The sequence below is a fragment of the Periophthalmus magnuspinnatus genome, chromosome 23, assembly GCF_009829125.3.
Source record: "Periophthalmus magnuspinnatus isolate fPerMag1 chromosome 23, fPerMag1.2.pri, whole genome shotgun sequence".
Taxonomy (NCBI): domain Eukaryota; kingdom Metazoa; phylum Chordata; class Actinopteri; order Gobiiformes; family Gobiidae; genus Periophthalmus; species Periophthalmus magnuspinnatus.
In genome coordinates, this window is record NC_047148.1 from 10,649,676 (window position 1) to 10,767,885 (window position 118,210).

Here is a 118,210-nt window from a genome sequence, read left to right on the forward strand (position 1 = left end):
TCTCACTTGGCAGTGACACAATTTCTGTAGCAGCTCCCCTGGAGCTGAGTGATGGAAACGTAGAAGCCACTCTGTCTGTGCAAGGCCTCTCCAACCACCAATCACACTTTGTGGGGACATTACATTGATGTACATTTTGCAGAGACAGGTTCTAACCTCAAACCATAATTACTACATGCCTAACCTTAACCAAAACTTAAAAACTGACTTCACCCTGAATTGACCCATATCTTAACTTTAAAGAGAAGGTATTGCTCTTCTGTGGGTTATTAATTGGTAACACATATCATATTTAGATCACCATCGCTACCTTTTATTGTTTTGAAAATGCTATATTTGCTGAAAACAACATTAACATGTTAATAAGTTAAGACAAGACAAGTATGTTATAAGTTTCGGTTGATTTTTGTTGATCTGAGTCTGGCCCTCCCTTTGCCCCCCATGCTAAGTCATTGCCCCTCCAGAGTGCTATCGCAAAAGGTGAATGAAATGACTGTGTATAAAGATTACAATACAATAAATATCCACCCACCACATTCAGACTTGGACAAGGTGAAGTGTCTTGCTACATATTATGCAATGCTCGGTGCTGGCATTGAACCACAAACCTTTGTATTTGTGGGCAGCCATTCTGAACCAGTGCCTGAGATTTATAACAAATCTTTAAATTCAAGCCTATGTAAACTAGCTTATGATGGTTTTAACACTTTTGACCTTTCAGCCAGGAACAAGAAATAAAATAGTGTTTATTCCAATGTGTGTGTGCTGTAAAACTGTGTCACTCCTCTTTAAGATTCAGCGTTGATACAAAAGAGCAGTTACCGTGTCCTTCCAGCCTGCCCCGCTCCAGATAAACGCACAGCCCCACAGTCATTTCCACACTAAACACCTCCTCGTCTTCTGTCAGAACAAATTTAGACAACGTTCACAGACTATATTCATTTCTAATCGACTTTGCTCACCTGTCCTTGTATTACCTGTTCTCCGTTCCCCCTCGCCCTCCCGCTCTCGGCTGAGTGCATGTTTGAGATGGACATAATGAGACAGCTCTATGCAGGGAGGGAGATGGAGGGGATGGAGGTAGTGATGTAAACAAGGTGAAAAATAATCAGGTGATGCTGAACTGGTCTCTTAGGTCCCAGTGCAGCCAGCGACAGAGCCACGCTTTCACCTTTGAAATGACTTTTCTTCTACCTGTCCCGTTGAATGTTAAGTCTAGTCAATGTGACTATTGGCTTTTTGATAATGATTATTATTTGTTTTTAGACAAACTAAATAGAAGAGAATTGTACATTTTTTATGTAATAAAGTTAAATTTGTTCTGCCTCAGTACAGATATGTTGTAAATGTTTGGGTCAAATGAGACTACTGTATACTCTCTGAATATATGCATAAATCGAGCAACAGCTTTGTAGATACTTTCTGTAGTTTGAACACAGTATATATTATTGCACATTTTTATTATAGTCAGTGTTGTACTTCTAACATTTTCAAAGCCAGCAGGTTATTCTTGGCCATATTAGTGGTTATTATTTAGATGCACGCTCATTATCTAACCATTTGTTTATTTGTATGATCAAAGTTGTGCTGATATGGAGAGTGTTGTTACTTCAGGCGGTGGCTTATATAGCATGAGCCGTATCTACTCTTCTGTATCATCAACAAAGCACAAGTGGAATAAGAGCTTACTCCCACGAGACTCCTCAGTGCCGCTTACGAACTTCCCTCGAAAAGTTCACAGTCTACTTCCAAGTAAAAGCCTTGAGTCCATGCGTTAACGGTGTTTGTTTATAGAATGTGATGTAGAAATATGATGCAATTGTCCGGGCACCTTTTATTCTTCAATATAAATGTAACTTGTGATTCATTGATGTGTGGGGTTTGTGCACAAAGTTGAAGACTAATGATGGATGCACTGGCCTTACTGCTCCTAGAGGTAGTTAATATAGGCGGTGGGCAGGCACTACTGAGCAAGTGAACTCACAGAAATGTTAAACTTCAGAAATGTTTCCCACAGGCCTTGTTCCCTGAGCTTTCTGCAGACTAATGCAGACACGGAGGAAAAGGGTGGGCAAGCGGAGTTCGCCACACTCCTCTGTCAGCTCTGGGGGTGGAAAGCAACATCGAAATTACTATTAATTTCATTGCTATTCAGGTGTTTGCCATGCTCAAGTCTTTTTTCTGTTCACTTTGTTGAGCTGATTATGTCACTATATGCCACTATAATTACCACGGGAAGTACTACTACATGTACCACTAAGTATCACTGTAAATTTCATCATAAGTGCCACTATAATGCCTTCTCTATGTACTACTTAATACTATACATAACCATAGACTGTATATATAAATGGACATAGCTAACTTGCTAGCTGCTACGTTACAAATACGAAGTGAGCACGGCCACGCTTCCACCTTCATCGACCCAAATCCACTTTCTATTGAAAAACTGTCACTCCTCGTTCTATAACTCCTGCTGTCAGGCCTGTGATTTTGGTCTTAAAATGTTCTTATTAACCGCTCTACATGATCCCATTTTTATTATTCCACTATTATGTCCATAAATCAAGATATGAACATTAATACAGACAATCAGGCGCCTTCTTTCCTTGAGGTCGCTCCAGCTAGTGAGTTGCTAGGCACCTGGTCCGTGCTAAACCAGCGGTGAGGGCGGGTAGGGGCATTACCTTCAAAAGCCTCGCTCCAGATTTGCTCTTTGGTTGCTATAATACTCGCGGTCGGAATTCCCAATATGGAACTTTGCTCTGAAATTCGCCCTTGTAACTGTTAGCCCCGATGAGATTCATTTGACTGGAGCCCAACGCTATAGGGGACGTCGCACTCTCTTAGTCCACTTCTTTATACAGTTTACGTACATAACACTACATAACTAGATAAGTACTCCTAGATAGGTACCACTACAACAACACAAGTACAAGTACCATTGAAAGTATCTACTAAAGTTTCCACTGTGCACTTAGTAAGTAATAGTTCATATCATACGTATATTTTCCACACAGCAATTGGAAAACAAAAAAAATATTCTGTTCATTATGTTACACTGCAAGTCATATATCATTCTTCCAACAGTGAAACATTCAGCATTTCTTGTTTGATGTTTAAATATTACTCTTTTGAATACACTCCACTAACAAACACACTACATCACAATTGCACCAGAATGAAAGATCCTTTGATAAAATGAAAGCTCTGTGAAGCTTTTGTGACTCAGCTTTTAAAACTGTAACTACGGAAAATGATGAATAGAGATATCTAGGCTGTTTGTTCCCTTTGTATCTTTGAGTAAACCTGCAAACAATGTCTTTATAAAAAATATATATTTCCAATTGTATGTTTGTTTATATGTATTTTCTGCTGCAGCCTGTATGAGTGAGAAATGTGAGAGTTTTTTTTCCACAAACCTTAAAAATCATCCACTCCATATTACTGAACTGCTGCAGTACAACTGGTTCTTGTTTGTTTTGGGGGTTTTTCCAACTTGGGCTATAATCAAGGTTTTAGAGGCAGGATCGATGTGGCTATCCAGTCCTGCTGTAAACTATTTATTAAAACATCAAATGGTCTGCCCCTGTGGGAGTGTGCCCAGTGATTACCTTTGCAAATCAATTAGGCCACCAAAGCCATTGATCAGATATGAAGCTATGGTCCAGGCAGTTTGTTTTTGGTACAACTGAAGGTCAACATGTTTCTACCTGATTTTCTTTGTATTTCTTTCTCTGCTATTGAAGGAAGTAGAATTAAGGTAAGAGACTGGATCAATATAAGAGCTGGTGAAGTTATCCAGACCCCCTCTCTCTTTTCGAGATAGGAAATAGATTGTGAGGTTGTAATCAGTAATGCACCATTATGGTTTAGCCCAAGTAAAAAAATTAGCGCAGTAAGATTTTTTGGTGAAAGAAATACCTTTCATAAAAAAACTGCAATGAACAATATACTGTATTATACTGTAAACATTGCATATGCAGCATCTAAGCATCTATATCATATAATGTAGTGTTATGGGGAGATTATTCATTTTGAAGGTTTAAATGGCTGTATTTGGAGTAAAGCAATAACGCTCTCTTATTTTTACTAAACATCAGCCTGTCCAGGGACTACAGGTGGAAATTAGTACTTTAGCTATAACCTGGCACCGTACATCTTTCCTGTGTTTTTAAGGTCAATGTAATGACGTGCACTGTCCCTGTTAATAATACAGTAATAAAATAATAATAATAATAAAGTAATACAATAATAAAAGCATACCATTCATCCATCTTTTGTGAAAGATTTGTATATGTTGGTCTAGGGCCAGACTTTGTGCCACAGCTAAAAAGCCTTGTTTATATTTAGGTTTGATAGTAAAGAAAATTGTGTAAGACGTCATTTCATTGCATTATTAATATTATTATTTAGATCTGATGAAGTGTCCCAATTTTCACAGCTTCGAAAGGATACATCAAATAGCTCACACATATGGAGTTGACTGGACAATTTTCTTTAGAATTACATCATTGAGCATTAGTATATTTGAAATAAAATTAAGTATAAATAAACTGATGCAAAGGTTTTTATTATGAATAACACACTTGCAACAATTACTATTAAAATGTAAATGAACCCATAACAAAATTGGCAAGTGTACCCATAGCTAGTACACCACTGTTATGAAAACAAGCCCATAGGATCCATGATTCATGTGCCGCCAGTGTAGCCCACAGGCTGATGGGAACTGGTGGCAAGTGTAGTCCACAGGCTGATGGGAACTGGTGGTCAGTGGCCACTTTCGAGCAGGGAACAAATTAAGGCAGATGGTCAATGGGTTCCTTTTGTTTTTCTCCAAGTTGGAAAATAAAAGCACTTGAGATCCAGACAAGCTGCCGTGGAGGTGCTGTATTCCCTGCAGCATGAAGATGTGAACGTCAATGCAATTAGTGCCCGCATCCTCACGCCACGCCATGATTAGCATTAGCATAGGTAGGAGTGTGGCAAACTCAGCTCTAAGGTGGCTGTCTCCTCCGAGGCCTTTGCCATTTCACTACAAGAGCGAGGTTTTCCTGAGGAGGCAATTATTCATTAAATTAGTGTGGAAACCGGGTTGTGCTGCTTGTGTACTGATGAATTACAGTGGCCAGTAATTTGCACGGTAATTAAAGATTTGAGCCCCCTGATGCGCACTGAGCATAAATCACATTTGCAAAGATGTCGGGCTGAATCTGGGAGCCACTCTGCCTCGTTACAGGCAAGTGTCCCACTCGGAGTCCTGGGTGAACTTAAACTTGTTTTATCAAGGACTTCTCTGCAACCTATCTCAGCCTCCTTGACACATTTGGCTGCTGCAAACGCTACAGGACACATGATTATTGACAGTGAAGTGGCTTAAAACTTCATGAAGTTTGTTTTCCTGGCCAGCTATTGTTATGAAAATTACCATATTATAATCATTAAGGTTTGGTCTTAGTTTGAAAGTTGTAAAGGTTAAAAATCAACTGAATGACTAGGTAATTTGCACACATTATGTAAACGTATTTAGTGAAGGTGTATGGACTTGTAAAAGAGGAGGATTTCATGAATTATTCTGCAGAGCAAGACTGGATTTTTGATACTTTAGCAATTGGAGTGAAACAATACCAGGATTGAACATATTTTTAAAATAGTACATTTTGCAAATACGCTCTTTAACAAACTTGAACTCAATCACTTAACTGTAGATGTTTTTCCTTTACTACATATATCACTTTGGCTGATTTAATATACACTGCCTGCCCCAAAAAAAGTTGCCACCAAAAAAAGGTTACACATTCTAATATTTTGTTGGACGCCTTTAGCTTTGATTACGGCACACATTCACTGTGGCATTGTTTCGATTTTGCTTCTGCGATGTCACAAGATTTATTTCCATCCAGTGTTGCATTCATTTTTCACCAAGATCTTGCATTGATGATGGTCGAGTCTGATGCTGCACAAAGCTTCTCCAGCACATCCCAAAGATTCTCAATGGGGTTAAGGTCAAGACTCTGTGGTGGACAATCCATGTGTGAAAATGATGTCTCATGCTCCTGAACCACTCTGTCACAATTTGAACCTGATGAATCCTGGCATTGTCATCTTGGAATATCCCCGTGTCATCAGGGAAGAAAAAAATCCTTTGATGGAATAACCTGGTCATTCAGTATATTCAGGTGTCAGCTGACCTCATTGAGCACATACTGTTGCTGAACCTAGACCTGACCAACTGCAGCAACCCCAGATCATAGCACTGCCCCCACAGGCTTGTACAGTCGCATTTGCTTAGTTAAATCTAGGTGGCGACTTTTTTTTTTGGCCAACAGTGCATATCCATTTTTATGGAAAGTGCCAACCTTGCATGCATGTTGTACATAGTCTAGAATACAAACACTCAGACTTGTGCAAATAACTAAGTAACACAGTGACATAGTTGTGGTTTGGGTGAACTCAGCACAACACAGCCATCCGCTGAGGATGTCATTAATTCTAGTATAACAGATTGCTAGTGTGTATATCTAGTTGTGTGTATTAGTTGGCCTCTTTCATTTTTGCCCTGAGAAGCAGCAAGGTCTAATAGGAGCCTCTCAGCATGTATGTATGTATGTATGTATGTATGTATGTATGTCCCCAGGCCTGTCTACACACAGCCTTTTTGTTAAGTCTTTATGTAACCCTTCTGTAAACATTCTTTTAGAATCTGAACACTGGCAGGTAAATCTGATTCAGTCATTTTCAAATCATATGCTTGAAGTATTTGTCTCACCCTGTGCATTTCCTTATGTCTTGGTGAGCTTCAGTCCATCAATATAAGATTGCATTTATCCCTGAGGGGTGACTTAAGCAAACCCAGAATATGCAGAAAGGTTGTCCACTGCATCCCAGCTTTAGCTAAAGCTTTTTCAACCTATATCTGCTGTAACAACTCAGGCAATGATCAGGTATGCTGATAACAAGCTCTGTGCTACTTGTAATATGCTTCATTCACTGTACAATTTTCCTTTTTTTTACTGTTTATTGTCAATATAACCTGGAGCTCTCTCTGAACCACATGGACACAGAGCTGCAGAGAGGCGACATGTGAACTCAACATTGTATCACTTCAATAAACAGCTGATCATTAGGAAAATCCCATTACTTTGAAATGTAAGTGTGCTGTGCTGTGACTGTAAACAAAATATTGCCTGTAGCACATAATTGAGGGTAAGCTTGAGTACAGTATCCACAGACTCCAGTGAAGCAGAGGATTCTCTGGGGAGATCTTGGTACATTCCAACCCCGCATGTTGTTTTTCAAATCATGAACTGAGAATGATGAACTTCTTATTTTGATTCAACCTAATGAACCAAGAAATGTAATTTAGTCACTGATGTAACTTAGAACTATTCCTTTAATTTATGCTTAGTCTAGCTTTGGTTTTAGTGTTAATTATTTACCTAAACAAGCCAGGCTGGTGAAATATCAGTGTTGATTCTCATGACCCTGTGTTTGTTTGAGCAGTTTATTAGATTTCAGTTAATAGAAAGATACCCTTAAGATGTGCGCAATTTGGGGCTGAAGCTTAAGGTTCTAACCATACAAAAAGAGGTCAAATGGTCAAATGCTTATGTAATGTACTAAATGTTGTTCTCCCCATAAAGATGATGCAGAAAAATGATGCAGAAAATGTATATTAGTCTATATAATTAGATTTATCACACCCTAGTTTGTTTGAACTTGGATACACGTATTCAGTCTTAGAGCAGGTGCAAAACAACATGAGCTAGTTGCACACAGAACCAGTCTAACTTTCTTTACTTAATGAAGGCAGCTCCTGTGAGAATAGCCTCAACTTTTGTATTTTCCCCTCTCAGATACAAAGTTAATTTCCAGATTCTTTGTCAAACAACATCTGAGCCGCTTGCCATTGTTTAATTAAGTGGAGGTGCGCTCGGATTGTGTATTCCTCTGCTTGCTGCACGATGGAAGCCGTCCTGTGGGAACGTGCTGGTTTGAGAGACTGGCGTGGGTGGAGGAGTGGAGATAGACTTGCCAGAGAAATGTACAGTGCTCCACCAACACACTCCAGCGCCCCAGGGAGCTCACGCAAAAGAATTCCTCCTGGATTTTCTCTTTCAGCCTGCCATGCGCTCCCCACACTCTCTTTTTCTGTTCCTCATTTGGTTGTGGTAATACATCATGGAATATCAAAACCATTCAGTAGAAGCAAAAAACTGAAGGCTGTGGTGGCTGTGAATAATTGGTTCCTGTGAGGTGCTGCGGTCCCTATTGAACCCACTTGACTCTTGGTGGCAGCAGATACAGTGTATATGATAAAGAGAAGACAAACCCCAAGAGTCATGCAGTGGTGGACCAAGAACGAAAATTGTAAAGTTCATGCCGCAGTGTTTTGTTTTTTTTTTAAATCAAATTATATAATTAGTGGTTGGGAGTAGAACCATTAGAAAATTAGAAAAAATCAATCTCATTTCTTGAATATCCATCAATCCATCATCTGCAGTGCCAAATTACAGGTCTGTATATAGACAGGTCTATAATTATGTGACCATGGATTTTCAGTTAATAGAAAGCTGTTTTTATAAATTATGCATTTACATAAAGGACTAGTGGTCAAAATGTCCTTACTCCAAGTATGTTTACTGCAACCTTAAACATGTTCTTATATATTTTTTCTTGTCGTTTTATGCTTTAGTTCTAAGATGGGAAGATAGGTTGTTGGAATAAGTGTATTACTGAAGAAATAGTTGGTAGTTCCCAAAAACTATTATTGTCTGCTCATCCACTGCAGTTGTAAAATATGAACATGCATTGGCAGGATACGTCAGCACTGACCTAAGTCATATCAGCTATTTCAGAATAAAGTGTTGTTCTTTCAGATGAATTGGTTTTGGTTTGTAAAAGACCTCATTATACCAAAATAGTTTTAGCACAAAACTACTGGAGTGTTTGAACAGGTGGAGTTTAGAGATTTTAATGACAGAACTACACTAAACGCTGACTGAATAAAAACATATTATTAGTTGATTTGAAAACACATGCAGAACTGTTTGTGCCGTTATTATTGGAAATGACATTTTCCTTTTCTTCTGACTTCTCCTCTGACTCCTGCATGATTCAATTATTTACAGTTTTGTTCAGGCAATATCGTTTTCAACAATATCTGAAGTTTATTTTTTACACATGTGTAATGCTGTATTTATTGCCTTTCTGTGAGGTCTATTTTTATCAAAAAATGTACAGCAGAAGATTTGTCAAGAAGGGCTGATATTTTGAAAAGTCCTGATACATTCTTTTGAGTAATATTTCAACATATGAGGATGTCCTTGCGGTGATTAGCCATTTTTCTTTAATGCAAGAAAATGCTCTTTTAACAGAGGATTAACTACAGCAGAAACAATGAGCTGAGTGAAAGAGCGTAGGCCCTTTGAAGTCCGCTGTTGTATAACATTCCGCTGCCCTGAATCCTAATAAAGACCTCATCTGAGCACTGAGCAGCTAACTGACTGAAAATCACCGGCAGCCTTCAGCCCCATCTGTGTTTGGAGAGCTACTTCCTGTATCCTCGCTCCATCTCTTGCACACTATACTGACACCCCGAGATCCCACAGTCATCTCAAGCCAAGCCCTGTCTCCACTGCTTCCTCTGTGCAAAGAGTTGAGGAGGAGAGGACCCAACATGCCCTGTGGTTCAGACCCAGATGAGAGTGAATCTCAATTTACCATGGCATCCGATCCCTCAGCAGCAGCAGACAGTCACTGAAAAACAGGCCATGCTTTTAGTCTTTGTGCAGAAGGATGTTGAAGTCTCACCTACAGCATTGTCAAGGTGATTTATTCATAGTTATGTCATTTCCAGATGGCAATTACAAGTTGAGTCGAGGGAGGTAAGGCTGCATTTTATACAAATAAAATACACACTTAGTAAATCATTATCAATCATCCTGCCAACATTTGGTCGCAATATTTATACTACAAGAACTACTACAACCACCATTACTAGTTGCAAGTTCTTGCCAAAATGTCTGGAAGTAAAGTTTTTATTTGAATATAATAATATTGGTTATTCAAAAGAAAACTCTTTATATAGTGACTTCTGCTGTGATCAATATATGGATTTTGGAGTTGTTTCAGTAGCAAAACATTGACCCATGACCAATCGTATGCAAATTTTTATGGTAATGATAGTCTTCACAGCTTTGACCTTTGACAACTGGGTGGTGCAGAGAACACAGTACTGAATATGAACTAGACAGAAGAAGAACAGATAAATGAGATTAGCTAGTGGATTGGTCTTGGTCTTACTGTCAAGGGTTCTTTGACACTAACTTGTATCTCAATGCTACAAGCGACGCATGGAATGGGCCTCTGGTCTGTTACACTTAATATGCTTTAAAAGCAGTTTGGGAAGAAAGTGTTTAATCTGTGAAGTAGTTTTGGTTGTTCATTTTTAAAAATGTTTGTGTTCAGGTGAGGTCCAAATTTTAGGTTAGGGGACAAGTGCTTACCCATGGCCCCACTGTGTAGCCAGTTCTACGTCTTGAAATTCTTGAACAGAGATAATAAAACATGGTACTGGTACACAGATTTACTCTGCACATACTCTGCAAGAGTCAGCTGGGACAACTGGGAATACCAGGTGCCACAATGGGCAGGCAGGCTCAGAAGTAAGAGCACTTATATTTAAAGAAACCTACAATTTCCCCTTGGAAATAAAGTCTTTTTGATTTTTTTTTTTTTTTGACTTTCCTCAGAGCAATACTGTCCACCTTGCCTCCACTGACCATGTACTGGTGTATAACTGTCAATGCAATTGTTGGATCTAATAAATGGAGATGGAGATATGGCCGCAATCCGGCGTGTTTACATGTATTTATCTCATGTATGTTCATTTACATGCACTGTCGCAAACAAATAAAAAACAAACACAACCAAGACAGGGGTCACAAAGGTCAACATTCAACAGATTGTGCTTGTATCTCTGTTGCCTCAGCTGCCATGGAACAATTCATATTCCTAGCAAAGCATCACCTCATCTCCTCCTCTCTGCAGCCTATGAAGATCTGCGTCCAAATAGAGTTGTCGAAACAGGAGAATCCGGGGCTTAGAGAACAAAAGGAAAAGGCCAAGTTCGTGTGAGACGCGTAGAGTCTATGAGATTAAGGCCGTCAATCCGAGCCTCTTTAGCACCTAGCCCGGCCTCCTCTGGGGATCAAGCATAAAGTTGTACTGGAGACAGAGGAACTTTTCGCATTGAGCAACACACTCCTCCCCTCTCTTTATTGGCTCATATCTGTGTGGCTCAGGGCAGTGGAGATTTAGGCGAGGCGAGTGGGTGGGAAGGTTTTGCGTTGGAGAACTTTCCCTGAACTCTAGCTGGCTTTATGTCTGCTTCTTTCATCTGGGGTCACTGTCAGTCGAAGGTTTATCTGGTTAGAAGCCGCCCCGAGATGAAACAGGGACCAAGTCGAGGTACACAACACCAAAGGGCACGCTCAAGCTGATGGGGCTGTGCAAAGGACAGGGCCAAGTCTACAGGCTGAACTGTCGGGTCAAATGTAGGTGCTATGGTCTAGTACTAAGCAAACATGCATGGGAGTAATGTGGTTGTGGCAGATACAAATATATACTTTTGCAAAAGTTTAATTCAGAAAATAATGCAAATGATGCAGTTTTTGTTTTTTTTTTACACAAATGTATTTCGACCTTGAAAGACAGACAGAAAGAGAAAAATATTAGTAAGCTTTATTGAATAAGTTATTTTGGCGCTCAGACCCCGGCGATGAAAGGCGGGGCTGGTTAGACGACATTTAGACGTCTTAGATGTGGTAGGCCGACGAGAGTGAAGGGGACGATGAGAGGATGAGAAGCCAAGAGGGTGCTGGGGAGGACGTGGAGCGCAGCACAGACTGAAGCGGCCGTGCATCTGCAATGGGGGTTTAAATTAGGCAGACCGGGCGCTGATTGAACGAGGAGGAGGTGCGACGAGCAGTGGGGAGGAGTAATTGGAGTGAGGTAATGAAGGCTGAGAAGCAGGTAAACTCTGGAGAAGCGGTGAGGTAGATAAGAGCGCAGTTAGTTCTTCCAGGTTCAATTTATGCTTGCTCCATTATTGTTAATTATAAGTTAGCTTTAGTTTGAAAAGTCTTGCCCTTAACACATTTCCAGTCAATCCAGATACATCCTCGGAGGCAGAAGGCAGAAGCAGGCACAGTTACAGTCCTAAAAAAAACCCTATAAAGCATACAAACTAAGGACAAGTACAAAAACAGTACTGGCACCGGCAGTATTGATGGACACATATCAGTTCAGCTTTGCAGTAGCACTCAATGGCCCCAGCCTTGACGTGCTCAAGATATGTGCATTAGCAGCAAACTGTTACAGATTTTTCACAAAGAGCTCTTCCCAGGGATTCACAGCACTTAGTTGTGCTATTCAAGTTGTTGGCTTTTATGGCCTTTGTTGCCGACTTGACACCCCTATCATGAATACAACGAACATTAACACCAGGCTTTGCACTCTACGACTGATTCTGTACAGCGGTGTGGTGTTTGACGTCAAAGGGGGGGAGGGGGTGATGCCAGGTGAACAATACCTCTATTTATAGACCACCATTAACATTGATTGGCTAAAGTTTTACGCCTTATCACAACAATTAGAAAATAAAACCATTAAAAAGTCTGTTAGTTGTGAATGCTTGTAGATTAAATGTGTTGTCACAGAGAACTGTTTTGCCATGGCGGGATGAATGGAGGCATATACCTTGATGGCATGTTTGGATCATACCGATAAAGAAGCTGTCAGAAAACAAAAGCTGTGACGGATTTCAACAAAAGACAATTCAACTCATACGCGCCACCACAAATCTGACAACTATTCAGGCGTCTTGGTGAAAAGCCTATGTTTTCTCACTCATGTGTTATTGGGTTACTGTCAATCTCCTTTCAGTGCGAGACCCATTTTATGATAGCAAATTCATCCTGTTCTGGTCTGCAATCCACAATGGCATAATACATTATTATCTCAGCCCTTTTTTCTGCACAGGTAAGTTTGATGACATTGATGGCTTACTCAAATTGACTGCGCCTGTGCATTCCATGTTGTAACGGATGTAATGTTCTGTTTGATTTGATCTTGCTTTTATCAATTTTGAAGCAATTTTAAGCTTAACAATAGACAGAGAAATTTGTGTCAGTGGGCAGACAATAACTAGTCGGCTTTGAGGGAAAATCATTTCTGCAGACATTATGTGCTGCCAGACGCTTTGGTGTTCATTGTATTGGTACTGCTTTAATTTTGTCACTAAACCTCCGGCACAATGCAACACTGAGGTGAGGTATTCACTGAAAGTAAAGATTTGTCAGATTCTTCATTATTTTCATTTTTGTGACAAGAATCTCTACAGAGGAGTAAAAAAAAAAAAAAAAATGCCTTTATCGAGGGAATATTCTTAGCCAGTGTGAAAAAATATTGCTCTGGGTGAAGCTGTCTGTCTACTCTTACCTGCACACAAACACTCTGCCTTCTGCATGTATATTTATTTATGTATTCTTTTGAATTTCTTGTTTATTCATTATATTTGGTAGATGCTTTTTGAGAGGGGGTTTGACAGGCAGCAATTGTAGCAAGCGAAAGACAGAGAAATCTGAACCCAAGTAAGAATTTTCTATGTGCAGTATCCAAAACTATTACCTTACTGTTTTCTGTGTAATGCTGGGATGAGAAGCAGATGTCTATAGGTCTACTGTTTGGCGCAAAGTCTGAAGAAAAGTTACATCATACGTTTGAAAATCAACTTATGTTTAACCAATCTTGTTGGCATGTCTTGTTAATGATAATTATGCTTCAAAGAAAACTGTTGAAATTAACCCTGGAAGACTGAAATGAAGTCTTGTATATTTGCTACTGCGTTCCTTTATCTTATCCCTGTGTAATCCAACCCGTGTCTTCGCACAGCTCAGGGGAGCACGCCCAACAGCCGTGATCCATCTTGGTGCTAATTAGAGACGTCTTCATTTTATTGGCGTGAACTGGGCCGGATGCTTGTGGTAACGTCAGCACCAGGATGTGCATGCTCGGAGATATATTTCTCATCAAATTTCCAATAACTAAAAATAGCCATAACTCTCCTGAGGACAGTTTTAATGACATTAATGAGGACAACAGTGATGTATGACTCCGGCACCTACAATAATAGTGAAGATTGGCCCCTGGGAGCTTAGTTTCATTCAGACGTTAGCCTGTGGGCTCACCTCAAAGACCCAGATACATGTGGGCAACAAAATGGCGAATGTCATAAACCAATTACACTCTTTGAATATTAAGTAATATTTCAATTTAAAAAGAAATTGCACATGTCGTCTTTTATAAACTTCAAGAAGGGCCATCATCAACGTTTATGTTACCTGTGATTTAGCAGTGTTACTTGAAATTGCTCTTTAAAACTTTTAATCTTGTAGTCTTAACCTTTACATAAACTGAATGTCTCGTACTTTGACTAATCATAATAATAATACAGCAAGTGCATGCATCAGGTTTAACTGTGTGCCAATCTGCAAATTCAACACTGTGGTTTTGAAATTTCCACAGCTCAAGTTCAACTGAAAGATATTTTATTTAATAGATTCTTTTTCCAGACCAAAGTTTAGTTTGTTTTCATACCTGACAGTTTCGACTGCTCTCTAGCGCTCTTCCTCAGAATGGACACATGTGTCAGCTGATTTCAACAGGTTTTGACACTGTCTACCAGTAGAGGAAGGACGACAGCGATATCTGGAGTCTGACTTCTTCAGGACAGTATCCCAGGTGTGTGAAAATTAAAAAAGCCCACTTGTCCCAGTTTAAAGTCCCATGGGCATGTTTCTGTATTTCAGTTGCCTCCAGGAACGATGTTTGTTGTCCTCTGTCTCGTTGATGTTTGCTCCGTCTCAGCTGACTAGACACATCACAGCAACATCACGTGACCGCTCTGAGGAAGACTGCTAGTGAGTCAAAACTGTCAGGTATGAAAACAAACTAAACCTTGCTCTGGAAAAAGAATCTATTAAAATAAATTAGCAGAAGTCCAGATGAACCTCATTGGACTCAAGACTTGCAAAGGTGAAGAAAAATCGTTAAATCTGACTCTAGAAAATGATGATGCACCTTCTGTTATGGTTTGTTGCGACTGTTTTAAAGTTAATACGATCATTTATTCATCTATTGTGATTTTAAAGTCTTTCTTATTCTGTTTGGATTACTTTGAGTGCACCTGTACCATACAGATAAACTTGCCTTGTCTTACAACCTTTGCACATGTTGGTCACTGCTAAGTCAATGGAAACAATTAAATATTAGCGGGGTCTGTACAGTGGACATGCATGATTAAATTTCCTTTCCCATAGAATCGATGAGCTGCTGTTCCCTGGTGCACTGTGTAATTACAAAACCCTCATTAGATTATGGAATTGAGGAGCATATGGTGAGAGAAGATCCCTTTGATGTGTTCATGTAATGATTGCAAAAGAAAGAGAGATTTCTAATGCCTGTATTTCACTTATCCTATCTAAGCCATGCTGCGGAACATACCTTAAAATAACTGATTCTGAGTCATTTGATTCCATTTTTAGATAACCAGAGCTTCAAATAATGTATTATCAGTGTATGTTTTAGGCTTAGTAACATGTTGGAGAACTATGTATGTCCTGTGTGTCAATAATCAACCAATACAGGCTATGTCAAAGGGGATATATTATGTAGAAATTAATCTTAACCGTGCTGAAATGAGAATTCCCTCATTACTGGCTTACTCCGAGTTGTATTTTGATTTCTTTGATTGATTCTTGTATGTTTGAGTAATACTGTTTTGACCTGCGTGCTTCAGACTTAGGTTCAAAACGGTCATGTAGCCTTCTGTACATCCCATAATTGCTCCTTCATTTCTGTTCAAATAGACAAATCTGATAAACTGAGGACAAACTGGGAATGACACACCAGGGCAGCTTAGTAGAAAATGATGGTGCCAAATATGGGCTAAACTTTGTATATTGGACGAATACTGATATCTGCAAAAAACGATTTAACTGATTTGAGCTTTAAATACACCCAACTGTTGTGGTCCTTACCCCATCTTTCTTCTCAGCCCGTCTCCACTCCGGCTGTTCACATAAATGTCAGAGCACGGCCCAGTCTAGAAGGTCTATGGCCTTTTGATTCCCACCAAATGTTGAGCGTTTGTCGTTTTGCCAAAGGACTGCTGTGGTTGAAAGACTGAGAGAGCTTGATGTCTTAAGGAGGCTCCGGGAAGATGCAGCGCAAACATGAGAGAAGCGCTTTAGGCGGCTCTTGTCTTGTGTTCACAGTGCAGCACTTTTATGACATCCTTTGTGATGAGAGGCAGTGGGCTGGAGGAAGAGGCTGTGTGCCTATGGCTGTGCAACTGACACACAGAAATAATGTAAACGTAAAAAACAGATTTTATATATTTCAGTAGTGTGCACTGACTTTAATGGGTAATTCAATTCAATTCAATTCATTTATTTTTGTAATGCCCAAAATCACAACAACAGTGGTAAACAAGCAGACTTGGGGTGGATGTCAATATTCAGTCAATAACAATTTAATAATGCAACTTTTTATTCAAACTAATTGAAAATTACTATATTTATTTTTGCTGCCATATTAAATAAGCCATTTGGAGTCGAATTAGAGAAGCCCAGACCTACATAGTTTATTAATATTTGTATTTGGACTGTATTTGACACCCTGTCTGTACAAACAGGGTTAGTCTGTGGGCTATTTGTTTTTCACAGATTTATTCTGCTCCTAGACCTCATTTATGCAGCTGAGCTTCAGTGCTATTGTTATCTACATAATTATCACCATACATCGAGAAACCATAAATGACTTATGGCAGCTCTTCAGATGTGTTATGCACTTTCTTCACAAAATGTACTAGGGCTGGGTGATTTTGCCTGAAAATTAAATTGACGAGGATAAGAGGAAAAAGTGAATTAACTCTGCTCCAAACTCATGGTGAATCCGCACTCACCTTCAGTAAAGAGAAAATAAGAGACAGAAGTTTTGAAGCCTCGTCCTCGATGCTCCACACTGTTGTTTAATCCATAAACTCACAGCAGGACGCATATCTGCCTCACTATTTAAGAGATATTTCATGCCGCTGGATGTTTTTTTCCACTAAAGCGGTAGCACTGCTGCGCCACATGTAAACAAACAGCACCTTGTGATGACGTCACATGATGACGGTTTGGTGCAGTTGTGCAGGTGTGGGTGTGGGTTGGCTGAGGAATTAAAATCTAATTTTCTTCCAAACTAATCGTTTTCCAACTTAAAATTCAATTAATCGATTTAATTGATTATTATTTTTTGCCCAGCCCTTAAATGTACATTCATGAAGAGATACTAACAACAATAATGCAGTGGTCAGACGAAACCACGCCTTTCCTGAAGAAACATCCTGTATTTCCCTGAAGCAGAGCAGGTCTAGAACAGCCACATGTGTCTTCACACATGTGTAATAATCACGTTATTCCACTAAGACTGTCGCTCCTTCATAAACACACAGGTCACAGACCAGATGTCTCCTACCAGACTGTGGTGCTCCGAGCTGCCCCAGCCACTGTCACTCCTCTGCTCCATCTGGGTCCTCCATTTCAAACAAACTAGCTCTGAAACTAGCTCACTGTTTGATTAAATGACAATGATAATCATTAGCTGTTATTTATTTTAGTCACTTGTGTTGAAAGTTGGCGCTGCATCTCCTGCTACACATGTACACCATCTAGAAATCACCTCACATGTCCGATTACCATGGATCTATAATATGGTTTTATGAAGCGCCATTTGAGCCGGCTGTGGTCCTCAGTGCGCATGTGCAAGCCTCTAAAAACAACCGGCCGGCTAAGTTATTTTAATAGATCCATGCTCTGTGGTTTTAAAAGCACATGTTGAGAGTGTGCGGCGCATGGAAGTACAATGGCACAGCATGGCCTCTGTAGCACAGGACAACAACACAAGTTAATGAGACATTTGGGAACCGCGGTTGCTGCAGTGTGCTCAGTGATCAGTAGGATGCAGTAAAGGACACCATGACTTCAACCATGCTTCAAACAGGCAGATAATGTATAAGGTCACATTTGAGTGGTTGAGGTAGGCTTATTTACACATTAGTTTGAATATACCCAGGGTAACTTTGTCAAAATTAGGTACTACAAAACGTAAAATAAATAAATAAATACAAGATCTGACAAAATATGTTCAATTACTTTTTCTCACAACACTTCTTTAACAGTGTCTTGTTTTGCAATGTAATTCTCACCTTCCTAAATGTGTTTTGATTGGAGTTTTCTGATTTGAGTCATGAGGATTGCTTCACTGAGTGGTTTGAGATGAAGGCTTGTATCCAGTGGGTCCCTTTACAGCAGAGATATAAACATTTTAATAAGCAGTTTGCCAAAGCAAGAGGAGGTAATTTCTCACCAGGGTCTCTGCTAAAACCTTTAACAACCGCTCATCAAAACAGTCAAACTATTATAAAATGAGAAGATGAGCTTCAGTCAGGGAACAGGTATTAAAAAAGAGCCAAAAGTGATGAGAAAGCAATTGGGAAATCCTCAGGGAGTATGCATGCAGTAGCAATTAGCCTCAAAAGGTAAAAGAGAAAATACCTTTCCACATGCTTTACTTTGAAAAGGATTGTGGGTAAAATCGCAGCAGGCGTTATTGAAAATGATTACCGTTTTCTTTTTTAAAAATAGGCTGTGGTTTCAGCCCTTTGCAGTGTTAAGGATCTGGGATAAGTGGAACATTCACAAGCCTCATGCTGTTGTAGTTAAAATAACAGAATATGGTATATCAGTTTGGCTGAAAAAGACATTTTAAGTTTAAGTTCCGTCATATAAGAAAATGCTGTGCTATCTCATTATATTAAGAGTGCCCAGTTTAGTCCTAATGCAGACTTGGTTTGGTCCTGTTCTAGTCTTGGTTTTGGCCTGGTCTAGTCCAGGATCAGTTTCGAATTTAGTCCTAGTTTAGTCCATTTTTTCCATGTGCAAGTGTGATAGCAAGTGTGCTTAAGGCATGTGTCCATCTCTCTTACAGCAGTTTCATATCTAGACTCATTATTATTATTAGACTCATTCATATGTAGTTTTACTGCTTCAAACCAAAGTCAAAACCTTATGCTGGCCCATACTCTCAAAGCCTCCTCCATGAGCAATGCTATGAATAGTGGTGTGTTGAAATTTATATCCATACATTGACAAGATAAAATCCAAGTTTATAAATAAGATAGACATGGCAGTGCTTTGACAGATTGTCAACACTTTATATTTTATAGATGGGAGCTTAAATGCCTTCAAAACAGATGACCACAGTTGAAACTCTCTCTACATTGAACCACTCCTGGACGAATGAAGGATTACACCGTCTCTTAAGGTTCTCATTGCGTTCTGAAATATTGATGTTTAAATTTCTGACCGCTCAGAGCACAAGAGCATGTGGAATGAGTTTTTGGCTATATAAACTTATACAGTGTACCAAACACTACAAAATGTGTACAGAAGGCATTCAGAAACAGCAATTTATTAACTCATAACTCATTTCGACTAAAACGCCAGATATAACCTTATAATTCTTAGGGGACGATTTATCAAGACATTATATTTGTAGAGACACATCCCCTATGACTGACAGAATTACCACCCAGTAGAGCATATGTATATTGCTTGTGTACTGTATAGAAGAATATATTGAATGTGTGCAGTATTGAAGAGAGATACATTTAGGTACACAACCATAGTTTATTACGTCTCATCACTTACACAGACAATAGACGTGTCAGCGATACCTAGGAAAGGGGAACAGCCGAAAGCTCTGATTGGTTCAAGTGTTTGTCATTTTCACTTGACAACCAGATGCTGCGTTTTTAATTTACACACAGTCTCTGCTCTGTGATCCGCACTGAAGAGGAGTGATACAAAAACAAAACCTGGCACGAGCCAAAGGAAATGAGAGTGGTTTTAACAGCAAGCCAAAACCGGGATCCCGTCCAACTTTGTCAGTGGCTGAGTTTGATCAGTAGTACAATGTTAGCTGTAAAGTACACTGTATATGTTTGTGAGTGCGCTCAACATACTGTAGAAGAAGAGATGAGGTAAAACAATGTAACGTCTGTCCAGGCATTGATCGGATGGCATAAGTTGACATAAAATAAAAAAAAAAAAAGCAGGTTAGATAAGGGTACACAACCAAAGATTAACATTAGTCATCTAATTGCATAAAACTCCATAGTGCTTCATGAAAATGCAGGCACTAACTTTTTCTGTTACTTGTCTAGTGACTTCCAAAGTTTTTTACATTCTCCCATTTTGAACTAAGTAAGTTAGTTTAATTGTTTTAATAAACTGCGTAAAAACAGTATTTGATCAGTATTTATGTAGAGCATTGTGTCAGTACTCGGCAACTACGTTTCTTTATGCTATCAAGTATTTTAACAACTTTCTATAGCAATCCACCAGCAATTAGACCAGAACTGAAGAAGCCACTTGGATGAGCAGCGAAATATCTTCACTCAAAAACATTTTGTCCAGTTGACAGAATTGCATTTTACTGTTATTACTAACTTTCTATAGCCTTGTATAAAATGATCAATAATAATATAGGTCCTACCATTTACACTTTATTCTTGGGCATTGGGCTTTCGTCTTCTGTATAATTAAAGAAATAGAAGGGCTGAACGAGCTAGACAGAATTAGAAAGAGACAGGTTGACCGATGACAAAGTAAAAGTCCCAACCTACTGTTCACCCTATAGAATCGTAATCTTTTGAAGGAAATGTTTCCAAAGGAGAGTCTTAAAATGTACAGAAAGGCAGAGAGTCCCCATTGTATTCTGCTCCAAGCTGTAGATTGTGAGAAAATCCTCCATCTGATATAAGGCTAAGTATAAGCAGTCAGACGTGCTGATTGGTCAGTTCTTTCAATAGCTGCTTTTTCAGGTTCATATCCATAAGATTGTTTGTCAGGAAGCAATCATTGTTCTGTCCAAAATATTTGTTATTCTCCACAGAACTTCAGTCTCTATTTACAGAAAGGTCCATTGCATCACTCTCTTCTCTTTTGATGATCCAAGCAACCACGCTTTGCCTAAAAAACATAAAACAGATGTTAAAACAAGGTTAAAGCTATCAATGCTTTGTTATGTTCTTCCTCAACCATCTGGCAAGCTTTTCATTTTCATCTGGCAGCAATATTAAGTTTAACTAATGTGTAACTCATTTAAACCAACATATTAATTATCCTAAAAGAGAAAATACCTGGTTTCCCGTCAAAGCTCCACAACCAAATTACAGCACTGTTCCCTCAAACTGGATGGTGCAACTTTTTCTCTGAATAAATGTAAGGAAAATGTAAACGGCTAATATATGCATTTGATTATCAAGGATTTTATCAGTTGCAAACAATGGAAGTCTGTGTTTGTTGTGTACAAGCCTGAAACATGCATGTAACAGAAAATATTTAAACTACTGTCTCATTTCAGAAAAAAGTGAAAAAAGTGTAGACATGAATATTTTTCATGTGAAATTTTTCCTCTTTAAAACTTAATTTAAGGCTGACTGAACAAATACCTTCAAACGTAACCTTACAGTTACTCCGTACAAATAAAAGAATCCAGCTGCTCGCCCGCCCACACCTCCCGACCTGTCATAGTTGCTGGCAAAGTAACCACAAAATCTGATGTATAATTCAAGCCTCTTTTCATTTCTTCGCTTTACTTCTTTATGCTTAGCGATCAAAGGAAACTAATTATGTTTGAAAGAAAAGTATGAATAAGGGAATATAAAGCACTGTTGGCATCCCCAAGAGGCTACAAAGAAACAGAGAGCATGTTTGGAGTTTCTCCTTGTGTGAGTGGTTACTCCTTCCAATATCTCTCTATAGAGTAAAATTGTAGAAATGCAGTTTAGCCTTTAACAGTGTGTAAAGTGTGATTTTAAGATAGCATCAAATCCACTATTCTTTCAGAGTACACAATAGGATAGTAATAGTAAGTGGACACCCTTACAGTCTACATTTTGCTCTTCACATTTGCCCCATGATGATTAACACTGGTCCAGGGTAGACATGCATGTGCCAATTAAGATGCAAATTCATACTTTTTTTTCCTAAATGTTCATTATTATATAGAACCAAGTTAACTCAAGTTATTTTTAGGTCCCTCGGCCAAAAATCTGTTCTGTTGTTGTCATATCCTGCTGCTGCTGTAACAACTACAGTCTATTCTTGCTAATGTACCTACTACAGTGAAGTCTGGAATGATCAATATACAATTTCCATACACTTAAAACTGAACTATTACATTGAAAGAATTGAATCCTCTCTATCTTCCAGGACCATGCAAACCATCCCATTGTGCGTGAGAGTACAGATCTATCAGTGAGATTGGCATGCGGCTGCTTTGTCTGGTCCACTTGTGGGCTGTCAGACGGGGATCACCTCTTTTCTCCTTCAGCTTAAATTGCCTGTCATCTCTTCCAAGTGTCTGTCTGCCAGACACTCCAAAACGCTCGCCCCAAAAGTACAATGGGCATGGGACTCATTTATACTTTTATAACCATGTCCGCTATCGATTTCAACCATCTGTCACATTCCATTCACTTTGGGGAAACCCTCTCCAAACTCGTAAGATAACATTATCACTGGAAAAGAGGAGAGACTGCTGAGGAAAAAAAAACAAAAAACAAAAAAAAACATGTAAAGATAAATGCACGACTTGGCGTTTGCTATGTGAGGGTGTAGCTCTACTGCAGTGCCCATTGTCATATAAATCATTCTCAATTATGCACCAAACGCATTCAAAGCAAAACACTCTCAAAACCATTAGGGGTAAGACTTTACAAGAAAAAACAGGAGATTCGCACCAGCGTGGGCTAAACAGATTACATAAATTTAGCAGTGCAATAATTTTGAGCCTTTATAGAGTCATTTACTCTGGGAGCTGTCTGTGTGATTAATGGGGCACTAATGTGAGAATAATTCAACTTTGGAAAGACAAAAAGTGGAGCAGCTTCTTCTGAAAAGTGAAAAAAAGTGTTTTGAGTGAAGATTGTGCTAATAGTTTCTTATAAGTTCATTATGCAACTAGTCAGGTGAGGCGTCCATCACCTGCTTCTGTCCTTCTCCCTAAAAAAAAACATTCAAAAACACAAATTCTTACTATGAGTGTGGTCAACAATCCAAAGGCAAGTAATAACACCTCCATGGAGACAAGCGAGCGGCAAACCCTCCACCAGAAAAAAGTTCCACAGTGCACATTTTAATATACACCTGTCCCATGAGATAGAAAATTGGTTAGGAGAAGATAGGAACAAGGGTGTTGGCTAAATTGGATCCTGACAAGTGCTAATTTAACTGGGACTGGTTTCCATTCAGAGTGTGGAAGATTCTCGCAGCAGGTGCAGAGCTCGCGCTTGTGGAGCTGAGCCGTGTAATTGGCAAAACATGGGCTTTCTCAGTGCTGTGTTTTCAGTGTCTAAGTATGGGGCATTCACAGAGTGGTGGTGAGGGTGTATTTTTAGAGGCAGCTGTAAAATTGCAAAAAAAAAAAAAAAGGATTGTGCTAACTCAGTTTCAATGACAACATCTATGAGGATTATTTTTTGCAAGTGTGAATTCAAAATTAGATTTGCTGCAGAAGGCAAAAGTGCTCGAGTGCTGTCGGATAGCTTTGAGTCTGAATATTCCGATGTGTTCTTTTGAAATATTGAAGCTGCAAGTGAACAACCTATTCATCTGATGTGCCCATATGTCAGAATACAATACAACATTACCATCAACATACAAAAGCCAAATGTTGTCAAGGTTGCGTATAATCACACTGCATTTTGTACAGTATATAGTGTTTGGAAGTTAGAGTGTTTTAGCTCTTCACCGAAGTAAAGTCAAATCTTTTTAATATTTACATTTATAGCGCTATAACTGTTTACTAGGCTACCACAAGTTCAGTCATGTATTAAAACTGAAAATGAATAAACCCTGAACAACTTGAACAACTCCGTAACCAACAAAATGTACAGATACCTGAATAATATTAGCGTTTTGTTTCATTCACACATGAGTAACCCTTTATTATTATTATTATTAATCTATCTACATCTCCAAAGCTCAAAATGCCCTGTTCCACCTCGTGATGTCATGTAGTGCTGGTTTTGAAGTTAACGGCTACATTTTACCTTGAGTTCAGAAGAGATTGTCAATTCCAGGTCTGAAATCATCCAAATGATTCTAGTGAAGGTGAATGGAGTTTAAAAACACAGTAGAGCACTTCCTGTATTACCACATGATGACATCACAAGGTGGATCAGAATGTTTTCAAGAGGAGCTCAGCCTAAATATGCAGGGCTGTGTGTGAATTAAACAAAACATAACTCCGGGTATGTTTTTGGTGAGGAAAAAACGTAACAGCATAACGGGCCCTTTAAAAACTTCAGAAAATGTTGTCTCCAATATAACAGCAAAGTTTCTCGAGAAAAGACTAAAAATAAAAGTTGTGACTAAAATGGTTTCATAAGAGGCACCATACAAGCGGCATGACATTATTCCATTTGAGTTGAGTGGTTGCATAAGCCGACATGCTGTTTGACTGTCAGACTTTGTGATCCCCAACCAGCCTTTTCTCCTGGTACATCACATTTGGCATATTCATTTGTTATAGTAAGAATATAAGAAAGTTAGATTATCTCCAAGTGCCTACACAGTATGCAATATGAAAGTACACATTTGATAACTTTACTTTTTATGCAATTGTATCTTTAACCTTGTAGGTGGTAAAGTCACTGACCACTTTTCTGAGTTGGAACGTCAACAGAATTTTTAAAGTTTTCCCCTATCAACAGTAGTGATATGTGTGCAAAAAATAGTAACATATTTACACTTCTTTGGACTGTCTCATAAGTATTCAAATATGTTAATAAATTCAGTACAATGCCGTTCATCTTCTTCAAAAACCAAACAACTGCCTACAATACTTCAATATTGAATGTGCTTAGCTCTGTGCTTGGACAAGTAATTGGACTGAAGGTTGTAATGATATTTAGTCATATATAATATCTTTTCACTGCTCACTCATTAATAAAAACAAAAATGGTCAAATTACCTGAAATCCACTGTGTAATCTCTGGCGTTACCATAGTTGGTCTCTGTCAGCAGAAATCTGTGTCACAAACAGTGAAAGAAAAAAAAAAAAGTTATTTGTAGGAACATGTTTTTTCAAGGTCACAGCAAAAAACAGACAAAAATCTATCCTGAAACATGAAATGACATTACGGTTTACAAGACAACATAGGGTGACTCAGAGGTAAAAAAGAAAGAAAAGATATATATATACCACCATTTTGAGGTCCCGACTAGTTCCCAAATCAATAGCTTTGGCTCCAGAAAGGTGTGGTGCGGACAGTTTTAATAATTAAACAAGCCCAAAGCAAGACTCGAGTCGACGCCTCGTCATAACACACTAAAGACTACAGGGGGTCGCCTTACAATGTTAAAAGCAGGTAATTGGAGTGAGTAATTGGACGGTTTAGAGGCTCAAAGTGGCAACCCATTGATCAAAGCTCCCCGGGGTTCAGACACAGAGCAGGGCTGCTTTTGGAGGGGAGAGAGGGGGCAGGAGAGGGGGGCAGTGACCTTGAGTAGATTTAGGCTTAAGTGCAGAGCCACAGGTCAGAGCACTTAACAATAGACTCGAGGGTGTGTAAATCAACAGAGCATAATTTACAAATGTGAGATGGAAGATTTTTTATTTACTTTTTCCATTCACTTTTCTGTTATTTTATGATTACACTTCAGTTGAGTTTTATTTGGAAAGGTGTGAATTAAGATGCACCACAGGGTAATAACTTTAACAAAAGACAAAAATCACTGTGTTATTGCTTTATCGTTGACCATAAAAAATAAGGAATTAAATCAAACCAGTCTAAATAAAACTTAAGAGTTATTCATGTTTTTCAAACAAATCCCCACAGTAAGCTTTTTATGATATATGCCCGTGAATGTTGTCATAAAAATATAAAAATTGACAGTGAATTGAGCAAATGACCAACAAATTAAGAATACAATAAAAATGTTGTGAAAATATGACTGCGGAGTGACGTTAATGTGTCTCATAATAAACACTACTCTTTGTTTTCCTTCCTTTTTTAAAATCGCTCTATACCCAGCCCCACTGCAGCCTGTGGGCCCTTCCCGTATAGGTGAGGCGTACCTTGGTAGTTTTGATCTTGTTGCCCGTAGCGCAGCTCCAGCCCTTGAGATCAGGAAGTACTTTGCACTCCTCTCCATCAAGGCACGGGTGCATCTGACACCACCACTTCTGCTCCACTATCGAGGCTGGACACAAAACAAACATATTGCATTTCAAGAGCACAGATTTTCAGACCTCTCTACTGTCATATCCTGGTCTTTACATTATATAATGAAGATGAACTACTAATGGTGTTTGTAATGATTTTGTCTTGCGCCTCCAGACAAATTGAGAGCAGTAATTGGATTGTGGGGTCATAGGTCACACTGACAGCGTCCTTTGGGTATTTGGACTGTGAATTACCTGTTTCATTTTACACATGTGACCTCTGCTCTCACATGTCACAACCACAAGATCATTTAATAACCTTGCTTGTATTGTGGTCATTTTCAAATCAAACAATTTTGTTTCCTTGTGCATTTTAATTACACATTAAACATTTACAGCTGATGCTTAAATAATAATAAAAAAAAAAGAAAAATAATAATATTTCTGATTCTGTACTGTCATATTCAATTAGTTCATTAGTGTAGTGAGATTTCTTTTGCCAGAAAGGTTGAAATATGGTGACTTAAGGCTTTTAGCCAAAGTATATTCATCAATCAAGTGACAAAATTCAAATACTGTTTATTCTATTTTGCCATTTTAATGTAATAATACCACTGCGTTTATCATAAAAGGTCTTTTGTCATGTCCAGATAACAGACAACATAGTTCAAATAACATTTACGATTATTTTAATAGTCAACTTTTACAATTATTCTGATTAATCATTACAGCCTTGATACTCATACACTGCTTTCCAATGAATAATAAAATATATGATTTAAACCCACACATTCTCCACTTTTTCCACTCAGGCAGAAACTTCAATTGGTCATCCTTAAGCTTTGAGTGTATATCACAGCAGACATGATTTGAATTTGGTGTATTACAGAGGTCATTATGCACGTTCCACAGTCCCCTCCACTGTCATTAGGCTCATATCTAATGAACAGTATGGCTATTACATTCCTCTCATAACAGCACATTCTCACCGCACTAAATTACCCTGAATGAATACTTTACGACATGAGGGGATCCATTCATATCAAGGCTGTGGTAATGGCAGCAGGTCAACAGCTAACAGATGGTACTGGTCTAATAAGCCCCATTACAAAGCCTCATAGTACGGATATTGATAAATAAACAGAGCACAAAGGATACATTTAGTATCTAGAGTTAAAGCGGAATTGATGTTATGAGCAAAAAATAAGCCACAGTAAAGAATAGTGTTAGTGTCATTCGTATGATCTTTTATTGACCTTGAACTTCTATTGGCTGTTTATATTCATGATTATATAATACAACTAAAGTGCAGTTTATCACAATATGGGCACAAGAGTAAAATCATAACCATGTGTCAATATAGGGTTTGCCAATGGAATCCCACAGCAATAGTAATGATGACTCATAATCTGACTAGGCATTTGTAGAGCCAACAATAGTTTAGTGGGAAGTTATTGTAAAGCAAGACTGAAAAAAAAAAAAAAAAAAAATACTATGCAACTGCGAGTTAAGGCCTTGTCAGAAGTCAGAACTCAAAAAAAAAAAAAAGGTTTGTAACCTTTCTAGTGGAGTGCTGGCAAAATCCACAGTATGGACAGTATTAAACTTGTCTTTCTCCATGGACACAATCGGGTTACTCCACCAGAGCAATTTACAGATCAGATCTTTGGAGAGATGACCCTGCTCACAGTAAGAATGCATACTTTTCAAGGAATTTTTGAGCAATAATTAAATAAATGCAAGATAAGTTTATGCCATACCAGAGAACACTCCAGACAGAACAATAACATCTCCATGAAGGTAAGCAGCCGATAGACCTCCCCACCAGAAAAGTTACAAAGTGCTGGGCCAATCCTGAATGTTGCTCATGTAATACTGGTTATGCCCTTATTCCACAAATCTTTTATGCAGATTGTGAATACGAACACACAGTCAGCACTCTTTTTGGACACCTCAGTGAGAATTTTGTGGCCGGTCAATTACAAATTCAGATCAATGGAGGTTTTCTCAGATGTCTGGAGCCCCATTTGTCTCCATATAAAGAGGGGGATTGTCTCTCACAGTGTGTGGCTAAAGGTAATCCCTGGCTGTAAAGAGAAAGAATAATTAAAAGGTTAAGTGCTGATCATTTTTCGCTGCAATCACCCGCAGAGCTTTAAACTCCTGCCGGCGGCTCACAGCTCTAATTTGCCCAAAATGTCAATAGGAAAATGTCAGGGAATAGGTCAAACAGGACTGTGCTGGGAGTGCAGCCCGAACCAGAGCAGCTCACACCAAAGAGAGACTCTGACACATTAGCATGCTAAGAGCCCCTGTGGGGCATTGACTTTACAGTGAGCAGTGGACACAGCACATTAATTCATATATCGGTGATTAAAAGAACCTTCAGGGAATCAGATATCACATTACCATTAATTATATTGGGAATAACACATGGAAGTTAAGTGCTGCAAGTTTTACAGCAATGGTAAAGGATGTTCTTAGAGATATAACTGTTTGTGTAAACTTTAAGTTGCTGCTTGATCATGTATTTCTTTCTTAGCATATTTTATTTAAAGCTCAAAGAAGAATAAGTTTATTTGCCCTGTCACCATTCTGATGTAGCACAAAGGAACAGAGGAAGTACAGTGAGAAGAGGAGGAGAAATGGAGAGAAGTAGACACGGTTTGGTAATTCAATACTGTTGAAGAATCTATAAAACGAAGACCATATAAAGTAAAGTTACAAAGAGGTACTGCTTGATACTAAAGAAGAACATCCATTTTAAATATAAAAAAGTTGATAAGGCACATACCGTCTACACATGAGGGTGCAGCTCTGGTCGTGCCGGCCACTTGCCCCGGGAAACAGGAACACTTGACAGTTTGTGAACGCTCCTCGATCTTATTCTTGTTGCAGCAGCGATGAAGCGCCACCACTTCACAGGTCCCTGTCCGGACCTGATGAGTTGCTGTGGAGAAAGACAGATCACATAAGTGAAAATAGAGTCTAGCGGAGAAGCTGCATGGAACACAGCATTGTTGCCTCCAGATAGGGTTTTCTGAAAGTTAGAACATATTTGTTTTAGTTAAAATCTTTAATTCAGTTGGGATTATTGAAGAAAAATAACCACAAGATTGTGCACACATGAGAATTTTTTTTTTCATGTGTTTACATTATGATTAGACAAAAACAGAGTTGGCAAGTTACATTTCTTCAGAAGATGTACATCCAAAAAGCACTGCTACAATAACAGCAAAATATTACATCAAGTAAATAAAAAATGGTGAGGCTAAAGTTCTGAAATAGACCAAAATCTCATTTTGTGGAAATTGTGTCTCATACCATCCCCATTATACAATACTTAGCCTATGTATAATCAACTCCAGGTTCAAACCGATTGCTCATGGCAGAGTCACCCTAATGATTGAAGTGTCTTTAATAATGGAGTACTTAGAGGTACTTGGCTTTGTAAAGTTTTGCATCTTTTACAGCTATACCTAATGTGAGGATGACACTTGTCTCAATCACTCCATCATTATGTAAACACTTTTTTGACTTGGATTACCACATACATTATCCTTGACTTAAAAAGGTCTATAACATTAGGTTTTTATGTTTGAACTACTTGAACCTCCAACTGCCAAACCTTTTAATGTTCATGTGACTAAATAGAAAGAAAATTTGCAAAGGAAGTTTCATCATCACCACTGCCATCTGACACCATCAAGAGTCAATGTCACTTTGGAAGTTGAAAGAGAAGCACTGACAATGTCACAGTTTGAGCAAGTTCACAAGTATTAAGACGTTCTTTTTCTCTGTGAGAAGCCTGTTTGAAATTCATTTTTATTTAGAACAAATAAAGTGTATGATAATAATACTACTACTGAAAGGCTTTCCACAGTAAACAACATATTTTGTCTTGTTTGTTTTTTGTTACATTTTATTTAATAAGGACCATTAAATGTCTACATTCCACATCCCAACGGGCAGACAGCATGTCTGTGGACAGGGTTGTCAAGGCCCCTGCCTTTGACTACCGCCCAGTCGTCTCTGCACATGACCCCTATAAAACCCTCTAGGGGTGGTGAGCTCACAGGAGTGCAGACCCATGTCACTAAGTGGGCTGAACCCAGCTGGGCCTTGTGGCCAAAAACCTGGCCACCAGGCGCCTGGGTGTTGGGTGAACTGCACGTGGTCTGACCCTTTGTAGGCCTTAGTAGGACCTGTTTGCCATGAGCAACATAGCTCCTAGGATCATTCGGTTAAGCAACCTCCCCCATCACAGTAAGATGACAGTTCAAGAGGGAGAGGTGTGTGGAGAGTCCCTGCCTTAAGTGGAGGAGCTCAAGTGTCTCTGGGTCTTGTTGACGAGTGTGGGAAGGATGGTAGTGAAGAAGGAGCTGAGTCGAAAGGCAAAGCTCTCGATTTATCGTCCATTTTGCATTTCTACTGTCACCTGCGGTCGTGAGCTTTGGCAACTGACTGAAAGAACAAGATTCTGGATACCACCGGTTGAAATGAGTTTCTTTCGCAGGGTGGCTGGGTGCTCCCTTAGAGATCAGAAGCTCAGTCACACGAGAGGAACTTGGAGTAGAGCTGATGCTCCTCGACATTGAGAAGAGCCAGCTGAGGTGGCTTGGGCATTTATTAAGGATGCTTGCTGGATGTCTCACTGAGGAGGTGCTCTGGGTGCGTTCCATTGGAAAGAAGCCTCCTTTTCATCCTTGCCAAGATACGTCAACATATTGTTTCAATTCAAATAAAAGGTCTGTGTGTAATAAACAGCAAAATGAAATAAACCATTTATTTGATACAGTAGATGTAGGTAATAAAAAGAATTGAATTTATACATTGATGTTCCAATGTAGAAATGAGTGAGATAATTTGAGAGTAACAGAGTAAGCCTATTATATACATTGTATATATATCCACTGTAGATATATCCATAAAGTTTTAGGCTAATTCTAACATCTGCCCCAAACTGCATCCAGAGCATGGTGAGCAATAAAAATGTACATTAACTAAATTAAAAACTATGCTTGAAAAAACTATAGCTGAACTCCAGACACAATGCATCAGTACACAATTCAATGGCTGTAGAAAGTCCAAGCAACAAATGAACCCTTTTCATGAACTGCTTTCAGGTAGATATAGAGAATACTAAATCCACCATAAAACGAGTCCATGAGGCTTTGCTCATAATTAGTGTGCATTAGAAATTGTATTAAAATTCACTTTGATACATTACATATGGGTAATACACAAGTACTAGAACCCGGCATTGATTTTTACTAGATTTGATATAATTCACATAACAGTTTAAGTAGAGTGCTGCAATACTCAGAACCACTTTTGCAGATTGCACCCCATTGTCTGAATTATTTAAAACCTGCGGCACTCCATCCTTGTTTTAATTGCATGTGACATTTCGGTGACGTGTCCTTCTGCACAGAGACTCTCCACAGCTGAGGTAAACAGTAAATCTAAAGTGACTGGAGTAGATCTGCTCCTAACTGTCTGTGTACAGTGAAGCGAATGGGCTGAAGTCAGGTAATTAGCTTTACACTTGGGTGCTGTGTAATGGTGGATGGCACACTGATAGCAAGTCTATGAAGGTAGGGGGATATTAAAACTGACAAAGATGCAGAGCAACTTGAGATCCTCTGGGAAATGGTGACTATTTTGAAGGTAAATATGATTAAATCGGCTTGGAATAGGGATTAACTTCCATCCTATAATCTTATTAGAGGGAGTCTTCTTTGAGATGTAGGAGCACTATATGTATCTTCCCTAGAGGACGTTCTGTCACCTGCTCTTTTCCGAGGAGATGTCATTGCTTTCCATGAACGGTTCCACAATCTCGCATTAAACTTATCTATGGAGACAAACATGTGACAAAACCAGGCCAGCTTAGTGGTTGAATAATTGAATACATGATTAAAATAAGAAAAAAAAGGTAAATGCTGTACTGTGGAGCATTCCAGTAAAAAAACAAAAAACATCTCCATGGAGACAACCAGAAAAGTTACATAGTGCACCTTAAAAACATATTGTTGTGTTTTTCTTGTCCTTATTGTGTATTGTATGTTCTGCAGTTGTTCAGCTCAAGACAAATTTCCCTTTGGAACAATAAAATGTATTTGATTTGATAACTGAATAAAAGCTGCTTTATTTCAGTATAGTATAGTTTTATACTTTTGATCATTCAATTTAATAGTTATAAACATAATTGTTGTAAAACTATGCTATATAAAACTAACGCTCAGTTGATTATTGGCTTTTTCTGTCAGTTTTCTGTAAAGCAAATGGGGGCATCACTATCACAGATACCAGTAACCTTCAAAACAATAAACATAATTTGTCTCAAGAGCTTTTTTGTCAAAACTTTTCAACTTTATTGCCTGCTGACTGATTGATTTTGAGATCACATTAGAAATTAGTCTTCAGCTTTATAAGGTCAATCCATGTTTGCACATTTAGGCGAGTTTATTGGCTATGTAATAGACCAGTAACCTTTCTACTAATGTACAGTTCATCATACTAATCCCCACTCAAGTCTATTCCCGGCTGCTGTATACGACATGCAGTAATCCATGGTTTTAACAGTAATTGAAAACATTGACAATAGCAAAATGACAGAAATACAAGCTCACTCATCTTCTGTTAGTTGCTCTAGTTCTTCTTCTTACATCAAAACCATCCAGGAAGTCACCCATAAAATCCAAGCCGCTTACGCATCTCCTGCCTCCATACACAGGCGATATGAAAGGCAAACACTAAACCAGGGCTGGCTCACAAGAACTGCCAGCCTCTCCCCACGGACCGCCTCTTGGGTTTCTGACTGGATTTGGGACTTGGATGCCGACTCAGCCTTCCGGTGCCAGAAAAATAGAGAGGAAAGCATTTCTCTTGGGAAGCAGTCAGTCCGGCAAACTAACAGTGATCCTTCACAAGAACAGGCTGCTGCTGCCAGAGTTCCCTGTAGGGTAGTGTTTTTTTAGGTTTTAGTTTTCAGTTTTAGGTGAAGTATGGTGCCAAGAGATAAAGATGAATGGATTCAATTGCTCTAGAAACATGAAACATATTTGACTTCAACAAAAATGCATTTGATCAGATATTCCTACACAAGATGCATGACAACTAGGCTAGAACCTTGTTTTTTAAATCTGTGAAATGCTCTTTGGGATTACAAGAATACTTTATCAATTGGTACTGCAATATAGAATACAGTGAATAAAATGCAGAGAGTAGCAGAGCCAGCATTTTGAGTACAGAGAAAGACAGTGACAAAGAATATAGAATTATTTTAAGAGATAACTGAGTATTAGGCTATATTCTTTCCCAACCAGCATTCTAGTCCTGAATCTAGCATGAATATCAATTTTAAACACATTTTAAAATAACATTGTTCAATGTAATTTAAAAATGTCAGTACATTTTGTTATTTATTATTTCTTCCTTAACTTTTATAAGCTCATTCCTCAAATGCATCTGCACAATTCAATGGCAGTAAAAAAAATGTATGAATGTCTATTTTTTGCCTCAAGCAACAGGAATCCAAGAAATAAACAAACCCTTTGGTGTTTCACGCAGTTTTCAGGTAAATACGGAGACCACAAAATCAATTGCAAAACAGGTCCATGAGGCTGTGCATTATAGATCAGTTATGGCGTGTCTCCATATAAGCATCACTACTTACCGCACCCTATTTATGCAGAAATTGATTAAGCACTAATGTCCTGTACTCATGTTTGCAGTTGCCATGGCAGAGTGGACTAAACACATTCCTAAATTCATCTTGCTCTGAAGCTGGTACCAGACAGAGAACTCTGTAACTCCAAGGATAAGAACTCTTGGGGCTGTAAGTGTCCTTTGAGCTTTACGTCATAGTTCATTCAGATAAAAAAAAAAAAAAAAAAAAAAAAGGCAGACGGAAAGGTAAAAAATCCTTCCTTATCCTTATTCTAGATACATAATTATCTCTTCTTTCACAAAAGTGTTTGTACAGGCTGATTGTGAAATTGCCCAGCTATGTTGCAGTCAGAAAACAATAACTGTTTCTTTGATGCTTTGTCACATCAGACAGCATCTTATTGAGAAAGTGAATGAAGCTTTCAATGTAAACAGGCGCCTTTAAAGCAGATCCTGGTTTGCATCTGCAAACAGTGCAGTGTTTACTCAATGTTTGTTCCTTTTGGAGTATAACGTGATGAAAGCCTTTTCCTCTGAACTCAAATTACTTTCCTGAAGCTTCTAAACATTTGTCTCTGGAGACAGAACAGGCTACAAATGATGCATACTTTGTATTGTTCATGACTGTGTAGAGAATGATAATGAACTTATGTGTTGAACTTCTGGAGAGATAAAATGATCTTTGAAAATGAGTCTAATTCACACATAATCAGTTTCAAAAGAAAAAAGATAAGAGACTGTCTGTAATATTGATGAAGGGGGGTTTCCAAAACTATTTATTTTGTATTTTATGTATCAAACATTATTTTTCTGTGTGACTTGATTATGTGCAGAAATAAAAAGCAGACTAAGCAAACCTGTATTATAAAAAGTCAAATAAACATTTATTCAATTGCTGGGATCTTTACTTATCAAAAATATCTGTATTCTTAGTATGAATGAGGTTATTTCTCCAGAGATTTAACTGTAATTTAACCTGGTGGCGTCACCTGTTTACCTCCATAGTGATAGATAAGTTTAATGTCATACTGTGGCGCAATTGAAGCAAAACAATATTATTTGTGTAGAAAAGCAGCTGCCCATCCCTCCACCAGAAAACGTATCTAGTGCATCTTTAAAGCAGGCTCTACTTTAACTACAGTTTTTGTTTTTGTTTTCTTTCTAGACCTGGCCATTTGAGTTTTATGTTCAAACAAGTGTAAACTTCGAGCAGGCCCCAGTACACTCCCTCTCTCCACTGACATGTCTCTTCAGAATTGGGCTGGAGTTAAATGGTTCTCCTTTGTACAGAGTAAGCTCAAGGCTGAGGCATCCTGTGGGATCAGCAACAACCTGAAGGTCAAACTCAGCTCTGTTTACTCGCTGTGAAAATATGAGGCGTAGTGATGTGAAAGACTCAAGGCTGTAAAGAGTTTTGTTTCCTGGTGATGCACAGATATCAAAATCACTCGGATGGCAAAGACGGACTGAAAAAAGTAGTAACACCCAACCTTACAAGAATGAACATTTCAGATATCAGGAAAGCTTATTTGTTTTTCTTCTTCTTTATTATTATTATTATTATTATTATTATTATTATTATTATTATTGTTGTTATTATTATTATTATTATTATAAAAATGGATCATAAATATTTCCATAATTCAGTTTTTTACCTACAACCATCATTGCAGTTCCTAATGTGTTTTTTTTGGTTTGTTTGTTTGTTTTTTTCTACTAGCCAAGAACAATGATAATACAATAATAGTCAAGATTGTTGTCTTTTGTAAATTGTAGATCAAACTTAGAAGCAATCAAAATAACGTAGTCGTATGACAGTAAATATAAGTCAAACCCATTTAAACAGCTTAAGCTTCAGTGATGGATCAATAGGTCATAGTAACACTCATGACTAATAATTATAGAACATGTGACAGATATTGATTTGGGATGTAAAAATATCTTCCTCAGTGACCTCCAGTTGTGTTTGTGCCAATTATTCAATCAAGGTATGCATATTAAAACAAACACACAAACACTAAAAAAATAGAATAAAAATAAAATAGTAGTAGTTACCCCTATACCCCACCACACTGCATACTCCTTCTTATCCATTTTTTTTTAACCCATCTATCTCTTTAGATCAGTGGCTCCCAAACTATGGCTTAGATATTTGAGCCAAGTCCTTCTTTGTAGTCTGTGGTCGATTGTTTAGTCCTCCTCAGTCCTTTCTATAGGCTAAACTGTACTGATACTACTACTGAGTATCTAGTTGTTTTTCCTTGTTTGATGAATGAATTGGTGTTATTGTCATCTGCCAGAGGTTTTCATTTCATTCATTACCTGGATTCTCACTTTCTCGTTAATCACTAGGGTTTTGATGTTATATCGTTTTTTGCCTTTTTATGATCATTGACAAAAAATATATCCAAAATATGAGGCATCACATCATTTCACTTTGCTTATACTATATATATATATATATATATATATATATATATATATATATATATATATATATATATATACATACACAAAATATCCTCACCCTCTGCGGGTGGTCTCATCCCATTTTCCATGCTTGCTAGCTCCCAGAGGGTTGCTGTTCCTCGTACTGTACTGGACTTGTACTGCACTTTTCTGGACTGAGATGTCTGGTGTTTTTCCTGGGATCTGCTGTAGCCACTTCTCCAGTTTGGGGGTCACTGCCCCAAGTGCTCTGGTGATCATGGACACCACTGATACCTTCACCTTCCAGACCTTCTCCAGCTCTTATTTGAGCCCCTAGTATTTCTCTACCATCACTCGGTACTGCGACGTCCACCACAACGGCTTTGCTATGTTCATTATTTATTCACCACCACAATGTCCGGTTGGTTCGCCATCACCATTCTGTCAGTCAGTATCTGAAGTTCAACAGGATCTTGGCTCGATCATTCTCCACTACCTTTGGAGGTGTTTCCCACCTTGACCTTGGGGTCTTGTTATGCCGCTCCATGTATGCTTTATCTTACACCCTGCAGTTATGTGCTGGATTGTCACAGGGGGCTCTTTGCACAGTCTACATCTTGTCTGGTGCGGTAGATCTATCCAGTTGGGGAGTGGATGTTAACTCCCCTCTGACCTGGAGTCCTGATACCCCCTTACCGTTGTGATAGAATCTCAAGTTGTGATAGCATTTGCCACTTGCAGATGTTGCAAAACTTAACTACTAGTTGCATAGTCATAAGCTTGGATTGTGGGTTTCAAAGTAACAATTTTTCCCACATCCTGTTCATGTAACCCCTCGGACTCGGGTCACTGGAGTAGTAGCATTCCAACAGAGCCTTGTCCATTTCTCATCATTGTGCTCTGGTTCCCCAACACCATACGCAGACCTTGTTTGGTCGCACTCATCATTGTATGAGGTAGGCAGTAGCATGAAGGGTCTTGCCCAAGGACCCACACTGGCTGTGCAAATACTGAAGTTTGAAAGGAAAGCTCTAAATTTTAGGGGTTCTAAAAATGGTCTAGACTCTCCCGTGGACCACACCAATGTGAGTAGTGCTGTTTTTCATTTACAGCTGTAGACTCTCAGAGCAAACTGTGCAGATCAATGAGTGCAGACTTTAATTAAAATAAATCCAATGTCCCGGGGACTTTTGGGACCTATTGCTGTCTCTGTCCTGTTCAATAAGGACAGGCCCACTTGCTGATTCCTGCTCCTGTAAACACCCCCAGAAGAAAAGAGCAAACTCAGACTGGGGATATTTTTATATCAACAAGGAACATAAATGTGACAGGGAGGAAGAGAGTAGGATGGGCTGCCAACTAAATGTCAGTCGCGCAGGTTGTACAGTAGCCTATATGGGGGCACAGATAATAATAAAATCATAAAAAATAACATTTCAACAAAAACAACTAAAAACAAACAAATAAAAGTGTTGCAGTGAAAATGCTAGAGTATAACATTTTTTTTTACGTCTCGAGTAAAAGTCAATGATGATCTTTTACCTACAGTAAATGGGACAGAGCACCAGGTTTGGTATATTAAGGGTATATTAAGTATTGTTGATGGCATTAGAAAGGTTGTAATATTCTAGCATACAATGGGTTTTTAGACTTATTCAGTGATTAAAGGCCCACTTCATATCTTTTTGTCAAGAAACAGTCTAAAATAAAATCATGTTGTTCATGTTCATCTGCTTTGTATGTCCCACCATATGGCATAAAATGTATCTATATGGAAAATGTGCCAGCACTAAAAAGTTACATGGTGTTGCTTTAATCAAATACAGTTAAAATAATGATGCAATAAAATGGCATTACTTCCTTTAAACCATATTTAAAGGCAAGGCAAGTTTATTTATAGAACATTTTGTACACAAAGTAATTCAAAACACAAAACATAAATAATCATCATAAAATGAACATTAAAGAGTGCAAAATAAAAACATTTCAGTCATGCACAGTTGAACAGAACCGTTTTGTCCCTGGATTTAAACATTGTCAAAGTAGAGGCCTGTCTCACATCTTCAGGAAGACCGTTCCAGGTTTTAGCTGCATAAAACTGAAACGTTAATTCCTCTTGTTTAGTCCCGACTCTGGGCACCAGCAGGAGGCCGGTCCCTAAAATCCTAAGAGTGCGAAATAGTTCATATGGCACTAACATGTGGGACATGTACTTTGGTGCTAGGCCATGGAGAGACTTGTTCACAAGCAGAGTTGCTTTAAAGTCTGTTTCCTGAGCCACAGGAACCAGTTCCTGGTTCTAGTCACGACCCCAGCAGCAGCGTTCTGGATGTACTGCAGCTGTGTTAAGGCTCGTTTGGAGAGGCCAGTGAGCAGGCCATTATAGTAGTCTAACCTACTGGAGACAAACCCATGGATATATAATATATATTTATACTTATTCTGAAAGACGAAACTTGGATTTTACTCAATTGAGAAATAAAAATAAATTCTCAGTTCTGGTTGCATTTCATCCTTTGAATGATAACAGGTTTAAAGCAACAGAAATAACACTCAGGGGAAATTAGAGAATTCTAGTCCATCAAAATCTATTCTGATCTCTGTGTCTTTGGGATGATGAGCTTTGAGTGCAGATGTCCGCCAATCAAGGACATCAAGCTACTGTCTAATTGGTCGACAGAGGTGTTGTCCATCTCGCTTACAAATGAAGGCTCCTCTGTTCAGTGTAGTGTAGTTGCTGTATATCACCAATTACCTGACGCTGGTATTGTCAGCGGGACTTCTGAGATGAAATGCCTCGTTTTGCTGACTCAACATAATTGACCTCCCTGGGCTTTAACTGTGGACAACTCCACTGTAATATACTTCTGCTTACATTGACAGGTTTACACTGCTGCCATGCAACCATTTCACATATTGTATTGTTTTATATGCTTTTCACACACCGACCCTGTCCCATTTTTCCCCCTATGTATTTGAGCCAAATACATCTTGCCCCAGTATAGAAATATTGTATGAGCAGCTCTTATAAGACCACAACTTTCCATCTGCATGTAATTATAAAGTGTTTTGTTTTCTAATAATCAGGAAGTGCATTGCTAGCATGCTAACTGATACCAACTTTACTATCACAGTAAATTCCATAATCTTCTCTGAAACTTATCAAAGGGAATAATTAGGATTCAACTGTTTCCAATAACTTGACTGAGGCTATGGATATACAAGGTCAAATGCAAACTCTACATACTCATCATAACTTTGCTAACTTATGAACACATTGCACAACTTTGATTTGACAGTGTAAAGGGATGCTGTATCTTTTCAACCATATTGTATAAGCTTTTTATGAACTCCCAACAAACCGATGGGGGCAGAATCCATCTTTTGAATAAACATATAACAATCTGTGAAACTATGTCCTTCCTTTTTACACCACAGACAGATGAGTCTTTCTGCAAACACACTGAGGATGGGCTTTCAATAGAATGTGCTGCTGAATAGATGGAGGAGCCTCCAAGGGCCCTCCAGCTTCCCACACAGCCCTGAGCGTTCCCTGTGTGCATGGCTACAGTACGGTATTGACATGCGGCAGACGCCGTTGAACTTGTGTCTGCATAAAGTTCACTCAGCAACAGAAATTGCTTTGAACTTTTTATGATGTTTACCTGTAATAAAAGGGACTTTCTCTGGGAGCTACTGTTTATGTCTGGGGCAGTTTTCTAGTGATAAAAGCAGAACGTTTTGTGGCTCAAACAAAATGACAAAACATAAATTTTCTCCCTCCTCTCTCTCATTCAGTCAAGTTGGAACATAAATCTGCACTTTTCAATTCAATTCATGTTTCTACATTGCTACTACTCAAACTAGCAAGCCTAGAGTGAGCAATATGCTCCATCTATCATTCATATACAGTGCTTTTTAATGATCAATTTTAAGTTAAATATGCTGATAAGAGGACATATTAAGCTAAATCAATCTGGTATGAGCTTTCAAAACCATGTTGTAACGGTGTTCCCTCATCATTAGCTTACTCGGTTGTATTTGAATTGATTCATGAATGATTCTGTATTGTCCTGCAGTTGAGGCTTGAATGCTGAGCAAATATTTGTTTTCCCCCATATAGAAACACACAATTAAAAATACACTGTTTGTTACAGTCAAATGCTACTATAAAGAGTCTGGGGGTCTCATTTCTGTAGTTTTGAACAGGAAGTCAGTGGTCCTGTTTCTATTACTAAGACATTTAGATCAATAATCTGGTTTACAACAAACAAACTGAAGAAAAAAAATAAATAAATACTCACCTAAGGAGCCCTCTGTTGGCAGCAGCATGTCCCATAGGCAGACTACCAGCACCATGACGAGAACAGCCCCTCTGCTTCTGCTCTGAGCGTACCTCTCACTCATCCTGCATTAAAAACAAGAACAAACTCATTACTGCAACATTCATTTATTTCCTCACTGGACAACTCTTGGTACACATTGCTGCGGAGCTGGCAGCCTCTTCTTTGGACTAAATGTACCTCCACAAACTAATAGCTGGGCTCCTCTCATTGCGTATTTATCTAGAATTAGACGGTCTTATCTTGTCCCTACACAAAACAAACTACAGCTGCGTCGGTGTAAAAGATCTTTATCTCCAAATCCTGTCTACTCACAAGGGTCTCTCGCTCACTAAATGTAATGCTGGAAAAGAGCATCGGCATCATCCACAGGTCTGCCAGATAAAGTTGTCTATGCCATCTGCTTGAAGTCACTGAAATGATTGAGGGAGCATGTCACACAATAATATTAGTACAAATGGCACAGCTGAAAATCAAAGTGTGCAATTTCAAAGAACCATCATGTATACCCTGATTACAGATTTAACTGCTGTTTCTATTATTTCTATTATCAAGGCTGACACAAAGATCCACAGGTTGACAACAATTCCTTATAACATTCATTCAGTGGGTCAATTGCAGAAAGAATCAAAATTTCAAGTTGAATGGATGCAATTGGCAAGGGGCTGCAATTTTTGAAGTACCACAATTTCCTGCAAAAACAAACAAAATATCCTGTCATAGTTTAGATCTGTGCAAACATGCTCTGAAATATGATTCTTGTATTAGTTTGTCAGGTTTTTTTTTGTCAATTCTTGTCAAATGTGAACGGAATCCAATCATTAAAACATAAATCACGCTTCTAATCACAATCGCAGTGTTTGCCAGAAAAATCGCAATCAGATATTTTCTCCAAATCATTCATTCCTAGTGCATACTGCCATTATGTCCTTGGGCAATACTTCTTCTTCTCTCACTATGCCCTAGTATCTCTAGGCTGGTGTATGAATGTGTGACGGAAGTTGGCTCATGGCTACAATCCAGCTATTTTTTCCCATATGTTCTTAAATATGTACTGTTCCAACCAAATAACAACATATTTATGAACATTGTTTAGTCTATAGTCTATAGTTATTGATTTGTCTATAGCAGGTTAAGCCACTAACTGCTGCTGCTGGCTGATCACCCTCTGCTCTGCTTCCCTCTAATGAAGTGTAAGCCTGGACCACACTCCTTGATCCACCCGACCCACTGCGAGCCTCTCCACTGTCAGACAATGATCACATTTCAAACAGGGCTGCAGTTCGGTAATTACTGGAACAGACTTGGTATCGTGTGGCATCACAGTACAGTGTTACAAGCTGCGTTTTCTCCTTAGTTACCACCTCCTGCATATCATCCGCTCCCCCCATTGATATATAGATTGGCCGATCCTCTGTGGAGTTCTCATGTTATTTGTGTAATTAAGTTTATTTTGGCAAACCCAACATGACCTTTTGTGGGGATTATTTTATAGCCGCCATGTGTGGCACAGCACCGGGGGACCCAAACAACAACATAACATAACAGTGTCCTCTGTAAGATCTGGTCTCATAAATTCAAGTGAGTCCTACGCTGCTCCTCAACTAATATCCAGCCATGACCTGAATTATTAATGTTTGACTTGTGAAGATAGATTTAACTGACTGAGAGATAGCCACACAAATGAATGTGATTATCCTCCTGCGGCCAAAACACTTGTCTGGCAGTAGAATGAAGTAGTGGATGAAGTACACAATTTAGTTACTTAAGTAAAAGTACAGATACAGGAGCAAAAAAATACTCAAGCAAAAGTATCACATGAAAAAAAAAATCTACTGAAGTAAAAGTACTGAACGTTAATTCAAACTAAATGTGCTAAAATAACTCAGCAGTTCTCAAACAACAAAGAAAAGTACTTTTTACTTGTCAGTCTACTTCAAAAATACCTACCTAAGTACAAGTATATTTACTTTGGTACTTTCCACCACTGGGAAAAAAATACCTATAGGTTTGCAGGACTTTATTAGCAGATGCAATTTTGATTTTAAGATAATGAAATTTAGTAGACCTCAACTGTTTGTTTATTTTTGCATTAAGCCACTTCTCTACGGAGCGACGGAAGCTTAGCTAGCATTAACTTAAACACATTTTTGCACTTCTTTGGAGTGTTGGTAATGAACTGAGATCACAAATTTTCCTTGCAACACTTTTGAGTCGCGCTGTAATTTGAAACAACATAACATAGTCTATTTACATACAACACAGTCTCATCCAAATGTATATATACTGCACGATAATACACTTTAGGAATTCCAAATTACCACACTCCTACACAGGCTTATATATTACTGCTCTGGAGTAAAAGTCACACCAGCGAAAAAATGTGTAATAATGAAGAAAAGTCGCATTTTTTTGGGGAAAAAATATTTTTACCGAATCAAGACCAAGAACAGATATTTTATCTTTAAAAGTCAAGTTATAATAATAACAATAAAATAGATAACAAAAGGCTATGGCAACGTAACACACAGACAACGAACTGAATAAGTGTCTGGTATGTTCACGTAAGATATTAACAGTCAATCTACGCACACAAACACGAGACACACAAGAGTTCTTTTGACTGATGTTTACTATGGTCTTACTTCTTCATCACAATTCTTACCATAGAACTAGAAAACACATAAAATATAACATAAGCTCTGGCTCATATTACATAAACACACAAAACTGCATATGAACACATGGAAAATATATATACCACTCTGGCCTGTTAGTAAACAAACCGGTGAACTGAAAACTTTATATTTTACTTTTCAGTTGTTTCATAAATAGTGCTCTGTTGGTTAACACTTCACATTAGCATAAAAGGCTGAACTGAAAAACAGGAAGTAGTTTTCTCGACCTTACACTAGACTTATGATGACAACTAAACATTTACAACATTGTTCCAAATGAAAAATGATCACCTTTATGGTTTTATAAATGAAGGGGAACTAAATAAGGGGAAATTTAATGTTAGATGTATAAAAGAAAACGAGTCAAGTACATTTTCTTACAGGTATTACAAACACACCAGTACCATCTAGTGACAACAAGTGAACTGCATATAATCAACCATTAATAAATAACACATATTTATTCAGCTAAATGAAGCATAGACAACAAACTGAATATGTGTCTGGTATGTTAACGTAAGATATTAACAGTTAATCAGATATCTAAAGCACAAAAAAGCAAGCTAACGAGTTTACTCTCAATCTCACTCCAAATCACTAAATCTATTGAATTCTCCATCCTCGGTGTCGCTTCTGAACAACTCCGCCAACTCCAGAAGTAGATGAAGCACCGATTCCACATCGCCTCATGCAGTTTTCAGTGTGACAATAACGAAGATGTGAAATTATATCTTTAATAATTTCACATATAAATCGCATCTGAGTATAAATCACACCCCCAAACAAACTATGAAAAAAAGTGCTACTTATAGTCCGGAAAATATGGTATATTGTCCTCTTCTGGCATACACCCCAGTCACTTTCACTCAGACACATTTATAGTTTGTGGTATGGACAGAACTGGAGTCTGTGTTCATAATGGTGGATATAGTAAATGTTTGCTCCCAACTTGCAGCTACGTGTGAAAAAGGGTCATTGGTGAAGTGCAGTCCATTGCTGCTACACCGTTTCTCTACGGGTGTCTAAAAATGCGCTTGTGTCCATGAGTGCGCCCAGTTATAACCTCTGCAGAATGACACATTTGAGATTTGTTACAGTTTGAAGTCGTTTTATGTTTTTGACCTTGGTGCTTGAAATTTACCTGCAAAAAGAAACCCCTGGTTCCTGCTCTACTGTGTTTTTAAAAGCACATCTTTGATTTTATGTCAATTTCAGAGCCGTCGGAAAGGTTACAGACATTACATAGTGTTGTTGACTTTTGGGAAGCAGACTGTACCAGGTTGGGTCATGGTGTTTTTGTTAAGATTTGTGGTTTATTTACTCGGTTTGGCTGTTTCAATAGACAAGTTTATGACGCAGCATGTGGGAGCTGTGAGCAGAGATGCCCGTCTCAGCTCCAAAAAAACATATTTTTAGAAGGGCTCGGAAGCAAAGAGCATTAGATTTGACCTGTACTTTACCAATATACTTGAACAAGAGTTGCAAATGCTGCTCATGCTTATAGAAAGTGAAGCTGTTAAAATTAAATTCCTTATTTCTAAAATGGTGGTTGGCAATTAGTGAAATCACTTTTAAAGAGTTGTTCGTATCACGTGAGTCTCATTTGGTACCAAAGTAATGAAAACTTGATGAATCACACAACTAGAACATGGTTAGATGTGCTGGCTGCTGTTAAGATAAATGTATTTCTTGTCATACTCATGGTATCAGATTGGACTGAACAAAATCTATCCAATAAAATTTAGAGGTAGTTTAGCTATATAAATACTGTGAAAATAGGACTAACTAATATGATGGCATTTGATATAGTTGTAAAGTAACTGGTGAGTTCATTTGCAGTTGATCTAGATCATTTGAAAACATGTCAAACATGCAATTTAATCTTTGGGATTAATATATAAAACAGTTTTCAAAAGCCAAATCTATTTTAGTGCAATAGAAATATTATTCAATTCTACCTTGATCAAATGCACCCTCATAATATTTTAAATAATGTATGTGAAAGATTGTAACAAACAACATGATTGAAACAAAGAAAAAAAATACTAAAACACTATTAATGATCTTGATATGCCAATATAACAACAGGAATTATGTCCATTTTTTACATGCCAGTCAAGAATTTTGAGTATAATCACAGAGTTGACTTCGACAGAGCTGAGTTTGACAGAGTTGAGTTCTACAGAGCTGAGTTTGACAGAATGTTCTACAGAGTTGAGTTCTACAGAGCTGTGAAGATGTTGTGCCTATTCAAAGTTAGCTCTATCTCTCAGTTCAGATGCCTGCTGTGACTGAAAGTTCCTAATAGCGCGTTTTCTTTTCTCAACACTTCATGTATTATGTATGGCTATTGTCACAGAACAGGCCTTGAAGTGCAGCTCCTAATATATGCTAATGATTGCCATAAGCACAAAATACAAGACGTACAACAGAGCAGACGGGTAAACAAATACTAATAGACTACAGCTTCCATGAGATGTTTAATTATCTGCAGATAGTTGAGTGTCTTCATCTCATCTTCTAGCAGCAGTGAGACTCCTACCTCCTAGGTTCTTTGAGCTGCACTCAAGAAACTTTCAAATGCAAATGAACACCTTTTTGAGGAATAATGCATATTTCTTTGACTAGTGCCACCTCAGAAGTTCTCCCAGGGTTTTTTGTGCCAAAAGAAATCCAGAGATTGAATTTCATCCCTTTGTTATAAACTGGCTCTGTTGTTGGACGCATAAGCCTTCAGTGTAGAAAAACTGATTTCCTATTACAGCTATAGAAAAGTGAATCTATCTCAAACTGAATGCAATCAGAAACGCTCATCACTGACCTCATCGGAAGTACCAATGTTGACTCTATTATAATTATCAATGTATGTATATATATTGTAATCCTCACTTAGTATAAGCTTCCCTGTAAAAAATGACAGTTGTTCTTTGATTTCTTATGGCGGTAACATGTTTTTAATCCTCCTTTCCTCTGCTAAGGACGCCCTTGAAAAGACGATGATGCATATGAAGAAGTCATCTAAAAATAAATTAACAAACAAACAAAAAATAAATACATACAGTCGCTCAAGGACACAATGCCAGTGTGAAATGGTGGTGGCAGGATATTGAACCTCCAATAGTTCACTATTCTTCTTTGGAAAGTTACTGCTCCCAAAGTATATTACTAAGACATTTCTTTAGCATATAAATTGTGACTTCTCCACTTTATGTCACTCTCTGGATGATTTCAAGCAGGTCATATAGCATTTAGCCGGTGTACCTTCCCTTACTCAGATCTCATTTCCCATTTGGGCCCATAGTCTCATCTGATACAGTGGCATTAAAAGCTAAATATATCACTATATTGGATCTGACAGCAGAACAAAGAAGCATACTTCAAGGAATGCAGGAAGATCTCTGACCTCTTTTTAATGCTTGTCCCATTTGTGTCACTTATTTGGCTGGTTTGATAGGCAGATACACAGCTGTTACACTCCTCATTAGAGACTGTCGACCTTGGCCTATTTAAAGTCTGTTGTTTGCAAAGAAGTTCAAAACTGTGGGTCACATTTGTCACCTGCTTCAAGACCGAGTTAACAGCTTCCCTTTTCAAGTATAAAGCAGGCCACTTCACTAGCACATTTCTAAAGAATGAATTTGTTTGTTTTATTCAAGCTGTCAATGCTGCAAAAATGTGACATTTTTCAGAGAGACTTTTTCTAAAGCAGATGGATGTCGCAAAGTAAAACAAAACATTGATATGAGAATATATACACTGGCGATGTCACAATATCAACTTTTAGGGTTGCAATTATTGTGAAAAAAAACCTAACAATATTAAAGCTACTGACAATTTTCAACACCATGACAAAAAAGAATGAAATCATTGCTTTATTTCATTTAAAACATCAAATAATTCTATGTGACCTGCATCAGCTGTATGAGTGAATAAGTTAAAGCAACACATTTGGAGACGGCACTTTTCCATGGAATCACATGCCTGATTCCAAGGAAAAGTTATAAAAACATACTTGGAAACATTCTCCATGGAGATAGATGAGTTTTACTGTAGAAGACTATAGCCAAGAAACATTTCGATGGAGAGAAGCAGGCCCGCCTCCAGACCAAATAAAGGTCAGCTTTTGTGGAGATACAAGCTCGCTCAGAATAAGGACGCATCTATATTTTTTTCAGTGCAATAAAAACAACCAAAATGAAAAAAGGCTTCATTGTATTCCAAATTTTGACTAAAACGTTATGGGTGTGGCTGAGACATAAACAGCCTGATTAAAAAATACTTAATGTTTCAAGTCTTCTTTTTTGAAGTTGCTGGATATAAAATGCTTTTGTTATGATATAAAATGTTGTGTTTCTACATTTTGATTTCAAATGCATGATCCAGCGCATGATCCAGGCCACTCTAACACTGCTTCAGAAGTGCAATGAAGCAGACTTGTTTCTATGTTTTGTAACTGGATTTGATATAGGGATTACCCACAGCCCTCAGTTTCATCTCTATCTGACTGCACACTTGGACCATGACGAGAGCTGTCACATCGGACGCCTGCGAGGGGGAGATTGAACAAACATGGCGGATGGGCCCAAACACAGATGTTCTCTGATGACAGTTTGGGAGGGAAGCTCTCTGTCCTGTCACGGCAGACAAGGGAGTATGCCCACTGCTTTGTCACACGCTCCACCAAACATCTGCAGCCAATCGCGCCTCGCTCAGCCCATAAACAAGACACGACAAGCTGTCAGAGCCCACTGAAATGAATGTATGAATACGGATGATGAAAGACCACTGTAGATACTACCATTTATGCCAAAGACTGCTAATCAAATCACTATAGACCAACTAAAGACAGGATTGACACATTTCTCCCAACTTTTGGAGGTAGATAAGTTTTATGCCGTACTCTGTAAAGAAGCAGGAGCAGGCCTTCCTCCAGACCAAATAAGAGTCAGGTTTATGGAGATGAAAGCCTCAGAATAAAGATGCATGTGTTTCAAAGTTTTTCAGTGCAATAAAGTTTACTGTTTACTTATGGCCAAAAGTTACATGCTGTGACTTTAACTTCAGATAGCTTGACTCTTATAACAAATTAAATTTAGTCAGGCTACTCATTGTTATTGCACAGATTAGATCCATTTATTCTTTAAATTTAATCTACTGCTGCCATAGAAATAACACGAGAATGCGCTACTTGAAACTGATGCTAAGTGCAGCACTTAACCATCAAAATGACCTTCTCGTGCCATCGGAGAGCAACTCCCTCTCTAAACCGCAAACAGCCAAATGGTCGCAACCTTAGTGTTCCTTTGATCAAATTGTCCATGCATCACCATCTCATGATCCAAGCTTCGATTTTGGGGTGATATTCCTTCAAATGTACAGCCATCTTATCCAGCTTTGTCAACACAACGGATTAAAGCTGACATTTCACAAAATGGTGTCTTATTAGACACATTATGAAATATCGATAAGAGTGGTGTAAACATTTTGGAAAATGAACACCTGAGCTGTGTACAGAAAGTGGAGAGCAGGCAGGCAGGTGAGGCTTTGGGTTTCATACAAATATAAAACCTCCATGAGAGCAATATCTAGAGGTATCAGTTTAGAACACTATGAAATGAAATACAGTGAAATCATACAAAACTTTACTTTACTATTAGCTGACTTTGTCTGTTTTGTTTCATTTCATTTCAGATTTTCTGCCTATGGTTTGCCTTGCAAATCAAAAATATCATATCAATAGTTATCCCTGATTATCTAATTCTGAATCTGAAGTCTGGGAGATTCAGCGGTGACTAGACTCACATCTTTGTAGGGTTATAAGTATTGGAGAATTGTTTATTTTGCATATCAGGCAAGCCCATCTCTGGAGAAAAATGTTTATGAGTTAACAATTATTCAATAAAAAATACTCTAAAGCATAACTATATTAAAACATAAAATTCATCTTCCTTTTTATGACAATTTTAAATGGAAGAAATTCTGAAAACAAAAGTATTTATTACTATTCATCACATTCCTCAGTAAAACAAAATGACTAAAAAATGAGTACAAACCATGGTGTCACTTTCACAAGTAAAAATAAAAGTTAAAGTGGTGTAAAGTGGCCCTGTGAGCTTGAGTCAGATTTATAAATCCTTGGAGTATTGCGAAGGACACTGGGGAAGTCAAACCTAGAAGTTTAACCTAAAGTAGGTTAAATGCATTTGTCAGCTGCTTTTACACTGCCACAGTGTAACTGGCCAGTCCTGAGTCCTGTCTTGGAGTCTAGTATTAGGTTATGCTTTAGTCCTCAGCTGTCCTGAATTGCTCTGAGACTGAACATAGGTTCAAAACCTCCACAGTTTTATTTAATTTAGTTCAGTTTAGACAGTAGTATTCAGTATATTTCTTTTATTGTCATGCAATGTTTCTCATTTTTCAATTTCACCAGAATTAACGTTATGGCAATTCCCTTTTTTATCCAAAGTTCCATAGTGAGAGGAATTCTCATAATATTCCATAAATTCACAGGATTCTCTTGCTACTGCACTCAAGCTTAAATTCATCTGGGTTGGGGTAGGTAGCCAAAGATGAAGGGCCCAAATGAACAAAAACAGACCTAGTCACACTTTATTGGGTGTACTATGGCCTATTTTAGCAGAAATACTGACTATTTTGTTTTTGGGGAAAAAAAGAGAAAAGGGAAGCTCTAAGTGCATCTCTGGACGGGAAAGGTCTTTGCTTTTCTGCTGTTCAGCTTGAAGCATTCTGAATGTTCAAGGTGTGTAACACATTTCTGAGCCCTGGTTACAAATCATCCTCGTGAGCCTCTATGGTCTCTATATGAACATTTCACATTACAGACTTTGTGAAGGGCTCGTCTCTGCCCTGGGTAAACACGGACCTTTTACTCTTCCAGTCAGATGCCCCTGGAATGTTCTGCCCCTTAATCACTTTCAGAGAGCTACACAGGTTATTTAAACTGACAAACAAAATGAAATAGGAACACATTGTAAGTGTCAACTGAGTGAGAATGAGATATGTCAGGTTCCTTATCCTGTGAGAACAATGAACAATGGAAGTAACTACTCTCTTAAACACAAACATTTTAAACTTAAAATTAGTTTACAAATGGCCCTCTACTATTTCTCAGTGTGTGTGAAATTGAAAACCTATAGAATCTCAGCTTGGGTTTGTCGTAGCCAATAATTGCACCAGAAACACAGCTCTAGACAAATCCTTGTTTGTGAAGAAGAAAAGGTGAAGACGAAGGTGTGGGAGTACAGGTCTATTTTTAGATATCTAATGAAAATTCTCACTGCCACATGCCTAACAGAAGCAAGATGACGATTACTATATGTTTTAAGTTACTGCAGTGTGGCTAAATGTGTTAGCCAATTATGAACAAACAGCTATTCTGGTTCCACATACTCAGGTCACACACTTCAAAAACAAGCACGGATCTGACACAACCCACAAAATAAACCAAGAGCCCTCTGTTCCCCTGAGATCACACCAGGAACAACAGATTAGCTAGAGTGCTGCTGCAACACCAACATGCCACAAGATGTTTATATGTCACAATATGATCAAGGAGGCTAAACTATACCCTGAATTTAGCAACAGGTTTATGCAGTCAAAAGATCCAGAAAATTCAAGTTAGTTAGTTGCTATAATCGCACATATTTACCCTACCTGTTACAGATGACCTGTCAACATGCAGTATCTCTATCAAATGAATAAATAAAAATAAATAAATTAAAATAAAGGTATTCTTTGTTCCTATAATCACTTCACTACCGCTATGTTTACGTGCACGCTTAGTCAAATAAAAGCAATTTAATGTATTAATGTTATTTATTTGATATATTTATTTTTGCTTATTTGCACAATGTGATTTATTTATTTTTATTTTATTTATTGGACAGGGACAATGCATTCATACATAGTCAAAGGCAGAGTATGCAGCTGATGTGATGTGAGTGTATACCTAGTGCTTATTCTCAACTCCTGTTCCTGGCCGGGCTTTTCGTACATAAAACAGTTTAAAAGCACAATCTTTAAACACATCTTTACTACAGTGCAGTTTCATTTTTCAGACATTCTCACATTCAAACACATTCAGATGCACGCACAATACAATATTTACAGGTGGGTACAACTTTGGTCTGTTTTTAACCAGTGCTTGAGCCTTGAAGTACAGTCGGCCCTCACTATAACACGGTTCACCTTGCTATTTCACGGATTTTTTTAGAGCAATTTTGGACGCTTTTTTTTTTTTTTTACATAGTATGAACGTACATTGTGTTCTGGGACTGTAGACTATTGTCAATCAGTCTCCTCCGTGACGTGTCTCTTGCACAGTACCGAATGCGTTCAGCCATATTTACATAAATGTTCGATCGCAGCGTGACTCTGAACTGCTGTATGTTTGCAAGTTTTCTCAGCGACAAAACCCACAATGTCGATGAAACATTCTGCACCAACAAAGACACCTACAAATGTTTGAACTTTGAGAGTGTTTAAACAAGAGAGAAATGTGAGAAAATGTTAATGCCTGTCTGAGAAAAGGTTTTACAGCCTTAAAACGTATATAATAATTGTAAAAAATAAAGCTGACTACTTCGCGGATTTCTCCTGTTGCGGGTTATTTTTAGAATGTAACCCCCCGAGATAAACGAGGGAACACTGTTAACAACTTAAACTCTGTTATGCACCTCAGTTCAGGTGGTAGTGAGTTAATGCATTTGAATAATTGTTTAAGAGAATGTAATTGTTAAAGCTTTCGAAACTTAAATGATATTTCTTGAGTATATTGCAGTAGTGATAAAGGATTGTTTGTTTTTTTTTGTTCATGATTTTTATTGGTTGACTGTGAAATGAACCGATGCGTTTAGTGGCTGAGGGAGCTGCCTGGCTTCATGCTGTCATGGAGTATTACATGTGAGGGCAAATCACAGCGCACATGTACAGCAGGGCCACCTGGTTTGGAATGAAAGGTCTGATTCATTTGAAACAGCTGAGATTGCTTTGTATGGTTTTGGATACTTTTTGCCATGTTTATCAAATTTTTGTTGGGGATCAAGAACCAGCCTCAGATATTTGAAATCTGTTGCAGAATGATTTTTTTTTTCTTTTCATTTTTTAAGTTGATTTGAAAATTTTGAGCTATTTTTTTTTTTTTTTTTTTACTTTTTATTGAAAAACACACTGCTACTTTCTTGGTGAGACTTAGTACCAACGGATTTTGATCGAGCCACTGAGTCATCTCCCATACAAGCAGGCAAAAGGTCTGCAGCCTGCTCCAGCGTCTTAGCAGATGCACAAAGGACTGCATCGTCCGCATAAAGCTGGCATTTGACACCTGGGCAGGACAAAGATGAGTCATTTATAAAGAGCCCTAGGGAATGTCCATTTGAATGTTTCAAAATAAAGATTTGTCCTGAGCCACTTTAAGACACACTGTGATATGGATCAGAGCTAAGATGCAAACCAGTGTGCTGCCTCTGCGGAGATGTTGAAAGATGACATTTTCGATAAAAATAGATTATGATTTACTGTTTCAAATGTCTTTTTTAAATCTAAAAATACAGCCCTCATCACCTCTCCCGTGTCCATGGACTTTTTCATATTTTCAATAAAACAGCAGTTTGCAAATTCAATGGAGTTCCACGCCCTAAAACCAAACTGCTGGGGTGCAGGTGGTCAATTAGCCGTGTGACTACAGTTTTCTCAATTATTTTAGATAATATGGGTAAAATGGCTATGGGCTTGTAGTCTGATGTGCATTCCTGGGCTACTGATTTGAATACTGGGACACTGTTTTTCCAAGCAGTGGGGAATTTCAAGGTTCTAATTGAAAGATTGCAAAGTGTGTCAAGTGTTTTCTAAGTAGACATATTTGCATGTATGGGCAAAATATAAAAAGGGTGGGCATAAAATGTAAATGTGTTGAATGTGTGGCCAAAATGACTGTGAAATAACGGAGACTGTTCAATGAATGGACTGCAATATTTTGGACAGTTCAATAATACTGTGCAATGAGTGGAGTTTTATTTTGTTTGGCCCTTCTGTGACTCCAGCCCTTTTGCTATAATCTGGTGTGTTTACATTCATGTTGTATCATGTCTGTCCATTAACATGCACTGTCCCAATTAAATGAATACATAATTAAAATGAATAAACAAGCACACTCTGGAATCTTTTTAAAAAGCAGCTGTTCATATTATATTTGTCATTTGATTTAGAATTGGACAATTTTTGTAATTATCTTTGCAACACTAACTTCATCAGTCTCTGCTTTTTGTAAAGATTCAGCAGCTACATTTCAGCTACACTGAAATGATCAACGGCCTCAAATTCTTTAGTTATTTCCTCTACTGACTTCACAAAGTGACTATTCAATCCAGTAGCAATGGCGGCATTTTCTTTGGTACTTCTGCTATTTAACAAGTTCCCGAATGCCTTTTTGTTTTGATGTTTTATTGGTTAAATTACTGAAATGTTTCCAGAGGGAGTTATTATTTCCCTTAGTATTGCCTGTGAGTTGAGAGTAATATGAGGCTTGTGCTTTATGAAGTTCATGTACCTTTGTTTCTTAAGCTTTTGTATGTTAAGATGTTATTAATTCATTATTTATCCACGGTATACTATTTTGTTTATATTTGCACTTTTTTGCTGTATAAATGTTCCTGTTAACTCTATGATAGAAGCAAATGTAGAATTACAGCAATCATCCACATCTTCAATGATTTAATTCTCTTTTGAACTGCAAAGGTTTGGGTTTGGGAATTAGATTTACCAAAGAATTTTTCTTGTAAGTTTTCTGTCACGGTCATATTATGGTCAAAGAGTCCGGTTAGTCTTTGTGATACGATCAGGTTTGTTAGTAAGTGCCATGTCAGTCAGGATCTTAGTCCGTCTAGTAATCCTGGTCAGGCCTTTAATCATTTGATAATAGTTAAAATTGGTCATCAGTATTTCCAATTTTTGTTTAGTTCTTTTGTCACAATTAATGCTGAAGTCACCATACCAAGTCTGTTTATAGTTTTTTTTTTAACAACAAGGCTCAATTCATCATAAAAAACAGCAGCATGAGTAGGTTAATTATAGAGGACTGCAACATTAAAATTGATTGATGGAGGCAGGAGTACGTTCAAAGCTAGACATTCAAGGGTAGTGTTCAGTCTTTGTTGGAATTTTTCTGTGAAGCCAGAATTCTGTTAAGCAGAGATAGTCCAAGCTGGCCTCCAGGAGAAGAGCAGAGATCTGATCTCTTTTGGAGATTAGATTGGACCCAGTACAATGCATCAGAATGGAAACACGGCCGCTGAGGTCTCCTGTTTCCATTCTGATGTGTGACTTACTTTTACCTTTTAATAATTTTTTGTGCTCAGCTCTTCCAGAAACTTTGTATCCAGATATCACAAACCAGTGTGACTAAAAACTTCCTCCAAACTTAAAATGAAACCAACCAAAGTCTGCTATGAGTATAGGGAGACAGATTATTCCTTTGTAATTAATTTAAAGTTTTACCGTCCAGTTTATAGGACCCACACTCAATTACATGCTGCACTTATTCCACTTAATTTTTAGGCACCCTCATCGATCTCTGAGGAGGAGGTTCAGGCAGCGTGAGAGTGCTTAGAGGACTTATAGTTTATGAAAGTGTGTTATAGATTCACCGCTGGACTGGTTACAGGGAAATGTGGCAATTTCTTTAATGCAACACTAAATTATAAACTTGCAAACTTGTGCCTGCTGCTGCCTCAGAAGGGAGCATTTTGATTGGCTGCTTGCACCGGTCACACAATACTGCTTCTATTTAGCATTTAGCAGTTTTCACTTGGCCATCTACTAGAAGAAAAAAATCTAATACACTTAAGCGATTTTGGGTTTCATTGACTTCAATTATATAAGATTTTTTTTTCCAAGTATGAAATTATGTGCCTACTTTTTTACTTACAGTTTGAGGTTGAAAAATACACATGAAATAAAGAAACAATGAGCCCCACCATTAGGGAAAAACAGAAGGAGATTGTGGACATCGAAATAAAAGAAGCAGCATTAAAAGGTTGTCAGGAGTGACCCGAGTAACAGAAACAGTTTTTGTTGTTCCAAGACGGCCACTGCTTCAGAGAGATGGAAAGCCAGAGATTTTTTTTTTTTAATATTATAAAAGATATGAAAACCCATCAGCCGCGATGAACACAGCTCAACAAACAGACTGAAAGATCAATTTGAATGAATGAAATCAATGCAACTATGCTAAGCGTCCTCTCACTAAAAGATGGGGCAGCTCCAAGTCAGCTTATTCTTGATGACCATTCAAAGTGTCAAAGGCCAGAACTAGTAATTAAAGGCAATAAAAATGGGAGATTAGCTCAAATTAATCCACAAGTTTTCCCATTTTCTAGGAGAAAATGCTGAAATGGAAAGATATCGAAAAGTAGCAGAGCGTAGCAGAACTAATGGCCTGGCATGTCTGCACTGAAACAGGAGAAGGCTAATGGATCCGCCGCTATGGCAAAGATGACGGAGATTGGATGTGGATTTTGGTAATTAAGAACATGGTGGACCAAGCTCTCCCTTTGTCAAACCAAATGTATGACAATAAATGAACAAAAAATATGAATTTCCACCAAGCTATCAGTGTGGCAGAGAAATTTGGGTCACACTTGAACTGAATTGGAATACGGTTAATTGAGCACTGGGAAAGGAAAGATGAAGATGTCCAGAAGTATTAGCCTACAATTTATGCTATTTAAAAGTACTACTAATATTAACTGCTGTATTACCACTATAGTTTAATATTTGAAATAAATCAACTTTAAACAATGAAATAGTGCATTTTTAATAAGGCAAGACAAGTGGTACGGCTGATTTAGAATAATTTAATAAAAGAAAAAATACAAAAGGTCCAACAATGCCACTTGGGATAGGCCCAGGACCATAATTAACTCTTGCGTAGAAACCACACAGTCATTAAGTCAAGTTATTTATTTGATGTCTGACAAACCGTCCCCTCTTTAGGTTTTAGCCAGTTGAAATAAAAAGTACCACAGTATTGTGTCCCTGCATCTGGCAACATTTAAATCAAGCTCCAGTCATACAGTTTAATGCCAATATTAAAATTCAAAATAAAGTTGGCTGCACAGATTTTAAAGCAAGGCACAACAGCAGCATGAAGCCCCATAACCTGAGAATTAAAATGTTAACAGTTAGCCTGAGTGAATCCGAAATGTTTTCCTAAATGCATATTGAACTCTCCAATCTCTTACAAACACGCACCAGCAATAGGAGGAGTGGTGGTGGAACGTGACCATAGAGCTGCATTAAACAAAAAACAAAACAAAACAGGGAATCATGATCATTTTCACTGCCATAACGCCTACCCCAGTCCTACTATCAGGTTGTGTTGACGCTGTTTGGCCACTGTCTGTTGTGTAAAAGGTGACAGTTTGCCCTGCTAAGTTGTGGCTGGCTGTACAATTGATATAAGTCTGTTTTGGTCCTTTCGAGCTCTGTGGGCATGAATAGGCGATGATGACTAATGCTGGTCTTGGGTGTTTTTGGTGATTTTCAGGCTAAGACTGAATATAGCTCTTTTGAATGCCTCTGTTTGACAGTCGGTCATTATATAATACTTTCACACTTGTGTTGAATTTGAAAGGGCTCGATCTAATTGTGCTAATGTGATAATGCTGTGCTATTATAAATTGATTCTGTAGTCCCCTTGTATAAAGTTGTCAGCAGGCATCACCGATAATAATGGAATACTTTTCTCTCTCTCTTTTTTTTTGACATTTATTGGGCTAACTTTAATAATACATTTAAAAATATTTACTCATTTGTTACTGTAGACCATTGTCGATCAATCTCCTCCGTCCCGTGTGTCCTGTACAGTACAGAATGCGTTCAGCTTGCAAAATTTGTGCTGAAGTGCTGTATGTTTGCAAGTTTTCACCCCGACAAACCCCACAGTGTTGATGAAACATGCTGCACCGACAAAGGCACCTACCTACCTAGTTTGAACTTTGAGAGTGTTTAAACAAGATAGAAATGTGCGAAAATGTCAATGCCTATCTGAGAAAAGTGTATAAATTGTGTGGTGATGGGTTTTACAGTGTTAAAACGTATATAATAACTGTAAAAAATAAAGCGGACTACTTATTTTTAGAACCTAACCCCCGCGATAAATGAGGTAACACTGTAAACAACTTCAGTCACTAGGTTTTTATACAGAAGATAAACGATAATATTGAAACTAATTTATACTAATGAGACAACAACCTTAAAGTATAATTATCCCCCAAAAAAACTATTCTAAATGCATAATATGTTAAAAAAACAAAAAAACAAAACATGAGCTGCATAGTAATAGTAAAATGAAACGCTTTAGTAGAGAGTTTGTAGCAGTAATGAGTCACAGAAGTTATAAATTCAACCTTCTACACTCAAATCTCAAGTTCAAATCAATACAGTCAGATTTGAGTATTATGATCTCAGGAGCTGTTCTCTTAGTGTAAAGGGATGCCTGCAGAGCGCCTATAGATTAGCCTGCAGTTTGAGGTCAATTCTAACCTCTACAGGTCATAAGCTGTAAAAACAAGGCTGTGGAACAAAGACAAGAGAATATATAGTCAACAGTTTGTTTCACCATACAACATACTCCTTGGATCAAACTTTTTACAGTGTGACAGACTGAGTAAAAGTGTCAGGTTGAATGCAATCACTAGCAACAGTGTGGACAGACCCAAAAAGTAAACTCACGCTTGAGACAGTAGTGTTTAGTTTCCATAGCAAACCTCTCTCATTACCAGAGCCCATACCAAACTCGGGGGCGGGGCCATGTGCGTGGAGCTCTGAAGCGCCACCATCTTTAGACAGGTGCGGATAATTGGGCGACATACAGACTACAAGCAGCACAGCGCCGTCTTCTGCTGCTCATTACTATCACTCAGAGTCTCCCCCTTAAAACCCCAAGTCCCATGCGACTCGCCCGCATCCTCAAACACAGACTGTAAAAGACCTGCCACTCCCAGAGCTGCAGACGGCTGTTTGGACACATAAATGATTACACTCGGCACGTCGCCAGCACCAGGGCACAAGGATCAACATGTGGGTTTGATTGAGTACCAACACATGCAGGTGAGAGAAGACGACACTGCTAAACTGTGTAGACGGTGTAGCCAAATATTTGTTCTTACTTGGTGTTGCACTTTTAGAAGACCAAGAATTTTTATCTGTCAGTTCTGGTATTTCTCAGAATTATCCTCATCCTCTTGTGGTGCTAAACCAAATAGATATCCACCTTATTCCAGAGGCTATACAGGGTGTATTATTTTGCATGGAGCTGCTGATCTTGGCAGCAAATAAGTTCTATACAGACTACAAAGTTGTTTTAAAGCCTCCCAGAGAATCGGTGCATTCTTGACTTGTTGTTGTACATAAACAGTGAACATTTTACACAAATCAACCTGCTTTATATAATATTTTAATGGCAAAACTTTTCCCAAATTATCCATGTTACAGCCCCAGGGCTTAAGTTCTTTTCATTGTTAGTATTTTTGCCTATTATGTTTCGTGTGTGTGCCTGAATCTGTCCTCTTTCCCCCCTGAAATCCTGGCTGTGTGAGTCCTCGTTAGTGACTGGAGGACTGTTTCCCTGCCCAATCCTGTGGCTCACCTGCATCTCCCTACTTAAGAAGATTCAGCACATCTGTTCAGGGCTGCTCTTTTATTATGTCACTAAATGTGGAAGTGACTCTGTTTTGAAATACTCGACTGTCAGTACTGACTGTGTGTGTTTGTCAAGATTTTATTATGTTATTGTAAAATTTGCTTCTTAGTTAAACTTAACCTTTGTTTCTTTTGTTTAAACCATGCAAGTTACCTTCTGTTTAAATATTTTAGATCCCTTTTGTTTAGTTTACCTTCTACAACCCTGCTCAATAAATTACTTCTTAATTTACTATTTTTCCATCTAGGTTTTTCGTTACTTCCCTGACCCTAAATGAGCCGGGTCGTAACACTTCATTGAAAGGAACCCACTTAACCGGAAGTTAAAGAAAGCACGGTTTAGTTGCATTTACAGAAAACGTGGGCAGGACGGAAAAAGGTCAATAACAGGGTAATTTTTTAATAATAATACGTTTTTTATTTAAAGGTACCTATATAAGCACTCAAGGACACCGTACAAAAGAAAGTTCATAAACATAGATTTAAATCCTTGAGGCAAACAAGTGGGAAATGGCCTTAGAATCATTTATTAAGATGCCTAATGTGTGCACACCAGCAGAAACTGAGAGTTCACAGTTTTGAGATGTTTATATGAATTATTCTTATTTTGCCAATTCATATCTCCACACATTTTATCTTGGTGATAAACATCATGCAAATCTCTCTGGGGGAGAAAGAATTTTAAAGTCAGTTCTGCTGTTATATATTTATTTAGAATATTGAGGCCAGCCAGTCTTATGAAAACATTTTGGCATTTTATTAGTTTACACCACCAGAATCATCATATTTTCTAAGGTATTTGGACAATAACAGACATCAAATGAGATAGATCACCTTATGTGCCCAATCATAAGTAACAATATCTGACTATGCTGCATGAATCTTCAAAAACGTATCTTCTTGTTTCCAATAGACAGAGATAAATGTCAAATTATGACCTTTATCTGTGATTTAGAATTCAGTGCTCATCTCTAAGATCCATGTGATATTTGGGTAGAGAGTGATATGAAAGAAAACTCCCAAAGGAATGACGATTTTTCGCCAAGGACAATGTGGCTGTTTCGCCGTGACATTTTTGCCCTCACGATTTTAGTCTGACTTGATTAGAGTTTCCACTGCAATTACAGCCCTTATTGCAGCCCATAGCAGTCAATAAGCAGTCATAATTACTTAATGCCTTCGACTGGCGATGGAGCGGGACTGTTGTGACTTACAGGGAAATGGGAGGATAAAAAGTTCCATGAAGCTGTGGCTATTAGCGTAGCAGCCAAAGGGGATCACAGTGTGTGGCTAAAGGACTCTGTCAGATTGGAGCCCTGTGACAATGCTAATAAAGCCCATTATGATCAGCCCTCTGCACAAAATTGGATGCAACTAGGAGCAAGCAATTGGCACACGACCAAAACACAACGAAAAAGTTTCAAACCCAAAGAACTAACTGCCTCTATATAGTATTTAAGGTGTGTAATGATAAATTTGGCATATAAGAATGATCCTGGTTGATCTATTATGAAGATCTGACTCTACAAGTTAAAGATGCTGTCAAAAAATGCTGAGGCAGATGATTTAAAGTTCAAAATTAAACACCCTCTTCTGCTTAAGTTGCTAAATTGTGCTAACTAAATGAGTTCTGCCTTACAATGTACGTATTAACAGGCTCTTGTAACGGCATCATGTGCACACTGGCCATGTCTATCCCTGCTCTCATTAACATGGAGCTGTGTAAAGTTAGGTCCTCATTACTGGCTGGATATTACATGACTCATACTTAATATGCCAAGATGTTTAAATCATTTCATTAAAGTAAATGCATTTATTTACACAGAAATGAACAAAATACTGAATTTCTCAAGTTAGGATTTAAGGCATTTTCCCCCTTTGGCTGTGCAATTAATCTAATTTTAATTGAGATCAAGATTCAGTCGTTTCTAATTTTCAGTGATCAGCTTCGGTCTTTCAGAGGCCTACAGCCAATTCTCATTAAAAGTATGTGGTTTGTAGCCGAGTACAGATTTGGAGGGATCTAACTGGCTATTTTATTCTGTTAAATTACAATGAATTAAAGTCTGTATTGTTTATGTTCAGTAATAACTCATTTTATTTGTATATATAAATATCGTGTTCAGTATCAGGTCTAAATTGCTTTGTTTCTTTTTTTTTTGTAATCGCCCAGCTCTAATTTTCTCTCAATTAAAAGGTCTATTGTAAGTGATGGATTCAAGTAGAAATAATCTTTGAGTAGAATTTGCTGTGCGTCCACTGTAGTAGATGCCTGGTGCAATCGTCCTGAGTCACAACACATGTCCCTTTTTGTCAAACAGAAGGGCAGAGCTTAAATCAACTTCTCAAATGCTCCACACTAATGAGGCTCCACCACACTCACCAATTACTAAGTCAGGCTGTGTGTGCTGACAGCTAATTACTAAAGCTGAAGAGTGGAAACGCTTACAGGGAGGCGTCTGGCAGCGTAGACACCCACAGTTGGGTTAGACTTCACTTGTCTAATATATCCAAACTGACCAGTCCTCACCTTAGTTATGTTTATGGCCACAAAAGACCCTAACTACACTTGTATTACAGTGGGCAACTGTGGCTCAGGGGTTAGAGTACACCAACCGAGGGCAGCTATGGTCAGAGAAGTAGCTTACCATCATCAGAGTGAATGAATAATGACTAGAGTGTGTCTCTTTGCAGGGCTTATCCAAGCCTTTAAAGTGCATTACAAGTGCAAGGCATTAATATTATCATTCTCACCACTGCTGAATGAGCATATTACCATGACTGACTGTTGTGAGGATAAAAATATGTTTAGAGCAATAGCATCTTGAATCACTCTATATACAACTATGTGTGGGTAAATAAGAAAGAAGAAAAACAACATGGTTATAACTCATAATATCATAACCCTAATCTTTTTTAGAGGGCCAAAACTATTAGGTTATCTGTAAGCTATAGAAGTATTAATCAGACATTTAAGGAAAGCCCCTGAACCCATATGCCTCTGATCTTTACAGATAAAACATAATGAGAGAAGATTAATATGATAATGAGTTTCTCCTGCGACTGTGACAGACTGACAGACGACAATATCTGAATATATATTCACTTCATATTCACCTCCAGCTCTTTACAGGAACTGCAGAACACAAAGGTGATAAGGACAACCACCACTGTTCCTCCAGGGAGCATCACTGGCACCGTATCACAGTTGAGGTGTCAAGTCACATACTGCTGCAGACCTAATTTATAGCCAATCACAATCCATGTATTTATTTGGCTTTTTGCTCAGATGTGTCTGCACCTGTAGTGCAAATGGAACAAAACTAATATTGTGAGATCTGTTCCATGTCTGGCATCCCGTATACACACTTCAATACTTCATGTAGATGTGAGTCTGGTCACCAATGAATGTCCGTTTTCAAATAGGCGTCATTGTCAGGTGGATTAGCCAGTCGGGACACGCCTGGTCCGTCCATATCGGAAATAATAAAGAAAAAAAAATCACAGGGAGCTGAAAAACACTGCAGATTTCTACAGAACCAATGAGGGAAGAACTAAACTCTGTTAATCTGAAGTGAGATAAATTAGATTTTGTTACTAAATCATAGGTGAACAATGAGGTCCTTTGTTTTACAAGTGTCAAAAAGCAGATATGATTGCACGATCACGTTTGAACAGACTTGAGCCGCAACAGAGAGCATGGTGACAGACTGATATCAACCTGTATAAAACATACAGAGAGATATCAGTCTGGATTTGCCAGGCAAATGTGTTCCATTGTATTGAGCTACAATTTCATTCTTCTTTTCACTGGGTTTTAAGATGCATTGCTGCTATAACATTTATCAGTAAACCATAGTGTGCTTTTATCATTGACCTGCCTATACCTGTTACTTTTGTTGGCTTTTTCTCTATGCTTGGATACACGCTGTCTACCTGCAGTCAGCTGGATGTAAACGAGCCCATGACGGTGTCCCTCTGCTAACTCATTCTGAGTAGAAATGACGTAACTGACATTTACCCAGCCCTGGTGTTGACTAATTCCTTATGAGGGCCACCTGGGTTAAAAACATGCACTACTGATGACACACTGCTGGAATTACATCCAATTATCAGGCTATCACAGACAAATACTGTAGACGCTAATTTAAAATATTTACATTTAACATGAAGGTATTTACAGATGCTCATTTTTGTAGCTTTCACCAAAGGTCAAATTAAGGGTGCAGTTCAAAAAGTCAACAGTAAAGATTCACAAAGCATAATTCTGTACCACTTTATAATAAGTAATAATAATAATAAGTAGCCTTAATAAAGCATGAAAAGACTTAATTCATTATTAACAAATACAGAATAAGTTAGGCTTAACTTAATTAAAGGGGTTTGGACGGTTCTGGTTTAATCAGCAAACTCCAACTGGATATCCCGCCGATGAAAGTGTTGGGGTGTTAATGAAGTCATGACTAAGCCTGAATCATTCTCACCATTTGTATGAATTAAGACTTTGTTCATGCTTTATTAAGGTTAATTAAAGTGTAGTTATTATAAAGTGTTACCCATAATTCCACAAATCACATAAAATATTATAAAGCTAACCCACCTACCTAACTAATTAACTTCCAAATACACAGTCATTTCCAGATTTATACCTACTGTCACCTGTTGGTCGTTTAATTAGTCATCCATCACCTCTTCAACCACAACACCTCTCCCCCACAGCAGCAAAACCTTCTACCGCCTGAGGTGCTCCATCCCCTTCACCATAACTCCACTGCCTTGCCCTGAGAGGAAATACAAACTGTACTACTTTACTGTATGTTCTAAGTTTTTTTCTTTAGTTTTGTTGAAAGCAACTGTACTTTACTTCAAGCGAATGCACTTGTCCTCTCCAGGACAGTGTGAAATGAATAGGCTGGCCTCAGCTATTTCCTGACTGGAGCGCCTCCTGGGAGCCTGCGCTCTGTTTTTCTGTGGTCGTCTCTCCTGTTACTAATGCCTGACTGTGTGTAACCCTTATCTCCACATTCACTACACGCACCGATAGGGCTCTGTGTGTAAGCAATTAAAAGGGCTTATTGGCCAGATAAGAGGAGGGAGCGGTCAGATAGAAAGCCACAAGCTGCCAGGATCAGGTCTTTGAGTTACACAGCGGAGCCCCTGGGTGCACGGCTTAGACGGGTGCATGGGATCAAACACTACATGCACTGCACATACACAGCTGTGGCTCAAGCAGAACTGAGGAGTCTTTGGATTAGTAAAGGCCGATAGATGTAATGTAATAAGTGCACAGGGCAATCCATTATGAAGTGGAGAGGGTGCATATGTAGGCATGACAAAGATAGAGTGTGGTGGTATGTCCAACATGATATTCTCAGCTCTTATTAATTGTTGTAGTATAAGTAATTAATTAATATAAGATAAGAAAATATAGAACATCATTGATCCCACATTAAAGAAACGTCCATGTCATAGCAGCACTTAATACACAATAAAGTGTAATTAGTCGAAATAAAAGAGCGTGCAAAAGGAATTCAGATATTAACAAGGAAAGTATGAGTATGAGTGAGGGTGGACCCCAGGAAGAATAGTTAACTTTTGTGAAGACTAATGGTGACCCAATAAACAGATAGATAAATAAATAAACAGATAAATAAATTAAGACTATGAGTTAACAAGAATACAAAGAAACCCATTTACTTAAAACTCTTTCTAAAATGTCTATTATTAAATTATTCTCACAACATTAATTTAAGGTTTGTATACTGCTGTGTTCCTTCAAACTTGCTCTTAAACCTTCTAGTTCCACGATAGGCAAAGACACCTCTAAACATGTGATAACAAACACAAGTAGGTGCCAAGTTCCTGAAGTCACTGTCAGTATCAAAGTGTAATTCTGCATAACCAACACAGATATGTTATACAGTTATAGTACATCAAAATATTGTCATGCAACTCCAAATAAATACACGCATGAAATACCAGACAGAGATAAACGTGTTGTGACAGCTGCACACATCCCTGTACAGAAGGTGATTTGGTCTTATTAAGTGAGTATATTTTGTGAGAAGCATGCATTCTCCAGTTCAAAGCATGACTCTGATTTCCAGCATTCAGGCAGGTGCAACATGATCACAACACGGTTTGCCCAGGGACCCGGAGCTGCAAGCTAATCAAAAACAACGCATCAAATTATCTTGCAAGTGTGCGGGGATCTGATTGGTTCCCACCTTGTCATCTCAGGCAGTGCACAGCAGATGTTATAGCACCCTGGATCTTCCTCCAAATGCTATTATGAATATTAATGTTCAGAAATACTCTATGGATTTAACAACTGATGTGTGGATCATTTGCATAATAAGAATTTTATGTCAATGTATTCAATAATTAATCGCATTAGTTTATAGGTCACTAGGGCCTAAAGTCATTCAATGTTGTTTTGTGCTTCAGAAAAGTTGTTACTACAATACTCAAACATCACAGAACTCCACCGAGGCGTTTAACATATATGCAAATGTGTCCAATTTATATAAAAGATTAAACTCCACTCCAGAAACCCACTACTTCCATTGAACAGAATGCATGTGGGAGACTACATTTCATCAACAGTGTTGTGCAAATTTATGGGAAAGTCCAAATCTTTCTTAAAGCTAATTAAATATACACTTTTTAATTGGTGTTTTATTTGCGTTTTTAAACTGCCCAAATAATTGAATCAGTAGTAAAATAACCTGACAGTGTCAACACACAACATTACCAATTAATACAGCATTAAGTGTTAAGCACATAATGAAGTACACGGAGATTAAATGAACATGTTTTGTTTTCATAATGTATTCAAATCCAAAAACACTCCTCCATCACTGTACGGACAATGACACTGACAAACAAGGCTTTAAATAACCCATATAAATAATGCCAGTGGAATAATCAGGTAATTTGAATAGCTTTCTCTTGACACTCCAGTGAATTATTATTAATAAGTAGCTGACAGATAAAAAAAAACAAAAAAACATTCAAAACAGGCTAATTTTAAACTGAAAAGACGGAGACAGCAACCCAGTTATGTGGCACTGTGACAATAATTATATAGGCTCAAAATATAGCGTATAAAGCACAAGTTTAGGCAAGATTCATTAGATATGTCACATCCAAAAAAAATCTAACTCTGGGTGAGGTAAAAAAAAAAAAAAGTCTCTTGGAATCAAAATGATATTTGAAAACCTGCTGCCACCTACAGAAAAATGTTACTAAGAGGAGAAAAGGGGCTCTGAGTTCTACAGGTCTGAACAGGAAGTCAGTGGATGCCTTCTATTATTAAACTACTGTAGATCAATATTGCAATTTACAATGAAAAAAGGTAAAATAAAGGTATAAATATACAATAGTCTAATACTAAATATCTGGAAAAAAGTGTTAGTTTTTTTCTAATGCTCGTCTAGTTCTTTAACAATAAGATCAAGGGCTGCAGTCAACTAAAGAAATTCTTGATCGACATAAAACATGCCCTGGACATAAATTAATAAACTATAAAGGGATGTGGCGTGGAGCTCTCAAAAGTATTAGGATCTTGCAAAAAAACAAACAAACTACTACATATATATATATATACAGAGAAATACTAAAGTAAACAGCATCTTCATACGTCAAAAGGCAGAATAAACTGTGCAGTCGATAAATCCCACTAAGTTTTGACAACCAATGTTTTACGAAAGTCTGTCAAAGCATAAAGAAATACAGATAACATCAGCCGTGAATTTATGTGACATATTTTAAATTGACCCCTTGCAGTAATAACACTACCAACAAAACATAACGTGTGATTGTTCTCCACTACCCACCACACACTATGTAACCTTGTCACTACTGAACCCTCAACTTTGATTGAAAAATGTTTATATATTGTAATAGTAAAGTTGAAACCTCACACAGTTTTGAAGAAACGGCAATATCAGAAGAGCCTTGAGTGCGCTCTGTGAGGAGGCTGTGGATGCTGGAGAGGACATATACACACTGACCATGACCTGTACACACTGGAATGGCCTGTGCACTTGTGGTTCATCTTTTGTTGTATCTGGCAAACGGGATATTGACGGAAATATGAAAGAACTGCAGGTCCACACTTTGAAGGCATGTGAAGGAAACAGCTATCAATGGGTTTGCATAGGTTTTCTACACAATGTACTTAACTAATTCAGTGGGCACACACGAGTATGAAGAGAAAGTGTAGAGGTACTAGTGTATATTCTGAGGGTAAAGGTCGTTTACAAATGACAAAGTTGTAAAATGTACAGGTCTACCAATGTGTTAAAAATCCAATAAACTTCATCAGTCATACTGTGTAAACAAAATACGTGAACAATTTGATGAAAGAGGCAGGGTATAGAGAAAGTATAAATAAAGAGTAATGAAGTAGAGATAAAGGGAGAATTGTGGGATTTATCTAATTCATTTAAAACTTTTGCATATTTTTCTTATTATTTTGCAATATACAAAAAAGATATCCTCCCTGCCTGCCCTTGTTTGTTTGGTTTTACACTTGTCATCTTGTATGCAACTTAATTGAGTTGTGACAAGTCTGCATTTGTCATTCCTGTGAACTGTCCTACAAATCAAAAAAGAAATCACTGATGTGAAGCCACAGGGAATAGTAGCAGAAGACGTGGGAATGACAGTTATTACAAATTGGCCAAAGCAGTCTGCAAGGCCCACTTTTAAAACAGTTTATTTTTCGCAATATTCATTTTCTTAGAAGTTAGGTAAGGCAGAAGTCTTTGCTCAAAAACAACAATAGCTAATGAGGCGATCTGACCCTGAGTTCATTGTACTCAGTGAAGTGGTGTTCCTCTCATTGGTTCACAGCAATTAACAAAGTTTACTGTCTACTTTAGAGTTACTAAAGTGCTCTAATTGGGAAAGAATTGATCCATTTTTCTTTGCTTTACAGAACAAACAGCTATTTACTAGCAGACCAAAGTGGTATAGATATTTCCCATGCGTTCATATGCAATTCTGTGTGTATATGTAATATGAGCCAAAGCTTATGTCATATTTTATGTGTTTGCTAGTTCTACGGTGTGAACTGTGATGAAGAAGTAAGACCACAGTAAACAACAGTGAAAAGAACCCTCGTGTGTCTTGTGTTTGTGGATAAGCCGGCATATGTTCTCTCTCTGTTGTTCTCTATTTTATTATTATTATTATAACTTGCCTTGATAAAATGTCTGTTCTTGGTCTTGGATTTTGTAAAATAAGTTTCTCCAAAAAATGCGACTTCTATGGTTTTTTTTTCTTCATTATGACGCATTTTTTCGCTGGTACAACTTACACTCCGGAGCGACGTATAGCCCGGAAAATACAGTAGTCTTCATTAGAAATAATGACGTTTAAAGCACTATGCAACTTTTCTGGTGAGTGTTTGCCACCTGTTTGTCTTCATAGAGATATTAGTCCTTTGCCTGGAAAGTTTCACAATATTTACATTTATATACAAAAATCAATATCGAAATTTTTTTAATGGAATATCCTGATGACAATATTGAGGCGATATCATGTCAATCAAACAGAAATGTGGTAAAACATGTCTTTAAATGTGAAAGGCAAATGTGAAATTGCTGGACTTACCTGCAAAAATACAGAAATATCACTTTAGATATTACAACAGTTATTATAAAGAGATATTTTTGCAGCATTATGTACAATAAACAATGTACCAACACTTAAATTTTGCATAAGTTCCTAACAACATCCACAGTATATCAACATTTTGATTATCAGCCGTCTCTGTCCACACATTTGACCTGTAACCTGGCCGGGTGGCATCACTGGCTTCTCTGGAACTAAATACGCGTTAATGTCAAACTATTCCAAACTAGGACTCTCCAACTAAAAAGTTACATATAGTGCACCTTTAACCTGGGTTTCAATATGTTAAATCAAGCTAACATGCCAAGAAAAATAACAGCATTTTGAAAGTTTGAAACAAGAAACTTCATGTGTGTATGTAGCGTGGCAAGATCCAATCAGTTGTAAGATTTTTCTCCAATTTTGAGTTGAGAGCACCAAAATCAAACCTGAATTGAAGTAAAGTCAGAAAGGGAGGTGTAATTCTGTGGCTCAAAGCTCTACAAGCCGCTGCGTGCTGTTAGGAGAATTGTCAAGGAGCTGGAGAAAAGAAGGTTATTTATAGGAGCATCATACTCAGATTTAGGAAAAAGGCTTCGGTTGGTAGTCATTTATGGTTACATTACTACTGTGCCAAGGCAGGATACTACTTTGGCAGTTCGGGCTTTTTGATATCGTCACGGTAGAAAAGCATTCATAAACATGTCTTTGGTCCAAGTGGCAGCATATATGACAAGGAGAAACCGAGGTCTGTTACAATAAATATTATACAGACAAATGGGATGATAATTTTGGGGGGTTAGTATTTATCGTGGGTACTTTTTCTTTGTACTACTGGGGAAATTTTTGTTATTTTTCTGTTCTACGCTGACATTTGAGCTGTAGAAGATTGAATTATAAACGTCTATGACTTATTATAGAGACGAACTAACTTCCTAAGTGTTGCTTTCTGTTTATTTATTGCAACTCATATTTTTTAGCAATATTGTACATTTAGAATACTTTTTGCGGGGATAATTCTGCTTTATGGTTTGGTTTCTCATCCATATTTACTTCAGCAATATACTGCACTTCAAAATTTGTTATCATGACAGGCCTAGAGATACCAGTCCTTCTCAGACATCCATGTAAAAACAGATTTAATACATCTCTATTTGACCAGGTAAATTAAGCATTGGTTTTATGTCTATATACTATAAAACAAAGTTAACCTGCTATCCATTCATTGAGAATAAATCTAATTGAGGAGAAGAGTTGAAATAATTGAAAGATAATGGCAAGTAAAAAGAGCATTGTGAGCATTTTTATTGGCCTTAAAATCTCCATCAAGCCTTATTATAAGTCTGAAAATGGGGTGTACTTGTGTAGCTTTTAGCTCAAACAGCTGTGAAAGAAGATTTTTTGATAAATAAATGATAAGCAACACAACAAAACAAAAATGCTTATCTTTTTCATCAAAGATTACATATTCTCCAAGATATAAATCATGTGCAATACGTGATAAAGCCTTCTCCCATTACGTCATAGGCATAGTTTAAACCTCCATCTACAAATTGCAGGGCAGAAGCTGAATATTATTTGAAGGGAACTGATATATCCTACTAAATGCAGTAGTTATATTACCATAATATATAATGCTGTTGCTGTTGTTCTGTGATAAAGTGTTACATACTGATGCGTCCTGCCCATTGCGCGCGCACGCCCTGAGTCCTTCATTATAATGGGCTGTGATGTTGCAGGTGAGTAGCTCAGTGTTGGGGCAGCTGCAGTCTGTCACTATGTTTCATCATATACGGGATAAGGACTGGCTCCAGGCCTGAGAGCACCGGGGCACGTCGATAAATCACTATTAAAATGAGCTCACTTCCACCAGCTTCAGCGCACTTTCCTAACAAGACAACTGCCCAAAAGGCAACTCTGCAACTTTAAAGTGACATGAAAACAAGTCAAATCTGTCCAAACTAGCCTCCTCTAAATGTTAAAACTGTAGAAAAAAAAAACCACAAGTCATCAGCATCCAACTAATCCTATCCCCTGTGCATAGTCTACACATCTTGTAGGCATGCTTTTAATACACTGATATGAACATATAGGCTAAAAAAAAAGGGTATAACAACTCACCTTTTCCTCAAATAACACATAATAAAAAAATAAAAACATAAAAAAAACAGCTGTGTGTGCAGGACAGGCGATTACCTCATAGGACCACCTTTAAGTTTCACAAAAGTTAATGTTTGGGAATATATTAAAGCTGAAAATGTTATTACATTTGTTTTTATTTATTTATATACGTTTTTTTGTTGTAATAAGAAGGTTTAGAATGTTTGTCACGTTAAAACTTCTAATTTACTCATGGGATATTGGCATTAAAAAAACAAAAAAACAACGATTAACTATTTTTCCACTAATGTTTTCCAATAATTACGCACCGTCGTCTAAACTCAATTAGGGCTCATGCATTTAATTGACAATGGATATGCCTCTTACCTGTAGGCGTCCCACTCCCTTCCCGCTCTTTCACGCCCTTTATCGCATCTGCAGAGTGCTACAATCCACTGGTGACCCGATGCGGTGCACACATTGGCGCGTTGGACCGGGGCAAATAGGCTACACCTTTGCGCAGCGGTTTTCCTTATGGTAAAAAAAAAAAAAATTGGCTTTAATAGCAATCGGAATTATTCTCTGGCATCTCAGCTGACGCACATGGGGTGGTCCTGATTTCCCAACCTTCTTAAATGTCGCTAAAATCCGTGGATCTAATAAACACGAGCTTGGAGGATGTGGGGTACGTCCCGGTGCCTAATAGCTTCCTCCTGCATCCCCAGCACTTGTGTCAAACCCGTGTGGAGCAGAGCCGTGTCAGTGCAGTCGCCTCAGTGCCTCAGCGCGTGCTCCTCCGTGTCTCTGCTCGCTCTGACAGCTCCACTCCGCGCGCACCAACTTTTATGGAGTCTCCAGCAGCTTCGTTCTCCCGCTTCACACGTCACAGTTCGGCTGCAGATTGCAATAAGTGCACATTGATACCGAAATTAAGGCTTTTTGAGTAATATATTTTAAAGGGGGAAAAATGCCACTAGTCCTGTTTTTTGTTTTTTTTTAAACAATAAACTGCAATAAGAAGACAGGCGTTTAAACTAAATTAGCCCACTGACGCCAATGTATTTTTTTATTTTTTTTATACAAATTCAAATATTTATGTTTTATTGTGAAAATAAATAAACCTTCTTCACTTATTTTGTTACTTTTTTTTTCTTTTTCTTTTTTTTTTTTTTTTGCGATGTTGCCAGGTCCAGTTTGTTTCTCAATGATTATACAGCACCGCCATCTAGTGGTCATCAACCATGTGACCAGTATCCCAGATAACAAGTAAAGGCCATAAAAATGCCAAATTCAAGGTCATATATAAATATAGTATATGTTTTTGAAAATGATAATTGTAATGAACTGCCATTTTTGCTAATTAAAAGGTAATTGGCCAAAAGGTGTTTATAACATACACAAAAGAGATCAAGAGATAAATCAACTACGTTTTTAAAACACTCACCCAATCATCCCATTGCATTTCAGAAATGTTTTGACATTTTATCCAAAAAAATGTTTATTTGTGTGATTGAAAACATTCTTGTCACACAAGCACACACCCATATTTTATGAACAGAAATCAATTTTAGAATTCACGTGTGAACACAAAATCATGACAGTGAAATAAGCACTAGCTGATTGGTTCTGCAGTTTATTTTAGGAGAAAAATATTTTTGATGTTTTAAGCTGCACCCATTGAAAAGTACTGTATAAATGAATGTGATTTTGTGGGATGAGGTGCAGTACCCCTGTCCCATCACCCCAAGGCCACCTTAGAGAGGCAAGATGGAGGCTCCGTTTTGCGATTGTCCATGGTGCTTTTGAAGGCATTGAGGCTAGACCCAAATGGACCAAAACCGGGCCAGGATTAGTTCATATTGTGTCCAACAGTTGTTTCACACTCCTCTTTGATGTAAACCGTTTCTTCTATGTCGGACTCAAGATGCTCCAAGCGCTCAGCCTGGCCATTCATAATCTCATCTGGGGTCTTCATAAACCTACAAATAACAATTTATAGGGTATGGTGAAAATAAAAACACCAGTAATTATTAAAGAAACATTTGTGAAAATTAGGATTAAAGTAGTCTACCTGAATAGAAGTCTCTGCCCAGGTTCTTTCCTGATAATGTTGAGTTTGTAGTAGTGTCTCAGTGCTCTCGACATCTTTTCGTACGTCATATTTGTCCTGTTCTGTAACACAGAAACACAAGTGGCCATTATAATACAAGTAATGAATAAGTGCAAAGACTCTTCTGGCTGTAATGCATTGGCACCTGTCCTTATGGCAACAGGATACAAAACAGATACAATTTATTTTTTAATATACATCTAAATGTAAAAATTATACAACACTAAAAAGATGAAGTAAAGGAATGACAGTGCTATTTTATAACCCACCAGTAGATGGCAGCTGGAATGATCATATTTGCATTTCATTGGACTAATAGACTAATTTAACTTGCCAGAAGCCAGATTGAGTGTAGTCCTAACTCGAGTTCAACACATTATCAGTCTGGAATTCTTCTTGGTGAAAGAGTTTGGGGAAAGGTGGAATGTTTAGTAAAATAGTTCCACCAGAATGAGAACAGTGGAAAATACTTATACATCCAACTTCTGGAAAATATAGTTGTGAGAGCAGCACAGACATCTGCTTCACAAATGAACAAAGTAGTATGTTTGTCAATGTCACTACTAGTTGACTTGAGCTCAATGGAGCAGAAAAGGTTCAATATGGATTGTTAGGAGTTTGTGTATTTTAATGTTATGCACAAAGTACGGACAAATCGACACCAGCATCCCCCATGTCAACATAATTCTTTTTTCTCTTCCAAGTTGTAGTATACAGTGCACTTACTTTGTGATTGCCCCAGAGCCTGGCCAGGCCATTGGGGTCCATGATGCGGAAGACTTTGCTCTCAGGATCCTCCCAGCGGATATAGTTCTCGTACCGGCTATCAGACAGGAGCTGGTAGACATAGTCCCAGAGTAACCTGCAGTCTATGGGCACAGCATGATAAGATCAGGAAAATTATCTTTAATACTCAGCCAGAACCACAACAACAAAAAAATCACAAATATTTCGTCAAACTTCTGAAACCACCAGTTTTGATGATTATAAAATTCCAAAATAAAATGATTATATTTACTATAAACATCTTTATAGCTGCCTGACCAGCACTTGGGTCTCCTAACTCTCACCTGCTATCCTTCCTATCGGCATTTGCTGCTCCTCCGGTGGTGACACAGGCATGATGATGTTTCTGTACAGTACATCCTCCTGTTTTATGAGGTGCTGTTGCTGCTGCGGGGTGAGTGGGTGCAGCAGGCCATGGGCTTTACTGTCCCGGCCGTTCTCCATTTTACCCTGAGAGGGGGGTCCCGAACGCCCGTGTCTGAAGTCCATCCCCACTGAGCTCCTGTTGGGGCTGAGCAGCAGAGGGTTCATTATGGCACTGGGCATGAGCTGGATGACCCGTGGAGGACCAGCCTCCTGAGGGCCTGGGCTCCCAGGACAGGGGGTCTCTTTGGGGGTGGAACAGTGGCCGTTGGGGGCAGCGGGGGACACAGACAATGGGTATACATCCTCGGGTAGGTGGTGGTTGCTGTCCGGCAGCTGTGAAAAGGACTGCATGTGGTCCTCTGTGGGGCGGGGGATCTGCTCTGGAGAGGACTGTCTGGGTGCGGCGTGATGAGGAGAGCGAGACCGGTGCCGCAGTTCAATGGTCGGCGTGTGCTGAGGAATGGGCTCTGGTCCTCTGGATGTCCTCCGTACCGTGTCTGTGGACAGAAAGGTCCACAACTGCTCAAATATATTTGTTTTTAGATGGTAGGGCAACAAAAGTAACAACTGTTGAGGACCCTGATAATTTAAGAAAATAAATCTGATTTGAATACGTATTGTTCACAGCTTTGCGATTCCACCGGTATAGGAATTAGTGTAGTCTTTAGTTTGTCCACTAGGTGTCACAAACAGTATTTATGTGGGCAGGTTTTAATGTGTGTGTTAAGACAGCTAGATATTTCACTAAGCAGCTCCTATATAAAAAAATATATTTATATATTTCCTTGTGGAACAGGTTTTACTAGCACTGCCTGAAAACTACTGAATGGTATTTGTTAAGATGTCAATCATAAACTTAAGTATGTCAGGTTGCCACAAAAATGTTTCTACTCTTTTTAGTCTGGGAACACACATCGCCAGTGGGCTCTATAATAAGTTTAGAGCCATGTATATTATAATGGTTTAGAATTGCAAAGCTTTGCTTTGATTTTGTCAAAGTTAACACTTAAGTCTGGTACTGAACTGACCATCCAGCTTCATGTGTGGCACTGCAACACTGTCTGGCTGCAGGTGGAAGGAGTTCCCGGGGAAGTAGGCCGAAGGGAAGAATGCATGGGGCTTCCTCTGCTTCAGGATATGCTGCAGCAGTTCATAGAGGACGTCACCTGTGACAGACAAGTAAGATCAAAGGTCACCATGAATAATGAATCATAACATGGTGCCACAAACTGAATCAAGTTTCTCTCATTCTTAGAGCAGTTTTCCTGGCAGCTGGTGGCTTGAGCAATAGTGAAGTATTTACAAAGTGACTAAGTCTAACCTTTGAAAAAGTGTCAATGGGTCACACAGCCTAATCTAGGCTTTAGTTTTTACAATTTCACCTGTTCCTTCAAATATACCAACCTACTCTACAGTATACATGAGTGAAAACAGTGTGGCTGGTGTTGTATAATGCAGAGGCTTCTTCCTATAGAGTTTGGGGATAGTGTATCTCCTCCCAGATCTGGATCAGAGCATCACCAAGCTCCAGAACACTGATGTCCAACCTAGAAACAGCAGAAGGGATCGGACATAATGTTCCAGAGTTTCTATTAGGTTTAGGTCCGGGGGCAAGGGAGCATCAGTACCATCTTCCAATAATTGCAAGCATACACTCCTCACATTAGGGCTAGGTTTTGCGGTGCACCACAAGGCCAGCATAGTGTCTTCCAGATATGAGTGAAACTAGTGAAAAACTGTCAGCAGCCAACCAGTAAAACTACCCCTGTGTTGGGGTTGTCCCATTGTAGCTACTCTAATGAACCTGCTGTTTATTTCAGTTCTACCAACTGAAACTCTTCAGCAATATCCTTAGATACTGAACTGACCACATCCATGTTGCAGAGTTTTAGACTTCAGTCATAAAGTGTTCCTTCAGTTTATTGTGTATAGTGTATATTTTTAAAGGTTATTGGGCCTTCTATCCTTGCCTCTATATTTTTGTCTGTAGTCATTTAGATTATCATGTCCAGACAGTAAAAGCAGCAGAAGACATCAAAGTCTAACGTAGTACTCAATTTGAGTTATTTTAATCAATCATCTGTTGTTGTTTCCTGAAAATAGCAATAAAAGTTTAGATTAGACAAAAAAAATAACAAAGCAACTTAAAATAGTCTCAGCAGCAAGTGTGAAGCTGAAAATGCAAAGTAAATGAGCCACATGTTTTAATGCTGTGTAGTTTGTGCTGTGTGTCACCATTCTATGAACTTTAAAATCTACTCAATACTTTTATGTGGCACTTTTTTTTTTTTTTTTTTACAAGTTATGCCACTTAAAACGGCCTTTGACATGTTATCTCTATTACACCAACAAGGAAATGATTCTCAAAAGGAAAAGAAGGAAACTTGTATAATCACACACCCTTTTCACTTCTCACTTTGTTGTTTAGCATTGATTAGATTAGAGAATTATTTTTTTCCTCCAAGCTAAAAACGAAAATGTACATGCAGGATACTAAGTTGTAAATATTGTCAAAATAACTGAAGAGAATAGGCAGGTTGTACTATTTAAAAAGTCCAAAGATGGGATAATTGGTCTGTCACATAACAAAAGTTGCAGTTAATAACTTAATAGATTTATATTTTTACCTTTATTTAAATAAACAGCAAATACAAAATGTTCTGGCTAGACTTATGCAATGTACAGATCATTTGACTTTTACTCTTGTGACTTTTGTCACGTCTCTTCATATTTCACAATTGTTATTTATTCCCCCTTCTTACGCTGATGACGAAGTCACATGACATTATTATTTTACCCAACAAAAGCTAAAATCAGGAAATTGAGGAAAAACCCAATTGAGCTTGATTCTTTAAATGAGTGAAAAGTATAGACGGTACAGAAACATAAACAAATTATATCAATTATAAACAGACTATATTCAATAGGTGCCCACCTTGTATGACACCAAGGCTCTTGCCTTATTTATTGATTATTAAGCACTTAAGTCATAGGCAGTATTGAATTTTAGAGTACTAGAAGGTGCAAACTGTCATGTGTATTGTAAGTAAATTGCGCACTGATTTAAGAGGCACTTTTTTGTCATTGAGAATCAATTTTTATGAGAAATTATATGTACTAAAGGTTGTTTTAAAAATGTAGGTTTGAATGTCCAATATTTAACACCCCCTTATTCAATTCAGTTTTATTTATTTTATATAACGTTTTTCTCTTGGAAAATACACCTTATGGATTCAGTCTGCGTATCATGCAATTTTCATTTGTGTTTAATTTGTTTTTGAGTAATCCTGTTTTTTCTGTCTCCTTCAGGGATTAAAATGTTTACCCTCCACCTCATGGAGGTGATTTCCTCTGTGTTATTCAAGTCCTTTCACCTTCACCAAATTAAATTTTAGCCAACCTAGAGCCAACCTAATTTTATGCTAGAAGCTACCATTTTAAGTCTTTTAGCATTAAAAACTCTTGCTCTTTGCATTTTTTTTATCTTTAGTGTACCAACAGCTGAAGTTCTCGTACTTTCTGTTGGTGTTTGTTAGCTTTTTAACATTCAGTGTTGGTTCATGCATTAATATTGGGACATAAAATGATAGGTACCTGAGTGGGGCGATCTGTAGCGGAAGTCCTCTTTAGTGAGCAGCAGCAGAGCTTTGCCATTCATCTGGAAGGAGCTGCTGGTGATGGGTCTCAGTGCAAACTCTTTCTCAGCCCATCGCAGCCACTGGGCCACATCCTCTCTGTTCCAGTACACCGGCTGCAGACCTGCGCAGGAGGGAAAAGATTATCACATATAGAAAGTATATGTATAAGAAACAGCTTTTAACAAGAATTTAATAGTTTAATTAGTTTATGTAATAATGCAAAACAACCAAATCCCCCCCCCCCCCCCCAAAAAAAAAAAAAAAAAATCATATGAAGTTTAGATAATTGTGTGTATATATTGAGAGTACACTAATGTCATCAATAGAAATATAATATACGCCACTATGTTTGCTGCAGTGGTAAAAAAGATACAAACCTGTTAATTTGATCTTGTATGTGAGATTCAAGACCATGTGTTTTCTATGATTAGATGTTCTTTTCTGGTACTTGTCTCCATGGAGATGTTATCGCTTGCCTGGAATGTAGCACAATATAGTAAAATTATCCATTTCCATGGAGACAAGCAGGTGACAACACCAAACCAAGTCACAGGCCAGATCTGTGGATAGGCGAGTACGCTCACAGTAAACAAGTACGTTTTTCAAGGCATGTTTATATAGGAATCTGCAAACCAATCACTCACTACAAAACTGTTATAGTTTTGTTGTTTGTTTTTTTTTCCATCAGTAAAAAAACATGGTCTTTAATTTTACATTTAAATTAGCAGTATAAAACGCAATCATAACCTTACAACGTGACTGAGAAGCAGTTGGTTTGAGGCAGGAAGGAAGGAAGCGTGAGCTCAGCGAAGATGCAGCAGAAGTGACTTGGAGAGGGGGGAGGAGGGGTGTGGGGAGTGTGTGAGAGACCAGGATGGAGGTAAGGGGAGGGGGGGGGCAGGGATTGAGGGGCCCGGACGGAGGTAAGGAGGAAGGAGAGGAGGGGGAGGGGGTGCAAGACGGAGGTAAGGAGGAAGGAGAGAGGAGGGGGAGGGGGCACAGGAAGGAAGGAGGCACGGGCCGTAAAAAAGGATATTGAGGAAGTGGAGATAAAAGCCAAAAGGAGGGAGTGATTACGGGAACGGCTGCTTGGATAAAAAGAAAAAAACACATGGAGGAGGAGACAGAGAAGAAAGAGAGATTAGGAGATGAGGAATAAAGACGGGAGGGGCCTGATGGGATATGAGAAATATGGAGATAAATTTGATATGATCTTTGCTCCTTCAGCTCACACGAGGAAGCTGAGAGTTTATTAGTTTGTTTTGGCACATCACAGAAGGAAATGGATGCACTGTCCTTTTCCGGTGATTTAAAGAAAGCAAAATATCATGGGAACATAAGTGTGAAATATCTGTAAAAAGAGAAGCAAGAAGAGTGGTATTGAAAAAAGGAAGGTATATCACAAGTAGAGGTGGAAGAAATATTGAAAAATGTATAATATTGCTGTTTAAGGAATAGGTAAAATTCAAATAAGTATATTGTCTAAAATAAAAAGTTGGAAAAAGAGAGCATGAAGAATAAAAACTGCAGAAACTTGACATGTGTAATCTTTCTAGAATGGATAAAGAGATATTTCTGTACATTTATGTTTCATTTTACAGTCCTTTCACAAATTGTACAAATCTCCACCGAGACATTTTACAGGCACATTTTAGCATATGACTGATGAATTGCCATATTGTCTGAACATATAAATATTTGTAAAATTACCCCATAAGGTGATTTGTATGATAATCTTTTTTTTTCTTTTTTTTCCCCCATAGCAACAAAATTAAACACTGGTTTAGCAGGGCTGGGAGCTGGAGTAATAGCTGCTTATTTCTGAAGAATGAAGACAATGTGTATTTTATAAACAAATCTCTGTACATTCTCTGTAACTTCAAGTGTACACAGCAACCAAAAAGCACATCCATTCCCAAAGACTGTGTACTCCATCTGTGTACCCCAGTGTCACTAACCCACATCTCAACACTGAAAAGCCACCCTCCTTTTCAAACTTCTCACTTATCGCTTGCCTAAAACACTTCCTCAGGGAGTTGGACAGCTGTTATCTTTGGCCGCCAATGTCACTGTCGCACCAGTAATAGGAACCTTGTCCTTGCTGACAAACCCCCACCCCACACAGCCACTCATCAAACAAAGGAAGTTTTCAGAGACAGAGAAAAAGAGAAAGAGCGCAATCAATATCATGTGAAACCCTGTCTAAATTACCAGCATGTCACGATGACATAGTATGAAATAGGGCTGCACTGATTAATTTATTCATCACAATAATCGTGAATAGTTGGGTATAAAAATATTAGTGGACTCTTGTCTCTTATTTACTGTTAACATTAGTTTTTTTGTTTTTTTTCTGGACAATACATGCTCTAAAACAAATGTCAAAAGGCATTTTAGAAGAAAGACAGTGGAATTACTAAATCTATATGGCAAAAAAGAATACACCATTAGTTGTTTTAATCAATAATACACTTGATATGTAAATACTCTCTATATAGAAGCCTTTGGTCAGCACATGTACACCTTTTGATATGTTAGCCCCAAAGCAAAACCCCACTAAACTTGTTTCCAGAAGATTTTAGCAGTACAACATGACCTGCGATTATTGAATAGAAAAAATGTGTGAAATACATAGATACATCAACAGATTGACGCCCTCTACAGCTGAAATGTCACTGTAAATGTAGTAAAAAAAATATATAAGAAAGCGATAGCAATAATAAGTGCATTCTAAAAAATGACTGTTCGTTGTGTCAATTATTCAAAGATAATTCCATAAAGTATTGTGACAGGCCTACCACCAGCTTCCCTTTGCTTGTGTCCTTTCTGACAGCCTATTTGACCCAAGTCTCAAATGATAAACCAGAGGCTGTAGCAGGTTATCTAGCAAAGTGCATGGCCGACAGACTTTGACCCTTAGTGTCTTGACATAATGGCATATCTTAAGAAAGTGTCAGGCAAAGGGATACAGGTGTTGTTCTATGACAGGAACTGTGGGCCAGATAAGGAAATATGTTGCTCCATATTTCCTCCATTGGTTTCCGTGAATCAACTGCTAAAAGATTAAATAAAAAGATAAAATGTTATGCATTCTGTATCACCCCATAGGAGGAATACCAAAGTAGGTAGAATGTTATTCCAGTAGTAATCAGACACAACTATTATTTTTCCTTGTAAAGCAGAAACTATTGTCAAGAAGTTTAAATAATTCCATAGACATAACTTGTTTCAGTAGATTAATTTAATAAAAGGGAACATTTCAGAAGTAGTTTTAGTAGTCCTAAGTTACTGCTAAATATATAAATGTCCTACTTTATAGAAATTCATAGAAAGAGGTGCAAAGAAAAAGTCCTCACTACATCAATGACTTGATCAATATTGAATCAAGCAGCCATCTGTCCAGCACACAGCAGCTGGACATGGGTCTCCTGTGGGCCACTTGAGAGCATTCAGTGTGCAGGGTAGGCAGTAGTACAGTGGGGGTCACAGGGTCACGGCTCCGGTATGCTTCCTCCAGAGTACTGTTGCTCTGCCAAGATCCCTGCGAGATCCGGCCCCAACCATCTGCACACAGCCCATAGGAGGAAGCGGAGCAGAGAGAGTGGGGGCGGAGGGAAACAAACTGGACCAAACAAATGTGTCCCATAACAGGCCGAGGCAGGAAGTAATCCAGCGCCGGCTTGGTTTCAGGACAGGAAACTTCCCCCAGTGTGAGGTTAGACAGTGACAGTGGGATGCACGAGGAAAGAAAGGAAGAGTGTTTAGATGTAGGAGAAGTGAGTGAGATTGAGCGAGTGAGAGAGAATGTCTTAAAAAGTTACACTTTTTGGCTGAAAGTTACAGTGTTCATACGTCTGTTGACTTTATTCACTGTCCAATGCCCAGAATGAGTAAGCCATTATAAAAGGTTTTCTCCATGGAGATCATATCGATTTGCTCCACGGTGTTGCAGTTAATGTTTTTCAGGGTCTTATTAAGGAGTAAAAACACCTGTAATTAAATAAACGCATGATAGATTTTAATTCCATACAATGGAACATTCGAGGCAACAACATCTCCAAGGAGACGAGATCCTAAGTGCACCTTTAAGTTGTAAAGTACAATAACAATTTTGCTAAGGCAGACTACTTTTTTTTCTCAACAGACATTCACAACCTCTGCAAGGTACAAAAAACAGTGTGCCTAACATTACAGTAGATTTAATCACTATCACTGTGTTACTGTCGGAACTGAATTTTACTTTTTATGTCAATGCACTGTGCAACATCACCTGAAATACTGTAATTAAGTAACTGTATTTTTAGCAGTATTTTTGCTGAGAATATATTTTCAATTTTCAAAGTGACAATTCTTCCACACTTCTGTTTTCAATGTTTCATTTTTACTCTTGTTAGAAGTGAACAGATTGACCTCTCATTGCATAACTTGTAAGCCTCAGTTTTCATCAAAACATTGTGATCTTCTTTCTTCTGTGTGTGCGTTGAGGGCAGAAAAGGTGTGTGCATCTGTGGACAGCCCCCGTGAGTTTGGCAGCAGGACGGAGCTCATTAACTTGTCTGGCTTTGAGAGGGAAGTCGATGGCTTCTGTACCGCAACAGCGAAACAAGACACCAATGATCTCATCCTCCTCTTCCCTTCATTCATCCAGGGCGCTTATGAGTTGCCCTGGTAACTCTGTTCACGGCACAAGCTTCCCACAGAAAATAATGTGTCATCAGAGAAGATTAAGAGCCCACGATTTTGACATGAGTGTGGATTTTCCTGTAGATTGGTGTAGTGTATACATGTGTTTCTGAAAGTAAATCTGAAAACAAAAGTGCTTCCTGAATTATTACTGCTATAGAGCAGTGGCATATTCAGATGATCTGAAAATGTATTCCATATTATTATGGACAGACAAATCAAAACTTACATTTTAAATTACCGGTATGTACCTGTCCACTCACACACAACTGTTTTACATATTTGTTGTTGTTATTGTTATTATGAACTTAACATAGACAATGAAAATAACTGCATTGTGGGAGACAGGGATTACAATGACACAATTGACAGTCAATGAGTAATGAGTAAATACAACGTGATGTCAGTTAACTGCTATTTATTCAGTTAAGTGACATTTGTCCTTTTCTATAAGTGTATGTTTTGTTACCATTTGTACAGCCTCATGAAAGCCAATACTTTCACTCCATTTCTAAACAACAATCAAAAAGGAGGAACTGTAACTACTGGGCTTCCCAGTTTTATGCAAAGTATCAGAGCCATATCTTTACTGTTAACAACAGTTCCCACTATATTCTCAGCAGATGCCACAATAAAGCAACAAGCTTGCTTCTCACTTCCTCTTTGTGTTTCAGTGAATCTTGTAAAATATTACTGGAAGCAAGAATATTAAAAGCTAATAAAAGCTGTACACCAACTAAAGACAAATCAGTGACTAAATAAAATCTAATCTAATTACACAGTCAGTCCAATACATGTTGAACTCTTATTGAAAAGAAACAACAGATGTCTGCATCTGAAAAAGTAGGACTTTGCTCTGGGAACTGAAAGATTCTTAGTCACGCTTTCTTCTGTAAATGTTTATCTTTTTGGTCAAAGCTGCAGTGGGCGGATATTGGTGTAGCTATCTCAATAGAGAAAAGGATTTTCTTTCTTCAGAAGAAGAGGAGGAGAAAGGAGGGAAGCGAAGAGGGAAGAGGGAGGAGGGAGGAGGAGGTGATTTGGTTGTGACCCATGAATCCTCAGTCTGGAGCATTGGCCTTCTCCACATTTAGTCTAGAATCTAAAGCTAAATAATCAAACAAAATGTTTACAACACATGTAGAAGATAATGATCAATTGAACAATAAGTTAGTATTACAGACATTTAATATAACAATAATAAACACTAAATAGGGTTAATAAGTACTGATAATTGCATTGCACAGATGTGGTATTATGAAATAAAGAGTTACTACTACACTGCTATTAAAGTAATTGCTCCAAAATATAAAATAATAATTTGTACACAAGTAAATCCATAAATCACGAGGTAAAAGTGCATATTGAAATGCAAGTCAATGTGCAAGACCAAACTGTCTGATCATAATAAATAAGGCTTTGGATTTCTATAGTGCCTTTGAAGCAACTCAAAGTGCTTTACATTGCATTAATCATTTACTCCCCATATTCTGTGGTGGTAAGCTACTTCTGTAGTCACAGCTGCCCTGTGGTAGACTGAAGGAAGCCAGGCTTCCCAATGCATTCACATACATCAGTGCATACATATTTCATCAGAAAAAACTGCTTCATATATTAACTGTTAACTGTACCCTTATCTGAACTACATCATCAGAGATCAGTTTAAAATGCACCCTACAATGGAGGCATGGTCAAGAGTTGAATGGACAATACTAGAGCATTGTGTTGAGTGCATTTCTCAGGATTCTGTTCTGGCGAAAAATTTACTTTCGGGGTAAGACATTCAGAGTCTCCTGCCTCTGTGTACTCTTGGGCTATGTAAATAATTTCTACAACATCAGTGAGCATGTGCTTCTTGGTAGTAACTGACAGGTGGGAGGGGTGAGGGAGGAGAGCCACCTTTATGTTTTTTTTTTGTCCAGTGAAACTCGCTTGTCCACTGCTTCCTCCTCCGGTGTGCACGTGTCCGCCCAGTCCGGCCTAACTGGACCTGATCCAGTCAAAACAAACATTAAACAGCTCATCAATCACACACACGGTTATGAGCAGGAAGTGGCTCGACCGGTTTCTGATAAGTGGCTGGGGCAGGAACAAGCCAGCTCTTGTACTTAGTTCCTGAATTTGCCTTTAACTGATACTCTTCCTTTTGTTCCAGTGCCATTTTTTCCCCTTCTACTTCTGCTACCTCAACTACTACAATATGTACATGCTTGAAATGCATTTATTTGTTGGTCTCAATCCCACAAACCAAACTTTGGTGAGTCAAATTTTCCACTAGGAGAAAATCAAGCCAGGATATTTGCAAAATGCCTCTCATTAAAGCAACTATTGTTTCCTGCCATCATTCAAACTTCTCTGATAAACACTGTGACAAGGTTTTCATGACATATGAAATATTTGGTCAAAAGTCATATGTATTTGCTTTGCATATGAAACCATAAATCAAAATTTGTGAGGAGTGTGACGGGATCTTTAGGAATGTAAAGAAAATGTCAAGAGAGTTACCGACCCCACTAGTCCAATTTAAAACTTTACACCCAACAGGTTGCATAAAGAGGGACTGACAGATAATCATCTCTGTTGGAAATGCCAGGATGATAGTGGTACACTCATTCACATGGTCTGGGAGTGCTCAAAAGTTCAGGAATTTTGTCCATCAGTTCATGCAGTTGTTGAGAAAGTTGTTGGTAATGACGTCCCATTCTGTCGCAGACTTTACATTCTGGGGGACACCTTGATAATGAGTATTTTGCCTGCATTTCTTTCACAGTGTGTCCAGACAGTCATTATGTTGGGAAGGAAATTATTAGTATATGATTGGAAGGCCACTTCAGTCTCATCTTTTACTCATTTGCATACTTCTTTTGGTCAGCTAGTATCTCTAGAGAGATTATTTTACAGACTTTTGAATAGAGTAGATGATTACAACAACAAGTGGTCATCTTACTATTATATATTCAATCAGTGGTGTCTCCAGCTCAAGGAACTAACTCAGGTGTGTGAGTTTACTTGTAATGCTGTAATTATTTTATGTTTTGTTATTTGACATCCCTCAATGGTTAATGTGTTAGAAATGTATGTTTATGTATAATACAGTAAATTTGCTCCATATCATGATGCTTGTCTGTGATCTGAGTCTGACCTTATGTGGAACTGTTGCATTTTGTTTATTTGAAAATAAAAAGTTCAACTCATAAAAAAGCTGTGATTGTTCAATATTAGTAAAATAAAATGTGTATATACATTTTTGCCATATTGCCAACCCTAGTTTAAAATACCCAAGGCCACACAAATCTCAGTGTATTTAAAGAAAGGCCAAAAGGTCATATTGTGTTTACAAGGCAAGAGTAAAGGGCAACACAAAAGACTGAAACATATCCACTGCGGTTGGAAAAGCAGCACTACCCACACAACAGTAATTATACAAGCGAGAGCTAAAATAAATGTGCAAAATAGGAACAAAACTGTTCAGTGGTTCCCAAATAGGGGGCCCATGAGGCACTGAGTTTGGGGTTGTGAGAGGATTTTAAAATATAATAAAAAAATATATATATGACACTATATGTAATCTACTTAACTGAAAACTAAAGCTTTTAATGAAGTCCATAACACAAACAATTCATATAAACATATATGAAACCTGATTAAATAATTTTTTTCACATTTAAAAACTATTATAAGTTATTCATTTCACAGTGGGGGTCCCCAGTATGGTTATTTTAGAAGTCCTAGAAAGGTTTGGGAACCCAAATGCCAGGAACTTTGGGCCTTATGCAGGATATAGAAGTTTGGGAATATGTAACATTTCTTTTTAAAGTGTGTTAAAGATTTACACACTTCATTAGATGGGAGGAAGACTTTGAAAACACCATGTGGTGAGTCTGAAACTGGGAGAAAAGGGGGCTGTGCCATGTGTGAACAGTTTCTCTTTCAGTCCAGAAACACGCACACAACATCACCAACGGCAACATTTATTCAGGAAGCCCCGTCTAACCACTCAGGAAATTCCTCAGGACAAGAGCTGCTTCCAGGGGCAGGAAATTTCCCCTCCAAAAAACTCCAAACACTTACATGCTGGACTCCATCTGTGAGAGGATATAACACGGAGATGGATTCATTTCCTGGAGGCCTACAAACCATAACGAGCCTGAATTTCAACAGCAGATTCAGCATTTTAAAAAATCTGAGGCTTTAGAAAATGTATCCACTATAAAGTACAATGTCCTCAGAAGGGTTGTGTCACATACACATGAAATAGTATGGATGTTTTAGGAGCATCAAAGTGGCAAATTCCTCATGACACCCAACAAGAGCAAAATACTATAAGTACATCATGTTGTCTGAAACCCATCAATGCCCACTTCTTTCTCAAAGATAGAATTATGAAATTCATGTGCCATTTGTAGTACTTTGGCAATATCAAGCATGCTTTTTTATGAAGATTGTCAAAAAGTACATGAAAAAGTGAGTTTAATAGTCGGTGTGAGTATATTGTGAGTTAAAGGTGCCATAAGAGATTTTTGAATAATTTAATATAAAAAAATACCCTCTTTTTTGACTTATAGTTACTGAGATAGTAGACACATTTATTTCTACTGACATTTTAACATTAAGAAAGTACTGTTTAAGTCGACAGATTTTACAATACATATAATACAGTGCTGTTATTCCTCAAAATGAGAAAGCTGCTGTTCTCACTTATGTATGGGGGGCAGATAGGGTATAATCATTTCAGAGATCCCTGGATGTTCTTCAAATTAATCCCACTTTTGATGTTCTTCAGATATCTCTCTACTGTCACTAGAGAATGTTGAATGTTCTTCAGATTTGTCCCAATATCAGGTAGATGATCTTGGATGTTCTTCAGACATGTCCACCATGCATTTAAAGGACTTTGGATGGTCTTACGACTTGCTCCAAAGGACCCTAGATGTTTTTCAGATTCCTCTCTATAGGTTCTAGAGGACTTTGGATGTGCCTCAGACTCTCTCTACATGATCTTGGATGTTCTTCAGACATGTTCCTCTAATAGCTAGGTGACCCTTGCATTTCAATAACTGGGGATAATGGAGAAGGAGTGGGGCTAGTGGTGGACATCATCAGTGTCCTCACTTGACTCCACCAGGTCAGTACGGTGTATTGAGCAAACTGCTGGACATCTCCCCCCTCACGGTCTATAACATGGCAGTCAATAACAACGAGGAATCCAAGTTCAAGTTTTTAGCGAGAATCCTTTGTTCCAGGCCTCGACGGGGCCATCAGCTTCATCCAAGCCAACATTTTATGAATTTCCCTGAGGGTGGATATAAACCAGAAACTTAAGATAGCTAGAACACATTTAGTATATGTAAAGAAATATGTGTGCCCTTATATATACTGCCCTATACATCCTACACTCAGACCAAAATAGAGTGGAGTAAATACAAATCCATTTACCATTACTAAAGACCTTAAACCAAAAATCATAGTCCTGGGTTGAATTTAAATAAACTTTACTATTTGAGAGAATTCTTTTACAGAAGCTGGTCTCTGGTCAAGTGACAATGTACAGTAAACACATATTCCACCCTAACCCTTTATTTTTTCAGAAAATACAGTAACAAATTTAGATCTTCAAAAGTACATTTTTTAGTGGTTACAATTGTGATCGGTGGGTTGAAATTACTTAAAAGAAATCAGCTAACATTATTCTTCAACAAAAAAAATAAAGGAAAAAGAAAAGTTTCATAGTACACTTTTAAAAGATTGAAGATTCCCGGTGAGAACCACAAACCGCACTGCTACGGTTTGCACGTTTAAATCATAAACACAGACTTTGAAACGGCACAAAAATTTGAAGCAGTTAATGTCCAGCGACAGAAAAGAAAACATAAGAGAGTATTCGGTAACACAGTAGTACATGTGGAATGAATTGCATATACAATGTACACCTACACCAGCTGTGGATTCACACAAAGATTTACTCACTCCTCCACCCACTGAAGCCTGCCGAGCCAGCTGTGCAGAGACAAGACACACACACATGCCAACAATGAAGGAAACCAGCCCATCTTGTTTCCATGGCTTCTATTAACTCCTTACTAAAGATATATCTAGATAGTAGCAAGACACACTATTCATTGCAGCTCATGTGTATTCATAGAAAACAAAGGGTTATGGTGCAACTGACACTGTCAAATAATACAAGCATTCCACTCAGATCAAGTCTAAATTATGGGTGTGACAAGTCCAGACATATTACTGACTTCAATTCAAAATAAAACAAAAGAAAGTCAAATGAAAGCCTTGTAGCCTACTGATGCTGTGAATCATGTAAATTACTATGGTAACCTATTCTTAATTGTTAAGAGAAAACAAAAAGAGACCCAAAAGTAATGAATTCACATCCAACGGCACTCTAGTGACAAAAGTAGGAGTCAGTTTTTGCTACGTGCTTTGTTGAATAAGTGATTGAACGGGTAATAATGTCTAAAATGGTTAAATAGTGTCATTATTCTGAGAGGCGAAGGTTGTAAGTTTCTCCCTGATCTAATCCACTTCCTCTACAGGAAATGGAGACTTCTGCCCACACTGCAATTTCCTGCCTCATTTTTTTCTTCTTCTGGCTCTTTTCCCTCTGTCCTCTCCTCTCTTCCTTCCCACTCCTCCCTCTGGACTTGAGTGTCTGTAAGGATGTGTCAGTGTGGGTGTAGAGGATAAAAGCCAAGGAAAGCAGAGGTGGTTTTGCAACTCAAAGAAATGTCGCCATAGGTCCGAGAGTTTAAAAGGGACATTTTGTTCCTATATTCGATTTGGAAAATAAATATGAAGTAGGTGAATAATCATGTGGATCATAAGAAACCACAAAATCAAATTGAAAATCGAGATTGAAGAAATATGATTTCATAATAAGGTTCACAAACAAAGAGGAAAAACTCTAATGTCAATGCCATTTAACACATAATGATTAAATGCATTCAGTATATTCTGAACTCCAAAACAATGTGCTTATACTGCCACAGGATTGGCTGGAGAAAATGCAAAAAATAAAAAAAATAAAAAATAAATAAAAAGAACATACCAAAGAGATAACAGCGATATTGATTCAGTTAAAATGTGAATAATTGTCCATCCCAAAAATCTTTAAATCAGGCTACAAATTTGTGGATGACACAATTAGTATAGCTTTAAGCTCCATAAATGTCAATACATTTACTGTCTGAAAAAACACCAAATTAGACTTCCACCATAGTGCGGATGTGATCCGACCCAGGGCTCACTGATCAGGAAACTGAACACGGACCTGCTGAGACTACTTCCTCTTTCAGTAACAATGTAAAGAGGAAGTGGACTGAGGGGGTTCCCTGTGCCTCATCCACAGCCCTGAACTTCTCTTTCACATCGGAAAAGATAAATAACAAAGTTAACTATTGACCGACAAATGGAAAGTGGCAGGAGGTTAGTCTTTGGACAGGTTTATCTATCTCCTGGCAGTATTCCAGCCCCACCTGCTCTGGGATTGGTTAAGCAATAATCAGCCAACATAAACCTACAGAGGTACAAAATGATATCCAAATACTTGCGAATTTAATAATAATAAAAATATAATAAATGCGATAGTAGAATAAGTAGTAAAATAAGATAAGATAAGTGTAGTCATATTTTAAATAGTATTCTCTTAACACAAATAAAGCTTCATGAAAATCTTAAATATCTGCATATGCTGGAGTTTTAAGACGGATAGCCAACATGCTAAAAATGAAAATATCTGCTGATATATGGATCTATCTCTTAACCCTATATGTTCGTACTGTCTGAAATCCCTTTATTATTTATTATATTTTTTTACTAAGTATGTGCAGCATGTCATAGTTCCAATAAAATGTTTAGATGTGCTGCCTCTCATGATAATCATGATAATCAGTCCATCATGCCCATTTTAAATAATGGGCACGATGGACTTTAACTATTAAAGTTAGAATCCACAACATCTTTACTTATTCATGTTCTCGCTCCTCTGATGTTTCTGACTGGGATGCCCATTTGCTCTTCTACATTTAGCAGTTCTTTCCTTCATGACCAAAGAGGGAAAAGAAAGCACAGAAAAGCTGTGGAAGCTGGAGAGTGAAGCAATCCACTCATTAGTCCTACACTTTCTGATGTTTCTCATTGATAAATAAGATCAGCTTATGTTCAGAAATGTATTATTCATTCTTATCAGGCTTGACTCGACTTACTGACTCAAAATACAGCCACAACAACTCATGGTAACGTCATTTGGACCAAAATTTAGGCATCATCCTTTAAAATTTAGTCCCTTTAAAAGGTTTGAGTTTAAGTCAAAGATGTATTTACATTAAATTCCACAGGTTATAATGGGGTTAAAATGCACATTTATATAAAAAGGCATGTACATTCTGCAGGTTTTAATATACGGCTGACCCCTAATTGAAAAGCCTTATCTCAGTGGACCTAAGTGGAAGTGTGTGCAGTGGTGTGACTCACGCAGGTGTGCCGGCAGCCTGTTGGGCTCGTCCTCCATTCGGCTGGCTGGCCTCGAGGCGGGAGCATGGACGGGGGAGGAAGTGGAGTTTGGCAGCGGGTTTGCGGAAGGACTGAAAGAGCTCCTCTCCTGCTATGAATAGACACAGAGACACAAACAGGGCTCAGATAGATCCCAATGCAGTAGCAGTGAACCCAAACAGCCATGACAGTCCACTCATCCCACCTCCTGACTCCTGAGACAGCATCTTAATAACTGTAAGGTTATTTTCCTGATACTAATATTATTGCGGACATCTAAACACATCATGAGGTTTGGATAATGAGTTAATGAATGGCTAATGAATGGCCATTGAATATGTTTACAAATTAGAAGCCATTTACATTATTAAAATCCTGTTTTGCACACAATATCTTAATAACCAATGCATTAATTAATAGCTACACTGTGAAAACCTTTGATCCTGCTCAAGTTGTCCAAATAGGCAGCTACTCCATATCCAAGTTTTTTTTTTTCTTACATTCACCCCCATCCAGAAAAAAAAAAAGAAGAGGAAATTAGTAATATGAGTTGCCAAAACACAGTTTTCCAGGTTTGTGAGATCAGTGTTAGTGACATCATCATTACTTTAGAAATAAACACAAAACTGGAGAAACAATGTTTAGATCACATGGTTATCTATTATGGATGTTGTAACCTTGTTTTTCTGTTACAGGTATTTCAGAAATAATTGCACAGCTCTGTTATACATGAAATATTGTAGTTTTAAGCCCAGCTTTCTCCTGTAATTCCCTGTGATCATGTCTGCATGTTTAAGGAGAGTAAAATTTCATTCTTTGCCTGCCCATGTAAGATCACAAATTCAGATGGGTAATTTGTGACGTTCCACACTTCTGTCTGAAACAAACTGGCTTTTGAACAAGGAATTTCCTGTGGAAGTAAACTAGCAAAGCAATACACTCAGAGGAAATTGCATAAAAATGTATGCTAGATGGTTGGTTTAGCTCTCATCTAGTTGTTCAAACTGAATTCTGCAACAATATTTTATGATTAAAAAAATAAACTTCAGTAATTAGTGCATACCTGCAGAGAACCGAATATACATCACAATTATGTAAAAATGTTGTTGGAAATTATTAGACATTGAATATAAGAGTGATGCAAGAAGAACTGAAAAAATATAGGCCTTTGTACTCACTGTAAGATTTATTATCATTATTATTATTATTATTTTGGTGAGTATGGATATCTCTAACCCATGAAATTGCATAAAAAGCACACAAGTTCATATTGTTCAGTTTTTGATTATTGGATGAACATGTTCAACATTGTATTTTTAAGTAGTTAACATAAACAGCAAGACACAAATTTGAGTCAGCTGAATGGAGGACAAGATTGTTACCAGCAAAATATGATCCTCTAGCTGCCATGAACTGTTGAATTATTCTTTTCAATAGACACAGCGTTTTTGATAAGGAATAATATTTCAATATCCAGTTCATTCTCACTGTGTGTACTCCTCATAAAATGTTACAGAAGTCAGTGCAAAAATGCTCAACTGACAGTGACAAAAACGATACAATTCAGATGTCAGTCCGGTAAGCTGCATAATAACACTGTTGTATAGTATAAGTGACGTCTAGCATGATACATTGTATTTAGGACAAGCCAAATGCATGAGTTGAAATATGATTTTGGGTTTAAATAAGCAAACTATACCTTTAATATTGTATAAATTATGTCCATCAGAGTGGGTGGATTCAAACATGTGTGCCAAGCATGGATCTATACTTCCAAGCTATGCCAAATCAGCTTCAGGGAACATTGTGTGTGCCACCGTCACGACATCAACAGCAGCAGAGCCCTCTTAGCGGAGTGGAGGCGAGCAACAGATGAGTGTCCAAACAAGCGCACTACAGTGTGCACATCTGTAGGAGACGAGCCTGCAAATGTAACCTACCGCGCGTTACAGCAGTATCCCAGCGTGTGCAAATGTGTGCTGGAGGAAAACAAAGAGCCAACCGAGCCTGTTACCTTGGCCACAGCGGGGGAGGATTCAGACATTATCTTCCGTCAACTTCACCGCGTCTCCTTCCTCACTTTTCCGCGGTCCTCCTCGCCTTTCGTTCTCTGTTTTTCTTGACCAAAACAAGCCTCTCGACGATGGCACTAGCGACTGTCGACTTGTTACTGACAGAGAAGTTTATTCCTTTGCAATCCCGTGTATTTTCAATGTACTGGCCGTCTCCATGGCGCAGCTATCGATTAGGAAACTTCTTTTGTCTCTGTGCGTTTCCCGTCGCAGCAGCTCTGCTGTGCGCGCGTTAATAATAATCCCTTCCTGGAAGCGCACCACAGCTCCCTCTCCCGCGCTCATTGATCTGGATGTGTGTGTAAACGGCGAAATGACGTGAATTCCCAGCAACGAGCCTTGCCCCCTTTTAAAGGGAAACCCGAAGCAGGAAATCGCGGCAGGTCGTGTTGCAGCACAAGGCGGAGAGACAGATGACGGACAGGGAAGCAGTTTGCGAGTGTTTTTCGTTCGTTCTTTTCATTATTTTGACCGAATAAATGTGGTTACACAAGTAAACAAGGCAGTGTTATGGAGACGCCTGCAGATCTAGTTTCCTAAATAGGCGTAAACAGGCGTTTTTATTTAAAAAGAGAAGTGAGAGTTTTTAAATATTTAGGCGCTGTTAGCTCAAGGTTTTCAATTTAATTTACATCTTACATTTGTTTATAAGATAGATAGATATAGATATTTATAGATCAGTACATAAGCACAGTACAGAGGGCCATCAGCAAACATACCAGGGGAGCCAAACACCAGTTCCCAGTAGATTGAACAGTCGCCCGAGACTGCAGAACCCATCAGACCAACCTTTACACCGCCTGTATTGATTACAAGAAAGCCTACAACTCAGTGCCACACACGGTTCACTGCAACCTCAATGAGGTTGCAGAAAAAAACCCTTGATGCCAATGGCAAGCCACTTGCACAAGTGGCCATCAAATGTGGCATATACCAAGGAGATGCACTGTCCCCACTGCTTCTGCATAGGTCTGAACCCCCTCAGCCAAATCATCATCAACACTGGCTATGGATACTGACTCAGGAATGGGGCCACCATCAGTCGCCTCCTCTACATGGATGACATCAAGTTGTACACTAAGAATGAGCGAGACATCAACTCACTGATCCACACCACAAGGATCTACAGCACAGACATTGGAATGTCATTCGAGCTTAAGAAATGTAGTCAGATGGTGACAAAGAGAGGGAAGGTAGTCCACACAGAAGGGTCTCACTCTAAGAAGGAATAATAGTAGACATTGAGGACAGTACCTTGGTATCCCACAAGCAAATGGCAACTTTGAAGAGGAAACAATGAAAGTAGCCACGGCCAAATACCTCCGACGAGTAAGGCGAGTCCTAAGGAGTCAGCTTGATGGCAAGAACAAGACCCAAGCAATAAACAGCTACACCCTGCCAATAATCAGATACCCAGTAGGAATCATAAGCTGGCCAAAGGAGGAGATACAGACCACAGATGTTAAGACCCAAAAGCTCATAACCATACATGGCGGATTCCATCCCAAATCCAGCACCCTGAGATTGTACATTAGCCATAAGGAAAGAGGCCGAGGACTAGTGAGTGTGAGAGCCACAGTCCAGGATGAAACATCCAAGATCCATAAGTACATCAAGGATAAGGCCCCAACAGATGATGTGCTCAGCAAATGTCTCAGTGGAGCGCAGAGGAAGAGGTGCTGGATCATGGAAGAACAAGCCTCTACATGGGATGTACCACTGGAACATAACTGAAGTGTCAAGAAATACTACCATTGGCTTGAGAGAGCTGGTTCTGAAGGACCGCACAGAGGCACTCATCCTGGCTGCACAGGAGCAGGCCTTGAGCACGAGAGCAATAGAGGCCCAGATCTACCACACCAGACAAGGCCCAAGGTGTAGGCTGTGCAAAGAGGCCCCTGAGATAATCCAGCACATAAGTGCAGTGTGTAAGATACTGACAGGGAAAGCATACATGGAGCGCCATAACCAAGTGGCAGGCATAGGGTACAGAAACATTTGGGCAGAGTATGGACTGGAAACCCCAAGGTCAAGGTGGGAAACACCTCCAAAGGTAGTGGGGCCCTTAGTCATCGGAGCACTCAGGGCAATGACCCCCAAATGGGAGAAGTGGCTACAGCAGGTCTCAGGCAAAACATCAGACATCTCAGTCCAGAAAAGCACAGTATTAGGAACAGCAAAGATACTGCGCAGAACCCTCAAGCTCCCAGGCTTCTGGGAGAGAATGCATACATTATACATATAATGTGTGTATATGTATGTATGTACAAAGTAGGGTATTATTACTTTGTACATATATACTTATTCATAAGTAAGTATACCTAATCAAAGTGGCTCCTGTTCTAAAGATTCAACCCCACTGCAAAATCCCATTATTAGTTTCCACAAAGTTAGGTTTTTAGTCCAGCATAAATCAGCACATAGGCTACACTCTCAGGCGTCTACATTTTTGGTAATCTACAAAACAAGACTGCATGGAGACTGAGAGCTAGAGAAGCTGACAGCAGATGGTGGGAATGACGGATGGAAAATCTCTTTCATTGAGAGCTGATCCTGTGTTTCGCCGAGAGGAAGACAGGAAGCAATAAGAAAGGAAAATAGGCTGCCAGTTACTCATCTGTGTATGCAAGAAGCTAATGATCTAATGATTATCAACAAGATCTGTTCATTTTTGTTTGTTTGTTTTTTTTTTTGAAAAAAAAAAAATGACATAACTGATGCTCAGGCTTATCAGCCCTAACCCTAACTCCTAACTTGGATTAGGGTTAGGGTCCAGTTTTTTCCTGATTTAGACTTGTCTTAGTCCTGTTATAGTCCTGGTTTAGTCATGGTCTTGTAGTTGGTCTTATAGTCCAAGGGTGTCCAAACTATGACCTGGGGGCCAAATGCGCCCTTTGACCAATGTTTGTTGACCTTTAGGTCCCCCTGCTTGTTTATGACCAAGACAGTACTTTTTGCAGAAACTATTATACCATTATAATCTGAATAACATCATATTAATCGTGATGCGCCTTGTTAAAGGTATGGTGGCTCCAACCAAAGTGCTCTGAACACAATCTAAATCACTCACTGCTTTGATCAGTGGCTGCCCTCCCATTCAAATATGGCACCCTGGTCTAGTCCAACTTTATTTTGTGTGTGCAAGTGTGAATGCAACTTTAACATAAGCCGTTTCATTTGTTATTATTTTATTTTTTGTTATGATGTTGACTTGGTTTTTATTTATTTACTCATTTATTTATTTATTTTAATTTTTTTTTTTTTAATTTATTTAGGCACATTTAATGCAAATATTTTAGTATGAGGATTTTGAGAAGAATCAAGTAGCCTACTTACAGGCAACTTTTTTTTTTAATGTTGGGGTCTGTGTCAGTTACATTGTGTAGTGCAAAAAAAATACATTTTTATTGGTGTGAAGAAACTTTCGTCATGTTGCTATATTCTAGTAATGTCACTTTAGAAAAGCGTAAAAAAGCAAAAAAACAAAAAAACAAAAAAAACAATAATAATTTTTACTCACAAATGCAGTTTACACAACACTTTATTTAGAGTAGTTACATTAGTCTACTACCGCCATGATCCTTTCAACGTCATAAGGCGAGCACTCCCCCTTGTGGAGATTACGTGGACTGCATATATCCTATACCTGTTAAGTTTCGGTTTCCATTCATCAGAACTGATCGTGAACCTTCCATAGTCCTCACGTATGTAGATCTGTTATTCCAGTTGAAGAAAACCCGTGACCTGCATCTTGCCTTAATGGAGACGGAGATTTTGAAGTATATTTTGGACAATCAGGGAGCTGTGATCACCTCGGACTTGTTGTTTAACTTGTGCAACACTTCAACACTTTCAGAGATTATTTGTAATAACGACAAGTTTAAGACGTGTTTATTCAATGGGACGCCGAAGGTTGTCGTCCGGAGCCCAGTGAAACTCTGCTGGCGTAAGGACTGTCCGGGCTGTGGGGGCCTGCACCTCTGTAAAAGCTTCCTCCTCACAGAGTCTTGTCAGTTTACTTACACGAGGTAATTCGACTGGTAGTAAGTAGATGCATGCACTCAATATCTATCTATCTATCTATCTATCTATCTATCTATCTATCTATCTATCTATCTATCTATCTATATATATATATATATATATATATATATATATATATATATATATATATATATATATATATATACACACACACACCCCTACCCACCCCACCCCACACACACATATACATATATATACACACATATATACATATATATATATATACACACATATATACATATATATATATATATATATATATATATACACACACATACATACATACATACATATATATATACACACATACATACATACATACATACATATATATATATATATACATATATACATACATACACTGCGCGCACACGCAGACCACCTTTAAGGTCTCTTGCCACATTATGTCACATCACAATATGGCATTTATATGTGTGTTTGTTTAAGCCAGACGGAAGTGGAAATGTGGGTGGGTAGGCTAAACTCAAAACAAATTGTGCAGCACCTATCATCACTTAAGCTATTATTGTTTTATAGTGTAATCATTACTTTGGTAATAAACGTATTTTTTTCTATATGATTGTATTTTTTATACAACTTTGATTAGCTTATAGACTATATACTCTAAAGAAAACATGAAACAAAGTTTTGTTGTTATTAAAATTGAAATAAAAAAATTCAAACTTCTATCCAACGATGTTCAAGACTTCTGATATGATTCTAGTATTGCCTTATTTCACAGGAGAGGATGCATATTCTCCCACGACCTCCATTCAGGCCACAATGAGATCATCCTCACAAAGTTTGGTCTGGAAACACTGTCCAGGGCCCAGCTGTGCCTCCTGCTGCTCCAGAGCAACAACAACAACCTCCTGCCTCCTGTATGTATGGCTGCCCTTAGATATAACTAATAGACAATAGTAAATAAATGGTTACTGTTTAATATCCCTTTGGTACATGGACCTAGTTAAATTTGTATTTCATCTTCATCTAACTAATTTAAATGTGCAATATGTAGCTTTTCTGGTAAGCTTTTCTTCTTTTCTCCATGGAGATTGTTATTGTTGCTTTGCTCATCAGTATGTTATTTATCTAATCTCCATGGAGACAAGCAGGTGACAACACTGGACTTAGTTAAATAATGTAAACGCTATAATGTACTTCATGTGTTTCTCTTCTTTAAGATCTGCCATAATTACAATAACCGTAATGGATGTGAGGACACATCCTGCACGAGACTGCACATTTGTGAGAAGTTCCTCAATTCTGACTGCAGCTGCTTCAGGACACATGACTTTCTCGCCCCCCAGCCACTAAAACTCCTGCAGGACAAACGTATCCCTGCATGTATGATTAGATCTTTAAAATGTGTCTATGCAAATAAACAGGCACTGTGGTTGGCTGACAAGTTAAACAGTAGGAGAAATGTAAATAGTGATCCACAGGCAGCCTCTAGTTTAGATCTTACCCATGACAGTGACGACAGCCAAGACAGCCATAACTCTGGCCATCACACTGATTCTAATACAAGAACAAATCCGAATTCAAACAGGGGTCGTGGTGGTCGGGGGAGGGGAGGTCATATTAGAGGAGGCAGGGGCAACAGTGATAATAGCCAGGATCCTACCAAAAAGTCAGATAACATAAGTCATAATCCAAAACGCAACAGAAAAAGTCAAGGACAAAGAGGTAATGTCATATTTTTACAACTTTTAAATTGACTATATGTTACAAAAAACGTAATCGAGCACACTTTTTTATAGATAAAACTGAAATCTGCATGTACTTCATCAAGGGACACTGCAAATATGAAGGTGAGAAGCAAAATATTGTATTGTCACAGTAAAAGGGTTCTGGGTTCGATCCCCAGGTCATCAGGGCCTTTCTGTGCAGAGTTTGCATGTTTCTCCTTGTGCCTGGGTGGGTTTGTTCCAGGCACTCCACTTCCATTATCTACTGAAAAAATATGCCTGTTGAAGTGGTCCTGGCCAACCTAGTGACAAGATCATGGAGATGTTACTAGATTGGTTACTAGGTACATGTTACTAGGCACTGTAGTGAGCGCTGCCATTCCCCAGCGGCATTGAAGAATTGGCCAAATGAAGAGGACACATTTCCCTGTAGTATCTTAATCATAACATTGTCCATATGTGTTGTTTTCAGATCACTGTTTCAAAGCTCATGTTAAGATGCCATACATGTGGGAGATCAATGTGAATGGCAAGTGGACTCCTATGGCTGATAATGAAAAGATTGAGCAGGCCTACTGTGATCCTGAAAATACATACAGGTAAAGAACTGGAACGTTTTTTTGTTTTTTGTTTTTTCTTTTTAATGAGTATTTGTTGTTTTATTCTTGCACCAAATTGCCAAAGCATACACAAATACGATAGGAGCCTTGTGCACCAACAATGACAGTATAGCATCTCTGATTATGGATACAGTTGTAGAAAATCAGATGGCCTTAAAAAGGATAAGGAAGGAAAGAGAATATGCTTTTGTAAATAAGTAAAGCCATAGCATTAGTTGTATTATCAACACAGTGCTAAGTATCATTCCTCTTCATAGTACGACCTCCCCTCCTGTGTATTTTGACACAATGAAGAGTGGAGAAAATGAAGTGAGACGCCTCTCAACCATAAACTCGGTTCTGGAACCAGATTTCATTCACACCACTGACTGGCTTTGGTACTGGGAGGACGACAATGGCAGGTGGCAGCAGTATGGAGCGAATGTGAGTGATTTTAAACTTGAGCTGTCCACTTAACTTTTTTCATTGTGCGTTGGGTTGTTTTTCTGCTACGGGAACGTGTTAGGATTAATATTATAGTAATATTAGGCTTTATTTTTATATATATATAGTGCCAACCAATAAATAGTGTCATAAAACTTACATAAACAATATTGATCACGATACTATGTTAAAATATACAATTGAAATATACAAAATATATAAGTGGACAACAGCTTTGAACATTCAGTGTGTTGTTTCTAATCTTATCTTGTAGGCAAGTGTGCATCAGCCGGCCAGTGTCACCAGTAAATTCCTGGAGGAAATGTATCTGGAAAATGGCAAAGCTGTGATCCCGTTCAAAGCTGGTTCACAGTCATATGAACTCAGTTTTCAGGGTATACATGTAGCTGCAAATCGTTCACTTTAAATGTGCTCATTTATTTCAGTTGTAAAATATAGATATGTGTTTTTTCTTAGACATGATTCAAACCAACGTAAAGTATTTGACAAAGAGGGTGGTGAGGAGACGTCCTCAGTTTGTCTCTGCAGCTGAAGTCCCCACAAAGAGGTACAGCTCAGTGCTTATATGAGTTCACTGTATGATGTATTTCAACTTAATTTAAATGTACTTATTATAGGAAGCGTTTAGCAAACACCACTGCTGCTGTACCAGACTACTGGGACAAAACACAGATTTCTCCAACTGAACATAGGGTACGCATATTTATATGGAATCAAATATATTATATAATTACTCATTCCTCTAATAATGACACATACATTTAATAAAATATGTGTCTTTTCATAGCGTATCTGTCTCCAGCCATCTCTTGCTGAATATAAAGAGATCCACGAACTTTTCTGTCAAACCATGAAAGGATTTGAGATTCTGAAAATTGAAAGGATTCAAAACAAAGCTGTCTGGGAAGCCTTTCAGCTGTATGTGTTTAAGTCAGCTGATCTGATAATGGTTATTTTGTGCTTACATATTTGTTTGTTTTTTAAGACATAAGAATCATATGAAGAACAAGAACAATGGACAACCAGTGGCAGAGAAAAAGCTTTTTCATGGGACCGAGCCTTCACATGTAGAAACTATATGTGCCACTAACTTTGACTGGAGACTCTGTGGAGTCAATGGGACAGCTTATGGTCAAGGTGAAGAATTTCTGAACTTAAGATACAATACAATGAATATTTAATGTTGTCATTTCTACTATGGGACATAAGTATCAGAAATTCACCTATACATCCCACAGTGAAAGAGCTTTTTACTACAGAATTATATCCAAGATTGTTAATTGTAGATGATGGCCATTGATCTTTAGCTCAACATTAATACGTACACTATATACACTCAATACATTTTACCTTTCTTATGCTCCACTTTTTAGGAAGTTATTTCGCACGAGATGCCAAGTACTCCCACAGCTACACTGGCACCTCTCAAGACCGGTTCATGTTTGTGTCTCGGATTTTGGTCGGACAATACACCAGAGGCCGCTCTGAATATAGAAGACCTCCCTCTAAAGACGGAAGTGACGTGAATCTTTACGACAGCTGTGTGGACGATGTCATGAACCCGTCCATCTTTGTTGTGTTTGAGAAGCAGCAGATCTACCCTGAATACATCCTTCAGTACAGAGATAGGGCCCAACAACATACCACCAACCAACTAGCGGCCACACCAATAGTACCACCAACACCTACAGTTACAGTCTCTGTGCCACCTGCACCCTCAGCAGCATCCCTGAATCCTTTGGTGACAAATCTGACCACTACATCCTTTCCAGCGTCCACAAAAGCTTCAGTAACAAATCCAGCCATTACACCCTCAAACATGTCCTTAGCGACAAATATGGCCCCTACACCTGCTACAAGGCCATCTGTTACATCTCCTACAAGCCCATCTAATCCTGTCTCCACATTCTCACCAAGATCACCAAACTCTATGCAAACAAGTCCAACTGCTGCATCCACAATAAGATCAGTTGATTATTTAGCATCAACTCCACACACATTTACATCTGATACATCATTTAGGTTTGCAGCAACTAGATTGCAGGCAACCACATATCCAACAAGTTCAAGTGCTGCATTTCAAAGATCATCATCAAAACAACAAAAGACATGTATTATTGCATAGACGGGTTTGGCAGTGTGAAAGTTTTTACTCGAAATCTAAAGGTGCACTGTGAAGAGGGCCCAACACCAGCTTGTATCCATAGAGATTTGTAATTGATTTGGTTGGAAGTTCCACAGCATGGCATTAAAATTATCTGTTTTCATGTAGCCAAGCAACTGACTACAACAGGCCATGTTAAGAAGAACTGGAAAGGCCATAAAGGTTACATAGTGCAACTGTAATGTTATGTTGTGAGTAACCCTCCCTGCTTATTGTTTTAAATCATTTTGTTTGAATTACTTGGAGGTGTGGTTTTTATCTGCTAATCAAACAAAGCTGTGTGCGTCACACTTTAATCAAATATAATTTCAGCTCGCCCTGCTGGTAGACAATGAAGATAATCGTGTCTCTTAAAACATTGAATATTTTGTTGCATCCATTCTATAGACATTAATATTAGATTTAGCACTAAGAACAACACTATGTACATTTAGCATTTCATTTAACACTGACAAAATACTTATATATAGTTTCACCATGAAATCTACATTAAATTCATGTTTTCAGTCTTGTTCCTATGTTTAAGAAAAAAATGTATGTATTTTGTAATTGATTGACATTTGCTATAAAAAATTGTGTTACAGTTCAGTCTTAATAAAACCAGTAACAGTTCTCTGTGGTCCAAGTGTTACATCCATAGCTTAAAGTTACTTGATTCAGAAAGTCTCTCACAAAACATCCACTTGTTACTGGTATGATTACAGCTAGTAAAGAGTTGTTTATTAAGGTGGAGAGGAAAGTTATATTATGTCATAAAGGCAGTGGGTGGAGACAAAAAGGCTTAGGCAAATTCCCCATAGGGCGAATAGAAAGAAATAGAATAAAAGTAATTCTGAAGAAGAGGTGATTTGTGCTGGTTATCCGTCACACACTGTTTACTTTTTATTTTATTTATTTATTTATTGTTTCTTTGTTGGTTGGTTGCGGCTTACACACTTTTAGGTCCTCACTTTTGTCATTGATGTCACAACATGATGCACTTCATATAGACCAGTAGATGGCAGTCCTGTGACATCATTATTGTAGACCTACATGGACCATGTTTTACATTTAAAAACCTCAACCCTATGCTGCTACATAATGTGAGTATACATTAATTCACAAAACACTGGATGCATTGATAATTTCACATTTTTCTTTTTATAATTTTTCTATTTTAATGGGCAGTTGCATGACTAATGGCCAGTGGTCACTAATACTAAATTTGAAAGACTGAACTTCATATTATTCTGTAACCTTAAGCAACAAAATGCATATTAAACATTATGAATTGATTAATTATTTAAGTCACATAAAAGATATTTAGTAAAGACCCTGATTCAGACAAAGCAGTGTCTGTCTGACCACAGACAGACACTCTTTTGTCTGAATCACTTCAGAAAATGCACTAAATCTGTTCAAAATAAGGCCCTTATTCTGCAGCCAAAGCACAGTTGAGAGCTGTTTAAATAGAGCCATTTACTGTATCACTTTATTTTCAAATAAAGTTATAATATTATATACTAAATACAAGATTTTAACCAGGACATTTCCCCCAGTTTTCAAAGCATGTATGTTTGTTTTTTAGAGTATAAGTATTACATTTGAGACATGCTCTCATTCTATTTGTTTGACCTACGGGCTCCTTACTCTGGTAGTGTGCATAGTGTTCACAGCCTGCTATAATCACATGGTAATTAATCAGCATGAGGCAAATCCAGTTTCTTTTCTCAATGATGCTCTATTTGGAGCTAATGGTACTAAAACGCAGCTTTGCCCTCTTCCCCACCTTATTCAGAGGACTAGGGCTGGTGAATCCAAGGCTTAAACATCACAGGCACTGATATGCAAAAACTGCCTCATGTATTAAAAGGATTTCTTTCTTTCTTTTTTTTTTTTTTTAAATAAAAAATGTGTGGACATATAATAATGGTACATGTGATTCTAAATTAACAAGCATAATATAAAAATGCTGTAACCTCAAGCAACAAAATGCATATAAATTTTTAAACAGTAAGCATGTCAAGAAATTCATATTTTATATTGAATGTTCACAATGAGTCATACTTAGTCTGCACGATATACAATGGGCACACTACTAGTCCATGGAAGCTCAGTCAGTTCAATTGTATTAACTCTGATAGCAATGAATCACTCCTGAAGGGGTTAATGTAATAGAGCAAACAGCCACTGAGTAAAATGCATTAAGGGTGTAGTCATATTCTTTGTGTTCAATTTCTCTGGACAATGGTTTATGTTTACATATTGTTGCAAAATGTTGTATGAGTAAGTAAGTATGAGAGCTGAATAGTATGTATAGATTCATAAATATACATATTAAGCATTTGTGGAAGGGTCTATTTTTTTCCCCCCCAAACTGCTTAAAAAGGTGACAGTATGGTCTGTTAATTAATTGCCATCTTGTTCAGGGTCATTAATAAAGAAGGGCTTTGTAAGTAATTAATCTTTCACTGACATTAATTACTTTTTTCTTGTTATTTATGTCTCTAAAAAATAATGTTAAAATGTCCTTGACCAAGTGTTGTAATAGCTTTTATATGATAAGTTTGAGAGATTTATAAAATATACTGTCTATACATATGAGTAATGGGGTAAATAAACATCGCTAACCTTCTTGTCACAAGACAGTTCGACCCTACAAGCCTTGTGTATCTGTAAGCTAATTGCTGTTAAAGGTTGGTAACCCCACTTCTAAAACAGGTCAATGTTAAGCATTGGTTGGTTCATTTCCAATTTCACTTTTAACAAAATTAAGTTTGACTCCATCCAGCCACTCCAGTGTAGAATACTTTGAATGACAAACAGGGTAAAGCATCCATGGGCTATATGGATTAATATGAAGTTAAGTGCTCATCATCTGTAGGTCAAAATATTTATACCAACATCTTGCTGACTTTCTGAACAACTCATTTGAGCCATAGCAATGAGACAGCTCTTTGAGGCAACAATTGACCTGTCTTCAGAACAATAGTTCTGAAGACAGGAACTACTTTACTGAATAATGTAACTGAGTCTGTGACCAAATTAACTTCACCTGTGGAGTTTCCCCCAGGGACCAATCCTGGGACCACTTCTGTTCATTATTTGCATGCTCCTAGTCCAATTAACTAACAGTAGGTGATTATGGACTGGTACATGCATAATCTGTAACGTGGCCTAGTGGGGTTAACCCTTACCTGCTTGTCTCCATCAGAAATGTTATACAGTGCACCTTCTAGGAGAGTATGATGACATACTGTAACCGCCTGCTCACTGGCCTATCCAAACACTGCTTCTCTCACAAGAACCAGGAAGCAGAGCACATAAATCATGTGCTCAGGCCTCTGGTTTCCAGTGGCTCAGAGGACAGACTTAAAAGCAGCTCTGATTTCCTCAACCTAGAGTCAAAATAGTCTACATCTTTGACATGTTAGTGCCATATGAACCACCTTGCACAGTGAGGGCCTTAAGTATGGGGCTCCAGTAAACATGTGAAAATGGCATTTTAGTTTTATGGAGTTAAAATCTGGATAAATAAATGTGCCTGGAATGTTCCTCAGAGTGGCATCAAGATTATCTTGCATTTATCTATTTGCAGGTGATTGTTCAAAAAATACCATTGCATCAGTGGGTGGAATCGCCTCCTCCGTTATTACTAATCAACATGTACAGTAGATTGATAAATTAAGCCTAAATTCTCAATTGTAGAACATTACAGGCAAAGCAATAACATACCCCATATAAGCCCATGTCACATACAATGCACCTTTAAAGCATTGAGATAAGTAATAGTAGAGCTTCATTTGGGTTTATTTAGATGGTGGTGTCAAGTGAAAAAATATTACATTTAGAGCGCATCAAACAACCTTGAGCGTTTTCCGTGCGTGCTTGCGTCACTTGTTCACTACGGCCCCGCCCCCTCGTTCGGCTGCGCTCATGCCCGCCTGGCTCAGCAGCAGTGCGAGAGAGAGAGGTGTATCCTGACCGCTTTGCCCGCGCACGGTGAGCGTATAGCATCAGAGCCGCTGGGTCACTCACAGTGCTACTTCCGTCTCTCAAGCAGGCACCTCCAGGCGGGTTACGCGAGCAACACAGCCCCGGTTTTAGTGATGGAGAGTCTGCTGGATAACCCTATGAAAGCCGTCCTCTACCTGAAGGAGCTGACTACTATCGTGCAGAACCAACAGAGCCTCATCCAGACGCAGCGCCAGCGTATCGACGAGCTTGAGCGGAAGGTGGAAGATCTCATCGGCGAGAACCGTCAACTGCGGGACCCTCACCACTACGTGCCCCAGCCACCAGCGCCCACGGCCCACCAACATCACCACCACCATCACCCCGCGACCACTACAACCTCTCACCGCAGCGCCAGTCCCCAAGCACCGGGGCACCTGCACCAGCACGCGGCCGGAGCTAGCAAAGCCTCCTCGGCTCATCACCAGCCCGTGGCACAGCCGCCGCCGCAGCACCACCATCATCATCACCATCATCCGCAGACCGCCCCTGCCGCTGCTCCTCCCGCCTCCCATCATCACCCTCAGCAGCTGCAGCTCGTGCCAACCTCGCCCCAGTCGCCCAAAGGAAACCAGGCCAGTCCCGACCCGCACGAGGAGGACAAGAGGAGCCCGTGCTGCAAGTCCCTGGTCCCGCAGACTCCCACCACGCTCTGCCGCTCCGTGGGAATAGCCCGGAAAGCAGAGTAAGTCCACACATGAGCAGCAGTCACCGTGAAAAAAACAGATTCACGTGCCAGATAAGGCTGACCTATCTAGGTCCTTAAAGGTTATCACGACGAGATAAATTGTGGTTACCTGAAACCCAGGCAAACAGAGCGGAATGCTGGTGGAGTGACAAAAAATAGTACCACGCAAAATAGTGCTTACAATATTTATATAAAAGGCTCTATTAAAAGCCACGTACATAGCTTAGGCCTTTTTTAATGTTTATAAAGAATCTATATGTTGAACTGATTTTTTAAAATCACTGCATCACTTGCTGCTTTGTCGCCCAAGTCTTTCTGCATACTTAGGTTGCCCATATTGACTACAGCGAGTGCGCTAGTGCAGATGTTTCTGTCAAAACAGATTAAATTCCAAGGGTACTTTAATTAGGAACCCATGTGGATGCTTTGCAGGAACATTATTCTGTTTATGACATAAGAAAGCCATCTTCTCCTGTCCTCAGCAGTACTCACTGTGATCCCTGTGTCCTGAAATGCCTGTGCTTTGCCTTTGATTAATGCTTCATCCATTTGACAAGTAGGGCTTAATTTTGTGACAGGTAATTCAAGCTTCTCCTGTATTTTCAAATTATTCAGTCTGTTGTGGGCCTTTTAAATCAATTGAAGGCTTAATGGATATTGATTAGGAAAACTCAAACTGGCATCTTAACAGAGGTAGGATTTGTTAATTTTCCACCAACAAACATTGCATTACTGGGTGACAATGTATGTTATCAGTATAACATAATGATAATTAAAAAATATGGGGTCATAATAATATTTCTTATTTGATATAGTTAAATATAACTGATAGAAAACTGGTGCACAGTATAGTTTCTTGTGGTTTTCTTTAGTTTGCGTTCTTCATTAATACACAGCAATATGTGAGATGGAAAAGAGAAATGAAAACTGAGGACCTGCATATGAACATTCACTGAGTGTCTGTCAGTGAATATACATATTGAATTTATGAGTATTAGTTTTAATGCATTTTAAAATTAGTCTTTACCATAGATCTGCAAAAAAGTAGAAGACTGCATAATAGTATTGTTAACCCTTGGTAAAAGCAAATAATCATGGTATATTGAGTTTTGTAGCTTTGTGAAATATACAGATTTTGTTTAATGGATTGAGTAATGAGCATTCACCTCTGAATGAAGAGATCCTGTTTGGGTCCATGTCTGTGTCAATATAGTGTATAAATGCTTTCTAACAACCAAGGCAAGGCATTTGTTTTGTACCTAAACTCATCTAACAGCTACTTTGCATGTTTATGCCATACTTCTGGCAACAATCCAATCCTTGAAAATGTAACCAAATTGTTACACAACACAAGGAGGAGTCTAATTTGTCTAGCGGATTTCAAAAGTATTTACTACAAGCTATACCTGCCAGTGTCCCATTCTAAAACATCAATTAAGGTTGTTTTCTGCTTTGTCCTTGGCCATTGGACTACAGTGCACTGCATTTATCACCAGATGCTTGGTCTGGCATGCATTTTATTTTGAGTAATGAGTAAACTTGTTCTCCCCCAGTATATTAATAGTGTTAGTTTCTTTGGTGCTGTCCGTGGTGCTGAATCTTATTTTGTCCCCATTATCAAGGTCAGATGAATTGGCAGCACTGCACAAATACACACAAGGCAGCCAGCTTAGTCCCATCTGTTCTACTCACCGCATTTGCATTGTTTTGGTTAATCCAGATTGATTTGATGTTTCATGAAGACGTCATTCCCAAACTGTTGATGTTCAAAAATAATATAATATATGTAATATAGGCCTACAAGGTAATGATAATGTGAAAGTAGCACTGACCCCATGATATGCTACACAAACTAAATCTCAAATGGGGTTTAATCATTGGGTTTATTCCAGATTTTTGAGACTTGCACCTGTTAGCTTTTGGAAATGATGGACAATGACTGAGGACAAAGAGCATTTACAATAGAGTAGCTCTGTTTGCTGAGTGTGAATATTTAAACAAAGGGGTAATTTATATTTGGCACGTGTAATTAAGTTCATTTTTATAGCACCATGTTTTAAAATGGTTAATGAGTTAAAGTAGTTTGAAAATTCTAATTCTAACAAATAAAAGTAAAAACAAGATGATCAAGATTTAGTCCATGAGTGCCGGCAGATGAGTTTGACAGTATTTATCCCTTAAAGTGGCACTAAGTAACTTTGCTGTTATTTAATTTTTGGTCATTTTTGTTGCTCAAAGATGCCTTAAAAAGCATGCATTCTCATTATCAGCGGGGGCATCTCTCTACATATATTGCCATGGAAATGACTAAGTTTAAATGCTTTGCTATGGAATATTCCAGGCCATAACTAACCTGGCTAATGTCAGATGTTGCACGAATTGCATTCTAAACAAATTTCATCAGCTCTCGATGAAAGCGACTGGGAAAAGGCAGAACTTCTAGATATCCAGAATATTTGAAGAGGATTAGTCAGAGGATCACTACTGTGGGACAAGCTGGTAAATCAAACTTTTGTTAAATGCAGTGGAGAGGAAAACACCTTTCCCCATCAACAAATGCACAAAGCACTTACCTCTGCATGGTTTTCAAAAAAAAAAAATACTCCATATTTTCTGTAAATATCCTGCAGTACATCCACTGGCTACACGTTTTTGTTTTAGTTTGGTTGGTCTGCTTCACCTTTGGCTTCTACTCAAACCATAATGCTGCCCTGTGATTGGTCTGAATCATTGGTGGCCCAGCAGTTGCAACAGCCGGAGCTGGGCCAGATGGATTCTCTTGAGTTTGTGAACTCAGAAATATGATATTATATGTGACATATAACTATAATGTTTTCTGAATGGTGTAGACAACATGACCCCTTAGGTGATTATAGTGGAAAAATACACATCTATAAACATTTAGAATCGTTGCTGTATTGCAGTTGTGTTCTCTATTTTAGGGGTTGGTGTGATCTTAGGGAAGCCTTAAGCAATGTAACCGTTTTCATCCTCCTACTCTACTACATGTATCCAGTCATTTCCTCACCATATTGTTCTGTTCCTGGCTGTCTGCAGTGTATGGCTCACATTTTCTATCCAAAATCTATTTATCCTCGCTTCTTTCTTTTTCTCTCCTGCAATTAGTAGCTTCTGCTACAGTAGAAACTGGAAACCTCTGCAGTCTGATTGAGCATTCATGTCCATCCTCTAACTACCACCACGCTTGACAACACTTAACCAATCTCAAGGCTGCACTAAAGAACTCAAACTATGCTGTCATTTGCTCCTTCTTTTTGGAGTTGAGCTTCAACAATTAATCTGAACAATCGTGACCAGTCGACTATCATAAAAACTGTAATTGAATATGATAATCTCTTAACCATACGCCTAAAAAATAGACAGCTGGGTTAACTTAAAATGTATAGACTGCTTTCATAGGGTAATTAATTATTCATTAATAATACACTTTATACATAAAAAATATGTATCTACAAGAATTCAGAATAACTAACCAAACATATTATCTGTGACTAGTGGATTACTAAAATAATCTCAAATTAATTTACTGCCTACTGTTACAGTTAATTTTGGTGTAAAAAGGTGCTACAGTGACATCCTGCACACTAGAATAACAGTAATTGCAGTGGACAGGTCGAATGATGCGTGAGTGTGTGATAGGCATGGCACCTCAGTAGCCTCAGGTGGATATCTCAGCCTTCTCATATATTGCCCTAGGTCCTCTCTGCTGCTGCCACCTACACACTCTCACGGACAGAGAGAGAGAGCAAGCACTGGCTCTCATAGACAAAACAACCCTTGTGCGCCACATGCCACCTGGCAATCCAGCTTGTTTTTGCAGTGTTGGCCCTGGTCTCCCTCTGCACCCATCATGCCCTTCTTTTTCCACCCACTGGCTTCCTCTCTCAGCCAGATTCACTGAAAGTATGCCATCTTGTTTCTTGTTTGCCATTTCCTGCCAAAGTGCAAGGCTCATCCAAGATTCGAGTCAGGAGTGTTACTGCAGGCTCATAAAAATTCTTCTTCAAAATTCTTACAAAGATATAGGTGTTTGGCAGTACACTGAGAATTCACTTTCATGCTGTTCTTGAGGACTTACTTTGGGCCTGAGGTGCTCATTTGTTTCACATGGAATGGATAAATAGACAATTTCATCATGAGCTGGTGTAGGACTAATTAAATTAATTTTGTTAATTTGTATTTTTAATAATCAAGATTTTAAAACACTGCAAAATTGTGAAATGGGGGGTTATAATGAAACACGTTTAGTCCTGACTTTCTTACTTGCAAAGCAGTGTTATTGTTGCCTGGCAAATCCTGAATATGTCTCTGTATTTTTTATACAGATTGATATCAGTCTGATTCCCACACCCTCCGCTGCTTCTCAAGCCCGGTGTAAAATGAAGGAACTCACTGGTCGCCTATCATTTACAAATAAAATCTAATTGATCTCACCTTAGATTAACTGAGTTTAATGCTTTGCTCATTGAATCTCCATTTTTCCTTTATTTTTTCTGATACATACACAAATTGAGATTTTAGTTTTTGGCCATATCACCCAGCCCTAGGTGGGCAATAGTGTTTCTTGTCAGGTTGGTCAGTGTTTTTCTTTCCTTTAAACAGCTTTTTAGTAAGGTGAGATAGGTTAAGACTTAAGTCAAGGCATCACTGGGGAAAAAACAACTAGTTTTCAAAAAATCCACCTCAACAATACCCCTTTACCATTAAACTACAGTATTCATAGCTTGGGTGCATATTTGGGACTATACACTTGAGCCTCCCTATAAGTGGTTCTTAGTATGGTTCAGACCATTGTGTGTAGGGCGTCTTGTTGATGCGGCAGTGCCAGGTTCCTCCAGGATGTGAGTGGGGGTGTGTATGGACAGCACCTTGCAGCAGGAACACTGATGGCCGCTGTGCAGCATACATAAGCCTGCACTCCTGCTGAGTGGCAGTTGGATGCTGCAGTCTCTCCTTGTTCACATACCCCTCTCACATCAATGGGCCTGGAGCACTGCCAGCACTAGGCTCACCCTTTAGCGCTGTCCTATCTCTGAGGGATTTAGCCTGCAATGCACAGTGAGCATACGCTTGGACTTTTAACCTTAACCTCCCCTAAGCTTTTCATTCATTGCAGATCACGATACAACATTAGTTGATTATAGATATGTTCCTGATTTTATGCATGATGCCCTTCCTGATACTAGCTACAGATACTGAAACATTTGCGGAGCGGATATTGGCTTCCAGATATTCAGCTGATATCCTGGGAACATATAAATTAATGTAATAAAGTCATTTTCAGGTTGAAGTTGACTCAGAGTTTGAATTTGTATTTACACAAAGTTGTTGTGTAGTTACTTGAGGGATAAATATCAACTACATTCAAACACATTTGGATCAGTTTTGTTGTATTTTATTTTCGTTTAAAGGAAATAAATGCTATTTTCAGTCTCTGCACTGGTATTGGGTATTGGTAGATACTTAGTTATAGCTATAGTATTGGAATCGGTATCAGATCTGAAAAAGCTGGATCAGTGCATCCTTAGAGAATATGATCTCTTGCTTTATTTATTTTTAAAATACAGTCTGGGATTTTTCCCAAATCCCAGACTGTATTTTGCTTCTCCAACCTGGCATTCCTCCTGGATGTGTGGTATCTCCCCATGTGTAACCCTCTGGCCTTCTCTTTTCCTTTCCCTCCTCCCTCACTCTAAATGAATGGGAATCACGTTTGTGCAGTTATGACAGTGTGGCTTGGCTCTGCTGCTGCTGCTGCTGCGAGGAATCCAAATCATGAATATCACATTTGGTGTGTAGTGCTTTTAAATTGCTTCATTTCTCAGAGGATGTAGCTGCTGGGGTGATTCCTTCCCTGTGACAATTTTAGCGATTTTCATGTACAAGTTGAGCAAGAAATAAGATACTCTAGTTTGTCAGTATTCTAGGTGTGTGCATTGTTTTTGCGTTATAATGCTGAAAGTGCTGTGTCATTGCTTTGTGTGGGACATGTATATATATATATATATATATATATATATATATATATATATATATATATATATATATATATACATATATACATACATATATATATACATATATATATATACATATATATACATATACATATATATATATATATATATATATACATATATATATATATATATATATATATATATATATACATATATATATATATATACATATATATGCATGTGTGGCTTATCTTCCTCTTTTTATGTAATTGTCGAGAGCTGTCTGAGAATAATGGACTTCTCCTCAGGCCTATATTGCAGTGAATCCAATTTACTAAACGCATTGTGTAATTTTTGCATTTATTCTGCAGCACTTTTTTTTTTATAAATGTGTTTGCTTGGATTTTTTGTTTTGTTTTGGATAAAAGACAGCGTACAAAAAAGTAATGAAATAGGGTTTACAACCATTAATTAAGTGAAATCCTTATCTAATTACCACAGTCTTGATATCCTTGACCTACATCCTCATGAAGCTCCAGGTGCTAAATGCTGTCTGTTTGCTGACATAGACAAATAGCTGACATGGGTCTGGATGATGCATGCAGAGTTTTCATTGAATTTCAAGCAGATATGTGTACTATATATTGAAAGCCTTTTAAAAAATCTTAACATACCATCACCTGTTGGATATGTTCTTATTTCTTTTTCGTTTGGATTTGAACAGTCACCACAGAACCAGAAATGGCACATTAGCCTTCCAAACATATGCACACATACATGCCTTTATTTCAGTTATATTAAATACCGGTATGATTTTTAATTTTTTTTTGGTTTGGTCCATTCAAGTAACAATGAAGATTTAGCTTTGCCCTTAAAAATAAGTGTTTTACTTTGATGCTGTCAGGTCAAGGTCTATAGCATTACACTGCACATATTGTTGAAGTTAAAAGGTCTTTTCTTTCAACCCAAGCTCCTTTTGTAGCATTATCCATGTTAGCTTGTTTGATATACACATTGGAGCAACAATCCACACACAATCCTGGTAGCGCTGTAGGAAATGTCAGGTGCGGTTAACTTTGCAACCCACAGTGATGTTCAAAGCCATTGCTCCAAGACTGGGAGGCATTCCCAGCCTGATTAAAATAGGCATAGCATGTCCAATCGGCTTCTGCAGCCCTCTTATAGTGCTACCATGCCAACATAATCTTAAAGTATCTTCAAAACCAACATCTGCAAATTGTGTACCCATTTTAATTTGAATTCACTACAGACACAACACACACTCTATTCAACCAAACCAAAAGCTGTGGCTCTGGGTTTTCTATCATTTTCAGGGCTGTCAATTATGCCTCTTTTTATTAAACATTATTACTGCCACAAAAGTGTAATTTTGTTTTCACTTGAATTTAGTTTTTTGCTCAAGGCTATTGCTATGTCCATCTGTCCTTTTATGTGACAGAGTTCATCACAAGGACAGATAAGAAAAGATCATTTATTTTTTTAAGAATTATTGAGCAGGTTCCTCTAAGGACAATAGTGCAAAGTTCAACTACTGACTGTCCCCACTAAATGAGCCTGGACCAGGTCGTTTATGGGTCTTGCAAACCTTTCATTGTGACTGTGAGGAGTATTTTCAAAATCACTGTGGACGTTGTGTTGCTTGCTCGCCTCTTGATCTTCATTACATCATCAGTGGACACAAATCAATCTATGACGCTGGTACTAGGTCACGGTCTGCGTCACACTATAAGCGAGACAGTGCAGTGGATAAAACCAATACTTAGAGCTTGTGGGATGAACTGCACTTGGAAGTTAGAATGAGTCAGTGTGGCGCAAAATCCTTTCAAGTCAAAAATACATGCTCATATTTAATAAATGCCATGCAGTACCATCTTTCATAAAAGCCCATGTGCTCTGAGCCAGATTAATGAATGTTATTTACTCCAGCACAAAATCTATGACTGCATTCACTGAAGGTACATGACTAGAATTTCCTCATCAGCTCAAAGGCAGGGTGATATATTACAAGCGTTGCCAGTTTGATGGTTGTTAAGAATGAGCGCAGAGCATGGAGATATCTGTGTAATTTGACCCTGTGCCAAATCTTTAGCAGATGGGCCGGCAGAAACACAGTGAGGCTCTGTGGCCAATAAGATGCAAAAACTGCTCAATAGTGTTGGCAACAGCAGCTGGTGTAAAGAGAAATGCTATTTTGTGGTAGTATGTTTTTTTTGTTTTTTTTACAAGTAAAGGCTCAGTGGTGCAGAGCCAATTGAAATATGTCTTTTTAACGATGTCAAAAGTCAATAAGGCATCAATAAGGCATCTTGTACATGGGTAAAGGCCCCTCCTACTCTCTGATCCAATGCGGAAATGTCATCCATCAAGGTTTTTTGTGTATATCCATTCACCCTTTTTTGTAGTGCTTGTAATGCAAGAAACATCCTCAATATCCTTCTTATCATCCCAAACAGATTATCTGTATATAGTGACTTCTCCCACCTCAGCGTAACGGCATTTAGTTCCTCGACCTATTGATTTGGGAGATGTCTAGCTGTTTCTCAGTTCTGTTTTTTTTTTTCACTCGTAAGAGACCATGTTAGTTTTAAGACCAACAGACCGTGCATTATTCTGATTGGTGAATCCAAGGCTGGTGAAAAGGTGAACTAAATCTGGTATATGTTTACAGCAATCAGTGAGGAGTCATGCTTGAGTGTAATTGATAAAAGCTTACTGTCTGTGGAGTATTTAGTCACACATACAATATGAACTCTCCTGTCAGGTGATATCGGACGTTTTTTTTTTTTTATTTCTTTATATCAAAGAGTCTGTTGGAGGTTTTGGACAAAACGCTTATGGAGCCTGTAGTCTGGTCTGTGGTACAGGCCATTTTCAGTCTATCTAGTACAAATTAGACTGTAAGCTGCTTGGGTTTGCTCTCACACAAAAGCCTTCACTAGGTTAATTTCTCTTTCTCAATCCATATGTAAAGGGTTTGATATAGTTTAGCCTACTAGACATATTTACAGATTAGAGTAGATTAGGATTATGTCTAGTATGGGTTTATAGATCTGAGTTTAAGTATATTACTTATTTTTCCCGCACTGTCATGCAACGCATACAACATACAAGACTGTGAGAAATATGGCACAAATACATTTACATATAAAGTGTCTAATATTATCTGCCATTGTTCCATATTTGCTGTGTATGAACTTGTCTTTGGTAAACTGGTTTTTATTATTGGTTGACAAAAAGTCTGTTTATACAGCACCATTCTTCTCTAAATGTAATGCATAATCATCCTGAAAAAGAGATAAGCGCATTTCATTCTACAAGTTAAAATCATTTTCTACCATATTCATCATCATATGTTTATGACTAAGGATTTCCCTTATCCACAAGGACCCCCTCTGTTCTGTACAACAAAGGGTAGATCTTTCTTCTCATCTCTCTTGCCCTAAACAGTATCTCTGTGAATTTGAATTGAACCCTGGGAAGAGCAAACTGACAAACACATTAGAAGTTAGAATTATCAGAAGGGTGGTCGTGCCGATTACAACCAGTCTAACCAGAGCTAGGGTGCATGAGGGCTTATGAAAGCTTATAGATTTTTTATAGGCTGGTATTAGTGAGCTTAGTCTGTGAGGGTAAACTGAGTTGGTGGTGTGGAAGATCAGAATCCAGGCCATGTGGGCTGCTTTAATCTTCTGCACCCACATTGATCAAACAGCATTCAAGTGTGTGTGCAGTCAAGTCTACTGATTTTTGTAGATACTTTGTATGGGAAATGTTTTTGTAATCCTAAGAACAGGAACGATTGGCTTTCCTACTTGAGGGTGCGAATAAAGGCAATTTAACACCATGGAGAGCTCCTAGAGTGTAAACAGTTTTCACCACCAGATCAAAGATAAACCAAGATTTAGATGCCGCCAAGTTCTTTTAACAGCAAGGATAAATATGCTTGAATATTGGTGAGAACGGTGCAAAGATCAAAGATGAAAGGGAGGCATATAGTTGAATCACATCAAAAAGAAGCTACGGTAAGAAGTGGTACAAATCAAACTCAAAGTCTGTTCATTCTCCACTTGTGTTACTTAAAATGTTTATTCTGTGTGCATTTGTGAGTTAGGTAAAGCCCTTTATAGATTCTTGTGTCTCAGCTCTGCAGTGCCACCATCAGAGGAATATACTGAGGCAGCTTTGGCCCAATAAAAGCCATCGATTGGATTCACGAGTGCTCGGCTGCTCCCAGATGTGGTCAAGGCAAAAGGAGAGTCAGCACTAAAGGCCGTCACGTACTGGGATTTCACTGGTCCATTCCAATTAAGCCAGAATAGTCAATATACAGTGTAAGGGATTAGTGTTGTCACAATCTAAAAATTCTAACTCGATTTCCACGATTGCACAACTACAATGAAAAAAAAATACAAATACTAAAACGATTGTATATGATAATTTTCAACACAAAATAATGGTTCATCAACATTGCTATGTGGTTCTTTTCTAGATCAAGACCACTCCAACTTAGTCCTATTCAATTTTTTTCAGTATCAATACTTCAAATGAGAATCTAGTTTCTATACTAGTTTTAGAATTGATTGGTCTCTGTTTTTTTTGTTGTTTTTTTTCTACGTTTTGTCTAAGGTTTTGTCATACATTCTAAGACAAGCACATTTTTTGCAGCTTTTTTGTGTAAAGGAAACCATGAAACTATGAAATGCTTCATAATAATACAATAACCTTTGTTTACCTCGTCCTAAATCAACTCCTTGGTGTTTATGGGAGAGAATAGTCCAGGCTGTTGGTGAGGGCTCTGTAATCTGCCTCTGTCCTCCGAGACTCATCTGTGGTCTCCTTTACACACGACCACAGCAGTGTCACGCTTGTTAGGGCCAACACAATTACACCGGCCATTAACAAAGTGAATTAATTTACTGACACACCCTCCTCCACTGGGTCATTGTCACAGTCAACCTCTCTTTTAGGACCTGCTTTGATTTTCCTGTTGTCTTTGTATTTGGAAACTCTAATTTGCACATCATTGTATTGCTGAGCTAGAATATGGTTCAAAGAAAACAGGGTCTTATAAACCAGAGTTTTTTAATAAGATTACTTGGCCCTAGAGGTGGACAGTAAAAACAAAAAATGAATATCTATATTTTTGGGAGCATCTTAATAATAATATTATTATGTCAATGAAAAAAAAAAAAGTATATATTACTTGCGGTTTAAATATCAGGAAAATGTGGAATGACTATAATTGGCCAAAAATACCTTTACCTTTATATAAATAACATTTGTGTTTTTGGTTCATTATACCATATCTTACATTTTATAGTACATAGAATCCCTCGAACATCAAACATTAGCAGCCCCTTGGTGTGTTACATTGCAGAAAGTCTTGACCAGGAAATGGAATGAAGTGATCTCTTGGTGGGCTGAGAATTGTGGCCTTGGGTGCTCTGTAGCAGAAGACATATAAGTCTCATAGTTTTCCTGTTCTCCCTAGA

At 38.2% G+C, this 118,210-nt stretch overlaps 3 protein-coding genes across 5 annotated transcripts; 1 reads left to right on the forward strand and 2 right to left on the reverse strand.

Annotated features, from left to right (window-relative positions):
* Positions 1-19,564: 19,564 nt before the first annotated feature.
* LOC117391754 (chemokine-like protein TAFA-2) lies at positions 19,565-71,798 on the reverse strand. The gene is made up of 6 exons (XM_033989656.2): positions 71,303-71,798; positions 40,758-40,861; positions 29,144-29,299; positions 26,263-26,387; positions 25,156-25,212; positions 19,565-21,146 (listed from the first exon to the last, which is right to left on the reverse strand). Exons 2-5 carry the CDS (start codon positions 40,858-40,860, stop codon positions 25,183-25,185), a joined length of 414 nt encoding a protein of 137 aa, XP_033845547.1. The 5' UTR covers position 40,861; positions 71,303-71,798; the 3' UTR covers positions 19,565-21,146; positions 25,156-25,182.
* Positions 71,799-72,387: 589 nt separating this feature from the next.
* etv6 (ETS variant transcription factor 6) lies at positions 72,388-93,464 on the reverse strand. Of its 3 annotated transcripts, none has more exons than XM_033989647.2 (8): positions 93,015-93,464; positions 90,983-91,109; positions 77,772-77,936; positions 75,206-75,343; positions 74,096-74,674; positions 73,752-73,894; positions 72,987-73,087; positions 72,388-72,894 (listed from the first exon to the last, which is right to left on the reverse strand). In XM_033989647.2, exons 1-8 carry the CDS (start codon positions 93,042-93,044, stop codon positions 72,765-72,767), a joined length of 1,413 nt encoding a protein of 470 aa, XP_033845538.1. In that variant the 5' UTR covers positions 93,045-93,464; the 3' UTR covers positions 72,388-72,764. The 3 variants fall into 3 exon arrangements, with proteins under 3 accessions (XP_033845538.1, XP_033845536.1, XP_055087646.1); XM_033989645.2 differs by having other exon boundaries at positions 90,983-91,112; XM_055231671.1 differs by lacking the exons at positions 90,983-91,109; positions 93,015-93,464 and adding an exon at positions 80,614-80,657.
* Positions 93,465-96,761: 3,297 nt separating this feature from the next.
* On the forward strand, positions 96,762-102,542 carry LOC117391744 (protein mono-ADP-ribosyltransferase PARP12-like). Its single transcript, XM_033989642.2, has 12 exons — positions 96,762-97,100; positions 97,859-97,997; positions 98,301-98,805; positions 98,880-98,930; positions 99,280-99,406; positions 99,685-99,850; positions 100,125-100,245; positions 100,328-100,418; positions 100,489-100,564; positions 100,659-100,789; positions 100,857-101,008; positions 101,245-102,542. Exons 1-12 carry the CDS (start codon positions 96,832-96,834, stop codon positions 101,994-101,996), a joined length of 2,580 nt encoding a protein of 859 aa, XP_033845533.1. The 5' UTR covers positions 96,762-96,831; the 3' UTR covers positions 101,997-102,542.
* The last annotated feature ends 15,668 nt before the right edge of the window (positions 102,543-118,210 follow it).

Coding starts and splice junctions, on each gene's coding strand:
- LOC117391754 (XM_033989656.2), bottom strand. CDS start 40,860: ATGAGTGAGAGGTACGCTCAGAGCAGAAGCAGAGGGGCTGTTCTCGTC. Junction 29,300..40,757: donor GCCAACAGAGGGCTCCTTAG/GTGAGTATTTAT, acceptor CTTTCTCCACAG/CAACTCATCAGGTCCGGACA. Junction 25,213..26,262: donor ACAAGATCAAAACTACCAAG/GTACGCCTCACC, acceptor TTTGTGACACAG/ATTTCTGCTGACAGAGACCA.
- etv6 (XM_033989645.2), bottom strand. CDS start 93,044: ATGTCTGAATCCTCCCCCGCTGTGGCCAAG. Junction 77,937..90,982: donor CAGGCTGCCGGCACACCTGC/GTGAGTCACACC, acceptor CCTCCTGCGCAG/GTCTGCAGCCGGTGTACTGG. Junction 73,895..74,095: donor GCCGATAGGAAGGATAGCAG/GTGAGAGTTAGG, acceptor CTGTGCCCATAG/ACTGCAGGTTACTCTGGGAC.
- LOC117391744 (XM_033989642.2), top strand. CDS start 96,832: ATGGAGACGGAGATTTTGAAGTATATTTTGGACAATCAGGGAGCTGTG. Junction 99,851..100,124: donor GGCAGCAGTATGGAGCGAAT/GTGAGTGATTTT, acceptor CTTATCTTGTAG/GCAAGTGTGCATCAGCCGGC. Junction 100,565..100,658: donor TTTCTCCAACTGAACATAGG/GTACGCATATTT, acceptor GTCTTTTCATAG/CGTATCTGTCTCCAGCCATC.